Source organism: Liolophura sinensis, chromosome 11 (assembly GCF_032854445.1).
Source record: "Liolophura sinensis isolate JHLJ2023 chromosome 11, CUHK_Ljap_v2, whole genome shotgun sequence".
Lineage (NCBI taxonomy): Eukaryota > Metazoa > Mollusca > Polyplacophora > Chitonida > Chitonidae > Liolophura > Liolophura sinensis.
In genome coordinates, this window is record NC_088305.1 from 16,886,008 (window position 1) to 17,030,186 (window position 144,179).

Genomic DNA, 144,179 nt, shown 5'->3' on the forward strand with positions numbered 1-144,179 from the left:
CAAATGATATAAATAAGTAAATAAAAAATAAATATTTTTAATCCAAAACATGTATCAAACGGTGTAAAAGGCTAGACAAGTAAAGTCTCGCCATATTTATTATGCAGACTATCTGCTGAAGATTAGTCGTCTCATTTGTCTTATTTGTCACACCATGTCCATTCCGTCGCTCCATTACCTTGCCCCTCTGTCGAGACGATGTGCTTATTAAGAAACATCCTGGACCAGGATAAACGCGACGCATTACCTTCGCGTGCTAATCAATCTCACCAGCTTGCTTCCAACAACAAAGTTCGATTAAGTCTTGAGTAGTAGCCTACGGTGGTCCGCACTGATATCCTCTGCTCCTCAGAACTGCCTGCCTGAAGACTCTCCACGGCCGCACTTAGATGACCACCCATACTTCCCTGTCCAGTCCCTACCGTTTCGATCACCACACCTCAACTGCGGACAGCTATTCAATTTTAGTCTATAATTTGTGGACCATTAATGACTGTTGTTGAAGGATAGGACACCATATTTCTTCCCATCGTTTTGTTTATAATAAGAAAGTTCGATTAAGTGTCCAGGAGAGCCCTTGGTGCGGTACAGTGTCCCCTTTACCCTCTCTCCATCACCCCTACCCCCAATCCCCTTCAGACCTGCCCGCCTGAGGATACTGCATGACCATCAGTCTCTGCTCTTCACTCCAGTGTCTTGACATTTCGCTCACTCTCCTTCGCCACAAGTTACAGGTAATCATTGGCCCGCGGATTTTAGTGATGAGCACTCATTGGCTGATGTAGACTGGGACCAACACTGTGCGCAGACTGCTGAGGCAAGTCCCCAGAGGCTGCCCAATCTTAGCTTATAATAATACAGTGGTGCTTTCCTCTCATAATGTCTCCAAAACATTTCAAGCTTATATGTTTTTTTCTTTTGGTGATTGCTCCCAAACTACATGTGCACATGCAAGTTGCTGTTCACGAAACGAAATGTTGCATTAAAAAATGTAACTCGTTCTTCAAACACCGGCTTCCTGTAAACATTCAGGACAAAGAAAGATGATCATTTCTCAACTTGATATAGAATGTGTGCACTTCGGTATTTAAGGGCAGCCTGTTTGCGTGCTCCTTTGAAACAAACGCTACTTTTTCTTATACATGTGAAACAAATTGTCATTACACTAGGGGTTACCACATTCCTGTTGTTGTCGACTGTAAGATTATTATGATCATCAGAGGAGTTTTGTTAAGAGCAATAATAAGGTAACTCCTAGTAATAATACGATTTAGCTCTTTATATTTACAATAAACAACCGTATTTATTCCGCGATCACAGGATGGGTCATATCAAAGATCTTAAACTGGAACTTGTGGATGCTTCACTTGGCGCTTAACACTCAGAGGCTAGAGCAGGAAAGCAGGACTGGTTGATCCCGTGCCTTTATAATGTGACTGGATGTGGTGTCATGTCGACTCCTCGTGATCATATAACTGAAAAATTGTTAACCAGGACGTCGAACCCTAAGTATACATATATGCATGTATTTACTCTGCTATTGCCCATGCTTCCATTGCTGTTGTCCAGTTTTTGCTTGTATGTACATGTATATTTCTTGGTTTTCCTCGTTTTTCCGGTCATATAGCGTTGTTTTTCTATGCTCTCCAACACAACTCACGGTACGTATTCAAGTTCTTTTTGAGATCAGTTGTCTCGTGTATTTTAAATGGTTTTGAATTAAACCGTAATATCGACTTAAATTACATGATTATTTTGAGTTACCTCATTTGCTGAGTAGGACACGACGTATACGGGTCTCGGTGTTTGTACACGGGGAACCACTTATTATATAACCTAAACAGTTCCTATGCTGAACATCGCTGGTAACCGGATCTGTATAGATTTCCTATAGCCTTGACGTCTTTTTCTCAAAGCGAGCACCGCATTCATTAAATGTGTTTCACGAGGTAGAAAACCAACTAGCCACCAAGTGGTTTAACAATTTTTATTATGCCAGAGAAAAAATGGCGAAAATTGTTTAAATGAACCGGGCAATTGGATACAGAACGCAATTGGGATTACTCTATGCCGTCTTCTCGGGTGGTTTTGTGGCTGTCCAAACAGTGACAGAAAGAAGTTACTCTAGCCAAGTGAATAGGAGTAGAACTTTCAAGTAGTTTTAAGCCATTGGGTAGACAGCCTACGTTCCCAATTGTCACATTCCAAATTCCTAAGATACTGCGAACGAAGCCATGGAACAGAAGGTTTTATTTGAAAATTAGCTATGTCTAGATCCACGTAAATGTTAAGACCTGTCTAAAAGTCAAGTCAATACGGAACTGCCCCTAGATATATGTGGATTGTCTCCAAACTCTTCATCAAGTGTCTTGATGAGAACTTTTTTTCGTGTGGAAGACCTCAATAAATTGCGGACAAGGTTATGGAGGGCACCGGTCGATAGCGGCTCCTTGTAATTCCCTCCGGTTCGTGGAATGGACAGTGTAAGCCACTGAGAAATAATCCAGGGAATATGACTGTACACGTATAGTTTCTCTTGCTAAACGATGGAATTTTCATGAAACGAATTATAGGGTAGAAAAGAGTAATTCACCAAATCGGTACCCGATGAAGTAACGGACTCAGAAAAATGTTTGAATGTGAAGTCAATCAGCTCATCCATCAATCAGTCAGTGGTTTATTCTAGGCACTCCGGTTTCACTAACCTGTAAAACTGACCGCCATGTTATCAGTAAAAATTTTTCGCAGATTGGCGCTAAACAACAATGAAATCATTTCAGTGCACTTCATGATGCTCAATCCATATTAAACAAAAACAAATAATACGAGTACATTTGACCACATCTATATTCCAACAGGGCTAGGCTAAAATTACTTATCTTGACTCCCATGAACAAGTTTCTTCCAGCGTTCTGCTGTGTAACATTAATCAAGGAAAACGATGTAGGAAACACTCCTCGCCATTAACGATTTCACACCAGTAATATCTTCTGTCGATAAACCAATGTCACATGGGTAGTATTTCAACACGGTGTATACCGTGGCGAAAGATTTCCGGGATGTATTTTCTATAATTTAAACACCTACGCGCATGCGCTGTAATGTTTACTCGCCAGTCCAACGTGTACTGTCTCATTTTAGATTAACTAAGCTCTTAGTATTCACGTGGTCGCTTTCCTCTAGATTCTCACCGGCCCTATAATGATCAGCTGCGACTTAATGCTGTCATTTCCTTGATTAGATATTACCACTGGTCATTGTCACACCCTGTTCTCCGAGAAGAACAATCTCCATGGATACCGCCTCTGGCTGTATCACGCCTTTATCATCGTCTACAAGGAATTCCCTCCGCTCTCGTTCCCAAACCTGAGTGATTATCAGACGACAGTGAGGTAATTGAATTGCTTTCCAAACAATCTGCAGACATTTAACCCGTTTATACCTATTGTGTCTGTTGGAGTTACTGTAAAGTTACATGTATACTCGCTGTGAATGGATCGTCACATGAACAGGTGCTACCAGTATAAAGTATCCGTCTAGTGGGCGTATAATGTAAAGTTACCTGAAAATACGCGGTATTCCTTATCACTCTGTTAGAGAGACTGTTACTTGTCGTGAATTGGTCGTCATAAAATTGGTGGTAGACCGTATGGCTGATATACTGCCAATGCAGTGTCAAATTATAATCAGTCACCCAAATATATAGTACAAGACAGGCTGTTACCGTGTGTTGGATACAGAATAAAGTTATACTTTTTTGAAGTGGTCCTCAAACTAAGAGGTGGTACATGGTAAAATATATCAGACTGTTGGACCTACTGTAAAGTTACTGGAGGTTAAAGAATTGTCTAAAGGATAAGCGGTACACTGTGTACGGTTTCTATCTGTCAAGATCCATAAAGATTACAGAGGGCGAATTGGGCGTAAGGGGTGTACGATATGGGTGTTAATATGTCAAAGCGATGTTAAATTCATGGTGTGCTGTTTCTGTGTGTTAGACACTGTAAAGTTACGTCTTGGTTGTAAATGGATCGTCATACGGATAGTTGGTATTCGGTATCTTATTCCCCCTTTCAGCAGATGCTGTATAGTTACTTAGTGTGAATTTATATGTATATGATATACTATTGTAGGGTTGTGTTAGAAGGTACATAGTTTTCATGTGTTACAGATACGGCGAGGTTACAGGGCACAATATAGATTGACCTCGATCTGTGGACAAAAAAGTTAGTCCGAGGTTTCCTTGCACCCCTGTTTACCACAAGGAGTGCATCCATGTCACGTCTGAAACTTTTGTGAATTCAGCTTCAAACACCAAGCACTCAACTCAAATGAAATCAAAGGAGTTTATTTGTCAACTTCTCTGAGAAGGTAGCGAGCATATTAGCTGAACTGTTTTTCGTGACTGGTTATTGTACGTAGCCTATGTGAAAATCACGCGTTTATAGAAACCGCCTTGGCCCGGCCTATCGGGTGAGCGTATCGCCAGATGAGACAGGGCTGTTCCATAATTAGAGCCTGATGGAAGTCCGGTTCCGGACTGAAGGTCAGGGGCTCTGATGAACTTATGATCAGCCGTGATTTATAGTCTAGGGGAGCGTGTATAGTGGATGTGTGTAGCAGTGCCGTACCCGACTGATTGGACACAAACTTATCACAAGTGCATGACATAGTTTATTCGGCGAAATTGAACGGCTTTCCACCTGCCGTTGAAAAGTGACAGAGGCATTCATGAGAAATAGCCTATTAGTGACGGCGCCATGAATTATGACGCGCACTCTTGACAGCGGGCTTTAGTGAATGTTGAGCGGCTGATCGACATGAAGTCCCGCCACCTCTGTTTGCGGATGTGTGTGTGCCTATGTGTTCTTCTTGAAAAAGTCAGTGCAGCAAATGATTATAAGCGGAAGTGTGGGCCTCACTTTAAGGCCGAATCCATCAAGACTCCTTCGATGATGCTGACTAAAGGGGGAACTCTCTGATCTCAGCCCGAATCTGTGAACGGTCAAAGAACACCGTCAGAACCGGCTAAAAGTGAACTGCTGACATGTGCAGAGAATGGGTACAGACGAAATACAAGTTAATGCTACTGACTGCATCATTCTGTTGCAAAAAAACCTTTATGAGGAAAAATAGCGCGTTGTATAAACCAGCGAGAGTAAGGAAACCTAGGAATAGGCCTATCCCTCTTACGGTGACACCTACCAATTGGCCTATCCCTTCTACGGTGAAGCAAGAACTGTGCTAACGACACATTGTAAATGTTTCACAATTTTAACGAGAGAAACTAACTGTGGAACACCTTCTCCGTGCTCCTGGGTTACCGGCACCGACACTTCAAGATCAGTGTAAAATCCGGATGCTTGAACAAAACATATGACAACGTATTTATCAGTCTAGCTACCAAGTGAACAATATCATATCAGACGCTATCCCAGTCGTACATGCTAAACCAATATAGGTCAAAATCAGAGTGGAAAGCCCATAGCTCTGGACTTCAGTCTCACGGCGTACAGAGTGTTTGCGTCTTCGGTAGAACTGACTTCATTCTTCTGACTCCAAGGCAAATGTCGACGCCGGTCACATTCTGTGACATAAGGTATGTCAACTATTACCCGCACATTGCTGTGTGTCGGTCCTAAAAATAGCATAGACCTTCACAAGAAGGGCTACTGCTACATATTATGTCCCATACAAAATGTTTCGCATCATGGGTGTTCTGAGAAAATGCTTCACTTGGGGGAATGTCTCCATGTGAACATATTTATTTTTTTTTAAAATCCTGCACGCATATGCGTAGTAATGCGTAGTGTTCCTGATTTAGTGTAAAATCAATATACCCTACAACTTTTTCATGACGTGTCACAATGACCGTTTATCAGCTGTAACCCATGTACATTGTACCGTCATAAAGACAACCAGTACATATGCGTAATAAATGCTAAAACGTGAACAGTGAACCGCGCATGAAGAATGACGAATATGAACAATAAAAGCCACAATGTGTACAGGGCACTCCACACAGCGTATAACAAATATGGTTAGTAAATGCCACAAAGTGTACTGGGTACCTCCCATGAAGAATAACGAATACATCGTTAGTGAATGCCACAACGTATACGGAGCTCCACACTTGACGAATACGGTTAGTAAATGCCGAAAGGTCTACAAGGCCCTGCACATCAAGAATAACGAATGCATGGTTAGTGAGTGCCACAGCATGTACAGGACACAGGATATCACACATGTCGAATATGGTTAGTAAATGTCACAACGTGTACAAGGCTCCAGGCATGAAGAATAACGAATATGGTTGGTGAGTGCCACAACGTGTACAAAGCACCGTCCATGAAGATTAACGAATACATGGTTAGTGAATGGCACAACGTACACAGGGCACCACACATGACGAAAATGGTTGGTGAATGCCACGACGTGTACAAAGCACCGTTCATGAAGATTAACGAATACATGGTTAGTGAATGGCACAACGTACACAGGGCACCACACATGTCGAATATGATCAGTAAATCACGCCACGTCGTGTACAACGCTCCGCACATGAAGAATATGAATAAAATGGAGTTAAACAATCATCTTCGGCAAATAAAACGTAACGTGTACATGAATAAATTCACCTTCCCTGATTTTGTAACAGTTTTGTAATCAAACAGTCGGGTTATATACAGGCTTCTTCGGGGCATTTTCCCTTGGAATAATTTAAGGAAACCAGAGAGATGTCCTTAAACACATGCCCAGTACATATATGCTGGTTACCTGATGGGTCACCTTCAATATTTATGGTATGATATTATATACCTATATTTTATAGTAGATGTTAAGCGGTTGTCTTTAAAATAATATTTTAGACAAAAATGTTACAAGAATCCCTTTGCGCTATGGCATATTTATGACAATTTACACGATGAAAATGTCGTGTAAAAAATTTCTACATTATGAGTTTTATGACGCATGGCGTATCTCTCACTTTTTTTTTTACACATGGGCTTGTCGAGCAATAGATAAAAAGGACAAGCTTTTCAACTACACTCTCTCACGCTTCACTGCTCACCTTGGCAAAATTGTGTGTGTTATATGTGAACTATTTTATGTGGGGAAGAAATCGTTTCGCCGTATATACGTAATTCGTGTTTGCTAATATGACCCTTTTAAAGAGGAGCTGGCATAGGTATGTAGACGTTACATCTTCACCCGAAGAGCATGTAAGGAGGAAGTCATATAGATATTACGTTAATGTGCTTTGTTCACTAGCTGGCTTGTCTTCAAACTGATATTAACTGCTTACACATGGAGATATGAACAAAAGCATGCATATGTGTAACTGAAGTAGGAGGCAAAGAGTAGCAATACAATCCATGGCAAAAGGTGTTCATACTATACTCCACCTTATAGTTCTAAAACATAGAATATCTTCCTTTTTTCTGTCAGTTGCGTTATCTGTTTTTAGAGCTTTTCTGGCATTTGCTACAGACTTAATCTTCGGACTGTGCTCTCGTGCACATACCGTATTTATCAGCCTTCTAGTAAATACAGGGCAACTTGCTCGACTACGTTCCCGGCTGCCGAGTCTACTGGCGATTCTCTCTGCATGAACAATACGTCTAATACACTTGCATATCACAAGGTTAAATTACAAATTGTAGTAAATTATACAATACACCACAATGAGGAAGTTTAGGGAATTCAGCTTTATCAATACTATTAAATGTGAGCTGTTATGTTTCCGGGCTGATAAGTCGTGAAGAGAAATAGAAGTCGTGCCGTATGCCTTTATCACCATCCTGTTAGAATGGACCGTTAAGTATACAAGAGGATCCATTCTAGAAATGTGGTACAGCTGGTTATTCATCCGGGCGATTTTCATGTTATATACCTTTAAGATGTATAAGACATATCCATAGGTGACAATGCGTTGTTATATGGCCATGTTACCCAGCATCAGCAATCAAGCTGTTTAGAAAATCTTTAAATACTCATCTGCAGTTGTCATATTTCTTTAATAAGTTCATCTATCTTAGCTTATGTCAGGGTATGCAATGCTGACTCACTAAACCATGTTGTTATTAAAATCCTATTTAGCAAGAAAGATTTGAAGTGCGCCACATGCGCGCCATAAGAGTGCTATTTTCTATATTATTTATTTATTTGTTTGTTTTACACCTTACTCAAGAATATTTAACTTATACGTCGGCGGCCAGCATTATGGTGGGAGGAATCTAGGTAGAGCCCGGGGGAAACCTATGACCACCCGCAGATTGCTGACAGACCTTCCCACGTAAAGTTAGGCAGCATGAGTTCATCTTGGACTCAAAGCGACCGCATTGATGAGAGGCTCCTGGGTCATTGCGCCCCGCAAACACTTCGGCGACAGAGAGGCCCTAAAACTTTATACATTATGTTATTAGATACACATTTATTGCATCAGCATGCGCATACGAAAGATATGCAAATAAGTCTACATTTTTTAAATTGGAATTTCTGGTTGTTCTGAATGTTATCCGTGTAAGGATTCGTCCAGCATGCCCGAACATCTTAAATTTGACTTCCAGTTGAGGCTAATGTTTTCGGAGTTAAGCTACACTCATGAAACACAAGAGTAATCTCAAGGTTACTTTGAAGTTAAATTTCCACATCTGACACATTTTATGTGGCTTTCAAGTTATCGCAGGCTTTTACAACCGTTCCATTTGTTGATGATATGAGAGTGGGTTCCATGGTATTTCTTATATTATCATTTCTTTTATCAGGGAAATGTGTCTTTGCTTGAAAAGAAAGGTTTTCAATCTTCGGCCTTAAAGAGAGTCAATTATCAGCTTTCACGTGTCTAGAGTGCTGTTGTCTCCCTGCTTCAGCTTATACGTTATCCGTGGCTATCTTTGTGTTTTTTTCTAAATCCCTTGTGACTTTAAGAACAGAGTCGATGTGAACAAAGACGCCCACAGTTATCCGGGTGTGGACTCAGACGAATACAGACATGTCGTCCCCGGCACAACCGAGTAGCTGTACTACATTTGTTCGCCGGTAAATTTGATTATTCAATAAATGATGGCAGGCCAGGTCTTTGACGAGATCCGTTTCACTCATCGCGTCTGAGTTAATTGTCGAGGTAGTAATGGAATTATGGTAGTTCTGAGCTAAACATGGCAGCTCCAGCTACTTCTTCTGAGAAGTTTCGTCATCCTTACCGAATGGCATCAGTAGATATTAAGAATCGTAACATGACAATATAGGAATACCAGTGATCATTAAGCTCCCAGTCATGAAGGCAAGACAATCATTCTCTCAGTCGCTGAATATGGCCTCTCTCAGTCGCTTAATATGGGCACTCTAGTCACTGGCTGCTAACAGAAAAAAGTCATCACGTTTGATTATAACAAAAAGCCAGACGAAAGCCAATGCCAAGGCTCCTTGTTATTGTCTCCTTCGATGAGCGAAGCTTGTAACTAAACGCCCACACTTCATTTGGCGGTCTATCTTAGCAAGAATTGGAAAATTGTCATCAAAACATAATCTTGTTTGAAATGAAAAGTTGGTTATAAAATGACCACAGTATAGCGAGTAAAGCCTAGGGCGGCGACGACAATGTGATAGTTGGAAAATGGTCACACTTAACCGGTGGAAAACGGCTTCGTTACGTCAGGTTGGATTTTATTCGAACTGTTTATGTACCTGTTTGAATGACTCGATTGCGGATTTGCCTTTTGACACAGAATCGTTTAATACCGTTTGATTGTGGGTTGGCTTTTGATTGTGGACTGGCTTTAGATGGCGAATTGCCTATTCGTAGTGTACTGGCTTTTGATTAGCCATTGCACGTGCGTTTCACCCAAGGCCAAACGTATGTCTAAAATGAAAAGTGTGCCTTTTTTCTTTCTTCGATGAATTTTTTTCAAAGTTACAGAAATCGACATCCTAAGAAAAAAGTTAACATTTTAATTGCTTGAAAACGGCGCTGCTGGTTAACACGCATGCGTTGTTTGTCTCGATTTTAACGGGACTTTGTGCGCCTGGATTGAACACGCCCTGGGTTTTAAGGAACAACGTACTGAGCTGAATGAGCGAACAGACGCGCTGGCTTCATCCTGATATATAGATCTCCATTAGTGAGCTAACGCGATTTTCAGAGAGCGCTCTCTAAGACACAATCGACCAGATCAGTGCGGTGTACTCCATCAGCATTAAGCGTTCAGCTAGGAGAAATGCGAACTTGTTAATTTTGCCACATCCTGCTGGCAATTTGCATCGCCTGGTTTTGAGAGAAAAATAATAATATTAATTAATAGAAATACTATCAGTTTGCTTTTTAATCTCTTGTGTTATATCATGATTCAGCACGAGCAATTTCCAGATGTGATCCGCTACGGGCATTTCATAATTGGCCAGTTAGATGAAATGCTGTTCAAATGATCAAAGATTGATTAGATAATGTTGTAAAATGATAGGACCTGCAAAATTTTTCTCATCAATTTTATTTTTTCCCAGACATGCGAATGAAATTCGTGTGGTGATCTTTTTACCTTTTTACAACTGTCGATTTGTCATGTTAATAACTCCAGCGCACGGTGGCTGGCTGCCATCATCTCTTTTGAAACTAGGTAGACAAGTTACCCTGAAGATTCAAAACATGAATACGTACTGAAATTGAAATAACCAACCAGTGAGAGCAAAGAAATAATAAATTTTACGGTCGTTTAGTGTCTAACAAATAAGGATCAACTTCAAGATACAGGTCATTAACGGCATTTTTTCTAGAGCGTCGTAACATAACGTTAGCTCAGGATCTCTCATTGGCCCAAGTTTCCTCATGTAAGAGCAACCATTTGCACGATGTGTAGGAGATATACATCTTGATGTGATGCGCTGTGGAGGGTATCAGTTATGTAATCCATTATATTGAATGTTTTCTATTATTATCACAACATATGTTACCGTTATGTATAGTTGCAACCATTTTGGCCAGCGAATCCGTATCGGATTCTTCACCAGCATTTGTTAAGAGGTAAAGCGTTAGTAATATCGGTGTAACGTTTTAATCAGATCAGATATATACACATAACTGTCTTAATAAAATGCTTCATGTTTCAACAACCATATGCACAGACAATCATTCTCCTTAATTAAAATAAATTTCATTATCTTCCTAATGTTAGATTTTTGAAAAGAGGCGACTTGCTGTAATAGCTTTGACCTGGATTGAAAACGCTATATTAATACATTTGATTTGATCGCGTTAGCTCTCTTGACATCAATACAAACGCCCACTTAGCTCAAACGCTGATTACAGCCTCCTGTGCAGCTGTCCTCGATAATATATTTCAGGAATATAAGCGTAATTTAAATCATAAATTTTACTGGGTCTTTGCACGAGACGGCTCTCTTTTTGCAAATGAACACAGGTTGTGAATGGTTGCATGTGGATAGATTGTATATAGACGTATATACAGGTTATACAGATGACTACATGTGACATGTCACTAGGGTAGACACTAGGTTATGTGTGGCTACAGAGCACATTTGATTACTCATTTATGGTGATTATAGGCTATGGGTGATAACAGGTTATGGGTGATTATATAGATGCGAGAGATTAAAGAGTACTAATGGGTAAAGAACTAGGGTGATTAAACATTATGTACGTGTGGCTACAATTTACGGCTAATTACACAGCGTATTGGTGGTTACCGGTTATGGACAATTACAGGTTACGGGTCACTACAGTTTATGGATGGTAACGCATTATGGGTGATTACAAGTGGCTACTGACGACGTAGTTAATCTTAATGTGCATAATTTGGATAATTTCTTTCGAATAACACAAATTACATATCGCTGTCATTACATGTGCACATTTGTACCCAGTTGTTTTAGTGTTTATATGATCATTCACTGAGACTGTACTGTATACAGTCCTACCTTTGTGTCCTACCTTACTGTCCTACCTTACTGTGCTGTATACTGTCCTACCTTACTGTCCTACCTTACTGTCCTACCTTACTGTGCTGTATACTGTCCTACCTTACTGTGCTGTATACTGTCCTACCTTACTGTGCTGTACACTGTCCTACCTTACTGTGCTGTATACTGTCCTACCTTACTGTGCTGTATACTGTCCTACCTTACTGTACTGTCCTACCTTTGTGTCCTACCTTACTGTCCTACCTTACTGTACTGTATACTGTCCTACCTTACTGTCCTACCTTACTGTAGTGTATACTGTCCTACCTTACTGTGCTGTATACTGCCCTACCTTACTGTGCTGTATACTGTCCTACCTTACTGTCCTACCTTACTGTACTGTGTACTGTCCTACCTTACTGTGCTGTACACCGTCCTACATTACTGTCCTACCTTACTGTACTGTATACTGTCCCACCTTACCCTGCGGTATACTGTCCTACCTTACTGTGCTGTATACTGTCCTACCTTACTGTGCTGTATACTGTCCTGCCTTACTGTACTGTGTACTGTCCTACCTTACTGTTCTACCTTACTGTGCTGTATACTGTCCTACCTTACTGTAGTGTATACTGCCCTACCTTACTGTGCTGTATGCCGCCCTACCTTACTGTGCTGTATTGTCTGTTGTTTAAGCTTTTTACAGTGTAACTAAATGCACATGTATATGACCTTTACATCCATTTATATATACAATAAGCCGGTCGTGCCATTGTGTTGATTTCCCTCCCTGACATTGTCACCTTTTCTAGTTTTCTTTACTGACCGCATGAATAGTGCAGTACGGACTTTACTGGGCAAATTTGCAGCAGCATATCATACACCATATCGCTTGTCAGGTAGCAAGTAGCCCGCGTCCGACTTCCACATATCGTTGTAAATATAATATAAGGCAGCGAGTGACACCAGAACAGCGACGACAGTGTAATAGTTAGCACATGGTAACAAGTAACCAGTGAAATACAGCCACTTGTCATTTAACCTCTTGTCCATGCAAATGTTTAAATAGTAGCAACAGTTACGGACCCTGGCACCATTGCTGAAGTAGAATTAGTTTTGATAAGTAATGACGTTACTTACAGTTTTCAAGATTGATTAAGTCCTTCCACCCTATGGTGCACGTACCAGTGAGATTAATTCGGTCTTTCCACCCTATGGTGCACGTACCAGTGAGATTAATTCGGTTCTTACACCTTATGGTGCACGTACCAGTGAGATTAATTTGGTTCTTACACCCTATGGTGCATGTACCAGTGATATTGTTTAGGTTCTTTTCCCCCTATGACACATGTACAGTGAGATTAATATCAATAAAATGTTTAATAATGATTTATTTCACTATCACGTCAATTCGATGTATTGCTATGAAGTTTAACTGGAAAGATAGTGTCCCAATGATATCGGCAAAAGGGGTTATTTCGCCTCTTTAACGCTGAATGCTATACTTTGTACTGTTACGAATCACATCCCTGTTCACCCTTACAAGCTAAAGTAATGGTAAATCTACCGCGTCGCCAAGTCGACATTTCTACACGAGTGTAGTAATGTAGTCAAGAACAGGAAACATAACAGATATTCAGTCACCAGATGCAACGCATGCGCACTTACATGAGGAAAACATGAGGAATACAATGGACAGCTGAGAATAAGTCTGGAAATTTCTTGCCAGAGGACAAGTTGAGGTAAGAGTGTGACTTTTGGTGTTGCACTGTCGTCGCTGCTCTGGTTTTGTTCTACATGCTGCCAGTTTTTCACCTAACTGTGTAACTGTAGGCATATATTTGATCCCTTATACGTCTTAGATCACAATATTTCTTTCATTTCTATGTGCGAATTACGTTGATTACATGTCATCAAAAAGAGGTACAATAAGTCAAGCGTCGTATTTCTTCTGTTCAATGCCTACTGGGTATACCACTATTATTATTATTATTATTATTGTTGTTGTTGTTCTTGTTGTTGTTGTCGTCGTCGTCATCATCATCATCATTATTATTATTATGTATGTTGCTTTTTTATAATGATTCTTTCTCACAACAACCCCTATATCATATACAGTATGTATACCATATACGCTATATATGAGATATATCAACGTTTCTAGAGGCTGACACCAGACTTACATCCTTCATCTTATGTCAATCAGGAAAGAAAAAGCATTTTCCTCACTCCACTTCCTTCCTTTGAGCATACCCATTGATGTTCAGTGACAGAAAAAGAACGATCTCAATCTGTCTTGATCGGAAATAATTGGTTTCAATCACTGGAATTATCGGGGTGTTTTAGGCGATGTTGCGATTTGATAAATGGTGGCTCTGTGTTTGGAATACCTTAGATGTGGCGCACGTCATCGCTCTGCATAGCTCTGTGCTGTACACCGTGTGCATTCAAACAAGTCAGATGTCAAAATCGAGCAGATTTTCTCTCGTGTATAAAAAGCTCCATAGATTCTGCATGCTGTATGTTGGTGAATGGAGAAGCGGATGAAGGTATGATGGAACAGCACGGACACAATCTAGAACGTCTGCTTCCCTTTGATGGTATCCTCTGGAAATGTTTTGCTTCTTACAGATGCTACATGTCTGACCCGACTGAACGACACTGTCATATATTTAAGAAGATTTTCGAGGCCTAAATATTCCTCATTTTCATCAGAGGTAACGTCAAACCAGAAGCAAGTTAAAGCTTGTGTAGCCTTTATGAATGACGCTTAAATGAGTATGTGTTTTCCAATGAATTGTACCAGTGTCCTTGTTAGAGGTTTACCTTTGAAATTACAAAAGACAACTAAATTTTTAAAACATTTTATCAGCCCAATCCTATATTTTGAAGGACGTAAATTTAAAGTAATGGTAATGAAGTCTTGGGCGCTAGAAATCGGTCAGGATTATTACTGTATTACTGTAGCATGCTGTAAATACACAGATGTCAGAAACGTTATTCCCTCCCACAAGATATTATTTTCATTTCATTGGAGAAATGTGTTTGTTAGGGTTTTTTAAAAATTTTTTACAGGACTATTTATTGTCTTGGCAAGGATACGTGTGCTAGCTCTGAAAAAAATAACCCCTTAACACATCTGGTTTGTCAAAGTTGTAAATAGCCGTCATTTTATCTCCCCCCCCCCAATCCGTTGAAGTACTAAGGCCCATTCTGTTGTAACATGTGGTCATCTCCTTTGTTAAAAGCGGAGGACAAGCCATTTTAAGGTAGTTTTAACGTATACGCAGAGTTTTAGCCAAACCTTGTTGCTGAACTAAGATTGCGTGAACAGCTTTCAATATTATCGAAAAGATGCGGTGTGAGCTCGTAAATATATTGTTCGCTTCAATGAGGTCATAAAATGATTCAGAAAAGTATATGTCTCAAAATTGTAAAATCGAAATCCCCACAAATGAGTATCCCTAGTAATCAAACAAATAAAACCTATAATAAAATATATGTTCCTTCGTTTTCATTTTGACGTTGTCACGGTTATATCGCCCATAGCCGTATTAAATGGAAACGATACAAGTTCAAGGTCAAGTTGCTTGAATGAAAAGCCTATACATTTTCCACAATTCATTACGTTAGCGAACAAATGCTCATTTTTGTCACCTAATGGCACATTTACATCAGAAATCAATATTTATAAGTATACTTCTACTGGTACTTTTTATGAAATATTAACCTTTAATAAACGTGACATCAAAGAAATGAAAATGTTTGTTTGGAATACGTCGACTTCGTATCCGGTCAGAAGAAATAATGTTGTTAGCATCCGGACGCTTACCACACTTACAGAAAATCTAACTGAGCAACAACTCCGGAAGCTGTAGTTAAACGACTTAACCTTGGCGCCAGCATGAACGGTAGCGTCGCTCTCGTAGTATGTAGAGAGTTTGCTTGAATTGACTGCTAGGGTTGGCCAATTTCTAATAAAGGGCTTAAACGGTCACCAATTTCCGTCCACTCGATCAAACGACCTTCGGACAAAACGAACAAAATTGATTTTTGACGGTTTAACGATTCGTTGCTGCCACGGTAACTTGGTTAGCTGTTCTTTATTCAAAACAGCTGGCAATGTATTCCACATCGGCTCTTTGGGTAGGTCCAGGAAGTCAACAATGAAGACTTTCAATGCATGATGTATGCATACACTCTTAAGAAAGAGGGTTCTATAAGGAACTAAAAAGTGTTCTTTGGCTTATTTCGCCTGCAGAACCCTTTTTTGGTGCTATAAAGAGCCCTTTTGAAAAGGTTCAATATAGAACCCTTTAGATATGGTTCGTGACCACTAAATCGGCGGTAAAGCAAAACATGTGTTTGGAAACAGAATCGACTGGGCATTTCAGAAACCTTTCTTGCGCTGGAGATGAAAAGGGTTCAATACAGAATCCACAGGGGTGGCCAAAAACCCCTTTTGAACCCTTCTTTTCGTTAAGAGGGTATGGACTCTTAGCTGAGATCAAGTAATCCATAAATGACATTAAAATGCTTATTGTTACTTGGAGTCGACTGTACAAAAGTGTATCTCAAAACAGTATGATTAAAATCTTACGACGTCCGATCTATCAAATAGCGTCATATCTAAGGATTGTGATATTCAGCGCTTGTGGTACTAGACATGTATGATAGTACTAGACATGTATGATAGTACAAGGGCTTGTCTTCTTGAGAAGGGTTGTAGAGGAATATTCCTGGCCAGTTTGTTCCGCAAAGCATGTTAACCACTAGCCAATGTCCAGTGGAAGAGTATGACCGCTTGTCACACTGTGGCTGCTGCTCTGTTTTTTAATTAATGCTGTAATGCTAAACTAGATTCTGTAGATGGATGAATATTCCGCAGCCAAAGATTCATTTGCGTTATTTTCATGTCCTTGTTTATTAACTGTTATGACAAAGCACCGAATGAGTAATTCTGCACTAGTGACGTCTAATAAATTGTAATGAAGATGAATGTGATTTTTACCTAATTTTTTCTTTTCTACCTAGAACATGGTGCTATAGGACTTGTCCGCTGCAACATGGGGCCAACCAAATCAAATAAATCCAATGTTAGTTTATCATGATGCCTTTGGTTGCTATTAACAACATGAGAAACATCCACCAGTAGGCCTAAATCCACGTGTCCTGACCTGAACAGAAGGTGCTCAGAGCAAATCTAAGCGTCGTATATAATCAATCGTCAATCATATAATTAATGATCATTAACGCAAGATTAGCGCCCAAAACCACCTTCTGCGCAAACCACCAAGACGAACACAATATATAAAATTTTTAAAATGGGACGTGTGCACCGAGAAGCGGTCAACAGTCCTCGTTTATGCTGGAAAGACGCATGATATGTGCTATTGGTGAGTGAATCCACTGAGCATGCACAGTTACTCTGGCACTAAGCGAATAACACTCTCTTGCCGTGCAGATTATTTTCGACATGAAAGTTTAATTTTTTAATTCATACTGAACACCCAGAAATGTCATTAAAATAATCTTTCAGAAGATTTTTTACTGCCCCAGTTGCTGAATGCGATACAGTAGCATCCTCCAGGCGTCTGTTAGGATACCAGGATGGAAATCTGTTATCTAACCTCCATCACTTTTTTCATTATTTTTTTTTGTATTTGAGGCCACTGAAAGAGGATCGCGTTACTTCGTAAATCACGCGTTCATTGATGACTGGTGGCCTATAGCATCACAAACGCCAGCAATCGGGGAGTCTTTAAAAATTGATGATTTAATCAAAAGAGACCCATGCAGCCTAAGGCAACATTGGTTGATTACTAAAAATACGACGTGATCATTTTTGATCTCCGCTAGGTTAAAGAAGTTAAATATTTAAAATGTGTGTTCTTCCTCCTTAGACAGATGCTTGGAATGTTGAATATCGCAGCATAGAAGTACAAACGTGATATGCCAGGTTGCCCCCAACCCCACCCCCCTTCCCATACCACGAAGTTGGAAAACTGCTCGTACAAGCTCAACGATTCTCATGTCTACAAGAGCCAATACGACGCCGTGTATGGATCGACAGATAACGGTTCTGGAGCCCGCTTCCGTTAACCTCTGATCAGCCCTTTTCTGTAATAGAGCAAACTAACGACTTTATAACTTGCCTGTTTCCTTTGAGAGAGACAGAGTTATCACCATTAAACGATAAAGCCTGAAGTCATCAAAGAATCGATTAGTCCTCTTCAATGTCATTTGACCGGAACAAATCAAGCTAATTAATCCGATAAAGCGTGCCACATTCTTAATTAACGTATTTAATCAATGAACTAGACGCCGATTCGTTTTACTTGGTTGCATATGGCCAAACTGTTTACGCATAAAACAAGCATGTATATATCTGTGACTGGTACCCATGGAGTTGATTTCAAGAACTACCTTTTTCTCAATTGAGTGGGCAGTAAAGCCTGGAATGTAACAATAGCGATTGCAAGGAAGACCTTAATTATACATCTATGCATTTATTTCCATGCTACGTTTTAAACAGTTGGATTAAAACCTAAACTTAGTGAAGCTCACAAGAGGTCGAGTTCACCGGTATAATACGGGTGATCATATGCCAACAGCCATCATTGTGTCGTCACTGCTCTGGTTTTTTAATGCTGTAGTCTTTTACATTTAAACCATAGTCAAGAATACTACTGTAATGCAATGGTAAATAATTTTCTCGGTGGAGAAAACCAGGCAATGTCTGGCAGAAACCACCTTCCTTCGTGAAAGAACCAGCTTGCAAAGCACGACGTCGTGGGTCAAGGTTTTTTGGTAGCGAGTCATTGTGTGATAAATGTGACAAGAACATGTAGACTAGTGTCGTCCAGTAAATTGCAATAACATCACTGCATATTTTTTATCTAATTCTGCTTCAGCCCAGGCGCTAGGTGTTAGCACTTTTCTACATTTGAAGAATATACATGAATCCTTAGAACAAAGCCCTGAGGTAAATTCACAAGCAGCCGAATTTCACCGGTATATATACGTGTAACCATTTGCCAACTATCACATTGTCGTCAATGCGCTGGTTTTACTCTCTCTGCTGTCACTTTAAATGTCTGATCCAGCAACGCCCTGTTACACTTCTGTAAGCAGTCTCACACACATGTGGTATTTTATTCTCACAATGGTTTCATATTGTTTTACCCTCTTAGTTATTATGACATTTCTACGTCAGGAGCAGATTTCACAACGCCGGTTTAAGCGTATGTCAAAATTTGAAGTGTGATTTAAACGCTGGATATTTTAGGACAATACAATTTAAAACAGGATGCTCATAAAATATTTATTTTAAGATAAATATTTTAAAATGTGAACTTGTGGGGTGGTTGTGGTGTTATACTGATGCTTGTAGTGCTGACTTAATAAAAAAAATGCTTTCTGGAATTGGACAAAGCGTCTTTTGGAGGCAGACCTCTGATCGTGTCCTGCAGACACAGTCCTTTGAGTACCAAGACGTCCGGTCCAAGCATGTCTGCTGTAGTGTATGGACAACGGGCTGAAAACATGAGAACAATTCCCGCGTGAGTTGTGGCAATTATCTGCAGTAAGTAGACCTGGCCTGGGAAATTGCTGGGTTTGCGGCAAATAGACACAGTGATGAGCCTGGAGATAATTCATATAAATTCACCACAGAGCCAAAGGTGTAGCCGTATAAATAATTCCCGACGTTAACTCTGACTCTCCTCAGATTTCGCTAACCCACAAATAATACAGTAAGGCAGCTAATTGTCTTCTGTGGGTCCCGCGTGATATGCTCGATACAGGGTCTGTGTGCAGCACGCTGCCGATTATAACATCTCACCTCACTCGTGCGGCAACAGACGGTCGACATCGGCTGCAGCCGTCACAGCACAGGACTATACTAGGCAGAACCATAATAATTTCGCCGAAGCAAAGAGGAACAGTAGACAAATATTGGGAACATTAGTAGGTGAGTCCGAAAACAATTAATTAGAGTCACTGCCAAAAAGTACCATGCTTGTACTATATTTTGCACTGTTATACGTGTAACACTATAGTGTACAAATAGAATGCAACAATATACAGAACATTCAAGTGGGTAGTGTACAACTTGTTTGATGCTGATCCAGTTAATAAAACAGCTGTTTGTAACTAAGGACTTCATAAATCGTATTACACCACTGTTCCAAATGTGAAGCAGCGCATTTGCAAGATTGGCAATAGTTTCGAGTAAATTTGGCTGAAAAATACCGAATGGGGTTTGATGTCTCAAAGCTGTAGTGTTTTATGTTGTATCTCTGCTTAAACAAGGCTTCTGCCGATGGACTAAGCAAACTAGGCTTCCCCCGATGAACTAACCAAACAAGGCTTCTGCCGATGGACTAAACAAACTAGGCTTCTGCGCATGGACTAAGGAAACAAGGCCTCTGCTGATGAACTACGCAAACGAGGTTTCTGCCGATGTACAAACCAAGCTAGACTTCTGACAATGGACTAAGCAAACAAGGCTTCTGCTGATGAACTAAGCAAACAAGGCCTCTGCCGATGATCTACGCAAACAGGGCTGATGGACTAAGCAAACCAGGCTTCTGCTGATGGACTAAGCAAACAAGGCCTCTGCCGATGATCTACGCAAACAGGGCTGATGGACTAAGCAAACTAGGCTCTACCGATGGACTTAGCAAACCAGGCTTAGTTGAGGGACTAAGCAATCAAGGCTTCTGTCAATACACTAAGCAAACAAGGCTTCTGCTGATGGGCTAAGCAAATTAGGGTTCTACCGAGGAACTACGCAAACAAGGCTTCTACCGATGGACTAAGCAAACAAGGCTTCTGCCGATGGGTTACGTAAACTAGGCTTCTGCCGATGTACAAACCAAGCTAGACTTCTACCGATGAACTAAGTAAACAAGGCTTCTACCGATGGACTAAGCAAACAAGGTTTCTGCCCATGAACTAAGTAAACAAGGCTTCTATCGATGGACTAAACAAACAAGCTCCTACCAATGGACTACGCAAACAAGGCTTCTACTAATGGACTAAGCACACTAAGCCTCTACCGACAGGCTAAGCAAACAAGGCTTCTGCCGATGAACTAAGCAAACAAGGCTTCTACCGATGGACTAAGCAAACCAGGCTTCTGCCGATGAACTAAGCAGACTAAGCTTCTATCGATGGACTAAACAAACTAGGCTTCTACCGATGGACTAAGCAAACAAGGCTTCTTCCGATGGACTAAGCAAACCAGGCTTCTGCCGATGAACTAAGCAGACTAAGCTTCTACCAATGGAATAAGCAAACCAGGCTTCTGCCGATGAACTAAGCAAACTAAGCTCCTACCGATGGACTAAGCAAACTAGGCTTCTACCGATGGATTAAGCAAAACAAGGCTTCTTTCGATGGACTAAGCAAAAAAAGGCTTCTGCCGATGAACTAAGCAAACTAGGCTTCTGCCGATGAACTAAGCAAACAAGACTTCTACCGATGGGCTAAGATAACAAGGCATCTGCCGATGGACTAAGCAAAACAAGGCATCTGCCGATGGACTAAGCAAAACAAGGCTTCTGCCGATGGACTACACAAACTAGGCTTCTGCCGATGAACTAAGCAAACTAGGCTTCTGCCGATGGACTAAGCAAACAAGGCTTCTGCCGATGGACTAAGCAAACAAGGCTTCTGCCGATGAACTAAATAGACAAGGCATCTACCCATGGATTAAGCAAACTAGGCCTCTACCGATGGACTACGCAAACAGGGCTTCTACTGACGGACTAAGCAGACAAGGCTTCTGCCGATGGACTAAGCATCCCTGAAAACTAATCCCTTTGGCTTGTGCTGGCTTCTTGCACATAGTTTCTTGCACTGGGGTCTATTCCCCGCCTTAACATACGAGATCCTTAGCAAGAGGGCGTATTTCACCGCTTATAAGTATTAGCATTTGCCAACTGTCACACTGCTGTGGCACTTCTTGTTTTGATCTCTATGGTGTAATCTTGTATTTAGATAATATATGGCATGCATTCTAAATATCCTGAAATGGTCTCTCGCTGAAGACAATTCACCTTTCACCCAGTGACGTCACCTGTGTGTTGTCTTTGGCTCATCTAAGATACCACCATCACTGTGGCTATCGCAGAGACCTATACGGTGTCATTCAAGAATACACATGCCCGCCTTCTTATGGGATGAGCTTTTCCCCAATGTTAGATGACAGAAGCAATGATCCTATTTGCAAGAAGACGCATTGCGTTTTTGATAAAATATGTTTACAGGGTATCGTACGTGAAACGCGTAGTTTTTTTCCCTTAATACATGATATGGCCTAACATATAGAAGTACAAAAAAGCTTCTATATGTAACATAAAAACAGATATGTCAAAGAACGAGAAAACAATTTCATCTTCCAGGAATATTTTATTCTTAATATCTCCTCTATTTTTGTGCATACTTTCCGCCAGTGGTAGGAAATATTCGGGAATGACGCCAACGACGTAGGATGGTCTCAGTATTATCATTGATGACGTCATAAATATTCCGCTATAAGTTAAGTGCCCTTCGGTAGCCCACAAGGTCTCAAATCTTTGGGCAAAGCCCATTTGGATCAACGAGCAAATGTTTTACTTCCAAATTCCAAAAAGGACAAGTGGCTGCATGTATCGTACTAAAATATTACAGCTGGTACCGTCTGCTATAAATAATTCAGTTCAACGTTCACCTGCATAAATCAACTAGCAAACGGTGGGGAGCAAGGCAAGCAATCGGTACGTCTTGAAAAAACTGGTCTGGTTTTCAATGTATTCCCACCGTTGAGGGGCATGCAAGAATATATATATATATATATATATATATATATATATATATATATATATATATATATATATATATATATATATATATATATATATATATATATATATTGTTGCATGTCTCTTGTCTCTTTCATGTTCTCTCTTGCATGTCACCAGTTTGTTTTTGTTATTTATAGATCTTTTTCTTTGGGAACTCGTGTCCAGGATTGTTTTCGAAATGGGTCATGCGATTATCGCCGTGGATATACTTGATGCTTGTGTGTGCACATTAGCCGTGGCAGAAGTTTGTTCTCTTGAAGTTCCTAGATAGTTTGAAGTGTAATTTGAAACTTGGAGGCTGTATATTCTGGCTACTGCACACATTTCGACTCTGGCCACTGAAATTTTAGCAGTATTCTCTGATGGATTGATAAGATAATAGAGAGTAAAGTCTGTAGTTCGAAGAATTGTAACATGGGATTGAAGTTTCACCGCAGACCCGCTCAACGCCCAAACATTCCTGATTCTTTGTGATTCGCTAGACTTTCTGTGACAAATCCAAACCAAACGATGAACTAGACAAAATTATCCCCCATACAAAACAAAGTGTCGCAAAATTTTCGGAAAGATTTTACATCTTCAGAAGCTTGGTTTATATATATCTAAGCATGAAAAAAGACATTGGTTCGTGCATGTATACCAGGCATGAACCAGATCAATAAGCGCAAGGTTAATTCGCAAAACCACATTCAATTCGAGAGAAACCACCAAACACTAGGAGAGTACATTAATGTATTGTAACACTCACAGCACAGAGAGTAAATCCAGAGTACAAGTTACGAAATTAATGCGGACTCATGCAAAGAGAAGCAGTGAACAGTTCCCAATGCTGTTGAAAAGACGCAAGGAATGAATGGAATCATTATCCAAATTGTGTACCAGTGCTAGCTTATAACTTGATTGTAACTGCTCATACATCCAAGAGACGATCCAATTCAAAACGACAAATATACAGCCCGACACAACAAATAAATAACGTTCATTCGGTGTGATTTGTCCTATCGACTCGTCGAATGAAAACTGACATAACATGATTCAATCTATATAATTCGACATATGTACATGTATGACGAATACCCTGAAAACACAAACAGTTGACAGCCGTGTCCGGAGTAATTCACCAGTCTTTTAAATCAGGTGGAGAAGTTGAGCGAGAGGTATTTATTTCGCCTTTTGTTTTATTACAATCAAATCTTATAGGCAATGAATTTTCATACAATTCCTTTTCCTGGTGTAAAGGATATGAAAAGGAAAACTGTTTTGCCTACCTGATCAATATCATTTCTTCTGGCGAAAAAACTATAAGTATATAAGAATTCTCTCGATTAGATGATGATGTGAATTGACAGCCAATTTGTACAGATTACGGCAATGTCAAAACCAGTCTAAACCTGACTGCATCTATCGACCTCGTCAAGGTGTGTGGAGTCTTTGATTAATGTGTTTACCAAAATTGTTTCAAGGAGTTCCTTTGTTTTAGGCTGTCTTCTTTTCTCAATAATATACAAAGCATGTGTCGTATATAAATATGTAATTGGAGAGAAGAAGAGCGTATAAATGACTTATGTTCGTCTTGCTCTTTAGTGCATATCTGATGTTAGTTATAAATATATATGCTAAAAGAGAGTTTAATACGTTTAACGCCTATTTTATCTATAACTCTATAACCTATTTTATGTCCAGTGGCACTTAGTGTAGAGAGGCCCGTGAGTAACCAGCCGATGATTGTGCTTTCCACAGGTTCTGCATGGTTCCCTACCACCATAATGCCTACAGTGCTGTGTGCTCTTGAGCACGATGTAAAATACTAGTCAGTTCAACAAATAAATAAATATAAAGCATACAGGAAAGAGAGTTCAACCTAAGCATCGACATTGCAATGTCAGTAGTGTGTTTATTGAGACTAATCATAACAATTTACGCTACAAAATTAAGTGTGATGCTTAAATGTAGACTTCATTGCTACAGAGCTATTTTACGGTCGGGCCGCTCAGAAGTGGATTTCCGTCGATTTATTTCCTTGCAAGAATATCAGAATATTTCTGATCGTAATTTTGATTTAGAGTCAACTGTTCCAGGGTACATACTGCTTTTGAAGCTGTAAATGTCAGCCATTTATGCCCATCCTACGATCCAAGAGTAAGGGAAGTGAGGACTTTTCTTTTAGCGTAAAAGGTTTATGTAAACATATCTGTATTGAACATGGTGTTGTGTCTAACACAAGTGCATAATTTCTTTACATAATAGATATTGTTACCCGAAAATAGTATACATTTTAAAGGTCTTTTATCTTGTGTTCTTTTTTGTTATGGTAGTTTCTGTTGTCAAAATTTTTTTGATATTTTTCCGCTCCTGTCGTCCTACTGCTCATCTGTGGTTCAATGGAACGAGTACAGTCATCCACAGCAAACATACGCTAAGTATAGGAATAAATCGATCTTTCTTGCTTTCAAGGCATGTATCACATGGTCCTTGTAGCAGAGAAGCCTTCACTTCCACGTGCAGAGTTATTACATTCACAGAAACCTTGTAAAAAAGCATCAATATAAACACATGATAGGCTATACTGCTGCATTTTTTTAAACTCACGCTATCGTAGACTAAATCTCGAGTTTCCGCCACATATGAAAAACAGCTGGCTTAATACGAACATTTCGCTGGAGTGGATAACTCGCCATGGAAGGCTTCGCCATTTGCTTTATTGGTGTTCGCAAGTCAAACTGGAGACACTGTGTCTGGTGAACACTTGGTGATGTTTTTGCCTCGACCAGAAGAAAATATGACATTGACATTTTGTCACAGAGAGTATATGTGTGACTGATGCCTACTCTCCGCTAATCACCGAAGCCATGCCATGGCGGTTAAATCCTAATGGCGAGTGGAGATCAGCGCCTAGCGTCGGTCTGAACCTGGAGTCAGTCACACGCATGCTGAGGACATTCATAGCCTAATCCTGCAGGATAATCCTTCTGTTTTTTTGCTGTTTGCTGCCGGCTATCGTTCTCCCTTACAAACTTGTGAAGGGGTGGCAGACGACGCGTCACGTGACCTTTTGGAAAGCTTTTAACAGGTGACTCGTTAGCGCTGGCTCTCCTGGCTTATGTCTTGATCCGATCGCTCTGTCATTATGCAGTAAAACAAGTTTCAGTGCGTTAAAACCAGGAAAGCATTAGCTATTGTCTGATCTTTCCTTCTTAATGACTTAAAATGAAACAATTTCAACAGGAGAGGATATTCACACCTATATCCTAACAGGCAATTAGGCGATGTGTAAAATCTGTCTGGAACGAGTCGAGCTGTGATGTAACCAAGTCTCTGGAACGTTTTATGGTGGACACTGTTTAACTGGTTTGCTAGCCACAGATGTGAATTGTTACACTACGTCTCTTACTGCAATATGTCTTTCTGTTCGTGATTCACTTCTCGTCTTAGGAAATTACGTCTCGCACTGTCTCCATTGCACCTACAGGTACGACGCCAACATTTTCATGCCATGAGACTGTGAAAGTCACACTGTCTCTATTGCCACCTTCCCGTGCGACGCCTTCATTTTCATATTATGGGGCTGCTCCTGTGACACTGTCTCTAATGCCCCCTACTGGGAGGACGCTTACATTTTCATGTTATGCGACTATACGTGTGAAACTCTCACAAGATGCCGTATTTCTCCAGTTACGAGTGACCTTTCGCCAGTTATTACACTGCCACGTCTTTTACCAGTGAGGTCGCGTGTTCGGATTCAGTTCTCCTTGCGTTTGCTGCAGCTTTGAGTTAAGTAGTTTGCCGTTTACCTTTGGAAGGTTGGTAATTTACTTCCGTGTCCATTAACTAAACTAACCGTCATAGTGTAATTGAAAACTACTTAAAAAACCCTTAAACAGTAACACATTCAAATACAAGTAAACATGTTTTTTCCTATAAAGTTAACAACTTGCAGGGGGCCTACTTGGCCGAGTTGCTTAGCATGCATGCAAGCGCGGCGCATGGACCCATTGATGTTGGTAAGAATTTAAGTCCAGCTCAGTCTGGCTACCTCTCCGGCCATACACGGGAAGGTCTGACATAAACATGCGGTTGGTTGAGGATTTCTTCCGGGCTCTGCCCGGCTTCCTCCCAAGATAATGCTGGTCGCTGTGGTATGAGTGAAATATTTTTGAGGACGGCCTAAAACACCAACCAAATAAATAAATAACAACGCGTAAGCTTGTCCTTTAAGAAACTTTTAGTGACTCATTCAAGGTATTCCAGAAGTGGACATTTTTTTCTAAAAAGGACATGATAGTTATGATTGAATACATGCTTAGCTGAGAGCGTGAAACGTCATAGGATTTTGGTTGATGGACTGTATGCCAATGTCCGATTTGAAGCCTTCATATTTCTCCCCGGACATGTACCCACAAACCAAATCTTTCAGTTTAAACAAATGTTACTGCTGGGCATTGTAGATGGGGCCATATGAATCTCCCAGATATTAGCAACGTTAATATGCGTATATAGGCCTACTATGACTTTGATGCGAGCTGTATGTTTCCGGTGTGATCAACATTTACTTATTCGCTATTATTCGGTATTGTATGTGCACGGGTGTCGTTAATGTCTGAATATTGTGTTGATTTCTCGACGTGTAAAACTGTTCCCCAATATATAAGTTGAACAGTCAGGAGTATGGCGTTAGGCGACAAGCAAATAAATGTGATGATCGAAAGCTCTGTATAGTAGAGGCTTGAACGGAGGATAGTCTTTAAACACGTGATTGAGCTATTGAAAGAAAGATGTCTAACGTCGTACGAAATAATATTTTTCTTACATGACAGTCATGTTTATGTGTACATGAAGCCGGGAACAGCCCAAAGAAAATCCTTACCCCTCGTCTTATGTCTGATAAAATCTTGATTAAAACCCGGTACGACAGCTGAATTTGAACCTGGGATTAGCTGAAAAAGGCAGCAGTTAAAACGAGATTCTATGCTGTCAGGTCTTGTTCAGAAAACTATAGATTAGAAACGCAGAAAGGACATGAGTAATTGGTTAGAGGCAAAATTTCTCTATATATTAAATATACAGGGTTAGAACAGCTGGTGGTATTTGAGATCGCGTTTATAAGTTCGCCTGTATTTGTCTTATCATTCTTAATGTTTATTGAGAACGGAACAAGGTAATATTTCACGGCATGAAGCCGCCATGGAGTTAAATTTTAATACGCGAACAGCACGAATTGTGCGCATGGCGGCGCTAATACAACCAAGGTCACAGTGTAGGCATTGTGTGCACACATCTTGTGAGGATTCTATATCTGAATTCGTGTCCCTATTTACCACTCTATATTAGGACCATGTTTCACGGTAAGATTATATGCAGTAAGCTCCGTAAAAAGCAAATCCGGGGTCCAATCTCGAACCTTTGCACTGCTTTGCTAAGCGCTCGTCATAGGAGGAATGTGCAAAGTACTGGATGGACTGGTGCCTGCACAATGTGGCTAGTGGGGGCGTGGTATCTGGTGTCTTCTGCAGGGCGTCCCAGTGGGCCAGCACTATAACTATGTAGGCATTGGGCCCTGCCTGCTATAAGAGCTAGTATTGTGGTCTTTAGAACAAAACACTAACTGAAAAAAAAAACATTCCGCATCTCGCTGAATACGTTTCACCATTTGCCTGTAGTCCAACGACCGTTACTGAACTGATTTTTTCTCTTTTAAGCAGTCGTTAATATTATATCGTTATAATGGCTATATTTTTACACATTTTAAGAAAACGTCATGCTAGTAGGGTGTATTTAACAAAAATTAGTCTGCATCCGCTCAGCATCATTTAAGCAAAATATTTAGCATCGTTACATTCCAAGCAAAAATGTTAAAGCTTGGTAATTAATCTACACGTTTGTTCTATCTCTTGTTTACTTCATTGTTATTTTAAGCCATACTCAAGAATATTTCATTTATAAATGTGATTTCGGTCACTTTTATGGTCGCAGGAACTTTCCCACGTGTGATGTACATAGTTGAAAGACCATGATGTTAACAGCACGTCATCCTTCTAGAATCTAGAATCTGTCACTTCCTCGCTTGGCGTTCAGCATGAAGGGGATAGTGCAACGACTGGTTGACCCGTATCAGTATAATGGCTCGGGCGGGGCGGCTTACTTGCCTTCGGTATGTCGTCTCAGTGAAGCAGCACTAAATAAAAGAGCGGTGGAAATCCGTCCTGTAACAAGGAGGCACATTACACGTACATGCACCCTAAGGATTCCTTCGTCGTCATATGACTGAAAAATTGTTGAGTACGACGTTAAACCCCAAGTACTCACTCACTCACTCCTTCTAGAATCTCGAAATCTTCTATGTTGGCACCACATTTAATGAATAAAAACATGAAAACTATTTAAAGTTACCAGGCCTTGAGGAAGCTAAGTCCTACGGCGGTATCCTAGGTCCTAGGCCCTGCGAAAATAAACTGGAATCAGAGAGAGTCCGTTTACAACTCTCCACTCAAAACGGCTGACTTCACCCTCTTCCTGATAGACAACATTCCTTCAAATTATAGTTTTGCTAATTCCCTATATCAAACCGAAGGATTCGGTTGACAGCGTGAATAGTAATTTAAAAACTCCACCTGTACGTTTGATAAAAAAAGAAATAGGCGTGAAACTCGCCTGTACAGAGAGTCTCTTATACTGGAGATGTCCTTGACAACCGAGGTGTCTGGGCCCTTGTTGAGAGCCGTGCTCCAAGGCAATGCTCGAGTACATCGAGTACACGTATAGAGCGGGCCTGTATTGATTCGCCCGCGCCGATCCGCTGAGTGGCGCAAGTCAGCCGTCAGGTGAAGCTTACACAGCCGCTCCCTTTCACTTCCTCGCGGAGCCCTCTGGTTACGCGACTCGCCTGGGCGCCCCGACAAAAAACAGTTGTCAGCAACACTTTAGGGGAAGTAGAAAATTGAAGATGCACTTCAGCATGGATCGTGCGTCACGCTTTTGCAGGTTTGATTACGTGCTGTGCCCATGGATTAAATGGGAATGAATCAGTCACACCAGAAACCGCCAGCATCTGGGCGAGTGTTTGATGTCGCTAAGAAAAGGTTATGTTGTGAATCGTTCGCGAAACGTTGACTAGAATCAAATCTGCTGACTAGTGGGCCCCGGTATTGGTGGAATATGCAAATTAGCCGTCTGTCTGGAAATAACCGAAAGTAAGCTGGAGGTTGCCTGTTAAAACCAATGCTAAATGCAAATGACTTTTGTGGTGTTGTCACCTTCTTCTGTACACAGAAAATACAGTTTTCTCGCAGCCTCTATTCCCGTTTTTCTAGCCTGTACCAAATTTAAACTACGTGAATGTGTTTTCTTCTCCTATAAGAAAGGCCGCGTGTGGCGAATGTTGAAATATTTCGCAGAAGAAAGATTTGATGTGCATGTTTTGATGTGAATTCGTCAGTGTGGATTTTTCAAGCATTCCCAACAAGCATTATTTTTTTTTTATTTTTTTGCCTTTGTCTTTTCTAGGAATATCTCCACGCTGGTTTGTAAGTGAGGTGTAGCTCCAAAATGACCACCATGTTGTGTCGTGACAGATTTGGTCTTTTCAAAGTGGACACCTACAAGCTGTTAACGTGTTCAATGTGCTATGCGTACCTGTTCCCGAATAGCTCTGAATTACACGTGGACTGGGCAGGAACACCATTTCGCCTGACGGCCATGAATGGTTCTAAGTTTGCACCTGGAACGCTGTATGCTCCCGACATACAGAACGTCAGTATCAGGTCGCTAATATGCTCTACTCTGGAGGACATCGAATGCTCTAACTGGATCATGTGCTGCCAGGATGCCATCAATTGCTGTGAAAGGCAGATAGCAATTGCAAAGCTTAGTGGCAATGCAAATTCTTCAAGTCCAGGTGTGACACCCAAATCCGCCAATTGTCCGATGACTTGGGATGGTTACGCCTGTTGGGATAGTGCCTCGCCCGGAACTCAGCTTTCTCAGTCGTGTCCTGCCTTTATTGATCAGAGTGACTCTACAGGTAAGGCAACTGTTTTTGTGAACTTTTCTCTAACTTTCTCTGTGTACACTATCTGTTTTTATTGTATACTGCCTCTTTACCTTATATATATGCTTCGTGTTGAATAAAATTACCACCTTCGATTTTTAAGAAACAGTTGCAATCAAAGCGCAACTGCGATGATTTTACACTTTTATACCTCCATAGTTTTTATTGGTAAGTGTTGACTGTTGTGATATGGAACGTTTACTATGACTGATAATTTTAGGTTTTTTAGCAAAATTATGCGAAAAGCGTTTTGTTTAGGTATGTAAAATCGTTGTCACAAAATGTATCTTTGTACAACTTATGATTGTGACTTCCTCTCCGACCGTACATGGGAAGGTCTTCCAGCAATCTGCGGTTGGTCGTGGGTTCCCCCCAGGCTATGCCCGGTTTCCTCCTACTAGAATGCTGGCCGCCGTCATATTAGTGAAATATTCTTGAGTACGCCGTGAAACGCCAATCAAATAAATAAACAGATATTAGTGTGACAGGCGATAAGTTGTTTCTTTCTTTGTGGATGATTGCGTATTCGTTATTTTACCAGATTAACTGGTTAATCGTTTCCGTTAATCTTCATTCCTCTATCGACAATTAGAATGCAATCAAAGATGTGGGACGTGTAGTATTGCAAACACTACGAAGGCAGATAATAGTTAAGAAAGGTTACGTGTAATTAGTGAGGAGTGATTCCTACCTGGCGGCTAGACCCTTTTATCTCTTAGGGGCCATGTGTATCCTTAAAACCGCCGTGTACCACAGGGAAGGCTTAGGACTGGCTTACTTCAAAGAAATAGGAGCTGAGTCCTAGGACTGAGGCGAATGGTCGCGTTTGAGGAGTGATTTGTGTTGGTGTAAATGTTACTGTGACACGAAAACCGATTTTAGTAAAACCACCTTCAGTAGATTTGCTATGTAAAGAAATCCGTTTCTATCAGCCACTCACTGAACTAACGCAGGTAATGAGCCTGATCCCATAGATTAAAGCGAGGTCCAAGACTTCTTTTTTCTTTCCTCACCTCTGATGTACTTTTGTGAAGCTTTACAAGCTTCAAATCGGCAATCGATTATTGGTATGATCAATTTAATTTTGCCTGTAGTTCATTTCGTGCACGCCATATCTGCATGCATCAGGGTTCTTGGGCAGATCGCCGCAGCACACAGAAAAGGTTCCAGGGTACGCGAGCCACTATATCAACCGTGTAATAAAGTATCGACTGTGCTGAGTATCAGTGCAGGAGCTTTAATATTATTCTGCTTGCTGTAAAGGCCATGTGGATATTACGCCAAACAGCATCTCGGGTTAGAAAGTGGAAAAACTGCGTTGCTTGGGGTTAGGTAGCACTTTCATACCGCTCTCTGTTTTTTCCCAGCGCCCACACTAACTATGCCAACAGCCTTGAGAATGTTAACAGCTCAATTTGCGAATTTACGTGGGTATTCCAAACAGATTTCAAAAATACAAACATTAACGGAATGCAAAATTGGTCGTGACGACACATGACCTTTCAAACGTCTAAAATATTAGGGATCTAGGACCGTAATTCGGTCCGTGTTCGGTTAGAAATATAGACAGATGGGGGTGGGGACACAGGCTGTAAGTATATAGATCTGGTGGCAGTCACGTAGTCAGGTTTAATGGCTTGTATTCAGTGCATTTATGGCGTGCAAACAGGCATCGTGAAAAAGGAAATTCGGGTGAATTTTGAATGATAATGCCAGAGAGCGTTGGTGTAATAGGATTCCCTATGTTTTATTGGCGAAACCACCATTCTTTACAACTAAAGCAAGTCATAAAGATCCCAGTCTAGCCACAGAAATATTTATAAACCGATTTTTGTAACCTTTTTAGGAAGGGCTTGTCGCCTTTAAACAAGACACATTCTTTCCACAAAAAAACACTTCCTAAATGTACGAGAATTCAAAATGGATACACAAACTTTGTGAGATTCGTATCACAGATTCAACATACTCTTCATGGTTTCTGAATATCCAGCAGAAAGCCAGCTTTGTGGAAGTCAAGACAGTTTTAATACTTTACGTTCTGAAATATCGAAAAGCCTCGATGTGTATTTTAATTAAATATACCAAATTTTAAAATGATCATAACCAGTTTTGTGGAGTCAATGGTTTATGTTTTTACTGTTTGTGGTAAGGGTTTTCCAGTTTTTAACTCATTTTTACAAAACATTCCTACCATCGGTATTCAAGTACTACTTCACAGTACGAAGTTCCATGTGTTTCACGGAACATTCTTGTGAGTATGCATGTAATAATTCAGAAATTATATATGGGGATTAAAAAAACATTTGACCCAGGAGCTCTCACCAATGTGGTCGCTGTGAGTTCAAGTCCATCTAATGCCGGTTTCCTCTCCGGTCGTAAGTGGGAAGGTCTTCAGCAACCTGCGGATTGTCGTGGGTGTCCCCCGGGCTCCGACCGGTTTCCTCCCACCATAATGCTGGCTGCCGTCTTGTAAGTGAAATATTCTTGAGTACGGGGTAAAACATCAATCAAATAAATAAATAAATGAATCAAAAAACATTAACTTGAATTCAGAAATCAACAATGTCAGAATTTAGAAATAGTCTTTATCATTTGAAGACTCTCTGAAAACGTAATTTCACTAGTTTGAGACCGACGTGTTTCAATTCATGCAGCGCAGTTTTTTTTTACTGTATTAAATGACACTATGAAAACACGCCAGAGTTGTCCTCAGATATCTGCTTACTTCCCCGTGCGTCAATTTGGCATCAAAATTCTGTGTGTGCCAGAATGTTCAATAAAAAAGAATGCTGAAATAACTTCACTACATAGGGATTAATTTTCTTCCAGCTGTTGGGCTACGTCTAACTTTGACCAACGATTGGTTATTTTCGGAAATAGTTTTCATCACCCTTGCAGGGAAGTTAAAAGAGATTCAAACTGGCCTTATCCGAAAGCTCATCTTACTTTATCTTTATCTTGTCTCCCTTATCTGTGTAACAGAGCAATGGTCTACTCTCACGCCGACTTTATGGCGATGCCAGTAATTGCAAGTCTGACATCTTAAACTATCCAGTCCCAGAAATCCACCATGCATTTCTACAACATGGCCTTAATCTATCAGGTCTGGATGTCTTATCTATATGGTGTGAAATCCGCGATTAGTTCAGCTTATACGTCATCATTCTTCCATTCGGGGATCTGAGTGATATATATGCTGTAGTTAACATTCATATCATAGTTTGGGAAAAATGAAAATGGGAAAATCTGTCATTTTAGTTTAATTTAAGTTATTTGTAAGATAATTTGTAAGTATCAGTGAAGATTTGAAAACATAAATCCATTTCGTGTTTCATATATCCAGCCTTAGTTTGTTGTCTGTCAAGGGGGTTTTCGTAATTAGTCTTGCTTTTATGGTTCTAAAACTCTCATTTTCGTTTGATGGACCGTGTAAGACTTTCAGATGTTAGTATAGTGTTGTTTGTATGAATGTAGGACCTAGTACAGGCGTTGTTTGAATGTCGTGTCTGTAAAGGCTGTTACGTCATTGTCCTACTTGGAACGGGTTTTTTGTGAATGTCATGTCTGATAAGTTCTGTACGTATTTACGAAATATGACACGGATTTTGCTCGAATTTACCGCCATGGCGGGACGTAATTGTCTAACATGGCACGCGTGCTTTTTGAATGTCCTGCCTGCTAAAAGTGGTACGTAATTGTCGGACTAGGCACGTGTGTTGTTTAAATGTCAGAACCTGGACGGGTGTTACTTGAATGGCGTCTGATAAGGGCAGAACGTAATTGTCGAACGTGGACACTGGTTATTTGAATGACGTGTCTCGTTAAGGGCGGTACACAATTTTGGGCCTGGTGCGGTCGATATTTGAATGGCGTGTCTGGTAAACCGTGGTACGTAATTGTCGGACCTGGTTAGGGCGTTATTTGAATGATGTGTCTGTTAAGGTCTGTACGTAATTGTCGGACCTGGACAGGTGTCACTCAAATGTCGTGTCTGGTAAGGGCGGTATGTAATTGTCGGATCATGTAAGGTTGTTATTTGAATAGCATGTCTGGCAAGGCCTGTACGTAATTGTCGGGACTTGTGTTTTGTGAACGGCGTGTCTAGTAAAGGCGGTACGTAACTGTCGGACATGTTGCGATTGGTATATGAGTCGCATACCTAGTAAGGGCGGTATGTAATTGTCAAACTTGACACGGGTGTTTTGTGAATGGCGTGTCTGATAAGGGTGGTATGTAATTGTCGGACTTGTCATGGGTGTTTTGTGAATGGCGTGTCTGATAAGGGTGGTACGTAATTGTCGGACTTTTCACGGGTGTTTTGTGAATGGCGTGTGTGATAAGGGTGGTACGTAATTGTCGGATATCTTGCGGTCGATATTTGAATGTCGTGTATGGTATCGGGCTGTGAGCCATTGTCGCACCTGGTGTGGACGGTACACAACTGTCGACCCCAAGTAGACGGTGCATAAATGTTGGTATACACGTAGGTGACGAGGACGAAAGTCGTACAGTTTAGAATTGTCCGAGCTAGCATTACTGTCGTATCAGGCGGGCCTTGAGGATAATTGCTCTTTTCAAAATCGTTAGCTCTTCTCAATTGAAACATGGTACATGGCTTCAACACGACAATTTACATTCAATTCTGGAGCCGTTTGTTCTTTGTTGGACGAGTTAAGTTTTTTCCTGTTGTGTACTTAGGCATATCTATTATTCTTGCAACTCAAACCGGTAGAATTCAGGAGTTGCGATATGCAAAAATGCTTGTCGTTGTCTTGTATTGATTTCCCTCGCATGCACGGAAAATATTTCGTCCAAGATGGCGGATAATTTGGATGTGGGCTTCGTAAATTTGTATTGTGTTAGTATGTATGACAACTTCACGGCCGTGTTTTGTTGATAAGATTTGTTGTGGAGATGCGTACATACTCTTTTATGTATATTAACCGATCGAAGACAATGATGCTTATCAATTATCAAAGAAGAACAAGATGGACTTACGTATATTAACTATGGTTTGAACTGATATCCGCCTGTTATTTATGCCAACGCGCAGCTCATCTAATCATAATGTCTGATTATGGTCTAAGTGGACTTAGTGGATTAAGTTTAATATTACAGATGATTGTTACGTAACCCAGACATCTAACATCTCTATTCATTTTATGAGTTTTCCAGAAATGATCTGCATTTGGCATGCCTGTGATTGAAATATCTCTCGGTATATGCTCTCAGTTTTTTAATACCTGGTGTGAAAGGGCGAAGAGACTAGCTGTTATGCTATCAGAGATGTTTCAGGAAATACAAACTGATTACGGAATGGAATTAAAACCGAGAGACTGTATGCTCTTTTGGCTATTAAGTTTCTGGTGGGCTAGAGGAAATTGATCGAGCCTTTCAAGATTTAATAATCACATTAAGATTAGCTTTAAAAAAAAGAAATATTTGCTTTTGTTGGCCAGAAAACTCATGGGTAAACGCCAAGTTGTTCTATTTGTGCTCCAATAGTTTCAGCTAATGGAAAGCTTCAAATCGAAGTCTCGAGTGCACAGTTTGCGTAATGACATATTTGACTTCTTCGACATCGCCTATCACCAACTGGGGTTTCCTTGAAAGAGTCTTTGGATAGATTTTGTTTTGTTTTCTGTTTGGATCGATGCAGTTTCCTGAAAACATCGTCTCAAAATTTCATTTAACCGCCATTCCACTAACTAGCTGAAATAACCACAGCACATGTGAGGTCTCCTGGGACAACCACATTTCCCGATGCCAAGGCGAAATATAATTAGCTGTGCAGACAATTTATTGTGCGACATTCCATTGAACTTGGCGTGTTGTCAACATCCATAATCTATTTTGCAGATGATCGAGTGCTTGGCTGTTTTAATAAAGTACATCTGTAATTTTTTGTTCTATTTTGACTGCCGCTTGAATAACTAATGCCCCTCCCCCCCAACCCCCCATACCGCCAACTCCCACTTCCCACCCCCCACCCACCCCGTGCAAGAGAAATGAAAGAAACTTGAGAGAATCGTCCTTTGGGAAAATCAGTTCACTGGGCATTGGGTATGAAAACAACTCCCTACGAAATTGGCTGGATATTGTTTTCTTGTGATTGTGTATTAAATGTGATGACAAGACTGCTCTTGGAGAAATTCCAGACTAGTGACATCCAGTGAATTGGAATTTATTTCTTGTGCTATTGTGCTAGAGGGTGGACAAGTTGATGCGGTTTGGACATATCCATAAAAAGTTAGGATAAAACTGAGGTAACATGACAAGAACCCGGTTTTCAACGGCTTTGTGTGACAACTTGCCATTATCGTTCCTTCTATTGTTTATTGTCTATGCTGTAGTGTTTTATAATCGTGTCCCACATAACGAGTTCAGGTGTAGCACTTGGGTAGCCCTGGATCGGCCAGTATTCCTTGGCTGGAATATTGTACAAGCTGCTTGCGAGTCCTTTACCTTTACATGCACAGAAAAGAATGGTAAAGTGTGTTTATACTAGATGTAGAGGTTGCGAATGATCTATTATTTAATCACTGTATCCACCTTTAATGATGAATTTAATAAGATATATTTAGGTGTACGTGAGCATATTGATTTTAAAGGCAGAAAGGAACCACCGAGAACGACTGATAGCTATCATGTTACTGGTGACAATGGAGGGCGCGGAAAATACTTCATTTCGTAAAGACCTAAGGAATGCAGACAAGGTCTTGGAATTCAGCGCATAGCAAATGTTGAATCTGCAGTTTTAAAATAAAATGTTACATTCCGGTTTCATGTTTTCAACCTTTGCACTGCCGTATACAGGCGGTATAGATAAATACTTTATACTTCTATAAAAGACTATATCGGACAGAAATGGTCTATACCAGAATTATTTCTTCTGAAAGAGAACAAAATGCGCTATATTTGAAAACAACCCCGAAATAGACGGCCACAGTTAAAACTGTCGCATAGATAAAGTCTGACAAAAGGATCATAGACCGCTAAATGATTGCAAGCAGGAACTGTATTGCAGCGGCCACTACTGTCCTTCTTCACTGGACAGCTTGACTGAAGCACCCGGATGTCGTTCGTTTCATTGACGCTGATGTAATGCTGAAACCGAGCTCTTGAGAGCGATCTGAAGGGTATGCCACAAAAACTGCGGCGGGAGCTTTTTAAAACTGCGGCGGGAGCTTTTTTAAGAAAAGACGTCTGAAGGCGAACTTTTTGCTGTATGAATTACCCATAGTTGACTTAATTAAACCCGCTTCTCACGGATTTGGGCCTCCAGAGTATGGTTGACAACAGCCACTTCTTTCAGAGCATAAAAGGACATTTATTCTCCGTTGAATTTTCAAGAGGTATTGCGTGAGTCTCTAGCAGATAGCTCTGTACACCTGTCTCATATATTTGTACGGTCTAGACTGCGATGCACTCGATTTAAAGTTATAACATTAAATAAATCACATTCGTATGTCAGCCGTGTGCGAGCACCAAATATGATTGTCACGCTGGCAGTATGTTTAGCTAATTTTTTTATGGACAGGCGATATTGTATACATTTAAGATAGGGAGCAAAGAACAGACATTGCATAATAATAATCGACGGTACCAGTTTGAATAACAAGAAAACACAAATAGCAAATTTACATTCATACTTATATATAAATTATTATGTTTTTATGTAAAACGGTAGCGGATTGTGGCCTCACAATGACTACTTGACGTGCTCAGCTCTATTGTCTGACAACAAACCTTCAAGGACTCCCAGTATTTATGGGTCATTTCCGTTGTTGTCGCGTGCTTTTTATGTAGTCTTACATTAAGTTCACGGGATGAAAACCACTCACCATTCACAAATATGACATATGTCACAGGTTAAAGAGTTCACTATGCAGCATGTCGTGCTCTACGTCGGTGGTTTACTCTGGTTTGCTCCACCAGCGTCCATCGTACAAAAGCAAGTCAAATACAAAAGGTAGATCAAGACCCGATATGAAGAATCAAACTACCTAAATACTGACACGACAAAAAATATCTCATTGGTGAGGAAATAAAGGAAAATCAAAAACACGGTAAATCATGACAGCGATTGTCTACGGTCATGTTACTGCAGTGACTGAAGTAAAATTAAAGCTTTAATTTCTGCGTGTTGAAATTAAGACCGCAAATTACATGTAGTATACGTGAATGCAATGTGTAGCTGAGCGCCAACCCGTAGTTCTATTACAAACATGTCCTCAGGGTATATTCTAAGCAAATTCCAAGACCAAAGAACGGTGGCTTGGCAATTTTATCCTCAGGACCCAATCTTTGCCCGAAGACCTCGTTTTCATTCCATCTTGCGTGGATAGGTCCGTTAAGCGAAGCTAGCAGACAACGTGCTGTCCCTGATGGGTCGCGCTAAGACGAATTAGACAAGGTATGGGCGGGATGGTGATAAACGTCGACGGTACGTCGCTGGTACAGTCTACAGATCCAGTGCGAATTCATTTAAATGATCGTATTGATACCCAGCGTGGACGGCCCCTAGCTTCAAACAGCCTTAGCTTCGAAATGGGTTTACTACACAGAGCGTCAGTTAAACTAATCTCCAGACGGGTATGACCGAAACCTTAGGAGAGATCAGCCGTGAAGAAAAGTTGTTAAACTGATTAGTGTCCACTCAGGCGGGACCCATCTGACTAACGCTGGCGGAACCGTTTACGTTCGATGAACTATTAGTTACAGACATATCGGTCCGCGCGGCCGTTCTGCCGTCTTAACACGCGATTAAACAGCATCTATCGTCCATTCAAAACACGGACAAACACTGACCAGTTAGCCAACCGTTACTTAGTGTGTGGTCACGACTTGATGCCGATAATCTGGACGCCTTTCCCGATGGAGCGTACTGTTATTTATGGTGCGTTAAATAAGGAAACCGATTCGCACTCTGGACAGGCATGCCGTGATACTGGGTATCTATTATCTAGTAGGCCTACTAGTTCACTCACTCATTTGTGGCATACAGGTGAAGTTAGCAAATGGTCTGTTGTAATCTGTGAAATCTGGCAACTTGTTAATTTACCACAGTTATGATTTTACTGACTTTTCATGCAAGTACTTAAATAGCACTATAATTCTTTACAATATCAACAGTTATGTACACTTACTCTGAAATCAGTACTTGAGCAATTAGTACACAAGTTTCTAGATACAGTTTGCCATAGTCCTTCCGATGGGACATTACAATTCTTTCGATGGCCCAGGTTAATACCTATAAGAGAAACTGAGGCCTGTTGCTTATTTGATTTATTTATTTGTTTGATTGGTGTTTTACGGCGTACTCAACAGTATTTCACTTATACTAGGGCGGAAAAGGCACGATCATCCGCAGGCTGCTGACAGACGGCTAGAGAGGAAGACAGCATGAGCTGTTGCTTATTTGATTTGCGCGTGTTATTAAAGGGGCAGCTCAGCGTTGTGCAGCTGTTAACGTACTGTGATAAACTCCAGTGTCACGTTCTGTGAGACAGTGTCAGAAGTTCTGATATATTTATATTTAGACTGTAATCCTTTCTCCCGAAGTGCTAACACCGCAACTAAAAACCAACTAAGCACAGGCCAGTCACTGATTTCAGCCAGCAGGGATGCTGATTAGATTAATGTCGTAGATTTGAATCCGCAAATAACATTTAAAGCAAAGAATATTAGACGACTTGTGGGTGAATTTATCGACAAATTTCAAAAGCATTAATCGTGATCAGAGAAATGTGATGTAATGTGATCAAAATTTCACTGATTTCATTAACAAAATTGAAAACGAAAAAAGTAAAATCCTGCGGATTTATGAACAGGGAAATAAGAGAGCCGAATCAAACGTGCCAATAAATTATTGTTCCGCCTTTCAAGTGATTAATATCTTTATTTCAATTTCCCCTATCGACTCTAATGAGGCTCAACTTGCCTGACAGGCATGGCTATTTCATGGCAAGCCACAAACACATAGCAAATTGACTTTTGTTGTGAGCGAAGTGTATACGATGTGTAGTTCTAGTCGAATCAGGCGGAAAAAGGTGTCTCCATACAGTCACGTTTTACATTATTGAAATGATTTCCTTTATGGCATGACATATCCTGGTTGACTGGGTCGATGTTTCCCATGTTCGGCAAGGTCCTCACAGTCGATTCTACATTTGAATTGTTTCACAACTTCAGTGGTAGTGGTGTCATTTAATATTTTAATATTTAATACTCCTATCAGAAGACATAGAGGCTAGCGTTATTTTAGTCGGGTTTAGAAATGCCTGTATGGTTTTGTTTTATTTTAGAAGTTCTCACTGTCGCATCGAAAACCAGTTACTGTCTTTGGGTTAAAATGTGTTCGCGTCGCGATATATCTGTAATATCGCTAAAATTGGCGTTGAATGATATTCATGAATTATTTATGTCATGATCTGAATCGTCCAGAATCCTAAATGTACATGACAGGATGGATGAGTATCAACGACAGAGTGACGAGGGAACCAACAGACCTATTGTGTTTGTTTGCAACCGACTTAATGTCGCTCTTTTTATGTCATTCTTTTATTCACCAACTTTACAGCATTTAAAAAATAAATGATTACATGTAAACATAGTGAGGGATCGAATCAACAGGAACGCTTAAAAATTTGCAAAGAAGGTCAGTTATGATAACTCGTTTTACGCTAGCGGGCTTGAAAATCGAGGAACTTGTTCTATACGAGGCTAATGAAATTATTGAATGACATAAACTGTTGAGTTGAACATCACATGAAAAAGGGAATACAGTGGATGAGTTTATTTACTTTTTGATTATTTTTTCTTAATGCCGAAATTATGGATTTGTGCGAAGGTGTCATTTTACTTCATTCTGTTGAACAGCTGTGTTTAATTGTGTGTATAGCTAAGGCTGTGTGGAAAATGTCATTTCTGGCACACGACGACTGTATCTCTTTGTGACTTCCCTTGTATCTTCCGCATATTTGCATGGTTGCCTCAACTCCTCGATCCATCTGGTGGACGCCTTAACGACTCGCACACCTCAGAACTTGTAATACGATTCTGATTCCCAAAGTTTTATTGATTATTGATTGAAAGTTATTTGATTAGTGATAAAGGTCGTATTCAGTTAAACTCAATAAGTTGGTGACATAAACAGTTACAATCAAGGCGAAACCGATAAATCTTTTGCAGGATTCCCACTGCTCTTTTATCTCGTGCTGCTTCAATGAGAAAACTTAGGGCAAGTTGGCCCCCTCACCCGAGCCATTATAGTGATACGGGTCAACCAGGCGTTGAACTATCCCCTTAATCCTGAACGTCAAACTTAGGTGTGACTCGACCCAGGTTAGATCTTGGATCTACCTCCCTCTAAGCGGACGCTCAACCAACTGAGCTATCGGGGTCATCATTGAAAAACTGTTGACTGATTCTGTTTCCATGAATCTCTTCTATAATTCATTATATTGATTATGATTCATTTTTATATAGTTTATTTATTCTTTGTGTTGAACTTTGTTTTGGGACAAGGTCTTTCCACTACTGACCCGCAACGTCTAATTTCGTTTGTATCAGATATACCAATGTGTGTCTGTTTCGACACTTAGATTCAACACCGTTTGAATTACATTCAAAGCGAAATTGAGATACTATTATATATGGAAGCCGATATAGCCTACATCGTACCGTCACGAAGAGATGACATGATGCTAGCATCGTATCATCGTTTCGCGTCTTGCCATCGCTTCATTTCATCGTGTCGCATCATTCGTCTCTTCGCTTCGTACCATCGTCCCATCGCCAGGCTTCTGTACTTCCTTGAATGGATGAAACCTGATTGCCTTGTCTCACATAACCGCCTTTGGCAAGTAACTATTTTGTCGCATTTGAATCACAGATTTTTACAAGCCGATCAAACTTTAAGTGTGGACAACTAGTTTTAGCCTATTAAGCTATTGTAAAACATCCAGGCAGCCACAGAAGCGCTGTCGATCACTTATTGCCGTTAGGGCCGAAGAACAAGACTTTACACAAATAGGTTGTGAATTGTTTCACAAAAAGTCAGGACAACTTCTATATACGAGCATAACACGTGTAGGCATGTGTTCAGCAAGCTTCCAATCCATTAGTCAAGATTTAGATTTCATAGTAATACGGGTAACGTCTCTAAGTATTACAGAAATTGGTCTTTGGGAATGTGACTTAGGATATTGATTTTTAGGGCCAGAACTGTGATATTGAACTGCTTTTACTGGATACACGTCATTTATAAAAAAACAATATGATATATTGTAATTTAATATGTTTGAGTGTTTTGCAGTATAGCTGATCCACAGCAAAACTTTCTGTTATCTTGCTCTGTATAAAGGACTTTAGGCCCTATGTTACAGTTAGCTGGTACACTTTCAAGTTCCATTTTGAGTATCACGTATTACATATGCTGAGGATCTAGTACAATTGATCTGTAACTCTGCTCATAATTGTTAAAGTTTTTATACGGAAGAGAGCGGGGAATCCCCTTCTTCTGGCTCATATTTGTTGATGTTCTGGCCGTTCGACATTTCATTCTTTTTAATCTGTATAATATTTGTCTGGTTTTGTGTGTACAGAAAGTGACGAGCTGTTTCCTTTGTCAAAAGTCGGCCCACAATAGCATTAGTGTTTTATCCTCTTTTGTTGCTCGGAGTTTGTTTGGTGTTTTGATAAAGGGGAGACAGAGTTGGAATTTACAGATTAAAACGATCTTGAGATATACATGTATATGCTTCTCTTATCTCTGACTTCCCGAATACTCCGTTTCAACAATGTGATAAAGACGTTTAAAGATTCAACATGATCATTCCGCTCGATTTACAAAATTTGAACTATATAGGTGGTTCCACGCAAACCGTTCCCTTTAAATGAAGACGACATACATTACGGATGTTCCGATGTTACACCTGGATATGCTGACATGTAGAAAGCTCATGTCAGCTAACACAAAACCAACGCTGGTACTTCAGCTAAGAAATATTCATCCTTCTTTATGTGTTTTGATCTCATACTCACGAAATTTACACGAACACCATGGTGGACAGTTTTATTGGTGTAGGGCAACAGGGAGCCCACAGTAAACTACCAACCCTTGGCAAGTTACCGACGAAATTTCTCACATTTGACTCATAAATATGTTCACCATATTGACGGATGAGAGATGATGCTTAACATACGTTAATCTGCTCTGGTGCCGACATAATCATCATTAGGCTTTTACCTCCACCAATATCCCACGAACAATGTGAAAAGGGGACCCACCTATTCTTTCCACGTACCTCGTGTGTCCCAGCAACTCAAAAACGAGCGTCTTTGTAACTCGACCAGCTAAGAAATATTTTTAAAAAAGCAGACCTCTCATTCCCATTTTGACACAGCAGCTTTGCTCGACATAATTTTAAAACATTAGCATTTGCATTGCTATTAAGAGGAAGACACACAAGGAGATCTAGAGATGATGTCTGTAAAGCTAATCGTAATTGATTTTTGCATCAGACATTCTTAAGTAGGTTCGTCTTTTTGACTGGGATATGGAAGTAACTCCATGACAGTTCACCTTGAAAGAGGGTTAAGCACTTATACCAGCAGGGAATGTTTCGTGTAAATAAGATACCATACGGTTACTTCATTTTTGATCTGGAATTTTCTTTCGGAGGTAGGTACGGTATAGTCCTACCACACGGTAATGAATGCGGTAGCATTGATCTTGTCGAATGTTGGGAATTTTTTACTATGAACTCCTTGATTCAGTAATTGTCACTAGTCATTCAGTATCTAAAGGCTGCCTGATTGTACCACAGGATGCATATCACGATGCATTTACCACAATGATCTGCTAAAGGCTGTGGATATATATTGTTGTTTTACATCAGTTGTTTTCCTGTATTGAAGGTTGACATTTTCGGCTTCCACGTAGTTGTGTGTTAATAACACGTTTTGAATAGATGTAATATCGCTATATAGTGCGGCGTATAACCCTCATTGATCACCATAATGTAGGCCTCAGCCAACAATCAGGAACATTTTTGCACGTTAGCATATGAGCGTACCACATACATAACTTTGTGGAAAATTTATTGAAAACATGCCTCATGGAACTGACGTTGATTTTTAGTGAAAAATTACCTCAATACACTTTTAAATCCTTACTGTGTAATTTACATCTTCTTCCCCAGAATGCGACTGGGTTAATTCCGTGGATCACGGACATCCACCCAATAACGTTAGAGCAGCGATCGTTGTTTGTGAGCATCCAAGCTGTCTCAAGCATAATGGCGTCCCCGACAGCAGCGTGACCCAAGTATGGGTAAAACGTTTATAACTTTCCTCCAGCGTGAGAAAGACTCTCTGGCAACGATCACCTGGGAGTCTATCTCCTACACAGAACCAGCGGGGAAAGAACACCCTGACAAAAAAAATCAATCTTGACTGCTTACATCATGACAGTGATTTGGTGATGACCCTCTTCCGCTGTCTTACTATAAATAGGCGATCGATATCGTAGAAATAGCTCCTCTCAGTCGGCCCAAACAACCAATTATTTAACACTGAGAAAAAAGTTCATCTTATGAGGAAGATAGAGTAACTTTACCCCACAAGGGCAAACCAGGTAGAGAAAATTGGTATAATGTTGTTGTGTATAGGCGTTTCGCCATTTATATGTGATTTTCTTAACTGATTGCATTGGGAAAGGATTGTTAAATGAAAGCTTATCATTTATGGTGCTCATTTATATAAACCGGTAAGCTGACAGGGCTTTGTTGTCCACTTGTAGTCTATAATCGCCACGATGGATTGTTACCTGATTGTCAGAATCCCCACCTGAGGGACCCGTAGAATTAACTCAAGTGTAATCATATTCGAAATATCTGAACTATTTGACTTTATGATCGGCGAAATCACAGTATCCAGTGATGTGAAAACAGACTGGCTGATGTATTGCATAGTCAGAAAGCGTTGTTTCGCTCTGGCAGTTTACTTAAAAGGGAGGCATTTTTAAACACCACAGCTCGGAGAGCTCGTAGTTGCGCTCGCACGGCCGTTCTCCAAACGTATTTTATATCCGCGAGTTGGCTTTGATAACATGTAGGCGATGAAATTTATCGCCCACTATCATGTCGACACATTTATCTCCACATCATTAGATCCGGTCAATTATAACGAGGTCTACGAATTTCTAGTGCGGTTGTTCATTATTTGTGATCGTGCGCCGGAACTTCGGATACAAGCTTAACGATATCCAATTTGCCACGCATGGCAGGCGGACAAAGAAAAAATATGCTTTCTGAACACTGCCAAGTTGAATTGTTCAGTACTTTTTCTTATGACTTGGTCCGTTTTTTTCTCCTTTTGTACGAAGTGCAGGTGAAGATGAAAATGGCAACACAAGAACAGATGGTCAGTGATTGGACGGTTCGCACGCAACCAGTAGATTATAGATAAACTGAAGGAAATGTGGGTAATGGGCGAAGCTTGTTCCGATTAGCCCACACCTCAGATACGGCTATGTGAGCTGAAAAGGAGTCACAAGTAAATGGTGTCCGATAACTTTTCGCTGACATGATGGCGGCTGACAAGCACAAAGTGAAATGGTCTACACTACAGAAGTGCTTTGATAGCTTGTTGTCCTGAGGGCATGGCGTTCCACTGGTCGGCTCTTCTAAGAGTCCCAAAGACCAAGCATTGACCTCTATACATAAATAGGGTAGCATGGCTCTTAACACATTATTTCTGATCACTTCCGCAAATTACCCTTATCTGCTCGGTATCTATTGGGGAGCAGAAGCCTCACACCAATGTGATGACTGTGAGTTCAAGTCCAGCTTATTGTCGCTTACGCTCCTGCCGTTCGTGAGAATGTCTGCCAATAACATGCCGATGATTGTGGGTCACCGCCGCCCCCGGGAGCTTTTCCCGCTTTCCTTCCATCATATTGCTAGCCGCCGTAGTATAAGTGAAATATTCATAGTACACCGAAACAAAAACTAATCAAATCATTGTGTTCGCCAAATCGAAACGACCGTAAAGCATATCGTTACGAATCATTGAAGTCGTAAATGAAACGTTGTTCCTGGATAAGATTGCGTTAGTGGTTAATTTGCCAAATGAATGAATGAACGATTGTGACTTATATTCCCACCTCGGCAATATTACAGCCATATCAGTGCGAAATTTCCTACTACTCCCATCCTTTAAATAATTTCTAATCAATCCCATTCATCAACGGTGAATTTCGAGATTCCCTCGCTCATGTTATTTATGGAGCCCTTTTGGCCATGACACGTGACCCCTTGGTGAGCCTTTAGATCGTTTCGGACCATATGTCCAACCAATCCCACTTGCAAGATGGAACATGGCATGTGTAGAAGTCTGTCAGTAACTTACCAAAGATTGGTGGATAAGCATATACAGTACAGCTTTCTCCACACATAAAACCTATTGCGTTAAGTAGCAACAATAAAATATATAAATACGCCGTTAAAATTAACGTGTTACATATTACACTGAAAAAGATCATAAAAGAACATATAGCACTGAAAAAAGGATTGACTGCATTTTTCAAAAGGTGTTCATATTTCAACTCCATTAAAAATGGTAATCTTTTTTAAACTCTGTTTCAAGTGTTTGTTCAAAGATTAACCAACTTTGAATGGATTTGGAATATTTGTTAAAACAGCAACACTTTATATAAGTTGTCATATAACTCTTATAAGTGCGAACATTCTTTGTGATCTTTATAGTGTTAAACGTAACACTTTAGTTTTAAGAGCGTAGGAAATAACTTTTATAGGGACGAATGATAACCATGCCATTATGATGCACAATTCTCCTTTTAATCAATTTAATTCCACAAAGTGTTTTTTTTTTAGTGGCAGCTCCAGGCTTACCACGGTAGAGGAGTACACAGTAGAGGAGTACACGTTCGTAAAAGCCGTCTTAAAATTAATCTTAAAAGGTTATCCGAGGTTGATCAGTATGGCATAGTCAATCGTCTCTCCGTGGATGAAAATCTGGACGTAAACATCTCGTAAAGTTCGCCATTGCTAACCTAATTGAGGTCGTTTATGTTTGGTACCCCGGTTCCCCGCCCATATGAAACTAATCGCCTTCGTCCATGTGACATATTAGTGTGCATTTTATGTAAGGTGAAATTTGCAGATTACGACTGTTCAACAAACAATCCTATCGTTTGAAGCAAATTCACTGTGAGATGTGGCACATTACGGGAAGTGTATTCCAAAATATTTTTGAATTCAGCATTTAACACCAATCAATGACGTGTAGTAAACTCTGATGAAGTCTAATGAAACAAACACTGATAAAATCTCTCGCCCCACCCCGATTGCTCAGTTGGTAGAACGTTGGCTTCGGGAAGGTACATCCAGGCTCAATCCTGGATCGGGTAAGACCTAAGACCTTAAAAGAGGAAGGTGTACCATCTTCGCTTGGCGTTCAGCATTAAGGAGAAGCGCAACAGCTGGTTGACCCGTATCACTATACACCCGTATGACGCGGGTGGGATGGCTTACTGGCCTTCGGTAAATCGTCTCAGTGAAGCAGCACTAGATAACAGTTCGGTGGAAATCCGTCCTAAAACAAGGAAGCACATTACATACACTCTAAGGACTTCTTCGTCGTCATATGACTGAAAAATTGTTAAGTACGGCGTTAAACCCCAAGCACGCACTCACTCACTCACTCGTCGTCACATTACTTAAAAATTGTTAAGTACGACGTTAAACCCCAAGCACTCACTCACTTACTGATGAAATCTTTGCTCTAGTGCACTGGCATTTCGAACCTGATAGAAGCAATAATCGTAAGAAATCTCCTATCCAGTGCATCTCAGTGTGATTTTTTTTTATTTTTTATGGCCTGGATACAAAACATTGCATGCGAATGTTAAACCTGAATCTAAGATCTTATAACTCTTAAAATAGATATGAAACTGTCATATTAGCTTCCATAGCTTTCTAAGTGAAAGGCTATACTAAGCGCAATTTCGAGATCATTGTTTAGTACACGCCGTTCGCAATGCCATTTCTCAGCGTTCAATATTTTGAGTGGCAGACCATTTCGTGGTATAACGAACTGAAAGCTGCCTTAAGCCAAACTGTCAGAGATACTGTATGAATGTGTGTCTGTCTTACATCTAACGAGCGCACAAAGCGTCAGAAAGACACTCTGAGGAAACCTAACCAGTGCCATTAACATTGATCTGCCAAGGAAATGATCACTTTCGACATTTTCTTCAAAAAACATGACATTTTCATTACCAGAAAGAAAGTCCAGCATATATGTGTTAGAGAATACCTTGCGGCATTAGAAAGCTCAATAACAAGTCAGAAAATACGATTGCATTATTTCCTTCCATGTTTTTAAATGAAATCGATTTGCTCTAATGGTGAACACTAACACACAAACAAATACACCTAAATCAAAAAATTTTAATTTTTTGTTGCTGAGAAATTTTATCTGAGTACGTATGTGAGCGTTTCTCAAAATAACCCAACTGATTTTTAAATCCATGAGTGGATTATAAACATTATTACTGATAGGTTATTGTGTTTGGCTTCTTTGGGAGAATTATACATTTTTTCTTAAATTTTGTTTTGGGTTGTTGTCTTTTTGTCTAAGTATGTAACATCTATCAAATTTTCTCTATCTGCTAGAGTCGGCTTCTAAAGATTGCACAATTAACGGCACCTGGTGGAAACATCCCATACAAGGCCACGGCTGGACGAACTACACGGCTTGTGTTGCTGGCAGACTCGACGTAAGTCCTTACCATTTAATAGCTATTGCCGGAGATGTTTGGCAAAACATCAACCAGCGCAAATCCAGCTGAAGTTTTGCTTTTAATTTAGAATACCCCGAAAAATTACCATTCACAAAATGTCAGCCTCGTCTGGTAAGGTGTTATCGTTCAAAATGGGTAAATCCTAAAAATATAATTAACGGATGCCTTTTCTTAACCTTTTTATCTTTGGAATAATTTGAAACTCTGTCAGGAGTACATTCACGAGTCTGATGTATTCTGAAAGGTAATCGTTTGAACTATTCTTGCAAATATACAAAATTTGATTTAATTGTGATTTTTTTTTATAAAAAAGATCTCCGGTATAGCCTCTTTAACCTTTAATCCAATATCATTAAGGATTAGCTGAACAAAACTGGAAGATACAAATCTTCTTAGCATTTCGTGTGCGAAAGACGTGCGACGTTCATGGTAGAACTGTTGCATTCTTAAAGCGACAACATGGTAGTCGAGTTTTAAGAGCACGCATCACAATGATACCAATTTGTACATTCTAATCTCCACACATATCTACAAATATTTAAATTTACAATAGTCTCGTGACCAATTCGATATAATTTATGTATAGCATTTTCTTTGAATGGTTGAGTTTCTCAGCACTTTGAGTTTGTAACTTTCGTATTCAAAAGACCAGTAATACTGCGCCACTAAACGCTCTACAAATAGAGCTCACTACCCAATAATGGATTTTTAATACCTTAAATTCTAACGCACGGCATAAGCATGAGTGTGTATTTGTAGCTGCCAGCGCAATTGTCTGAATCATCAGTTATAATCAGTTATCTCCAAAAGGCTATCTGAAGGACTATTTTTACATTATCCTGTTATCATCCAGAGACAAGAGTCGTTGGATGTTCTCTCAACATCTGCGGACGTCAAACAATCACTGAGGGTGAGTGAGAAACTGCACGCAACTAACTAAAATATCTGAAAAACTGTCCTTTTACATTTCACCCGTACGTCCTGGGTAATTTTCGTCGCCGCGTCGTTATTGACGCCTTAAGCAGGCATTAGCCGTCACTAAGCATTTGATAAACACAGCATTCAAGCTGGACGCGTATTGAAAAAAAAAAGACAAAGGGAAGAAATTAAAACAAATATACCTAATGGTTGCAAAATGTGTTGTCAACGGCGGTTTACCATCGCTCGAGTAATAGTCCCAGGGGCTAGGTATTATAGACAACTTTCGTCCGCTGGACTGTATCAACTTATGACAGAATATAGATGATTGGGAAATAACGTGGTAAGTCTTTATGTCAAGATAAATGATCCAAAATAACAAAGAACTTCATACACTGCTTAAGGCCCAAAATCGTGGGTTCAGTGGGAATAATAGAGACATTTAGTTAGATGTTACAAGTACACACTTGTCACTTGTGACCTCAAACGAGAATTGCTTTACCTATTCTAGTTTGAAGCTGGGAGTTTCAAGTTGAACTTCTAACTTCTAACTAAAGGTCTCTGATGAAGTTGTCAAATCATCAACTCCGTTTCATCTAGGTTTCAGTATAACATGACAAAGATCTTCGATACTTAGGGTTGCTTAAATAAAGTAACTACTTACAACACCCCCTAGCACAGAAACAAAGAAAAATGGCTTGATGAGGTTTACATCACGCTCGGCAGGTGACATCGGGTATGTTCGATCCAAACCAAAACGCAAGTTTTTTGTAGTCAGCCAGAATATCACACCTCCATATTTTGTTTTTACTTTCGTGATAACAATACCTTTAATTCCACCTTCCCCAAGGCGCTACTGTAAGTGTTTGTTCCTTACTACAATCCTGCAGGGAAAAATCAAAGATGCATCTACCGTCAGATCAGCGCGATCTGCCCAGTTCGAGTGCTCAAGGGCTTTATTAGATTACGTATGTTTTCTTCCTATACAGCTAGACACAGCACTAGATCAGCAATAAATCGAAACAAAACTGACATTCGAGTAGCTCAATCTGGGTCTTTGGTCATCAACAATCCGTGTTTAGATCAAATAGAATGACGCTAATCTACAATTGGGGGATATTCTAAAACAAGCAATTCAATATTTCCGCCAGAATATGCATCTGACTGGTGTGTCGTCTTTATTTGTTAATTCCTCCTGGTAGAGACAATACCGTAAACGTTGGAAGGCTAAATACACGCATTAACCACCTAAAACATGAACAAAACATGATTCAGTCCCTTCCCTGTTTGTTAACCATCGCACCGTTCTGGCTGATCTGGATTTTCTCTCTGTATTGTGCAGGGAGGCTGGATTTCACAGGTTACGTCATCTGGAAAGAAAGAAATGTGTCAAATAGTGGACCATCTAAAGATCAGAGTACATGATTTTTCATTTAGCAGATACTTGTTCTTTGGTTTTTGTCTCTTGGGGTTTTAGCCTGGCTCATGGATTTCTCTGCAATATTTAACATACCTTACGGAACATCCCGCTTTAAGTCCTGGTAATAAAATGACTTTTCATGAGTTAAATGTGCCCACATGACGCTCTAGGTGGCATTCGCTTTCCAAATGTTCCATCCTAGGCAATTCTCCCAGAGATGATGCCCTAATGTCCCCATTAACACATTAGTTGTGAGTCAGGGTTACTGTTGGATGTAACACGTTAACACCACCTTGTGCTGAGTAACATTTATCGGTGTTGCTGAAAGGTATGTATTACTATCAGACCATTCAAGTAAATGATCAAAGCAGCTGAATCCAACGCTGTCATCACGACACACTGAACAATGCAGAACAATAACACATAAAAGAACCCATGCAGATGTGTTTGATTGTCGGCGATCATAGCACGGCACGAAACATTTACAATTGCACTTTTCGCCAGGGGTAAATATTTACGATCAATGAAATAACGGGATATTCGTGGTTAAATAGGATGTGTTAAAACTCGTCGATGCGGACATAATGGGAAATCTGTTGTACTGCTAAGTGTCACGCTCGCCACAATCAAAATTGCGGTAAATTAAATGGCGTGGGCAATTACCGTGAGATTTGATTAATTTGATTGGTGTGTAATGCAATACTCAAGATTAATCTCTAACATAGTGGTGGTGTGATTTTATGTAGAAAGGAGTGCCGGGCCTAAACCACCGACCTTTGGCACATTGCTGACAAACTGTCCTATGTGTGATATACAAATATACATAGTGTATGTGGAAGACGCACAAAACGCACAAAAATAGGCAATCGGCCATACTAGAGTCATAGTTCGCCTACTGTCGCTAAGGTTACACGAGCAGAGATTCAACTGATTGATGTTTTCACCGAAAACTCAAGGAACATTTCAAAATATATGCCAGCACCGTTGTGGGAAGAACCGAGCAGAGCCCGTGAAAAACCCGCGACCATACGGAGGTTGCTGGAAAACCTTCCCATCTACAACCGGAGATGAACCAGGCGCAGAAAGAACGGATTAACACGAGACAAGCAAACAAGTCTGAGGGAACTGTTTTTTATGTCATGATTTCACTCATTCCTTGCGTTTTTCCAGTGTCATTGAATACTATCGACTCCCTCTCTTTGCATGATTCCGCTCTAATTTCGTACTTTATTTACTTTCTTAGTTCCTTAGTGGTTTGTGTTAAATGTCGTTTTGAGAAATGACTTTGCGATTATTGACCAGAAAACGTCCATTTTGTTTCATATCTGTTCTACGAATGTCATACATGTTTGTTTTTTGTTTTTTTTTGTTTGTTTTGTTTTTGTTTTTTGTTTTTGTTTTTTTAGCATAGATGGATTTATCGCTTTATCACATCATATTTTACAGAGGACAAACTGAATTGGGCATGAAGTTAGATAAGGAATCAACCACTACGTGCTCATACAGCTACAAATAAGTACATATATACAAAATGACAGAAAGGAAACAAGACGAGATATCAAATATACCTTCCAAGGAAAGGAAAAATCACCATTTTTTATCAATTGTTTGACATCTTACATCAGCACACTTATTTTCGACTTTCTGTTGGTAGAGTTTTTCTTTTCTTGTGTGTATATTTAACCCATACCCATATCACCAATTTCGGTGCAAAAGCCCTTGATATCAACGAACATTATTAATATATTGTCTTTCCTCTGTATTCGCTTTTTCTGCAGACCTTCCGGACCGTGCTTTTCATTGGGATAGCCTTCCACATACTTAGTGTGCTCCTGCTCCTCCCAGCTATCGGCATCTTCCTTTCCTTTAGGTAAGTGTTCAGTGTAATGTGTGTAACCATCTACTTAGAATGTTTCTGCTCCTCCCGGCTATATGTATCTTCCTCTCCTTCAAGTAAGTGTTCCCTAGTGAATCACTTAGCTTCTTCCTGCTGCTTCCAGCTATTGGGACCTTCCCCTCCTCCAGGTAAGTGTTCATTAGGATACATATAGCAGACCACTTAGCGTGCTACTGCTCCTCCCAGGTATTGGAATCTTCCCTCCTTCAAGCAAGTACTCAGCGGGTTAAATGTAGCTTGCTTATTCTGCTCCCAGAAATTGGTATCTCCCTCTCCTTCAGGTAAGTGTTCAGTAGAATATACGTTCACCATCCACATAGTGCGCTCCTGCTCCTCTCAGCTATTGGTATCTTCCTTTCCTTCACGCGAATGTTCAGTTGAATATACGTTCACCATCCAATTCTCTTGCTTGTGCTCCTCTCAGCTGTTGGTATCTTCCTCTCCTTCACGTAAATGTTCAGTAAAATACACGCTCACCATCCACTTATCTTGCTCTTGCTCCTCTCAGCTGTTGGTATCTTCCTTTCCTTCACGCAAATGTTCAGTAGAATATATGTTCACCATCCACTTATCTTGCTCGTGCGCCTCTCAGCTGTTGGTAACTTCCTCCCCTTAACGCAAATGTTTAGTAGAATACACGTTCACCATCCACTTATCTTGCTCGTTCTCCTCTCAGCTGTTGGTATCTTCCTCTCCTTCACGCAAATGTTCAATAGAATATACGTCCACCATCCACTTATCTTGCTCGTGCTCCTCTCAGCTGTTGGTATCGTCCTCTCCTTCACGTAAATGTTCAGTAGATTATACGTTCACCATCCACTTATCTTTCTTGTGCTCCTCTCAGCTGTTGGTATCGTCCTTTCCTTCACGCAAATGTTCAGTAGAATATATGTTCACCATCCACTTATCTTGCTGGTGCTCCTCTCAGCTGTTGGTATCGTCCTTTCCTTCACGCAAATGTTCAGTAGAATACACGTTAACCATCCACTTATCTTGCTCGTTCTCCTCTCATCTGTTGGTATCTTCCTCTCCTTCACGCAAAAAATGTTCAGTAGAATATACGCTCACCATCCACTTATCTTGCTCCTGTTCTTCTCAACTCTTGGTATCTTCCTCTCCTTCACGTAGGTGTTCAGTAGAATACACGTTCACCGTCCACTTATCTTGCTCGTGCTCCTCTCAGCAGTTGGTATCTTCCTCTCTTTCACTCAAATGTTCAGTAGAATACACGTTCACCATCCACTTATCTTGCTCGTTCTCCTCCCAGCTGTTGGTATCTTCCTCTCCTTCACGGAGATGTTCAGTAGAATATACGCTCACCATCCACTTATCTTGCTCCTGCTCCTCTCATCTGTTGGCATCTTCCTTTCCTTCACGCAAATGTTCAGTAGAATACACCTTCACCATCCACTTATCTTACTCGTGCTCCTCTCAGCTGTTGGTATCTTCCTTTTCTTTCAAGCTAATGTTCAGTAGAATACACGTTCACCATCCACTTATCTTGCTCCTGCTCCTCTCAGCTGATGGCATATTCCTCTCCTTCACGTAGTCGTTCAGTAGAATACACGTTCACCATCCACCTATCTTGCTGGTGCTCCTCTCAGCTGTTGGTATCGTCCTTTCCTTCACGCAGATGTTCAGTTGAATATACGTTCACCATCCACTTATCTTTCTCCTGCTCCTCTCAGCTATTGGTATCTCCCTCTCCTTCAGGTAAGTGTTCAGTAGAATATATGTTCACCATCCACATAGTGTGCTCCTCCTCCTCTCAGCTGTTGGTATCTTCCTCTCCTTCACGTAAATGTTCAGTGGAATATATGTTCGCCATCCACTTATTTTGCTCGTGTTCCTCTCATCTGTTGGTATCTTCCTCTCCTTCACGCAAATGTTCAGTTGAATATATGTTCACCATCCACTTATCTCGCTGGTGCTTCTCCCAGCTGTTGGTATCTTCCTCTCCTTCACGCAAATGTTTAGTAGAATATACGTTCACCATCCACTTATCTCGCTCCTGCTCCACCCAGCTGTTGGTATCTTCGTCTCCTTTAGGTAAGAGTTCAGTTAAATATACGTTCACCATCCGCTTATCTTGCTCGTGTTCCTCCCAGCTGTTGGTATCTTCCTCTCCTTCACGTAAATGTTTAGTAAAATATACGTTCACCATCCACTTATCTTGCTTGTGCTCCTCCCAGCTACATGTATCTTCTTGTCCACACGTAGCCATTCACTTGTCATGCTCGTGCTCTTTCCACCCATTGGGATCTTCCTCTCCCTCAGGTAAGTGTTGAGTGTAAGTAAGAGTTTACCAGAATAGCCTTCGACATACTTATCGAATCTTGGCTACATTTGGATATACTTACTATTATTTAAGTCCTTCTGTTTTAGATCTTTATGCCACCCATTTAAGGTAGGTCTTCTTGCTGATTGTCTCTAATACCATACCTGTTGGCAGACTGAGGGCATCCGTGGCCGAGTGGTTAGCACCCCAGCGCGGCCCAATGACTCAGGAGGCTCTCACCAATGTGGTCGCTCTGAGTTCATGTCCAGGTTATTCTGGCTTTCTCTCTACGTGGAAAGATCTGCCCGGTTTCTTCCAATCATAATACTGGCTGCCGTCGTATAAGTGAAATATTCTTGAGTACAGCGTAAACCACCATACAAATAAATAAATAAATAAAATGTTGGTAAATGGGTCATTTATCTTTAGATGTTTAGATAGCTCTCCACAAATGAACAAACCTTACTATTAAGTCTCATATAAATTTGCATATGAGTAAAGTGTGTTGTCTTCATCAAACTCAAAACACTGGACTGATTGCTGTGTTGGTTTAAAAAATCATATTACAAGGAAAACCTGTTAAACGTATGAATTGTTATGGTGTTGCCTGAGGCTCTGTTGGAACGAAACTAAGGAAAAACGACCAGCAATTGGGCACCTGAGCGCCTTTCCTGTATGTCGTTTGCGTCACCAGCGCGCTACTCCAGTCTGGCGGATTAGATCGATATTTCCAAAGATAACCAGTCCCTATGGGAATTACAAATGTCAAAATGCCAGGCCAATTTTACTGTTGAACGGTGATTAGTGCTCGTAACAAGCGGCGAAGGTGTTTTTTCTCGTTTTACTCAGATGGCTTTTGTCTCGTCGGGGCGGCTGTGGTGATTTAATGGTCATAGCTACCCCATAGAAAGCTCAGCAGACGATTTCTGTTCGTAAGGGAATGTGGGAAAACTTAGTACCTGTTTTCTCAGGAATACATCCCAAACATAATTTACCTGCGGAAACCAAAGAGTTGGCCATTCTGGCTGCTCTTCAAACGAAAGAAAAAACAATTCCTGGAACAAAAAAATCTTTAGCAGAAAAAAGGAAGTTCAGTATTTGCGTGTAACTCATCAACAAAAACGTGCTATATGGATACTCAAAATATAAAAACTTCAGTACGGCTAAAGCAAAACTAAAACAGTATGAAAACTAGATCATATAGTGTAAATCCAGAGCAGCGACGACAGTGTGGTAGTTGACACTGATAACTGTCGAATCCGGCCTTTTGTCAGTATATCTCTACTAGTATTTTAACTGCTGATGTAAATACTTAGAAAGCCCCATATCTCAATTGCTTCTCCAGAATTTGATAAAAAAGATGTAGTGATGTGCACTGTAATTTGTTAGATGCCACTGGTCTAGAACTGATAACATTCCATGTCTTTTCAATATCATTGCCAACTGGTGACTGATTCTCTTTGCAACGTCCTAATATAATACTTTATTCACTTTCGTTGTTCTTCTGTGGTTTGTAATGGACGTTGTTTAGGGAATTGGTTTTGCAATTATTGACTTGAAACCAATGTCTGCTTTAACGAATAAATATCAATTGTCCGTGTGATGACCCTCACAACATTTTTTAGCTTTCCTTCACGGCCGACGTGACGTTAAACCACAATCATTCCTTCAATCGACTGACTGTCAAGAGCAAGCTGCTCTTACCACGCGTTCTATTTTGTTATCCACAGGCAACTTTATTCTCAACAGCGCATTAAAATTCACCTGAATCTGTTCGCGTCGTTTGTCTTGACTGGGCTTGTGCTTCTCGTCTGGGACATTGTCGTACATTTGGACAGACTAGAGAAGAGCACCGAGCAGACGCTAATGCACAAGAACACGGTAAGTAGCTCTGGAGACAGATCATCCATTCCAGTTTTGAGTGAAGTTCAAAATTTTTAAAACGGCTTTAGATCGCGCATTTGAGGCCCACGAATTAAAATGTTGACCACCCTGTTAATGTTATCTTAAGACAATATCAAAATATTACATTGTTTTCCATCGTTATTAATATTATCAACTTATATGAAGACTAAGAGAACGTCATCATGCCTGGCCAAGTTAATGTTTAATTAATATATCGTAAGTTGAATTGAACAGAGCTCTTGACCAGATGGGAGCAATCGAAAAGCATCTCCCAACTAGTCGGTCATAATTGGAGCTGCATATACCATGCCCGTGATGGAAATGAGGTTAAGCAGTCGGGAGACCCCATTATGAAACCCAGACTGGGCCATAAGAAAGACTTTCTGGTACTTGCTGCTGCCTCGTTTTGCACTCAGCACTTAGAGGTTAGAGCAAGGTAACATTACTGGTGGGCCCAGTGTCAGTATAATGTGACTGGGTGGGGGTTGGGGGTGGGGGTCATATCTGGTGTTTTCGGCATGATACTTCACTGACGGCAGCACTTTGGCGGTATAGACTGGCCTCACAAGAAGACATGATGCGTGTACACATACTTCATGACTCCCCGTCGTCATATTATTGAAAACTTGTTAAGCACGGCATTAAACCCCAAGCATACATAGTTTAGTTGGTTTGTAATTTGAGTCAGCGTGCAGGGATAATAAATCAGGGTTGTGCAGTGGAGGGGGGGGGGGGGGAGGGGGGAGGCATGCTAGAAGCAAATCTTTTGATTTGTAACATGTATTACCAAATAATAATGAAAATAGCATCATTGACTAAGGGATCAATTAATGTGTCTTCTCTCTTTACTCAGGCAGGTTGCAAAGTTCTCTATTTCTTAACCCGGTATTCGACGAGCACGAACTTTTACTGGATGTTCTGTGAGGGGTTTTATCTTCATAGACTCCTTGTCAATGCCTTTGAACCGCCCAAGAAACTCTGGGGAGTGTACATATTTGGTTGGGGTGAGTGAAAAGCAAGTAAAAGAACACCCGTAACATGACGAAGCGCGGCAAGGACCACAGAAAGCTGTATGGAAAATATTTTTATTTATTTTTTATTTTTTTATGAATCTGAATTAAATTCAGTGCAGTGTTTAGATGAAAAGGTCGGTGGTGTGAATCATATTAATAATGAGTGTGTCACACCCCACATTTTCAGATTCTATCACAGGTTTTTAATATTTAATTTGCTTTCCCATACACAATATAAAAGACTACAGCATACCGAATAAAACCAGAGAACGGACGAGAGTGTGGTAGCTGGCAAACAACCAATATTACGTTAGGAAGAAATGGCATTGAGGCCTTAGAAACAGTCGACCATCTACAAGCTGCTTTCATGAGCTGGTCTGGGTCTTACAACGATTGCATTGGTCGTATCGCTGAGCGACACTAGGCTAAAGAAGAATTAGGCAAAAATACATATTATTTTCCAAATGTTTTATACGTCACAGGTCTAGAAGTGCTCAAAATGTTGCCATTGAATAAAGATTTACATGAAAATCCAGTGCAAAGGCACAAATAACATCCGTTAATTTCACAAAGACCTTCCCCCTGACCTTAACATTAAGGTGTAGACAAAAATGTGACGTCATTGCAAAATACATTATAAATATAGTCCACGAAGTTCACTATAAATCCAAACATCTGACTGCATTTAAGACATGAAAATAAAAAATGATTTTAGTCAATAACCCAACTGTTTGAGTGCATGTTCACAGGGTCAGTCCCTGGCAGAAAATGTTCCTGAATGACGACAAAGGATTTTTATCATAAGTGATGAAAAAGCACGTATTGGAACACAGTTCCCACAGGATACATGTACTGATTATCTCTTTGTAAATTCCACCCTGTACAAGAAAATAAACTGGATGATTAAGTGAAGAACATTAGATTTCCAAGAAGGATTTCATTTAACTTTTTCATCATCTTTTCCTGGACAAAGAACATGTGTCAAGAATCAATTCTATGTTTTATGTCTTCTGCAATAGATTCACTCGAACCGTTGTTTGGCTCGGACTCTCACGATACACCATCACATAGACTACCATTATTTTTTCTAGCACTTACATGTAGAATATTTAAATTAATAGATTGTCTGTCATAAGCTTTCAAGACATTATTTTATTTCTGTCACAATGTTTTATGCTTGCAGGTGTGTCTGCTATCCCTGTTTTAATATACAGCATCATACGAGCAGTGCTAGCTGATGAAAGGTAAGCTATTTTAGCTCGCATCGATATATTTCTTTACTCGGTGTTTCGCGGCCAGCTTTATTGTGGGAGGAAACCGTCTACAATCCGGGGAAAACGCGCGACCAATCGCAGACTGCTAGACGACTTTCCCACGTTTGATGGAATGGGAAGCCAGCATTAGCTTAACGAACTTACAGCGACCGCGTTGGTTAGAAGCTCCTGAGTCAATGTGCTAGCACGTTAACCTGTCTCCATATCTCACTGAAGGATGAACATGTTTTTACTTTAATGTTTAAAGCTTTCAAGGCTTTCAAAGCCAAAGGAAAATACTGAAATTAATTCCGAGAAGGAAAAAAGATTACTCTGTTCTCAATGAAAAACAATGAGCTTGTGGCAAAATCCTCCTTCCATTGATCCCATGAGTAATTGGGGTATTTTCACCCCAGTCGCCCGAAGAACTGTCAATTTACCAAAGTAATTTTACACAGCTGAAATACCATCTAATGGGGCAAAGAACTGGTAATTTAATCCAATGCTTGACATGCCTACTGAAGGGTTTAAGAAGTTAACATCCCTCTGTTCTTTATTCGCAAAGTTACCGTATGTTATACTGTCAGTTAGTCCTTTAGTTAGTTAATTATGCACTTAATCGGAAAGAATGAATGAATGAATGAATGAATGAATGCTTGAGTCTTAATGTCGTACTTAACAAGGAAAGATAAATCGTTCATGCAAGTAATCAATTAGTCAGTTGATCAGGTTGGACACAACCCAGTAGAGATAAATGACCGTCTTTCGATAGGTGTGCAAAAAACATCGGGACGCTGCAGCTCGAGCTTATTGTCCAAATGCCAGCATCTTCATTTTGTATGTTAAATGTGATGACAACACAGCATTTCGATTCGTTTAATAAGTTGCTATTAATATTGCTGCAATATTTTCCCCAAAATTGTACTAAATTTGGGAGATGATAAGATGCTGTTATGGAAGGATTTGCATGAACAGTAAGAATAATACCCAAAGTAAGACAAACTGGTAAGATTCCGGATTCCACATTTGAGCATTTGCCATCTATGAAACTGTCTGGCATGCTATAGTTTTACTTGACATGCTGGACTTCTTAATATTTCCTTCTACCATGTGAGTGTGACATTTCAGAAGAAAGAGTTAGCGTATGCCCCGCTCATGCACTGTTTCAAGAATCATTTAAATGAAAGGAATAGACTACGTAAAGTGAGCAAACATTTTCTCGAGAGATTGCTCATAAGGATTAATATGTCCCCTGAGGAGAATCAGGACTGACCTTTAGCGCAGGTGTGATTGCTTTGATTCCGCCGATGATGCCGGAATTCTGCTCAAGGCCGTAATGAACATCCAGTGATGAATGCGCGAGATGATGCATGATATGGATGGCACATCTTACAGCTGCTCTTGTCCACAGTCTTTGTTGATTGTTAATCAAAAAGAGTCATTAAATACCACTAAGCGTTTCCATTTGTCTTCACAGTTGCTGGATTATACACGCCGGAGTCTACGAGTGGATCGTCTACCTGCCTAATTTATTATGTATTGTGGTAAGGATTACGTTTCCATGAGCCTGTGCTATACATACATTATTCTGTCAGTTTTGGGAAAAACTCTTCGAAATCTGAATTGGATTTCGAGCACTTACGTGAGAGTAGGCAGAGTAGTTTTGAAATGAGCTCTTTTCGTTAATGTTATAGGCAAGGATGTAAATTAGTCGAAGTAATGATTGACACTGTTCAATTTCCCCACGACATTGACTTAGAAACAGTGTGGTGCTTGGGGGCGTTTAATAAGCTATCAACACTTACATAAATAGTTAGAGGCAAGTCAACAGTAACCCGGATTTCACCGGTTACATGTGATCATTTGCCAACTATCACACTGTCTTCGTTGCACTGGTTTTGCTATTGAAGCTGTAGGCTTTCCTGTTGTATGCCGTCATCAACTGGGATTCTCTGACAGTCTATACATACCGGAGGTCTTGCCCCTTGGTTACATGGGACTATTTCTCAACTATCACACTGTCGTCACTGCTCTGGTTTTACACTATATGTTGTAAATTTTAACACAATATGTCAGGTACATGGCAAAGTGTTGTGGATTTCTAACGGGCGTTGACCGGCCTGAACCCCTCCCCATCCCATAAACTTGACCGCATGCATAAAAGTGAAAGGCATTCTTGACGACAATGTTCAACCTATAACAAGACAACAAATAAATGTAATAAGGGACATATCTCGCTACATATATTGCTAAAGCCCATTTTCCCCCAAAATGCTAAAGTAAGGCAGATTAAACACTGTAACTATGACAATGCCTATTGTTGCTCCCTCACCACACAAGCAAAGAGCATGCATCTTGTTCTTGGCCGTTGCTCTGGCATATGTTTATACTTACGACTAGACCCGTTATTTGCAAGATTTAAACATCGTTATTTACATTTCAGGTAAACACATTTTTTCTTGGAAATATTTTACGGATATTGCTTACGCAGATCCAGTCGCACCCGAATGAGCCTAGTAATTACAGGTAAGTGATTGCTGCTTGATGTTAGACTGACGTTAACGTCTCAAGTAAGGAGGTCAAACATCACGTTTATGGAAATCATTTTTCAGAAATTGTTGCAGTAAAAATCGTAAACGGGTAGATATAGAATGGTCAACAAGATGTCAGAAGGCAAATATCTCATGTCACTAACAGGCCAGTTTCGATTTAAGCAGAAATTATACTGAAATCCAAAGATGCTCAGGGAGCCCAAATCTTCGCCACAGTTATAAATTTGTGTTATACAGTGGTTAAGAATGGTTTAAAAATGAGTGCAACCTGATGTAGATCACCACCAATATGTAACCGATGTTGTGTGGGCACAACCTTCCCACCAAACCCCTGAGAAAACATATGTGAGAAAAAACATAGCCTCATGTACCGAGGTTAAAATAAAACTCAAAATCTGAAAGATGATCTTTCGTTCTAGGATAGGTGTTAGATAAAATTTGTTGAGTAATAACAGATTTATTAAACTTTGTATGGGCTTAACTCTCTACTTTCGATTTATTTATTTATTTATTTGTTTGTTTGTTTATTTATCTCATTGTTGTTTAACGCCGTACTCAAGAATATTTCACTTATACGACGGCGGCCAGCATTATGGTGGGAGGAAACCAGGCACAGTTCGAGGAAAACCCACTACCATCCGCAGGTTACTTTCGATTTAAGTAGAAATTATAGTAAATCCAGAGATAGTACTCTTAATCTATGGAAGTTACTCGGAGAGGGCTATTCTTCGCCAAACATATACATTTGTGTCATAGAGTCGTAAATAATAATTTTAAAAATTTTATATTTTATGTAATAAAAGATTTATCAAATTTTGACTCTAAGCCTGGGTAACTGACTCATCCTTTCTCTTTCTCTGGGTTTGTGAGTTAATTCTACAAGATTAAACCTTCCGTCTGCCCGCCCTCCCCACGTAATCTGGACAAATTTTCTGTGTTTTAAGATTCCTGTGCGTTGGTAAACACTTCCGTTCTTAGGTCTAACTGAGGTAAATTGACAAGTCACCGGCTACGTTTGGACATTTGCTAACCATCACGCTGTCGTTGCTGTTCTGGTTTTCTGTATATTATAGTCTTTTATATTAATGAATACAAAAACCAAACTCTTGAAATAGAAAAGTATTATCATCGATATATTATTTTAAAAAATAACAGGAAAGAAGTTTAAATAATGAGAGGGCTTTGCTTTGTGGAACCAGAGCTTTTTGATGTTAATGCAAAAGAGGCAAAAATATAAAATTAAACTCTAGAGAGAAAGTTTGATTCAAAGCTACTAATATGGCCTAAAGCGGCTACGGTGGCCTAAAGCGATTACGATGGCATAAAGCGATTAGTACGACCCAAGTGAATCAATGTTACCAGCCAGTGAACGTAATCTTACAGTGCTTCCATAATGATAAAACTTGCGGCATAGAAAGTCACACACATCTGTTAGTATGTCAATCGTCTTTATAGCAAGATATTTGGTTAGTGGGGAAATATTTACCAGAGCGACTCCCCAGAAGATTAGTAAACCCTAGTTATCTACATCTACCGATGCTGATATTCAGTATCTCCGAAGTTAATATGTCAGTACCTCCGAAGGTGTCTCCACAATATGTTAATATGTCAGTACCTCCGAAGGTGTCTCCACAATATGTTAATATGTCAGTACCTCCGAAGGTGTCTCCACAATATGTTAATATGTCAGTACCTCCGAAGGTGTCTCCACAATATGTTAATATGTCAGTACCTCCGAAGGTGTCTCCACAATATGTTAATATGTCAGTACCTCCGAAGGTGTCTCCACAATATGTTAATATGTCAGTACCTCCGAAGGTGTCTCCACAATATGTTAATATGTCAGTACCTCCGAAGGTGTCTCCACAATATGTTAATATGTCAGTACCTCCGAAGGTGTCTCCACAATATGTTAATATGTCAGTACCTCCGAAGGTGTCTCCACAATATGTTAATATGCCAGTACCACCGAAGGTGTCTCCACAATATGTTAATATGTCAGTACCTCCGAAGGTGTCTCCACAATATGTTAATATGCCAGTACCACCGAAGGCTTCTCATATCATGTTAGTGTGTGAGTACCGCCGAAGACTTCTTATAGAATGTTAGTGTGTCAGTACCACCGAAAACTTCTCATACAATGTTAGTGTGTCAGCACGGCGAAAGACTGCTCATACAGTGTTAGTGTGCCATACCACTGAATGCTTCTCATACAATGTTAGTGTGTCAGTACCACTGAAAACTTCTTATGCGATTTTAGTGTGCCAGTGTCACAGAAGACTTCTCATTCTATGTTAGTATGTCAGCATCACCGAAGACTTCTCATACAAAGATAGTGTGCTCCTTTTATAATGTTAGTCAATGAGAACCTACTGTCGTTGCTGATTATTCTTCAAAGATAGACTAAAACGGTTAATCTCAACTCAGAAAATTAGAATATTTCTTTGTTGTATTTCAGGCGAGCTCTGAAGGCGACTTTTATCTTGGTGCCGTTATTCGGTATTCAGCTGTTCCTTATCATTTATCGACCTCCGGCCACTTCAGCCATTTACCTACCCTACGAAATTATAGCAGCTATACTGAAAAACTCACAGGTACGTAAAAGTTAATAACGCCAGCAAACCTGCGCATGGTCGTTGGTTTCCCCATGCGCTCTTCCCAGTTTCCTCCCATCATAATGCTGACCGCCATCGTATAAGTGAAATATTCTTGAGTACGGCGTAAAACACCAATCAAATAAACAAATAAATACAATGTCAATACTGGCTTCCTCTCCGGTCGTACGTGGGAAGGTCTGCCAGCAAACTGCGGGTGGCCACGGGCTTCCCAGTGCACTGCCCGGTGTCTTCCCACCATAATGCTGGGTACCTTCAAATAAATGAAATATTTTCAAGTATAAATAAATAAATACAACAAACTACCATGTAAGAGGACAACTTCCACCGGAAACGCGAAGGTGACCACAACAACTGCAAAACAAAGACAAAACTCTGCTTGAGGAAAATATAAACAGTGAGAACACATCATTGTCACAGAGCAAAAGATTCCTTCTGACATCAGTAAATATTTGAAATACCGTTTTAGAGCATACTTGCTCCTTACAGAAATTAAATATTAACGACCTCATCAAGGAATGTTATCTTCAGACAAATTCATCAAAATTTCAGCTTCCAGCACCAAAATTTGTAAGCATTGTGACCAGATTGCAAAGTGTCCCAGAAGTCAGAAATGATTTTGCGGAAACGGCCCACATGTTGGTCAGCAGGAATGGTCAGATAGACTGGTAATAACTGCTGATCAAACGCGTAGAATATTACACCAGATTGAGCCATACACGGCCGGCTCAGCGCTTCTGAGTACCAGGTGTTTCCTTACTGTGTAAGACAATTACCATTAAATCCTCGGGGACGTCACTTGGCGTCTTGTGGAATTGTGGAACAGCCTACATAAATATTCCGTAAGAACGACAACTTGTCAGTGGTGAAAGTCGGCCTTACAGGATAGCTCCGTGTAGAACAAAGTGCATTGGATTCTGTCGTCATTTTCTTGCATGTTTCTGTCGATTTATGTCTGGTTTTACCAGACAGAATCATCTTCCTGATGGTGGTGTCACTCTTTAGTAAAATGCAAGGGAATCTGATAGCATAAGAGCCAAATCCATCATTTGCCTGAAGCGCCCTATTTACATTTCATTCCAAACAAAAACATGTGACTTTAAGTCAGGAGATTTCATTAGATACTAGTCGAAGGGCAGTGGTTTTCTCCCAATCTTTCCCGATTCCCTCCATCTAAAACCCTGGCTTCCTTACAAGTGAAATATTCTTTATAACAGTGTATTAATTCCAGTAGAAAGAAAATTTAAGTTTCGTTTCTAGTTTTATTTTGGGGACAAAATTCCTTAAATACGAAGTATATCATTTGTGTAACTGAAAAGCAACTAAGTTAATAGCCGTATGGTCACGTAAGTATAGGATATGTTTAAAGAGTGGACAAAAACATTTATCTGTACATATGTGAAATCATTTTAAAAGTCCATATTATTAAAATTGTAGTACCCGTCGTGACACTAGCAGTAGGCCTACTAAATTGACGGCCAAAAGAAACTCTACGACTCCGTGAGTTAAATTTAACCAGTCTTTTCAGCAAATTAATACCAAATTATTTTTGGAAAACATTGTACGCAGCATATTCCCATATGCTACAAGCGTCATATACGCCCACACGTATTTGTTTTGAGACAAAGAAGGTTGAAAAATCACGTGACCCATAGATGGCCGCAACTGCACGTATAATAAGTGTATAAAAACGTTACACACAGTGTACTGGACTGGCACACTGACTAAAAACCACCAAAATAATGCCTCGATTGACTCCAAAACAACGTGAGAGGGCCCTGGGTACGGTATCCGTGGGATCCACCCAGGACCACATTGCAAGGACCTTCGGCTGCTCTCGTGTAACTGTGTCAAACCTGATGCAACGTTACAGACAGACAGGGCGGACATCGGACAGGCCAAGAACAGGCAGGCCTAGGGTAACCAGAGAAGATGGGTACCTGCGCACCGTACACCTGACAGTGACGTCATCGTCAATCAGTACCTTAGGTCATCTTGTCAATCGGCAGACCGTGTCCAGGAGTCTCCTGGCTCACGGCATTAGGGCCTATCGACCATTCAGAGGGCAGTTGTTGACAGCCAAACATCGTCGCCAGAGGTTGCGATGGGCTCGAATTGTACGCCGTTGGCAGCGACGTGATTGGCAACGTGTTGTTTTCAGGGATGAAAGCCGCGTCTGCCTGTTCCGAACCAATGGCAGACAGCGAGTTTACCTTCGAAGAGGCGAACAAACGGCTGAATCATGTGTCCAGGAGGTGGTATCATTTGATGGCGACACCGTGATGGTGTGTGGTGGGATTTGTGGAGAGGTCATTATTTACGGAAACCGAACAGCTCAACGTTACGTGGATGAAATTATACGCCCTGTTGTCCTGCCATTCCTTCAACAGCAGCCACGTGGTGTCCTGTACCACCGTGACAACGCCAGACCCCATACAGCTCGAGTTGTGCAAAACTTCCTGGACGCCAACGACGTCAAGGTCTTGCCGTGGCCTGCACGTTCCCCAGATATGTCCCTCATAGAACACTTTGGGATCTCATGGGTCTTCGGCCACACCTTGCACCTAACCGACGAGAACTGGCGTTCGCTCTCCAAGTTGAATGACAACGAATCCCACGTCATCTCATCAGACCACTGACTTTTTCTATGCGTCTGCACGCGATATTGATTGGTTTTGATATTGACTGATTTTAAAAATAATCAACTTTTTGTATACTCTGCCCATTGTTAACCAAGATGGAATGGCTATTTTTCTACCCATGCTTTGTTTGTTCACTTGTAAAATGATTTGAGGGCTGCTTTGTCCGTTCTTACTCAAGACTTTCAATATCTAAAGTCAGTGATCTTTTCAATACCTTAAAATTGATTTGAACTCTTTGTAAAGTTTCTTTTGGCCGTCAGTTTATTTAATAACCTCTAATTTACATTTTAAAATGTTTCCAATAGTGACAAATTGAAAGCTATATATATTGAAAACGAGACATCCACGCATGAATTATGGATCTCAGATTTAAGCTAGGGTTATGTGATGAATTACATTCCGTGTTCTGAGTCCACGACAAAGACTGGGTCCTCTTTGGCTGATTGATTGATAGTGTTATCATTATCTATATATTTCACTGGTGTTTAAAACCAAATTCAAACTTGTATTATTATTAATGACATTTTACATTCACTACGCTTAAAATACTCTTCATCTGGGTAAGTGGTGGCTTTACTTCAGACGAGCCAAAGCTTACGTTCTGGGCTTCTCTCCGCTTTATCCAACAAGAAAGCTGATAAATCGCTAGACAAATAAATGAACGGATTACACAAATAGGGGCCTATATCCTTCTTGGATTCTCAGTAGTAGACCAGAGCTAAAACTATACCTCCATACATGATCTCTGCGATTCGTCGTCCTCTTTTGATCAAGGTTGATCGCTACCGATTCATCCAGATTGAAACCCAAGAAACTGCATGCACAAAAAACCTCGTCCGACAAGCACGCCATCTTTTGCGATATCTTCAGTGTTATCAAGATTCACCAAAGATCCCCACGAGTTATCATACGATCGTTTCATGATTCATGACGTATGTAGTTAAATTAGTACCATATAAAAACACCTCTGGATGATCGTGAGTTTCCCCTCATTCTCTGCCTGGTTTCCTCCTACCATAATGCTAGCCGTCGTCATATAAGTGAAATATTCTTTAGTACGACGTAAAATACCAATCAATACACACACACACACACACACACACACACACACACACACACATATATATATATATATATATATATATATATATATATATATATATATATATATATATATATATATATATATATATAAATGCTCCACAGATATCTATATTCATTATGTTAAACAGTTTACGAGTATCACTTAGATATTTGATGAAGAAAACTATATACCAACATGAGATATGTTGAAGTAATGATTTAATCATTCAATTGTGTGTAAAATGAAATTGGTATGTCTGACTGCAAATTTCAAACGCACTCCCACCAGATTTACGTGGATGTCATTCTAAACACCTGCACGGTATATTCCTGTGTGTTGACGATTATTATGACATTTTGTGCGCAGCCTATCAGTATGTATTCTTTATTTATTAATATTTATGCAACCTTAATTTAGAGAAATATCAAATCAAAACACAATATCCCAGTTTTTGTTCATAGTATATGTGCAAACAAAACAATGTTTACCTAAAATATTGCTATTTTCAGTAGTTTATGGCCAGTGGCGTGTAATAAATTACAAATCTCATCACTAGTTTTGCTTAATCCTAGGTGCTATGTAGTACTTGGTACTTGAACAGTTAGGCTTAAACCTGAACTCGAATAAATTGAGAAGAGGCTGGATTCTAACGCTTACGTGTGATCATTTTCCAGTTATCACGCAGCCGTCTCTATGCTAGTTTTAATAGATGTCCTTTATCACTTTTATATTTTTACTACTTGTATATGTCTTCCATCAGTAACGAGTTTATTTTGATCGTTTCAGGGTGGAGCAATTGCCTTGGTCTTCTGCTTTTTTAATGGAGAGGTAAAATTACACCTGATCTCAGAGGGTGTTAGCCCTCTAACCCAGTCCCCCGACACCAGTGATGCTAAGCCGTACCCCAGTACTCTGAGAGTACCGGTATGACTGGGCCCCTTATCAGGGCACATTCAAAACTCTCTATTCGGAGTGCTATTTATCTGTGTGGTGACCTATATCCAAAGCTGTCATGAAAAGTAATGTGTCTCAGTTCGTTCATTTATATATTGATTCGCTACCATTCTTTAACGACGTAATACGCAAAACGTCTTCGATATGAAGGCGTTGGCATTCTGTTGGGCGTTCGTCAGTGGTGTCCGAGTCACATGGGGTGGTTTATAGTGGCATGATTGTCGTCATTTGCATCCATCGTTACCTGCTTTTATGTTTACAATATGACAGATTGTGATGCACAGCTGATCAGCTGAAAAGCTTATGCTTAACGGCATATGTCATATGGTGTCACAAGTTTTCATCAAGCCGCGTCTGAGAGTGGTGTTTTGTTAAATGTCATGCCCCCTGCCTCATAACTCCAGTAATCATGGCATTGTTGAAGATTTCTGAACAAAATTTGCTAGTTGTGCGTGTAATGTGATGCGACCGTAGAGAACAGCGCATGCGCTGTTAGGTTTGTGACTCACGGTGCTGTTAAATGACCATATAAAGTATATCTCATCTGAAAGACCACGGCAGCGTGCAACCCATTCCTGGTTTTAAATTACTATGAAAATTAGACTTTTGTCCTGCTCGAACAAACGCATGTGTGTGCAAGGAAATAATGCCACACACCACAAGAGATTTTACACGATTATATTATTCGACTGTCGAGAAATCTGGACATTTAAAACATAACACTCATTAATGTCTATCATTCACATTCCTTTCTGCCTTTTCAGTGGTATTTGAAAGTTTAAGGGTTTGAAAAATGTTTGAAAAGTTGAAAAATATGGCCTCCAAGACCCACCACTGAAAGCGTTTTTTTTTTCTTTTCTTTTTTTTTTTTTTTTGACATCCATGCTGCTGTTCGTTTTACTTACTGTATAGAAGGATCGTGCTAAATTTGGTCATGGTGTATAGCGCATAGCATTCACGATCCTATGCCATGTAAGCTGTTGATAGAATCTTATTTATGGAGATGTCTGAGCTTTCCTAGTTTTCCACTGCATTGCTAAGCAAATGCTGCAAGATTGCGGTATATCTGCTGATGACCAGAGAAACTGACGACTGAATAAGACAATATGGAGCTCATGCACCATGGATAAACCTGTTTTTATGAGTTAAAGAATGACTTTACAGGTACCTATAGAACGCCTGTAGTTCTCCACTTCCACTTTTTGTGGAGACGGAGGAAAATAGAACGTTTTATGTTTGGTTGGCTATTTTTTTATTAAATCATCCTTATTTTATTAATACATTTTTCTAGGAATTCGCAAATAAGAATTATCAGAAAATGTTTTCGATAAAATGCTTGTAAATACGTCTCAAAACTTTGCAACAAAGGTTCTCTTGTCATATTGTTGAATTTCTCAACATTAATCGAATTGAAGCTCAGGAAAGAAGGCCTTTGGATAATGCTTTGTAGTTATCCGGGTAATGACTATGCTGATTTGACATTTGCGAAAATCGTCCCAGAACATGTGAAAAATTTTGCACTTTGAGTAGTCAGAGTCACGGTATATCCGCGAATACAGACTCTCAGGAAAACTGCCTGTTTTGGTCCGGATTTAAGCCATGATGTTTGTCAGGTGCCTGTCGATGGGCGGTGATTTACCCCACATCGCGCCTTCCTCCACCCGTAATTCTGACCGCTGTCATGTAAGTGAAAATTTCCTGAGTGTACAGTTAAACATCAATCAATCAATCAGTCAGACATTGTCACTGAACGGCAAGCTAAACTTATGGAGCGCACACTAATAGCACAATTTTCCCCCATCCAATGCAGGTTCACACACACCTACGCAACGCCTATCGCCGATGGAGGTACAGCGATGAGCGACGAGAGATGAGGCAGACGTGCACGGTGGACACTCAGATGACTACGGAAAGTAGTCGCTACTCCATTGCCTCGCGCCGGATGACACGTTCCGACTCCCAGACCACGCCCAGTTACATCGCTCTCAGCACCGTGCCGGACGATCCAGCCAATGGTTACCTCTCTACCAAATCGGCAGAAGTGTCGCGCGCCTAAATTGGAGAAGAGTCCTCACTAGTCGGTTGAGACGTGTGTTGAGTAAGACGATATCTGCCATTCGATTGAGGCATTTTTTAACAGGATATCTGTCATTCACTTGAGAATGCCATTTGGTTAAGAAATTTGAAGAAAAAACGGATATCTGCCATTCGGAAGGGAATTTTGAAAAAAAAAAATGGATATTTGCCATTTGTTGAAACGTTTGAAGAAAAATCAGGTGTCTGCCATTCGGTTGAGGCGTCTGTTGAATAAGCGGGTATGCGCCATTCGGATGAGGTGCTGGAAGAATAAGCTGATATATACCATCCTTTCCATCCAACAAGACACAGACATGTGATTTCGCAACACATTGCTGTAAATCTCTTATCGACGGACTCTACTGCTGTCCAACATTAATATAAATACAGATGTACATGTGCTCTGCGTACTTTGTACCACGGAGGCATGTGTAGGTAAACAAAAATCGTTCCTTTAAGTGTTGGATGGAAATTGCATAATTTAGAAAATTTTTCGTTTTCACTTATTTTGATCTTGCCTTGGAAGGAGGATATTGCGGTGCCAGGGAAGAGCATACTAGTTTTCACACTGTACCATTAGTTCTGCATGTCAACGATATGAAGGAAGATTGTCTCTAATAGTTCACATCCTAGCACAAATCCAGTATGAGAAAATATTTGTTCAGGACTTCATCTAGTGTTACTTGACTGAACCTGGAATCATGCCACAATGATCCGGTGGTCATAGACGTGCCCATCGCTGTGTGCAGAAGATTGTTTGGTTTTAATATCAGAGGTCTATTTGTCAACATTCAACACAAGGAATGGATCTATTTTACATTGTGAAGACTCAATCTAACCTTCAGATGAGAATCAAGAACATTCAAAACGTATAACAGAAATATCAGGGGTTTTCTTCTGTATACAGAATGTTTGCATTCATGTGCTACACGTATGAACAACCGCCCACTGATTCCTATGACTTGTTTAAATGTGGTGTCAGAGTATATTTCCGTAACAGTTCTGTCCACGTTTAAATGAGGTGTCGGAGGATATTTGTGCAACAGTTCTGTCCACGTTTAAATGTAGTGTCGGAGGGCATTTCTGAAATAGTTCTGTCCACGTCCAAATGTGGTGTCAGAGGACATTCCCGGAACAAGTCCATACTTCCATTACTGAATGCCTGATGAGACTTTTAGAATGTGAAATAACTGGATTGATTCTCATACCGAATGTACTTTCGGATTACAATATCATTTCGTCAAAACTTGTCTCAATATATCATATTCGAAATCAATAGTTTAACTACGCTGTTGCCATACCCAACTTCAAACTCAGCGATGTTCACTCAGCTGAAAGCCTGAATTTGATAAAATTGTTCAGCGAGAACTGCATTACAGAATACCAGAGGCGTTTCTTATGGATATTGACTACTGTGTTTATTAACTGATTATTTTTTGGTTTTTATTCGCACACCGTTTTTAAACCATATAACAACAAGTGTCAAGAAAATTTGAGTGGAGATGAGAAGGTGTAATATACCCATAAGATATGCATATGTTATGGTTATAAACGAACGAGTTTCAACAAAATTTTTGAATAGAACTGTACAGGTGAGAAATATCCAAATGAAATGCTTCCTTTATGGTTATAGAAGAATAAGTGTCAACAAAATATGAGACAAGTTTTGAGCGTGTAAAACATACCTAACAAATATATCATGTTAAGGTTAAACTGGAGCAAATGTCAACAAAATATGTGTAGAGTTTAGAAGCTGTCTTATACCCATACTAAACGCATCTTTAATATCATAGAAGAACGGATGTTAACAAAACCAGTTTCGAAGATGATAAATATCTATAAGGAATACATCTGTTATGGTTATAAAAGAACAAGTATCAACAAAATAGTAGTAGAATTTAAAAGGTGTGAAATACTCATAAACAATGTATCAGGTTTTCTATGCCGCAAAACTGTGAGAAGGGGATTGCCTTTCGATGCAATGTTTCAAGTAGCAGTTCCGAGGTCAAAGTCCAAGTCAGCTAGTAGTTTAATATCATAAGTCAACATACCGTGACGTAACTCGTACTACCTCGGCCATGCGGTACCTACAACAATGGCTGCTGTGCTTACTGTGAAAGTCACGTAACGCTGCGGTAATCGACGTTTAGCGCCATGCGCACAAGATGCTTCGGTCATGGCATGAACTATGCCGGCTACAATAATTAAGTGGGAATGCCGGCGTTACTTCATGTAGGCAAACTTCCTCATTGTGGATAACTAGGCATTTGATGCGCTTCATGGTACCGCCATCATTGTCCTTAAAACTAACAGTTAAAACGACTACATCTGCAAGGATGAAACAAGATAGTACCCTCAGCACAAGCTACTGACCTAACCTTGAAGAAAACGCTTATAGAGCAACCCCCTTGTCAAAACATCTGTCTTAAAACCAGATGGGGGCCTCCGTGGCTCAGTTGGTTAGCGCGCTAGCGCAGCGTAATGACCCAGGAGTCTCTCACCAATGCGGTCGCTGTGAGTTCAAGTCCAGCTCATGCTGGCTTCCTCTCCGGCCGTATGTGGGAAGGTCTGATAGCAACCTGCGGATGGTCGTGGGTTTCCCCCCGAGCTGTGCCCGGTTTCCACCCACCGTAATGCTGGCCGCCCGTCGCATAAGTGAAATATTCTTGAGTACGGCGTAAAACACCAATCAAATAAATAAATAAATAAATAAAACCAGATGTTAAATGATATGAATTGAAATAGTCCGAATTGCTTTCTTAGACTGGAAAGGAATACAAGGTATTATATCCGTTACGCAAGAAAACATGGCGTCAATTGCCTTAGTGGCGGTAAGATCTGTGGTTTTCGAACATTTCAAATAAAAGATAGTATTTGCTCGAAGGTATAATCGTCAGCATTCACTGGAGCAGAATTCTTACCTTCAGAAGATTTCGGATACACCAACCAATTCCCGGCCGGGGTTTTAACCTTATTTTTTGTGGTGTCAGGTCATTGCAGAGAGATGGACGTCTTTGATCTAATGATTAATCCTATCTTAGCTCAGGCCAGTAACCTTTGTTCAAGGGGATCGCGGTAATGAAACAAGTTTCTGTAGTTTTGACTGCGTTGGGCACCTGGTTTTCAGGTATGGGAGCTTACCATCAGCTCTGTCCGGTTTGCTTCACCCACAAATTTCGAAGCCTTTGCATCGTATTTAAGTGCAATATTTATCAATACGACCAAGTAAGCAAAAGAGACTGAGCAATATCTATCAAAGGGGTAGCATCGGTACAAAACATGGGATGTGCGCTTTCAAAGCAGGGTGTCAAAGCGTTTGTATATTTTATCATTTTTGGCACACTTAAAGAGGGATAATTTATAGTAATAACCACACAAATAGTTTTAAAAGTTATTATAAAAGATGAAATTTTGGTTTGTTCTCGTGTTCTTCAAATGAGTATAGAGTGGTGTAGGACATTTCTTGTGCACAAAACGTTTAAGAGAGTACATCTGGAGCAGCGACAACACTGCGACAGCTGGCAAATGGTCACACGTACAAGGTGAAATACGGCCTCTGGCCAAATTACCGCAGTTAGGGTTTTGTTCAAACTGTTGGTGTAAATGCATAAATAGTAGTAAATGAAACACCTTTTATTATCATCGCTGAAGCCGAATTAGGTAAAAAAATATAGTGATGTTAATCGCAATTGATGACAAGTCACTGGTTTAGAATTACTGAAAATCCCGTTTGACTCTTTGGCTTTGGATGGTATTTTTGAAACAAATTTTTAGTCCATTCCCCTTGACAAATATCGATCTGTCCGTAAGTATGGACATGGCACCCTCTCACAACACGCCCGGTTGAATTTCTTCAAAAACGTTATCAGAGGCATTTCATTGCTTTTTACTCAGAGAAAGCTCTTTCAGATTTTCAGGAAGTTTTCGCTCGGATTCTCCGCTCAAGGTAGTTTGACAGATTTCTCTACAACAGCCTTGTTGTAACGGTTGTTTCAGTGCTGCCGTATTGTACATGTATGTATAGTTCGTTGTACGTTAAACAACTTTTCCGTATCCGATGTGTGTACTAGTTTATTCACTTCTCTTTCCATTTGCCTTAGTGTCCAGCACAAAAGCCCTCTAAATGGCAGCTAGCGTTTCTTGTTTCCCGGTTCGTCTTCAATTCGTCAGCTTTTAGATGCCCAGAAGAACATCTAAGCTGAGTAATTATTGCATTTTGCTAGATGAGGCGACTTATCGGAAAACATCTGTTGGTTTTATTCCGTGGGTACTTTAGAAATGTGATAGAGTTGTAGTGAGTCCGTTAAACATCGGTGTTTTTGTACAAAGCAGGCTTCTAAACGATAACACTTCATCGGCTGCGAAGTAATTCCGTCTTATTCGTTTTATTCTTCGTCCACTTTCTGGAGCCTTTTCTGATTCCAAAAATGGTTGTTAATTGTAATGTACAGTGGCGTCCATTTGACTTACCGGAAGTCTTATTACATTTTCTGGGGACAATAAACGGCCCCACAGAAATCTAATTTAGATCAATGGACACTGAAAACCTGGTTTTGGTATGGCTGTATTAAAAGTGTGTCCTAGTTGAAGGGGCACAACTACACATCACCTTATTTTTTTTCAGGTTGCGTCCCTTGAAAAATCGTTGTAAATATATTCGATGCTGTGCCTTGCTTGTTTGTTAGCAAACATCATAGAATAATATTGATTTATTTTTCAGGAAGACAAGTAATCGTGGAAGTATGCTATGTAAAGGAATTGTTTGTAAGCTGTATAATGGTTTCAGTTTTGTGTATAAGGAAACTTGGAAAGTCATTCTTATATCAAACAAAAACATTTTAGCCAATTCTACTGTTGACAGCTATACAAAGTGCGTATGACCGGAATTTCTTCTGCGGTACAAATTCATGTCACTATGTTAAAACATTTTACCGCCAGTAGTTCTACAATTCAGTGAATTTCGTGCATTTTAATTGCTTCTTTGTGAAATCTCGAGCTTAGTTTCAAGTGAAAAACATTTAACCATACACACAAAATCTAAACTACATCCCAATCCTGCGCTCTCGCTGAAGTTTCCGACATTGTAGAATAAATGAATCACAAAAGACCATGTGTTTTTGTTTATCCGAGGTATGACCGGTTCTGCGCTTGCGTGCACATATATAGCTGGAAACAGCTATATGGATTATATAGTTTGCGTAATGATGAGAACATTTGTCGCAGTCTTGAACACCTTAGATATCATTCCACCACAGAACCTCATGCCCAGGCCGTCTGACAGTGGCTTTCTACTGACACTTGCTCATACGGGTTATCTTATTCAAGGTTTCTTATATTCATAAACGATGTTAGTTGTAGCTACGTTTAAATTTTTCAACAATTATATGACATTAGATAAATACCTATGGTAGACATTGATTTCTTTCCTCTGTATTTGCACAAATGAATATATCCGTTTATAATTCTTAGTGCTTGCGGCCAATCTATGTTTCTTGACTGACATTTAACCTATGATGGCTTCGAAGGGATCCCTATAATCTTTATTTAACAAATGAGTCAATAAATTAATAAATCTATCTCAGTCTGTTTTGCCGTGCTTGATGGTTTGATTGCTTGATTGCTTGCTTGATTGATTGATTGTGTAATTGATCAATTCATTGTTGGATAGATTGTTTGATTGATTGTTTGATTTATTGTTTAATTGACTGATTAATTGATTGATTGGTTGATTCATTAGTTGGTTGGTTGATTGATTCATTGCCTTCCGTCCATATGACCTCTTTCACAAGTAGAAAAGTTCGTCTTTATAACTTTCCAAATGTGTGTGGTTTTCCCGGGCGCCCTGGTTTCCTCCACTCGTAAACTTCATCTCACAATTCACGAGATTGCACCGTAGACCATTTATTCCCACCAAGGCAGGTAAATCTAGAACAGTCAACATCCGAGAAATGTATTGAAGGTGAGAATCCATGTCCCCTGTGAATAGCCATGTCCCCTGTGAGTAGCCATGCCCACTGTGAGAAGCCGTGTCCTCAATGAGATGGCTAGAAGGAAACAAACACTTTAACGGCTCGGCTACATTCTGCTTCCCAAAGCATTTCATACATAGGAATTACCGTTTTGTATATATTGGCGTATACATTACATGCATAAAGATGCCAATTAGTTATACGACGGCGGCCACCATTATGGTGAGAGGAAATCGGGCAGAACCGGAAGGGGGGGAGACCCACGACCATCCGCAGGCTTCTGCCAGACCTTCCCACGTATGACCGGAGAGGAATGTTCTATGTTCTACAGTATTCGGGGCGGATGCGGTGTGTATCGTTTGTGCTGCGCTTCTGCAAGGATTGACGTGGTTGAAATGTTGACTGAGGAATAAATTTCAATATTTGTTGATTCTAAATTCCGCAAAATACTAGTACTATTGCGAAGATCAGAATCAACAGAGATATTTCAGCATTGGTTTACCCGACCAGAACAGGGAAATCTGAAAACTTCCTCCACTCAGATTAGCTAAATCTGTAGATATGTCCTCGGTCATCATTGTCAGGGTAGCTTGGACAGATTGAGCTATATAAAAAATAGGCCTTTGTGCAGTGTTTTGTTCATTATGGACTGGTATTATACTCGTCTCTGCTTTGGTGGAAATCTGCATTGGACTCGACCCCTCAATTAACCAGTATACATACGGATGGTCGTGGGTTTCCTCCGGTTATAGCACCATAGTGCTGACCGCCGTCGTATAATTTAAATATTTTTGAGAACGACGCAAAACATCAAGTAAATAAATAAAATAACTAATAACATCATAACGAAAGGAAACAAAACAATTGAAAAGAAACCCATTAAGCATACTCACCAGAGATTAGAAATGTGCATTTTGTTTATAGTTTAACATAATTCTTAACAGTAAAAGGAATATTCGTAAGGTATGACTCCTATCTGACGGTTTCTTGACCCCCGCTCGCTTTGTATACATATGCCATATCCGTATATGCTTAATCATGGCTCTAGAGTATTTAACTGCAGCTTGACCCTCAGGGCTGTCCAGACATGTAATACATGTTCATACTCTGAAGAAGTCTTTTAGTGAGCTTTATAGATGTTTTGGGGCCTCAGTGGCTCAGTTGGTTAGCGCACTAACTAACCCTCTAAACGTCAACTAAACCTCTCACCAATGCGGTCGCTGTGAGTTCAAGTCCAACTCATGCTGGCTTCCCCTCCGGCCGTATGTGGAAAGGTCTTGCAGCAACCTGCGGATGGTCGTGGGTTTTCCCTGGGTTGTGCTCGGTTTTCTCCCACCATAATGCTGGTCGCCGTCGTATAAGGGAAATATACTTGAGTACGTCGTAAAACACCAATCAAATAAATAAATAAATATAGATGTTTTTAATTTGAACGTAACATAAGGAATGTATGGATCACAACTTCTATTTATTTAGTCATCGATGCTTTCGTATACGTAAGCATAACAGTACCTACACCGAAACGTCGCTCAGTGAATAAATGGAAGTTGCGATCCACATATTTGTTGTGTTATCCAACTCAACTTCTAATTGCAAATGAAAGAAGTGGAGACAAAAACGAAATTAGTTTAGTTGTAAGGGCTGAAATGTAGTCGCTTTAAACAGTATAATGCTTCATGGTATGCTTGAATAAATATCTTGCAAACATTTGACCTAATGAGTCTTTACTTCATTTACCTGGCCCAAACAAAAGAAGTTCTCTTCACGACATGCATGAGATCTCATGCCCGGATAGAGCGGGCTAGCTGAGATCTCGAGCTTACATGATGTACTGACCAACACAGGGCAGAGTTTAACCATGCCTGTGACTACTACGTGGTCGCCCAAACCGCAACAGTATAAGCGCCCCCCTCCACGCCCCCTCCCTTCCATATCTATATCTTCTCCCCATATATAGAGTCATCGTCCTAAATGTAGCGTTATTGGGGAATGATGCCCCTCTGACTGAACCCATTGATCTTCAGCTCAACAGACATTCCCATCCACGACTTCTCTCATTTGCATAACACAAGTTTGTTAAATGTACATCTAGGCCACTCAACAGTTACAGTTGTGGCCTGGGCTATCTTTTCGTGCCGCATGAGTTACTGCACCATGTCAGGTTGACTGAATTTAGAAATTATTTCTACCTGTCTCTGCATGTAGCGAATAAGAACAATACATATTAGACCCAGCACAGAGAGGGCCACAAGCAGTAGAGCGCAACCGTTGATGTTGTTGCCACATCAGTCACATCGATTACTACTGGGCACATATCTGTCATACCGATCGTTGCAACGGTGCCTGGGTCGTGTAAACGCCTGACCATTGCTGCTTCCTAGTCATACTGTCTCGCACAGGTAAGCTATTATCCATGGTCAGATCTATAGTTCTTGTCTACCAGGGTCCGTGACTGTATGTAGGTCGGTGACGAGTAATACGTAGTTTAGGTAGTAAACCTCGTGTAAACGCTGAAACACACGAAAACGGTGGAGGGTTTCCCTGTCAAAAATGGCCTGGTGCGAGCAAAGACGTCTCCATGATTTTGAAAGAAAAAGAACGTAAATGGGGTATATGCTAGTAAGCAGGCTGTTTCGTGTGGTGGGTCACACAGATCTCCGCCTAGTAATGCTGTATGTACACATAAAGAGAAGGTGGGCTGTAGTTGACAGACAGCTCTGGCTATGTCGGCAGAATCTGTCAGCTCGTTTCAAGTCCTCTACAACATACTTTTATATAGGTATAGAAGAATATACAACTCTTACCGCATACTTCCGTATTCCTGTATATTAGCGTGATTTTATATTTTGTAATGGCTTAAAAGACTATAAAACCTATGTCGTGATAGCCTCTTTAGGATAAAGCAGGAAAGCAGTATCCTAAGGAACAGTACAATTTTTTAACACCATACTGAAAAATATTTCATTCAAACGACGGCGGCCAGCATTATATGGTGGTGGGGGGGGGGGGGGACCGGACACAGCCCGGAGGAAACCCACAACAAGCCACAGCTTGCGGGAAGACCTTTCGAACAGACAGGAAGCTAGAATGAGCTGGACTAAGACATCGAACACATTGATAAGGTCATAAACTATTAAACACTCTCCAGTTTGTTCAGTTGCTTTTCAAGATTGGGTTCTACGGTGGCCTGTTCGATCGGCAAATAGCTTTCTGCACATTACGAGGCGTAAATGAGGCGATAAATGATGAACGTAACTTCATCCTACCTGACGGGGCTTAGGCCGTTCTCACTGGAATGTCGCTGTACCATCATCCACCGTCCGCCCGACGACTCCGGGATTACCCTGTACTTCTGCAGGTCAGCACCGTGAAGCTAGTTTTTAGCGTCTACTCATTTACCACAGGCGGGCATGGGTCAGGTCAGGTAGGCCCTATACATACACTCATTGCCTGCTATTCAGAAATCATACCCATTGCTTTAGTGCAACTTTGACATTATTCTTCTCCTTTACTCTGGTGTATGCACACATGAACTTATCTGCTTTTGACGTACGCACACATATACATAATATATACCCCTTCTACAATTTCATCCTCTAAGCCTGCGCAGAGCGAAACCGTCAAGTAATCATCAGAATAAGCCCTGAATGACTGGGCAGCTGCACGTATCCCTTTGGAGACTAATGAAATAGTGCCGGTATGTAAGTTTAAGCTTGCCTGTAAATGATCAGACAGACCTTTAATTTCATACAAAATTGTATTTCTGTAATTCTTACACTGACCCGACCTGTAACTATTATATTTACTGCAAAACCTGTGATTTTATATTAGCTACTTGATTTCTTACACAGCTGTGATTTCATACTGTCAGACGCACCTGTGATTTTATGCTGACACACACACCTGTGATTTTATACAGACAGACGCACCTGTGATTTTATGCTGACAGACACACCTGTGATTTCACATCGACAGATGGAATTGTCATTTTATATTAACGGACAGACTCGTGCTTATATATCGGGATTTTTATACCCTCAGACTCACCTGTGATTTTATACCGACACATAGACCTGTGATTTTATACAGACACACGTACCTGTGATTTCATACCGACAGATAGAATTGTGCTTTCATATTAACAGACAGACCCTTGATTTTATACCGAGAGATAGAGAGACCTGTGATTTTATACCCACAGACACACCTGTGATTTTATACGAACAGACTGGCCTGTGATTTTATACAGACATACAAACTTCTGATTGCATACTGACAGACAACCTCTTTATTGTATACTGACAGACAGACCTGAGATTTTATACAGACACACAGACATACCATTTTATGCTGACGGGCTGTCTTGTGATTTTATAAAGACAGGCAGACATGTAATTTCATACAGATAGAGAGACATGTGATTTTATACAGTCAGACAGACATGTAATTTTATACAGACAAGCAGACATGTGATTTCAAACTGACAGACAGACATGTGATGTTATACAGACATGTGATTTTGTGCTGATATACAACGCTGCGGCTTCATACACACCTTCATCCTATGTTTGGCTTTTTGCTTACTTGTACTTGTGGAGTATCTATAGGATTTGGTCATTGTTCATTTTGTACCGATTTGAAGTAGGCTTCTAATGCTTTATCACATTCCTGTCTTAATTATTAAATTATCCGACTGAAATCACAATAAAGACTAAGTTACCATTGCCTCACTAACTATTAACTGAGTGTTCTCGCCGGCTGTACGTGGAAAGGGCAGCGTACATCTGCTTGGCTTCTCCCAGGCTCTATCTGGTTTGCATAACTTAAGCGTCGTATAAGTGAAATATTCTTGAGCACGGTGTAAAACCCCAAACGAATATAAAAGTAAATAGATTAGAGAATGTTTTCCGTGATTTGCTACGAAAATACAGACAATGCTGCAGTTGAGACAGTTTTAATACTGTCAACAGCATTAGCAGATTCAGAAAACAAAGCGATTCTCCCCGTTCTGACATGGCTGCCAGACATCTGGTGCAGATGGTATGCTCCAGAACATTAAAATGAAACTTTGCGAACACAATGAGACACTTAACTGCGTGGTGATGATATGAATAATAAATATCATCTATTGAATTCTGATCTACCCTCAAGTTATGAATGATGATCGTTTACTGCCACGTCGGCAATATTTCAGCCATTTCGTAGCAAGGTTTACCTCAATACTCTTTGATGTGTGTTAAATGCGTGGCAGACTATAGGTAGCAGACTGTATTTAACTCAAACAAGGTAAGAAAGAAGCAGGGTTGTAGAGCGTGTGACCGTCAACGTGCAGTGTAATTGTGATTCCTTTCCTCCATTATAGGAAGTTCGCTGATGAATGTATACATTTTATATTGCACAAAAATTAACACATTATTTGTGTTGTTTTCAGGTTTACGAGCCTGATTGTGAGATGCTAGTCAACATGGCTCTCAACATGAAGTTTAAGGTGCGCCTAATATTTTTTGTCTGTGTGGCAATGATACTGTTGATGACGTTCTTCCTCTATCTGCGTGAGAGCAGCCCAACCAGAGTTCGCAAAGCAGACAGCGGCACTTTCTTCCTATCCAAGATCAAGAGTTTCTTCCCTGTGTCTTCTGAGAAGTGCTCGGGGACACTACTGGTGAATGTCACGGCAGATATGCAAACCGTCAATATATGGGATAGTATAGACCTCATATCTGCAGGAACTAAGTATAAAGTGATGTTTCCAGAGGAGAATTCCAAGAAAGCAGCCGGTAAGGCTTCACCTTCCCCTCTCACAGTCCTCATCATCCCACATTCTCACAACGACCCGGGATGGCTTAGAACCCTGGACGACTACTTCAGTACGTCAACAAAAAAGATTTTCGACCTAATGTTAGAGAAGCTGGAAGCACACCCCGATATGAGAATGGTGTGGGCAGAGACTGTGTTCTTAGCTTTGTGGTACGAACAGGCTTCAGTAGAAAATCGGACTTCTCTGAAAAAACTGGTGGACACTGGACAGTTGGACCTAGTGACAGGTGGGTGGGTAATGCCTGACGAAGCGTCGACTCATTATTATTCTATTATTGACCAGTTGATTGAAGGTCACCAATGGCTTGCAAGGAATCTCGGCGCAAGGCCCAGAATCAACTGGTCAATAGACCCCTTTGGACACTCAGGAACCGTTCCGCACTTGTGGCGCCTGGCAAACTTTGACGGAATGGTTATCCAAAGGATACACCAAGCCATAAAGGACTATCTGGGACACCACAAGAGATTGGTGTTCCATTGGCGCCAGATCTGGGACGACAAAGGGTACCATGATATCCTGTGTCACACGATGCCCTACTTGTCTTACGATACCACCGCCACATGCGGCCCTGACAGCAATGTCTGTAGAAAGTACCTATTCCCTTATAACCAAGAGTTTATGGCTGGGGACAGGGCAAGATTAGAAGCATTCGTTACCCCTCTGTACGAGCAGTTCAGACTTCATGCCGAAAACTATCAACACAATGTAATATTCGTTCCCTTGGGGGGAGATTTCCAATGGGTATCACTGGATGAATTTGACTCGAAATACTCTAGCTACACTGAAATCATGGCTTATATGAATTCCAGGTCCGACTGGAACATAAAGGTGCGCTTTGGGACTTTGACTGAATATTTCAACTTACTGAAACAAGCCAGTCCACCCGTGCGCTACCCAACTGTAACAGGGGACTTTTTTGTGTATTCGGAAATACCGAACCATTATTGGAGCGGATACTTCACCTCTAGGCCTCTGGACAAATTTCTTGGAAGAGAGATTCAGGCTTTATTAAAAGTCGCAGATATATTATACTGCTTAGCAGCAATACATGCTCGCACTGGGAGCCATGCACATGTCTTCGAAAACTATAAGCTGCTGGAGGTAGCCCGGCGTAACCTGGCTTTGTATCAACATCATGACGCCATAACGGGAACAGCCAAACCTCACGTGGTTATGGATTATGAAATCAGACTATCCTCGTCTTTCAACCAATTGCAAGCTGTTGTGAAGCATGCCGTGGTCACCTTGCTTAGAAGTCACGCTGGTGGAGGCGAAGAACTTCTAAATGTCCAGCCTTTCGCTTTTGCCTTTGATCCCTTCCATAGTCGATCACGTCACGAGATTAAACCTGCGGGATTAAAAGTAGTGGTGTTCAACCCTTCGGCTTTTAAGAGAGCTGAACTGATTTCGCTGGTGACTGACAAGGACCAGATTGAGGTAAATGAGTCCCGGTTATCTAACCGCAAAGTTGCCCATCAGATTTCCCCAGTCTGGAGCGCACGTGGTAACATCCTAAGTTCACGGTTTGAGCTGTCGTTCCGTGTAGACTTACCACCATGGTCCTTGGTAACCTACACACTCAGTGCAATAAGCACGCCTGACTCGTCTTTTACAAATCTCTACATGACGCTACCGACTGGACACCATCAAGAACAAAAACAAGCTTCTTTCAAAATCAGTCCTCTTCCACGTTCGACCAACATTGTTTTAGAAAACGCCTGTCTTCGAGTATCCATATCTTCCTCTACTGGGATGATTACAGAGATCATGCAGAAAAACACAAACACTGTTACCGGTATTGCCATGGAGATGGTATCCTATACTCCAGGGGCCCTGTCTGGTGCCTATCTCTTCTGGCCCAGGATAGACACCCCCCGAATCTTGAGCACCGACGAGGTAAATGTTGTCCACGTACAAGGTTCCTTGTATTCAGCTGTCAAGGTTGTTCATCCGTTATTTCAAACCGTGCTTAAAGTTTATAACAGTTCAACAGAAGAGGCGTTGTGTAGAGCTGTAGGTATTGACAACATCGCTACGCTGTCGGAGTCCCGAGGAGATGAGCTGGTGATGCGCTTCAAGACCGATGTTCAGAACAAAGACGTTCTTTACACTGACGGTAATGGGTTGGGCATGGTCAAGCGTCGTCGATTTCCCAAACTTCCGATGCCAGCCGCTTATTACCCCATGACAAGCGCGGTGACGATACAAGACGAGCACATGCGGTTCACGGTCCATAGCCGTCAACCACACGGGGCGGCCTCACTGACACCGGGGTCCCTCGAAATCATGCTGGACAGGACGTTTAGGTCAGACGACGGTAAAGGGCTGGGTGAGGGAATTCAGCAAAACCCACCCGCACCAAGCAAGTTTTTCCTCCTCATCGAACCGATGGAAAACCGAACTAGTCAAAACTCTGATTACTTCCACCCAACATTACAAAGTTTGCGACTCGGCGACGTGCTACAGAGTCCTCTCTATTATCTGACATACGGAGAATCTCTTGATCTCCCAGCAACGTTTAACCCACAGTTATTCGATCTCCCGTGTGACGCTAATGTTGTAAGTTTTCGTCCATTGGAGCCTGATACGGAACCGAAAGGGTTGCGGACTGCGTTTATTCTGGAGAAAAGAGGTTATGAGTGTGGTGCTCACACAGGGACAGTGCAGTGCGAATCAAGCTGGGGCAAGCTTTCGTTTTCATCTTTACTGGAGTTAACCTCTCCATCTAGTCTTACGGAGATGTCCTTGTCACTGATAGATACTATCAAACCATTATCACCTTTTGATACTCTCGAACTTCAAGCCATGGATATTAAGACGTATTCTTTAGAATGGGATGATAAATAATCTATTTATATGTGGTCATATTTTTGGTAAATAAATATTAGGTTCTTCACTTTATTTAAATCAAAATTTAAATCAAAATCAAAATAAACCTACCTCACAGTCCGAACATTTCACTGTATTTAATTCAGTGGGAAGAAAACCAAGAGTTTATTTAATGACATTTCTATTCATGCTTACCACAGTTTTATCTGTTCCTTAATCAAATGACGTTAAGTGTTTGATTTCGTGGATGCCTGGTTTTTGTCAATGCTTGGTTTTCGTCCGGAGGATTGTTATGTACCTAGCGAAGGACGTCTGCCTCCAAATTCTCCTATGTATCCTTCATCCGTGAACCCAACCGCCATCGTATAAAAGACAACGGCAGGAATGATATTTTCTCATAATGGGGTAAAGAATTTAAATAATGAAACTGTAACTGTGTTAAGAGGGGCCTCCTTGGCAGAGTTGGTTAAGCTACCAGCACTGCGCAAAGAATCAGGAGGCACTCATCAGTGCGGTAACTGTGGCTTCAAGTCCTGCACATCCGGCTTCCTCTGCGCCGTACGTGGGATGGTGTGCCAGCAGTCTGCGTGTGGCCGTGAGTTTCCGTGCCTTGTGTCCTGTTTCCTCTCACCATAATGCTGACCGCCGTCGAATATGTGAAATATTCTTCAGAGCTCTGTAAAACACCAATCAAGTAAATAAATAAATATTTCTGCTTCTTGACGTTAGGAGGCGTGGGTTCATTCTCGGACAAGAAATTGTCAAGATTTTAATGTCTGCATTGTTCTCGGGGACATGGTGGTTCTTTCGTAGTCTTATTCGAAAATTGCTGGCCTGCATTTGCCTTTGACTCATGTGATGCATTACACGTCGGTAATCGCACCAGTATAACTTGTTAGATGTCGCTATGGTTTACTCTGGGCATTCCCATTAACTCTTTAACACACAGACCGCTGTCGGATAAACGAAAAAAAATTTTCATTAATCTGAATACGCACCTGACGCCACGCACCTTGCAGGAATTTTGTAGGGAGATTATAAAACTATACACTTGTCGAGCTGAAACTTCGCTATGTATCGCAAGTTATGAAAGACAATCATTTACCGTTTGTCGTTTGTCTCAAATGCGTTGAAAACCTGTTTTTCATCAATATGAAGAGCCGGCGTTTATTCCACACACAGAAAATGTCATGACTCCCCAGAACTGATCGCTATGGTTTAAGTGACGATATCTTGAGGATGGAGTTAAACAGCCATCAAACAAGAAATACCGAATGGCAGGCGCCAATAATGTGGACGAAAAGTATGTCCAAAAATTGCAATCAAAGAAACCGTGATAGGAAAAAAAGGGAAAGGAACATTCGACCAGCAAATACTAAAGACCATTCCGGTAGGAATGAAAGCAACCGTGGACATTAGGGAACTGGAAATATCCACCACCTTTATTTGAACATAGCATGCATTGCATCTCTGTAGTCAAATGATCACTGTTCCTTACGTATCAAAACTGATAAGCAATAGAATTTAAAGCAGCATTTCGTCTATTTCGTTGCATGCTTTCAGAAGGATAAGCCAATGTTTTATAAAGCCATGCATGCACTTTCTTCCAGCACAACAAGCATTAGAATATCGCGTTTGCCTTATATAATAACGCTAGAGAGCGATGGGCGACGCGAATGGGCTGTTTGCACGGCCTAACGTTCTTTCAAAATCACCAATATATTGTGCATATGTACGTCACACGTGGGAAAGATTCTCAGCACTTTGCCCAAGATCGGTGGTTTACCGCCGGCTTTCTGGTTTTCCCCGCCCATATAAGCGGCAAATTCTCCATTTTATTGCGTTAAATAGTATTAAAGTGGATAAATAAACTACAGTATATCATAATGCCGACAGGAATTCCCATTTGTGACTTATCGATTGTAGCATATATACCCACAGTTTTGCTAAATCAGGAAATTGCTAGTAGGCAGTAACAGTTCTCAGTAATGTGAACTCCAGCTGTTATCTTCCTTGATCATTTTCTTTCAGAACTTCCATATAATAACCCACACAAGGTCTTTTCTCACTTAAAATGACGATTGGTTGAAAGCTGACGAAGTTGAAAAATTAGAGGTCAAAACATTGATGTCTTCACAGCTTAAACACAGCCAAATGCTGAAAAGAATCAATTCGGGTATTCAGCACTTAGGTTTTCCTGTGTCACAAGTAGAGATTTATTTACAATCCCATAAACGTCTGTTTGGTTCTAGATTGAACGCCCATGTTACACACAAGCACTGTTTATGCAACACGTATAATATAGAAGAAGTTTCCGTCACAGTGAGTTGATCTCCAGCTCATGATGGCTTCCTCTCCCGCCGTACATGCGAATGTCAGCATTCTGTGGTTGGTCGTGTGTTCTGGTGGGATCAGCCAGGTTTCTTCACACCACATTTGCAAGACCGATCATGTCATGAATGAACTGAATACATAATGTATGTTGCAGTGCATGCTGTAATGTATGAGGTAGTGTAAGTTGCTGTGTATATTGTATTATGTATGTTGTATTGTATGTTGTAATGTATGTTGTGGTGCATGTTGTAGTGTGTGTTGTAATGTATGTTGTAGTGTATGTTCTAATGTATGTTGTAGGGTATGTTGTAATGTATGCTGTAATGTATGTTGTAGTATATATTGTTGGGTGTGTTTTATTGTATGCTGCAATGTATGTTGTAGTGTATGCTATAATATATGCTAGTATGTATGCTGTAAGGTATGTTGAACTATATTGTTGTGTATGTTTTATTGTATGTTGTAATGCATGTTGTAGTGTATCTTGTAATGTGTGTTGCAGTGCATGGTGTAGTGCATGTTGTAGTGCATGTTGAAGTGTATGTTGTAGTGTATGCTGTAATGTATGTTGTAGTATATGTTGTAGTGTATGCTGTAGCGTATGTTGTAATGTATGTTGTAGTGTATGTTAACTTAAATCCAATATACAAGCACTTTCTGTGGTAAACCGTGACCTTCAGGATAAAGTCCTTGACCAGGAACAGTATAGTCGGGAATATAATTTACGTTTCGGAGGAACTGATGAAAAATCTGATGAAAATGCTTTCCGGATTGTAAAGTCTGTTATTGAAGACAAGCTGGAACGGACGGATATCAATACTGAAGCGCACACCGTGTGAGAAAACAAAGAGAGGGTCAAAATCGCCATATTTTGGCTAAATTCTTGTACCGTCCCCAGCTAAGGGAAGTTTTATTTAAAGCCAAGAAACGTCTGAAAGATTCATCTTCATTTGTAACTGAAGATCTGGCCCCCGAAGACAGGCGTAGAAAGAACAATGCTAGGGATCTGATGAACAGATACTATATGGAAGGGGAAAGTGTGCGTTTTGCGCGAGGGAAATTGTTTGTTGACAATAAGGAAGTGTTTATCCCCGAGAACTAACTATTCACTCGCTGAGTATCCCAACATATGCCCCCTCCCTTCGTTTCTCAAATGGTAACTCTAGACAATGTGCAGCTGCATGTTAATTAGCATATATTGTATAATGCACAGTTGCATCTTACATGTACATACCATGTTCTCATTTTAACACTGGTCTTGAACGGTATATTTTCTCTATATATTTTATCTTAACTGTATATATATATATATATATATATATATATATATATATATATATATATATATATATATATATGTGTGTGTGTGTGTGTGTGTGTGTGTGTGTGTGTGTGTGTGTGTGTGTGTGTTCATGTAATAGAGGTATATACATGCAGAATAACCCTGATGTAAGCAAGTCTACCCATGAATAGCTGTCGGTAGCTCCCTCAATATAGCACTCCACCTTTCCTAACACTAGTTTGCATGCACGCTGCTTTTTTGCTCCTTTCACAAGTTCCTACTGAATACTGTACAGTGAAAACCGGTCTGACCGTTTATGAATTGTGCCATGGCACTGCTCGTGATCCTCGTGTCGTATCCACAGCGCGTGCACGCTTTTCAACCCACAGCATCTTATCATTATATCCACCCACACTGCACGGGCTATGTGCCTTCGACTTTATGTTAACACCTCATGTTAATTACATCCACTTACCTTGTCGTGACTTGTAGAAAATCCTACACAACTGTATGGTTAATTTTATTTTTTTGTGTATATATTGTGGCTCTTTCACAAATCGGCTTTTCACTTTCTTTGTATTATTAAGTATTTTTTAAATGTATTACTTCTGTATGTGTACCTTACACCTATAATTAACACTCATCCCGGCTTTTTATGTGGAAAAGTTGTACAGAAGCATATGCTTATTATTCAACTAAATATGGATAATGACACAGCCTCTTTTATGCCTGTTCCACCTCACAATTCATTCTCCTACCTGCCATTCCATGATGTTCCCTACATAACACCTACTTCATCATCAGCTGCCTCTTCCAGGGCCCCGACATATAATCTTGATATTATTGACCAGATGTGCTTCAGTCCAGTTGAACTGAATGACTATGACGCATCCAAAACACATAATGATGACAACGAACATGAAATTGCTTACTGGGGTAATTTAAACTATCAGCTGTCCAACTGCTATAGCCCTAAAAGTTTTACTCAACACCTAGAAACCCTATATTATGATAATCAAAATCAGTTTTCAACCTTTCATTTAAATGCCCGTAGGTTAGCAAAAAATTGTGACAAAATTACATACTTTATCCATACTTTCAATCCTAACTTTTCAGTCCTTGGATTTTCGGAAAGATGGCTTAGCCCGTTAACCGAATGCTTATATTCTATGCCAGGCTACACTTTATATTCTGCCTCTCGAGATAAACGGAAGGGAGGAGGTGTTGCAGTCTATGTCAATAGCCCTTTTGAGTCGTGCAAGATACGCGATGGTCTTCCTTTCTTCGATGAACATTGCGGATATGAGTCTTTATTTGTGGAGATCGCTGCTCCGTCAAATGTCTGTGTTGTTTTGAATTATTTATCGCCCTCCAGGCAAAAAGGCAGGGCACAGCCCTTCGTAATATACCCGTAAACAAAAAATGTATTATCTTGGGTGACTTCAATATAGACTTATTAAGTGCGATAGCCATTTAACATCAAAATATTTTTTGTACTAATGATGTGTCATTACCTTTTTCCTTCCATGACAAAACCTACTCGAGTATGTTCTCACTATGCTATCCTTTTAGATAACATCTTCACAAGCTTGCATGCTCAATGCAATTTCTAGGGTATATTTTTAACAGATATATCTGTCCATTTCCCCATATTCAATATCTTCTCGACTAATGCTTTTTCGAAAGAATCGTCAACTTACTCTTTTCGAAAAAAGACTCCAGAACACGTCAATCTGTTTAAAGGAAATGTTCAAAATATAGACTGGCTTGACGCTCTATCATCGGATAGTGTTAATGAGGCGTTACCCTGTTTTACTGGGAAATTATACATAAAATACGACACATGCTTTCGTGTTGTGACCATAGACAACCCATCGAAACATACTCGCAAACCTTGGGTCGCATGAGGTATTTTACGGTCTCTATTCGAGAAGAACAAACTTCACCGTAAGTATTTGAAATCTACTGATATACCGACTCGCATCAAATATAGGACGTACAGGAACAAACTGAACAAGTTGATCCGTTTTTCGCAAAAGGATTATTTACGGATTAAAGGATTAAGCGACCAAAATCAAAATATAAAAGGAACTTGGAAAGTATTGAATGATCTAATGGGACGTAATAAATGCAAGAAGATGCCTAAATGTTTTAATATTGATGGGTTATCTGTTTCAGATAAAAGTGTCATTTCCAATAGATTTAATGACTTTTTTCGACTCTTGCTTCCAGTCTTGATGCTAAGATACCCCCAAGCCCTAAACATTTTTCAAATTTTCTAGGTGAGCCTGTAGAAGAAAAAATTTTCAATTTTCTCCTGTCTCGCCTGGTCTTGTTGAAACCACTATACACAGTCTAAAGTCATCAACTCCAGGCTTAAATGACATCTGCATGTCTGATCTCAAACTTGTTGCAGAAGATATTTCAACTCCCCTTGCACGTATAGTTAATTTGTTCCTTATGTTGGGTTGTATGCCGTCTTCGTTGAAATCTGCAAAAATCACCCCCATGTTTAAATGTGGTGACGCTAATGACATCACAACCTACCGTCATATCTCGGTATTACCTACTCTGAGCAAAATAATGGAAAAAATAGTTGTAAACATGATGAATGATTTTCTGACAGCCAATGACATCATTTTGCACAAAACAATTTGATTTTAGAACTGGGCACTCTACTTCGAGCTTACAGCGCTCAATGGTTCGAGAGCTATCTATCTGGGTGATCCCAATCAGTTCACTTTGAGGGAAATATATCAAAAGGCCGTAAGGTAAATTGTGGTGTTCCCCAGGGCGCCATTCTCGGTCCTATATTATTTTTATTGTACATTAATGACATTACAGAAACATCAGATATTCTGGATTTTACATTATTGCTGATGATACGATTGTCTCCACTTATGTGCCTACAAGCGCTGAGGCTGTATCCACTATGTCTATAGAGTTGCATAAAATTTCCGATAGGCTGACAGCTAACCGCTTGTCCCTTAATATTAGTAAAACAAAATGCATGCACATAAATGTATCCAAAATTAAGGCACTTCCGCCACCGTTATATTTGCATGGCGTTGAAATAGCCAGCCTTCGGGAACACAAGTTCTTGGGAGTTTATTTTAATTCAAGGCTGTCTTAGATATCTATCATTAACTTTATTAGTAAGAAGGTATCCAGAAATATTGGCATCATCAAACACATTGGAGCAAATGTCAATAGAAAACACTGCTTATTTTGTACTACTCTCTGATATATTCCCTTATCTTCCTGTGCAAATGTTTTATGGGGTAACACATACATGAGTCATCTTCATCCCTTAGTAGTTCTTCAGAAACGCATTATCCGCCTCATCACTTTCTCACAAAGACTGGATCATGCGGCTCCAATATTTAAGAACCTCAAAATCCTCCCACTTGCACAAATACACAGATACTCATCCTGGCTACTCCCACATAAATTCACTCACCAATCACCCTCTCTTCCTCACAAATTTCAACAGCTGTTCAAAAGACAATCTGACGTTCACAATTACCCAATCAGATCCTATTCTTTCAATCCCCATGTACCATTTCTAACTTCAAATCTATCCACACATTTCATCAGATCATCAGCCCCAAGGCAGTGGAATAGGCTTCCTCCAAACTTCAAAGTAATCAATGTCACGTCTTTATTCAAATCCAGGTTAAAAGATTTTTTAATTAACAATATTTGATCCACATTAGTCATACAATCTAGGAGACAGAAGGTGTAGCACAAAATATTATTCACACTATTGTATAGTTAACTTAGGTTTTTGTAGTGTTACATTTTTGTGTGAGTGTTTTCCCAAGTAAATTTGTTTTTTTGTTTTTTTTTTGTTAATACAATTGTTCAACAATTATCGCTCCTCACCAAGCATGTATTATTATTATTTGATAATTATAAGTCAGGGATAGAACAAGTCCCTCGCACTTTATTCCATTTACGAGATATGTAATTACACATATATTTATTTTTGGTGAATAAACATTAAATTCAATTCATTTCATTGTTGTGGTGTATGCTGTAATGTATGTTGTAGTATATATTGTTGTGTGTGTGTTGTTTTGTATGGTGTAATGTATTTTGTAGTGTAAGTTGTAGTATATGCTGTAGTGTATGTTGTAGTGTATGTTGTGGTATATGTGGTAATGTATGCTGTAGTGTATGTTGTAGTATATATATGTTGTAAGGTATCCTCAAAGGTATGTCGTAGTGCATGTTGTAGTGTATTCTGTAATGTATATTCCAATGTATGTTGTAATGTATGTTGTGGTGTATGTTGTAGTGCATGTTGTAATGCATGTTGTAGCGCGTGTTGTAGTGCATGTTGTAGTGCGTGTTGTAATGCATGTGGTAATGTATGTTGTAGTGTATAGTGTAATGTATGTGGTAATGTATGTTATTGTACTTACCGTTAACGACAGTGCAGATCCAATCAAATATTTGCTATTTTAATGAGACCATAGAATTACCATTCACAAAATATCATTCTTGTCTCTGCACGTCTTACCGTTCACGTCCGTAATAACGTTCATACAATTTAAACTTTTTATCCGTAATAACGTTCGTACAAAATTAAACACTACAACTTTTCCAATAGAATCATTTTACCTCCATGAATAGTATAGACACAAGTGCCATTAACGATGAACTAAAATTTGTGATATTCTTAGTAAATTCCTGCTTAATAATTAAAAATGATTTCATCAGCGGTTATGGATATCTTGCCCAAAAAAAAATCTCCAGCTGAGCCTTCTAGAGCAGAATACAAATTCAGTCCACACCATGATTTCGACAACAGAGTAAACGTTGCATTATAGAGGCATGGATCGGTTACGTGAACACACTTGGGCGAGGCCAAACGATGTGGAGGGTGGGAGGGAGGGATGGAGGGATGAGATAGAGCAAGGGAGTGACTGAGAGTCGGAACGATGATCGGTTATGACTTCTGTCAGATGACAACGCTTTTGTCGAATAGATTAAAAAGACTATAATTTAGCGGGTAAATCCAGAACGGCGAGGACCGTATGATAGCTGGCAAATAATAATGCGTAACCGGTCAAATACAGCCCATTAACATGTTCTATTCCAGCCAGACCGCCCTGGCTGGCTCGTCTGTGGCTTCAGGTCAAGGCGGTTTGCAGGTAAATAAAACCATAAGAAGAGAGATCGTCTTACAAAGAGTGTTTCCCCATTTAGATAAACAATGACCTGCAGCGTATTTGCTAAAACCCTGCATCCAAAATCCAGTGCATATTTAATATACATGCGCGATATCCATGGTGATATTACTTAAGCGTTGTTTACACATGCGTGATTTCCATGGTGATACTGGGTAAGTATTGTTTACTTGCTGTCATGGCAACGAGCAATTAAAGCTAACACTGTGCCTAAAGAACAGAATGGAAAATCAATCGATGTAATTGTTCCATGGTATTAAGCGGATAAAGGCTATTATAGCAAATACATTTACGTTTGCAGTTGTTTCAGACGAAGACCACGCTTTTCTGCACACGTGCGTACTATTTAGTGCAAGTTGCCCTGGAGCCGTTGTTTTCCTTCAGACAAGACACCATTACTATCTTCGTGTGCTCAACAACAACATACACAATAACATACATTACAACATACATTACAACATACATTACAACAAACACTACAGCATACACAACGACATACACAACACACACTACAAACGCAAAACGTTGTTCTTTTCTTTTATTAGCAAGTCTGCATTGTGAATACTTTTTCCTGTTGTAAAAATGTAACATAAGACTCTGGAAGTTTGTCATAGTTATCTCCCTTGAAACACGCTTTAGGTGTACCTAAGCTTGCATGCTGAGCAACTGCCAGAGTGTACCAAGTGTCTTATAGTTTTGGCCTAGTGACGATTTCAATCTTTTTTAAATACGGCCAGAAATTCCTCCACGCTGACTTGGCCGTCTCCAGAGGTGTCTACAGCCTTGATCATCTGGTCTACCTCTGCGTCAGACAATTTGATCTCGCATTTGGCCAGAGCAGCCTTCAACTCGCTGGCGGACACATTCCCACTGCCGTCCTTGTCAAACTCTTTAAAGGTGCGTCGTAGGTTGGCTTCACTGATAGAAGAGAAAAATGAAAACTGTTGCAGCACGACAGTCTTGGAGAAAAAGGAAAACCCATGTTGTTGTAAATGTGAAACATTTTGCACGCGAACCCCATAAAGGCGCCCATAATGGCCTTTCCATTCCGCATAATTGGCTCCACACAACATGTGCATGTACATGTCAGTGTGTCGCCTTATTTTGGACCAACATAGGCCTCAATCGCCATGTTAATAGGTCGCCGAGTGTTTAACTAAAAAATAAACATATTAACGATGGCCTCACTCAGATAAGGATGAATGTCGCAGGACAAGCCACACAATACCTCACTGCGTTTCTTTTTGTTGGTCATAAATATGACGAAATGCTAAAAACAACCGTGATAACCAAATTGGATCTTCAACATTGTAAATGTACTATGCTTCTGAACAAGCCTCTCATGCTGGTATGTAATCTAACGAATGTATCACTTGAATACCAGTGATTTAATACAACCGTCTAATCCGTATTTTACACACCATATTTATGACATTTACATATGCAAAAATTCAGCATGACTCCTTAACTTGAAATTAGTGAGTTAAACACAAAGGTTTACCTTACGAAAGCACAGAAGCTTTCCATCTCGTAAAACACATCATAATGGAACGTTACCTTAATCGCAAGCTTGAGTAATGACATCAACACCGCCAACACTTGCACCCCTTCACTATATCCTACTTTACTACGTTCTGCAAACTAAAACCCCGGCAGGTTCGCTGTACCCCCCCCCCCCCCCCCATCACTATAGACTACTACAACACTCATAATAGGTAAAGGTGAGTTAAAGCCTCCAAAAGCTTAACTTAAACTTCTGACTCCCTATCCAAGCCAATACTCCAGCTTAATTCGTACATGCAGACTAAAGTCACGGATATTTTCATTTTCGTATCTTCTCTCTCCTACCACTCACAATTAATTACTTCTAACAGGCGTAAAAAAAATCCTTCTCTCTTCCCATCTTCTCGCGTCAGTGTAATTTACTTGGTACACGCGGATACAGATAAGCTAACTTTATCTCCCCATTCCTCTTAAACTTCACCACCTTACTTAGAACGAGCTAATCCCATACAGCTTACTTTATCTCCGTGCGTGGTCGCTTTGAGCAGACAGTGAGGAATTCATTCAAGTCGACTGAATGACTTTTGTCCGTGTCAACCTCCAGAAACCAGTCCTGAAATGGGAGACGACAAAGAGCTTTACTGAGCTGATAATAGTTCCGGTCGCTAACAAGAATAATACCTACATATATCTTATTTATTTATTTGATTGGTGTTTCACGCCGTACTCAAGAATATTTCACTTATACTACCGCGGTCAGCATTGCGGTGGGAGGAAAACACGACCATCCGAAGGTTGCTGGAAGACCTTCCCACTTACGGCCGGAGAGGAAGCCAGCATGAGCTGGACTTGAACTCACAGCCGCATTGGTGAGAGGATTCTGGGTCATTACGCTGCGCTAGCGCGCTAACCAACTGAGCCATGGAGCCCCCGCCCCCTCCCCCCTATATTTATCTCTCTATGCCAATATGTTATAGCAGGGAATGACACGAACGTCTTATCCGTCCGGTGTACCGGCCCGGATAGCACAGTTGGTAGAGCGTCCGCTTCGGGACCGGTAGATCCAGGATTAATCCTTGGTCGAGTCACACCTAAGACTTTAAAAGAGGAAGTTGTAACTTCCTCGCTTGGCGTTCAGCATGAAAGGGATAGTGCAACGACTGGTTGACCCGTATCAGTATAATGGCTCGGGCGGGGCGGCTTACTTGCCTTCGGTAAGTCGTCTCAGTGATGCAGCACTAAATAAAAGAGCGGTGGAAATCCGTCCTGCAACAAGGAGGCACATTACACGTGCATGCACCCTAATGATTCCTTCGTCGTCATATGACTGAAAAATTGTTGAGTACGACGTTAAACCCCAAGCACTCACTCACTCACTCACTCACTCCGTCCGGTGTACTAAATGGTTATATGTCTCTCCTTGTAAAGTATAGTGTAATGAGATAAAGGACTTTCTTATGATGTCTGCAGCAACCTGTGGATGGTTGTAGGTTTCTCCAGGATTATGCCTGGTTTCCTCGCACCATAATGCTGGCCGCCGTCGTATAAGTGAAATATTCTTGAGTACGGCGTAAAAACACCAATGAAATAAATTTGTGATTTTTGAATTTGATATACTGGTGTCAGCTATCCATTCTCTGTTTGTTATATTCGACTCGTGCCAAATACACATAACATCCATAGGCCATCGATGCAGTAAAATGGGTACAATAAAATAGGATATTGATGTAATTAAGAGACCGTTGTAACGATTTAAGTGTGAATGAATGTATACATGGGGGACTTCGCTCCTTAAGATTGGCAAACCGCTGACCCGCAAGGCCGGTGGCTCGTAACAGAGTGCTTACACAGATATCCTTGTCTGGGAACTGTTTCTCGGACCACCCCAGGGAGCGGATCAACCCCACCATCTCCTGGATAGACAGTTTCCCGTCACCGCTTTTGTCCGCTTTCTTAAAGCACTCTTCACAGTTCTTTCTCTCTGCCGGAGTGAGGTTAGACATCTTGATTAATAGCGTTCTCACCCGAATATAGGCTGTAATTAAACAAAAACATTTAATGGTTAAATCTACTTAACTTAAAATTCACTTACAGTATATAAATTGAGAGTTTCTTGTCTGTAATGCCAAATGTTAAGCATCGCTTGTTTCTGACACACAGCGGTTCCTTCCCATTGGTAATCCGTATTCTACCAAACGAGAAAATAAGGTTCCTTGTTTTTTTTTCTGACTTCAATCACTAATGTTCACTAATCACCTTTATTCTGTGGTTTTCATCATGTCTATTTCTGTTATAATAGTAGAGCAGGGAAGATAAATAAATCATTTGTGGATATGATACTAACCTGACATGGATGTTTGAATGCAAAGGCGATATAATACCTTTCATCGTTTCTCTCGAAAGGTCATGTCATGTGTGTGTTTGCCATATTATATTATATTTGCCAGCATAGTTCTGTCACATAGTTAGACAGCATACATTTGCTAAAAAATATTGCATTAAAATTCTTGTCAATGCAATCTGCGCGGTGAGCAAAATATGGCATAAAGTGAGGTCTAAGCATACAATGGGGTGAAAAATTACCGATTTGAGATCCTCTACCTTTCTATAATACACACATCATCTTTGCTGAAACCTTGTACGTATCCATAAAACATATATGTAACGATAAAATTTACTGCCTTCCTTTGTCGATAAGAGGAATGTTTTTTTTCTAAATGGAAAGATAAAGAAGAGATTCTAGCCTTCGCGCTCCGCTAGCTGTTTAAATAATACTTAAAATAATACACTTGTAATGTAGTGTGGATAACAAAAAAGCGAAACCAAACTTCACCCAGCTTTGAACTGATGGACGGAAACTCTGTGGGTTACACTTCGGCACGTCGATCGGGATTGGTATAAGGATCAGGTTACACTTATTTTTTCACCATTTCAACTCATCTTTTTTTCATGTTCACGTAAAATGAAGAACCTGTTCTGTGAGTGTTTAGTCCATTTTCAAATCTAGCTGTTGGTTTTGGCATCTAGTGAGGGCCGCTTTAGACGACAGTCAAACGTTGCAATCGTCTGTATGACGGTGAGTGTTTCATAACTGATACTGATTTTGTCGTGACGTCGAGTTTCTCCCAGTACTTAACCTCAGGAGATAAGTAAATATCAGTTTTCCTACAATAATCATATATTTGTTGTAACAGGTCCATCTTTCTGATGTAATAATAACAGCGCAAGCTTCCGCGGCGGTGATTTTACGAGTGGATTGCTTAACAGGAGCTTATTTGTGTACTACATATATATGAGTAAGCAATGCAGGCATGAATTCACACTGAACATCATACCTATTTTAGAAGATAAACAGTTTTTTTCAACCATCATATCTTCACATGACTTGTATTCAATACGTGTTTTTCTAAGATGTGATAGAACGTTTATGACATGCACGCCCTTTCCCTGCCACATATGTTCTAGAACATCAGCCCTGACTCTTCTACATAATGCTTAACTATATTTTGTAGGCTACATGTATGTTGTTGTCACGTAGTTTGAGTGATAGATAACAGTGTAAGGCTGTGACTCACGGGTCACTCTACTGCACTCGCAGTTTCCCGCCTAAACTAACCGGTCTCACTGACACGTGTATACCCGCCAACTCACTGCTGAACTGTTGCCTTCGTTGAATGTGCATATTACAGATACAGTGGAAACAATCAGTAATCATTAGAGTTATATTTGTATAATCACTAACTGGCATCTTAACTAGTGGGGGGGGGGGGGGGAGGGGGCTCCGTGGCTCAGTTGGGCAGCGCGCTAGCGCAGCTTAATGACCCGGGAGTCTCTCACCATTGCGGTCACTGTGTGTTCAAGTCCAGCTCATGCTGGCTTCCTCTCCGGTCGTACGTGAGGAGGTCTTCCAGCAACCTGCAGATGGTCGTGGGTTTCCTCTGGGCTCTGCCCAGTTTCCACCCACCATAATGCTGGTCGCCGTCGTATGAGTGAAATATTCTTGAGTGCGGCGTAAAACACTAATCAAATAAATAAATAAATAAATAACTACTCGGATGTCTAGTTATATGCGTTGTTTGTTTGAAGTACAAGTGTCAAACATCACACTGCACGACAACACAGTGTGTAACTGATTCACTGATTGATATTTATTGTTATATTCAAGAATATTTTATTCACTCGATGGCTTCAGCGTCATGGGTGGAGGAAAGCAGAGAGTGAAGGGCAAGTTACTGACGAACTTTCCCACATGTGAAATACAGCCTTGTTCGTCATGTACTTGAAAGACAAATAGGTTTTCAACAAATGCAAGACTGTGAAGGCGGCCGCAGGAGCGTCCTTGGCTGATTTAGAACTGTAATACGGGGGATCTGCACAATCCAGGCCCAGGATTTGCATTAAGCCCGCGTCTCGTGGCAAACATATATTCACCGATGGCGGTATGGGAAACTTCCAGGTATTATTAGTCTCCATCCAGGAGATTACAATCTCATTTTCATAAACTGTAAATCATTTATTCACAAAAGCATTTTTACTGAACGAAAACTCCAAATGTTGCTCGAACGGTTGTTTAGGATATCTCAAGATAGAATATTTATAAAATTAATGTTAAGCCAGATAACCAAAGCATAATTTGAATTTCTTTTCACTGTAAACTGGCCAATATACAACCAAAATCCACATCTTGACAACAGTCAAAGAATTGCTTTGACTTTAATTTGCAGTTCGACGAGGATTACTGAAATCCTACATGTATATAGCAAAATGCCAAACTGACCAGTGCACCAACATCAACATCTAACATGATCTGTGTATAACCCTGTCCATGTTTAGTGAGTGATTGAGTGCTTGGGTGCTTAACAATTTTTCAGCCACATGACGGCGAAGGATTTCTTAGGGTGCATGTACGTTTAATATGCCTCCTTGTTGCAGGACGGATTTCCACCGCTCTTTTATCTAGTGCTGCTTTACTGAGACGAATTACTGAAGGCAAGTAAGCCACCCAGCCCGAGCCATTATACTGATACGGGTCAACTAGTCGCTGCACTATCCCCTTCATGCTGAACGCCTGACCAACACCTATCCATGTTAAAACATGTTCATAAACTACACATAAAACAGGTTATACAGCGGCTTTGATAAAGAATTATGTACAGAAATCTATAAATTAGTCATTAACGTGCACTCCTTTGGCCCTACCAGGTATTCATGCTTTCTTCTTTTTGCCTCAGGCGATTTGGGCTATGTCAGGGAACAAGTGTTTTGGGGCGTAACAAGCGGGAAGATTGAATCTCATTCAATGGCAGGTGGATATTTGATCTCATGTCTGACAATATATATGTATGTGTGGTTAAAGTTCATCCTCCAAGGCTAACTTGTCTGCGTATATTTGTCATCCACTATGTATTATTACGCTTGTAGACATCAGATATGACTGAACGATTATCAGGGGAATATGGATATTATCCCACGTTGTGTGCCCCACGGGCACGACCACCTGGTGGTTCGAGGTCAGCGTAACCCTGGCGCCACTCGTAACGCTTCAATTTGATACAACTGTGTGCTCACCACAAACGATCTCTATTTTAAACAACTTGGGCCTGCCACTGTTTGCATTGTGTAACTTTTTTTTTATTTTTCAATTTCAAGTCGTATTGTTATTATATGAGGACAAATATTTTATCATTAAAATAAGTCTGCCCTCGCTTTAATAAGTACAATGAAACCCCTGCAGTTATGTCCGGAAAAACGATGCGACACGATCAACAGTTTGTTAGTCATGAAACAAAATTGCGCAATCGCTAGATCCAAAACAAAAACGGGCGTATCAAGCCAGGTTTCTCCCACTACAATGCTGATCGCCGTCATATAAATGAAATATTCACGAGTGGGCCTTGTGTGTAAAACATTAGTCAAATAAATACATAAATAAATACATAAACATGAATTTTGTGAAGTCCCCTTAAAGGAAAAATATGAAATACGTGAAAAACAATGCGAAGTCACAGCGCGGTTTAGAACAAAATTCGAAGGAGCGCCCAGCCAATACACATCCAGGATTGTAATTCTGGATAAGGTCTCATGTAGGAGTAAGGAATGCGTAAGTTACTGCTAATTAACAATCTACATGAAGAGCTAGAATAAAATCTTGACTCAGGTCAATTGATCAGGGGCTGTATTTCACCGGGTAACGTGTAGCCATTTGCCAGCTGTCACACTGTCGTCACTGCCTAGGCGCTACTCAGGATACTATCTTCTTTTATACACGTAGATAGACCCATCATTCCACAAGGTTAGATTAGCTATGTGAACTCGTTGTGGGGTAAACACGGGACTTTCAAATGCTGTGCTGCGCGCTGTTCCATTATAGCATGTTGTCAACCCCTGATAAATTCCCTCCCTAGTCTACCAAAACTATCATTACACAAATCACCTGTTAATTCAACATAAACGCAGAAGCACGCGGTTGCAAAGAAACAATGTGCACATGGAGACAATCTTAAAATAGAAATGAAAACTTACATCCGTCCGCTTCGCTATTTACCTGGAGTCGGAGTAAAATTCAAACTAGTTCAGTCAGTTCTGACGTGAATATTTATGTACTTCTATACAGCACAGGACCAGCGTCGTTGTGATTGCTTAAAAAAAACTCTACTGCAGAATAGTCCATTTCTGTATTTGAGGGGTCGCGGGACGCGTGGGATTTTGTAAGATCTCTGTTATCGATAGTGAATGTTTGAATTGCACTCCTTCCTTTATCACTGTAAGTATGAATCACTGTAATTGCGCCTTTCACCAGCCCATTGAATGGGTTTGTCAGTACGGGTGTTTACTAAAGCGTATAGCAACTTCACAGAGAGGCCTACAGATGTCCATAGAACTGTTAATAACGTGTCTACCTTTGCTCTGGGACGCTCTCTCTTACCCCTTCCAGCATACCCGTCGATGTTTTGGACTGTAACAAATTGGCTGTAATCACTTTTTATAGGTCAGGTGATTGCCAGTTGCCGCTAAATGCTATAATTATTGTGGCAAAGTCCTACAGATAACACAAATGCATACTGCGAAATCCTGTCGCTTAACGGTGGCTGCCTGCAGGGTCTAACTACATTTTCTGCCTAACGTGTCACAGAAATAGACATGTATTTAAAGAGCAAACTACTGTATATACATATAAGCACTAAGCAACGTCCTAATACTTTTCTGTAACTGACTTGCGGGAAAACACAGGAAATTTTTTTCAGTTATTCATGAATAAGCGACGAAGAATATTTATTTAGGCCTTGAGACAGGTATGAAGAATGTATAAAGCTTCCAAATGTATTCTATTTTTTTTAACTTAATTTAGTATTATTTTGGCACTGCATCCAAGAACTAAGTGTTGATACAGGCGACTCCAGATTGATGTCTGTGAGAATATCATGTACGGAACACAAGCACTCCCGGGTTACCTCGCAAACACGCACCGCTGCCTCTTTCCTGAATACACCAACAGTCTAGACCTGTTTTTATTTCTTATCGATGTTTCTTGTCATTCTGGTAGTTAAGGCTTGCGCTGGTTTTTATCTGCCTCCAGCAGTAACATTCCTTGCGACTCTTCAAGTCTGGAATGTTCGGTTGAAAGCACGGGTAAGTAAAACCATGGACAGGCCCACACAATACTGGTGAAGTCACACCTAATTACACATCAGGTTAACAGTAACCTTTTGAACTACTGGTCAATGGCAAGGAGATGGAAGAACCATGTTTTTGTAAAATGCGATTGTCCTCTTTACCTTCACCAGTTAAATGTACGACAGAAACCATTCATTTATCTCAAGTATTGTTACTGGTGTTTTTGTGGTACACCTACCATTTTCTGGGCAAATGCCATTCAGCACACAAAGCACATCAACCCCTTTAATTATGACATGTTGGTCCACAAGAATCCTAAGCTTCACTTATGTGGAATTCAGATACAGTGCCGTTACACACACTGCCTGCCCATATCCCTGGGTCAGAAGCCCACTCTAAAATAGCATGGATAACCGGAGCCCAGATCCCGTGATCGCATATCACTAGAATTGTGGGGTGCAGAGTCTGAAGTTTTAAATCTGGGCATTAATTCGATAATCGGATAACGGAAAGTGAAATCTTGACTTGGTGGAAAGAAAAGGGCCTATTGCTATACCGCTGTGATTATTAAAAATTCTGGTGTATTGTTGTCGGAATACAACGTACTGGCATGTTGCCGTGGAGTACGGTTTAGGCCTACGGGTATATTGTTATTGACATAAGGTATATTTATAGTGGTATAAAACATAGTGACAACAGGTAACTGTTGAACTGTTGTGGATACAGAGCCTACAGGTATACTGTTGTGAGGATAGAGCCTATAGGTACATGTATACTGTTGTGAGGATAGAGCCTACAGGAATACTGTTGTGTAAATGGAGCCTATAGGTATACTGTTGTGGAAATAGAGCCTACAGGATTATTGTTGTGGACATAGGGTCTACAGGTCTGCCGTTGTGGAGACAGGGCTTGCAGGTCTACTGTTGTGAAGACAGGGCCTGCAGGTCTACTGTTGTGGAGACAAGGCTTGCAGGCTTGCTGTTGTGGAGACAGGGCCTGCAGACCTACCATTGCGGAAGTAGAGCCTACAGGTATATTGTTGCAGACATAGGGTCTACAGGTCTGCCGTTGTGGAGACAGGGCCTGCAGGCCTACTGTTGTGGAGACAGAGCCTACAGGTCTACCACTGTGGAAGTAGAACCGACAGGACTTACGTCGTGGAGACAGAGCCTGCAGGTCTGCTGTTGTGGAGACAAGGGCCTGCACGTCTACTGTTGTGGAGACAGGCCCTGCAGGCCTACTGTTGTGGGGACAGGGCCTGCAGGCTTACTGTTGTGGAGACAGGGCCTGCAGACCTACTGTTGTGGACATAGGGTCTATAGGTCTGCCGTTGTGGAGACAGGGCCTGCAGACCTACTGTTGTGGAGACAGGGCCTGCAGGCCTACTGTTGTGGAGACAGGGCCTGCAGGCCTACTGTTGTGGAGGTGGGGCCTACTCGTCCACCATTGTGGAGACAGGGCCTACAGGTCTACCATTGTGGAAGTAGGGCCTACAGGTATACTGTTGTGAGCATAGAGCCTATAGGTATACCATTGTAAGGATAGAACCTACAGGGATACTGTTGTGAAGATAGAGCCTAAAGGGATACTGTTTTGAAAATGGAGCCTAGAGATATACTGTTGTGCAAATAGAGCCCACAGGTATATTGTTGTGGAGATAGAACCTACAGGTATACTCTCGCAGAGACAGAGCCTAGAGGTGTGCTGTTGTAAAGATGGAGCCCACAGGTATATTGTTGTGGAGATAGAACCTACAGCTATACGCTTGCAGAGATAGCGCCTAGAGGTGTGTTGTTGCCCACAGCTGTACAGAGCCCACAGCTGTACTGTTGTGTGGATACAACGCACAGGTACAGTTTCTGTTTGTACACTGTCGAGAACAAACCTCACAATAATACACTGTCGTACACAAACCTCGTAATAATAGATTGTCGTACACAAGCCTTAAGGCTTTGACTCTGACATGGAATAAATAGCGATAATTTGGGGGGGGTGGTATACCAAACTGTTTGGCCGGTAAAATCAAGTTTTCTGGCAATGTAATACTGCCTTGATACGCCTGGAACCAATTAAGACGTTCTCAGATGATCATGCTATATCTGAGTAGACAGGAAGAAACTGTCGAGAATACAGTGTAGGAAACAAAGTGTCAACCACAGACTATTGCCAGGTGGATGACAAACATCCAGATCTAAGGCCACAACTGATTTACAAGGATGATTTTCCAATATATGATTTATATTGGAATTCTAAGGAATTGCTTTTCAGTTCAAAAATGACAACGATTTAAGTCTGCTATCCTACAGGCAAAAGTTGACTGGCTGTAAAACATCCGATCTGAGTAAACAAGGACCAACCCATCGCGGATTAAATATTTGCATCATTTATAGACAGATTTATCATTTATCATTAATTGTGTCTATTTCACTGAGCAAATAAAATGATAGCATGTCATAAACAACACAAGACAAAAACCTCAAGATTCCTCATTGCGGTTTGACATTATTATTTTATTTCTTTCTATATACTTGACTGTGTGTTACATGGTACGTGTACATCAAAAGTGAAATTCCATCCAAAATAGAATCGATAACTTATGATATATTCCTGTGGAGATGTCTCACAAAAGCTGGGTAATTCATATTATGGATCATATCTGCCTAACCGACAGCGCCAAGCCTACTGGCCTAGAGGTAAGGCTGTGGGTAGATCTCAGATATTATTCATACTTCCAGCTTAGCTTTGAGAAATACAGACCTGCATTCTTTCATTGACTGTCCTGGAACTGGGTCCTTTCGACCATGTTGTCCTCAATATGTAAAAGCTGTGTGCTACAAAGACATGTTTCCTTTAATCCAACAGTACTTATGTTTCCATATCAACTATAGTTATTTGTGAATAATAAAGGCCATAAGGTCAAAATTATCGCAAATGTACCCATCGCACCGGCACCAAGTCAATCTTCGCTCGCTGCCATGTTCAATTCGAGTCGGACGCACCCGTCAGCGTCCGGAAAAAAGATAACTGGATTGAAACCAAAAATGTGGTCATCACTAAAATGTTGACTGATAAGTTGTTTTTTAACTTTAATCTGTCTGTTAATAATGAATATAAGGAACTATAATCAAGAATTGTGAAAAAGGAGAGTCTTAATTTTGGTAAAAGCAGCCCAATTCACTATAGCAACGTAGTCATGTAATTTGAAAATGGCGGTTTGCCAAGTCCTGATGCTGTTCCGTGGATGCCTAGGTAACATTTGTGTTCATTTTGATGTTATGGTCTGTATTATTCTCGCATAATGAGGTGATATGAATTCAGAATTACCTTAAAAAAACGTTAAAGTATGTAACTTTGTAGCAACTGTATATATGTTATAGATGCCAACCTTTTAGTCTAGCTTGTGCTGGCTTCCGCTCCAGACATAGGAAGGTCTGGTAGCAGCCTGCGCATAGCTTCCATGGCTCTACCCAGTTTCCTCCCATCATAATGCTGGCCGCCGTCGAACATGTGAAATATTCTTGGGCACAGGGTAAATCGCGCATGAAATAACTCTTGTTCAGATTGTTATATTTCAGAAAGAATCTGCCTGTAGAGCCGACTGGTCTGCCGTTGTGGAGACAGGGCCTGCAGGTCTGCCGTTGTGGAGACAAGGGTCTGCACGTGTACTGTTGTGGAGACAGGGCCTGCACGTCTACTGTTGTTGAGACAGGGCCTCAATATGTGTATGTGTATGTATATAGGAGGCGCATTATTTCCTACTATTTAAGCATTTGAAAGAGCAGTTAGAATAAACCTTAACTCAGGTAAACAGACACGAAGTCGTTTTTCACCGTTTAACTGTCAATAATCACACTGTGGTTTTACTCTATATGCTGTAAGCCTTTCATTATATTTGATATACATTACATCTTTTCCTGAGTGTATGAACGAACTTTTGGCATGAAGACAATACCAGCTACCACCAACATTACACAGAGACATGCAGCCGTTTCAGCAATCAAAACATAAAGGAAAGTCATGGGAGAAGCGTTCTGCATTAAATAGCCCACCAATATGGGATTCAGAGTATTACCAATATCAGCACAAGTCATAATCCATGCCATCATTTTGCTGGATATTCCAGACTGATAAGAATTAGTAAAGGAAATTCCCGCAGGGAAAACCACTGACATAAACGAACCTATCAGAGCAATCATGGGCCATGAGATAGCGCTGTACACATTGCAGAATGCGATCCATAACGACAGGCATATGTTCATTCCGGCTAAGCATATCAACATCAATGTACCTGGGGAGATAACTTTTGCCAGGCCGACACCGCAGACTTTACAACCTGTATAACCACACCAAAACACAGTTAGCGCCCATGCTCCATTAGATTTTGTCCACCCAAACGCCTTCACTAAGAAAGTCATCAAGAAGTCGTGGAAGCAGTTTTCGATACCATCATACAACGTGAAGAATAGCCCGATAAGGAAAAGCACGACAAGCTGCTGCTTTTGCGAAACGTTGTCGCTCTTGTCCATTGATTCGTATTCGTCCTCGTCATAAGTCTTGGGTGTGTTTCGATTTTTCACGTAAATCCCGAACCAAACAACGGCAATAATCTCATAAGTCAGCCCGACAATGAAGAACGGTACTTGTATTCGAGTTTCTGATAGTGCTATGGTGGAGTTACCAATAGAGTTAGATGTGTTGAGTGATGACCCTGACAGCGTGGTCGTTGTAGACAAGAAAGGTTCTGCTAGAACTGGACCAACTATTCCACCTACAGCATAGCACAGATACAAAGCATGGGTGAAGGAGGCATCTTTGCTTTTCCACAATCCAGTGACCAGCAGAGGTAAAGCTGGAACAAAAGGGTGAGTTTTACTTTAGATTGATAGTCCCTTGTACAATTACCTTTTGAAGCATGAATCTATACATGTGTCACTTTCTTGCGTATGTCTCTTCCTGCTGTGAGGAAAACCTGCCACGTACATATATCTTTATATAGGAGAGAGTTGCTTAACCCTGACATCACCCGCTATTCACGTGAGCTTTTGGTGAAAAGTGAAAAAGTAGTATGATTGTTTTCGCATCTGTATCATTTGAAGCCATAACTAGTGTTTAAGGAACTCTGGTCGAGTATATACGCTAATAAAGGTTATCACGATCGTTGTTGAACTTGATATACAAAGGAAATCAAATATTAGTTACCCACACACTACACACTACACGCTACATGTATCAAACTCTTGTGACCAGTTTAAGTTGTGGTGTGGTGTAACAAAAGTGAGGTATTTGTTATGACTTCTGAATCGTTTCGCGCATTGTTTGTCCAAACTCAGATGGATTTTATGCATATACGCACAGCGTACGCATGCGCACAGGTCATATGCCTATACGGACGAAAGTGAATAACCCGTTTAGCACATGAGTTTGCATTGCATAACCACTATTTGCCTTATGTTTTGCACGAAGAGTTGTTATTATTTTGCTAGTTGTACTTTACATACTTAATCATTCTGAAACTTTTCAACTTTGTGATTTCTTTAAATTTTCTTCTCGTCGAGGTTTGCCTCAATTTCTCCTCTGTATGTCTTTAGTTTATCTGCATAATGCATAAGTTTCGGGTTTGTTTTAATTGCTATATCTATTTCTATAGTAGCTTTACTGGCAGCATTCCTCAAAACTACTGTTGTTTTGCTTTGATGAAAATCCGGGGCGGATCACGCGTTAGAGCAAAGAAACATGACTGTTTCAGCATAGCCTGAATGCCTCAACGACTTCTTGTCATTCACTTACCCGCCTCTATTAAGGCAATTCCTATCCATCCTGCTAAAGTGACTGTGATCAAGTAGACTAAATCTGGCATCCAGGGAGTGACAGCGGTGAGGAGCCCTGTAAAGAGTAAGGAAACCGCAAACATTGCTTCAAGAGGGAACTTTTTGAAGAGTGGACCGGAAGCAACTGATCCGACGATCCCACCGACACCAGCAGCCGTGAATATCAAGGACCCATTCTGTACATCCGAACCTGTTATTTGCAGTAAGTCCAAATAAGTTGTCCCGCCCAGTCCAACCGCGATGCCCTTTGTATAAAGAAGAAAACATAATGTTTATTAGTTTAGGTATATGTATAAACTAATGCGGGTAGAGTCGCTGCCGAGTTCTGACCACAAGCCTCTGCCAATAGAATCGAGTGTTGAACAATCTCTCGCTGGTTAAGCTGGACCTAAGTGTTGCAAGCATCCAGGGGATCCAGGTCTCCTGTCAACGAGGCATTGTTTCATTTTAAAGGCTGAAATGCACATTCATGTGTTTTGCTGAAATAAGAAATGATTATAGTCTTTAACTTGTCGCCTGTATTCAACTGTCTATAAAACCATTCATATTCGCTATCAAAATCGCCTTTCATCATTCATACGTAACCTTACAAGTCTTACATATAGATATATTAGACGTCCATATCATTGCAAAGAAGATGCAATTAGATTACTTTCCCTAATTCATAATGTTAAACTTCATAACCTTGTTGTCCACTCCAAGCAGTCATTGCTACGGTGGGATTCACACATCAACAAAGACTACACCATCGTACCCGCGAATAGAATACGTTATTTTTCTAATGTGATCCCATACTGCCGCGAGCTACACGAGATAAAATAAATTTCTTTTATTAAGGTTATATTAGCAATTACAAACATGTCACTGTCAGAAACATGGTCTGGTATAAAGAGGATCACAGACGAGTTAAGTAGTGTCGCTGGTCTCCACATATTATCCAGCATACTGTTTGTTTTGAATAATTATGACGTCATCCCAGGTAGTGTTCTAACTGCATGTGAACTGCTTTGCTTAGCGAGTGCTCCTCAAACTCAAGGCCTTGGTATGTATGTATGTATGTATGTATGTTTGGGTTTTAGCGTCCTCCTTAATTTTTCAGTCATATGACGACGATGAAACCTTAGGTGTGTGTACATGTATCGCGCCTTCTTGTCCACATCCCGTCACATTATTTTGCCTCTGGCGAACCAGTCTTGTTAGCTTTAACCTCTTTGTACTGAGCTCCAAGCTAAGCAGCAACACGTACCATTGTTGAAGTCTTTGATATCACAGGACCGGGTTTGATTTGGGGTCTCCCGACATCGAGGCGGATGCTCTAACCATTAGCCCATTGGAGCGATATACAAGGCATTGGTAAGATGACGAATAACTTTCCCACAAGAGCTTAATCGGTATAGGATTAACGGCGTCGTGTGGACATGATTTAAACATTTACTGAGCAGTTAGAATAATATCCTAACCGAGGTTAATTGACACGAGGCTGTATTTCGCCGGCTACGTGTGACCATTTCCCATCAATCATACTGTCGTCACTACTCTAGTATTACTCTCTAGGATATAATCTTTCATATCAACCGCTTCATTTCATCAAATTTAATAAAGTATAGTAATATGTTCTCCAGTGATGGTAATAAACAATTTTAACTAAATTCATAACCAAAGAGGAAATAAGTGTAATAAGAACCTGCCATAATATATCTGTGATCTAGATTGTTCACTAGCGATCTATTCAATATATATATATATATATATATATATATATATATATATATATATATATATATATATATATATATAGAGTCAGGTGTATTTCAATCTTTCTCATTCTTGCCTTTTCTGTTAACGAATCGTAATGTTTGGAATAAATTCCGTTGTCATTTCCTGCACTGTAACTTGTGTAGTAGATGAATTTAGCAGTAGATTTTTCCTCAGTTTCCTGGCGATACACGTTGTGCTATAGAGTAGGTAGGTCAAATAACTTAAAAGTCTACATGGTACAATTGTAAACATTATCTGTGCCTGGAGAAGATGTAAGAGTATCTTACCGTGATGAATTGTCCGATTCCCAGGTTTGCTGTCTGAAACAGTTTGTAAGCATAAGATGCCTTCTGTGGCGCTTCCTTATCTTTGGAACCCTCTTTTTTCGTTACTAACTCGTCTGACTCCATTTCCTTTGCATTCCGAACAATCCTTCATTAGCAGCCCTGTGTTAAAAGAGAGAAAGATGTGAACGCTTGACTAAACAGCGAAAAACGAAAATGGCGTTTTTTGTGTTAGTAGAGTTTATTCGTACATTTATTAAAAACAAAAAAAACACGCACATCAACGAAAGCAAACACAGAGGTGAACGCGTCTTGTGTTTTCTTTCATCTCCCAGATTAACTGACTCATTCTCGCTACTGCACTGAAAAAAAAACAAATGTTAATCATTTAAACGCATCTCTGCAACAGGTAATGAAGGTGTTTAACAAATTAATGCCTTTCAGTAAATATCGGACTCGTTACTATACTATTTAGAACGTTAAAATGATTCCAAAGTTTCCCCAAAATATATAATTTGATCCCTTTTATACATTTTAAGAATGAATAAATGAATGATTATGGCTTAACGCAACATGGGCAATATATCAGCCCATTTCAGCGAGAACAAGGTGAAAACACAAGGCGGCTGACGTTTTCGATATGGTTGTGAGATCATCAAATATGAAACAAAAATGTTTGGGCAGAAAAAAACAAAACATTTAAAACTCGAAAACCAGCATTTTTTAAAAATAGTATATCCAGAAATCTGTATGTATATAGCGTTTTATCTATAACGATTTATGACAATAAAAATTTATATTTTATGATACAGACCAATGGCCCTCAAATATTTTATTCATCGATGCTGTCAAACAAATCATATACATAGTTGATAGTGTAGAGTCTTTGCCGAGCATGGGCAAAGCGTACATAATCAACCAGGATATGTTTGATGCCGTATTCAGCACCATGTCCAACACACTCTGGGGCAGAGCCCTCATCAAGAATAAAATTGTGAGTTAGACGAGAATGCCGTGTTCGAGACCTCGATGAAATTACTTGTTCTCTACGAGACATAATTAAAAATTAAAGCAAATGACAGGGTGAACACTATGCAATTTATTATGGACCTGCAAGTCCCATTCACCCTGCCAAAGCGACGGATATATTTAAGAATATTAGACTTCACGTCAGTATAAGGGATTTTAACTTTGGTGTGAATTTTTTCAGGGCAGCATTTGACTCCTTGTCTTCGACTGTGTTTTCATAGATACCAATATGGACAGAGTTTCGGCTGCGGCTGACTTAGAACAAGGAGTCTCTTCTTTTCGTCTTCCATCCTTTGCATCAATCTCCTCGGCCGAGATCAGATCTATACTCATGGCCTTATTATATGTTTCTCCTGGGCATGCCCGGAAGACAATGGTGTGTAGTGACTCGCTCTCCTGCCTCTTGGCAATACAGCATAATAAAATTTTAAAAAACTGTTTATTTTAGTCTTACATAGAAAAAAATTTAAAAAAGGCAAAGATATTTTATTCTGCTGGATACCGAGTGATATTGGTATCCATGGAAACATGGATATAGACAGGGAAGCTAAAGCTGCTCTTAATAAATCAACATCTAAAATTAAGATTCCTTATACTGATTATAGGTCTAATATTCTTATTCTAATATGTTTGTCACCTTTGGCAGGGTGAATGGAATTTACAGGTGCGCAATAAACTGCACACTATTCACCCTGTCTTTGTCTATAATTTCCATACACATGGTATGTCTGGCAGAGACGAAATAGTTTATTTACTTATTTATTTGATTGGTGTTTACGTCGTACTAGTTTTGACGAGGTGTCGTGGTTTGTCGTTTGACATACAATTTTATTCTTGAATTGGATGTGATGTTGAATACGACATCACACATCATTGTTGACTGTAGACTTTGGCCATGTTCGAGAAAAGTTCTACACATTCAACACTATATTCGATATATTCGACACCATTGCTGGCGATGCTGTCATAAATTATTTAAAAGCCTTCCAGAGTTACTTTAAAGTAATATTTTCCTCTGCACCTCCCAGAGTTACTTTAAAGTAATGTTTTCCTCTGCACCTCCCAGAGTTACTTTAAAGTAATGTTTTCCTCTGCACCTCCCAGAGTTACTTTAAAGTGATGTTTTCCTGTGCACCTTCCAGAGTTCCTTTAAAGTAATGTTTTTCTCCGCACCTTCCAGAGTTCCTTTAAAGTGATGTTTTCCTCTGCACCTCCCAGAGTTCCTTTAAAGTAATGTTTTCCTCTGCACCTTCCAGAGTTACTTTAAGGTAATGTTTTCCTCTGCACCTCCCAGAGTTCCTTTACAGTAATGTTTTCCTCTGCACCTTCCAGAGTTACTTTCAAGTAATGTTTTTCTCTGCATCGTCCAGAGCTCCTTTAAAGTAATGTTTGCCTCTGCACCTCCCAAAGTTTCTGTCTAAAGTTATGTGCTCTCTGCTTCTCCCAGAATTTTCTTTAATGTAATGTTTTCCTCTGCACCTTCCAGAGTTACTTTAAAGTAATGTTTGCCTCTGCACCTTCCAGAGTTACTTTAAAGTAATGTTTTTCTCCGCACCTTCCAGAGTTACTTTAAAGTAATGTTTTCCTCTGCACCGTCCAGAGCTCCTTTAAAGTAATGTTTGCCTCTGCACCTCCCAAAGTTTCTGTCTAAAGTTATGTGCTCTCTGCTTCTCCCAGAATTTTCTTTAATGTAATGTTTTCCTCTGCACCTTCCAGAGTTACTTTAAAGTAATGTTTGCCTCTGCACCTTCCAGAGTTACTTTAAAGTAATGTTTTTCTCCGCACCTTCCAGAGTTACTTTAAAGTAATGTTTTCCTCTGCACCGTCCAGAGCTCCTTTAAAGTAATGTTTGCCTCTGCACCTCCCAGAGTTACTTTAAAGTAATGTTTTCCTCTGCACCTTCCAGAGTTCCTTTAAAGTAATGCTTGCCTCTGCACCTCCCAAAGTTTCTGTCTAAAGTCATGTGCTCTCTGCTTCTCCCAGAATATTCTTTAAAGTAATGTTTGTTCACGCACATCCTAGAGTTCCTGTCTTTAAAGCAATGGTCTCTTGCTTCTCCCAGAATCTTTAAAGTAATGTTTACCTATGCTACTCCCAGAGTTTATATTTTCATTGTCTTTCTCCGGAGTTAAATTTTAAGTTAAATTGGATGTATGATTTTTAATAAAATCATATTTCACAACCGCCGTGAGTATTATTTGCAACTATAGTAATACATAATAAATAATTCGATACATTATCGGTTTTCATTTAGATTCTCTGATATAACCTGGAGTATGGCGTAAAACACAATACAATCAATAAAAATAGATAAATATCATTATTATTCTCACCAAAATGGTGAAACATTAGTTGAGGAAACTGCTAATGAGACGTTTATGAGACTTCAATACGTTTTAGGTAAGGAACTGAAACTGTTCACAGTTGAAAGCTTTTGATCGCGTTACTAGGCGACCGTGCTGGAATTTATGCAAAATGAAAAAACAATTCTTCTCCAGAACGGTTGATGTGATTGAGCTGGAATTGAAACTGCAGTTGCACAAAGCCTAGTCATGTTTAGTTTGTTCAGGAGGACATAAACCATAACGCACGTTTCAGGGGCATCAACGTATATTTATCGTAACTACCCCGGCAACATACGTTTTTAACATATGTCGTCATAGTAGTTACAATCAACATTGATTGAGCATGATTAATACTGACCTGGTCATTAGCAGCAGATGGTCGGCATGTAACCAATAACCTGGAGGAACAGTACACGTGTGCTGTCGTTCATTTTACTCTCCTACATCAGTACCTACGACCCATTGTTTACATGTATAAGAACCCAGTTCCCATGACGTAGATAGTTACACGCTCCCATGCGTTAAAAACTGAAAGATCACAAAGTGAATTGAAATTTTAAGAGTACAATGTTTAAACGCTTGAGATAACACCAGGTGGACTTTTACCTATGAATGCAAATTAACTCGAGGAGCCTCGGTCTCGAATCTTCTGCTTAATTAAACTGCTGTCTGATTCATAAGTGTGTATTTTTTCTCTTAATTATACCAGCCTTCATATTTCATGGAGGGGCGAAGGGGTTACAGAAGTAGTACATTAAATATTAAATTTGGAGTCTGAATAATTTATTTGGCCACGTCATTTCTGGTAGAAAAGCTTCTGGCTTATGAATAATCTTTGTTTTGATAGTAAGCCTGGTCCACCTTAATGATCAGATGCTGGTCACAATCACACATTCCAATGGATACCATGCCCGACTGGGACGCAAGGCAACGGAGCAATCAGATTTCGTTGGAAAGAAACCTGGAAATATTACGTATCGATATTAATAAATAACTGGCTAAAACCTTTATAATCAGCACAGACAATGTACGAGTTCATCTCAAGTTTTTGACACCAACTTGATGCCGCCTTTTCAATGTGTATGGGATCTTTGTTACTACAAGAGGTCTGCGACACTCCTTTGATCGTTTCCTTGAAGCCAATTCTTCCAAACATATTACCTGCACGTTACACACGGTAATGGTGGTTATCCCAGACTAAGGTTTTCCCCTCCCATCAAAGTCCACCGTCCCAGGAAAGTCCGCAGTCTCACCATAGTCCACCGTCCCATTCAAGTCCACCGTCCCATCAAAGCCCACCGTACCAAATGAAATATTATTTTATAACCTAGAACGTCCCCACTAGTTGACCGCTGGTATACGAATGTCAATTTTGACGCATAAATTTATGATGTTGTCGCCTTAGAAAGGATGAAAATATTTATTTATTTGATTTAGTTGTTTAATACCGTACTCAAGAATATTTCACTTACACGACGGCGGTCAACATTATGGTGGACGGAAACCGGGCAGAACCCGGAGGAACGCACGACGATCCGCAGGTTACTGACAGAAATTCCTGCGTACGGCCGGAAAAGAAACCAGCATGAGCTTCCAGCGACCACATTGTTTAAGAGGCTCCTGGGTCATTATGCTACGCTAGCACGCTAACCAACTGTGCATAAATCTTTACAGATAAAAAGTTATACACATACATATGGTTTATTGCGACGCTGGCGATCTAACGCACTGGGGTGAAAAGATATCATCCAATGTAAGTATATGGATAGGAGTATTCTCCCCTATTCCACCGTAGCCCTGGGAGCAGTGTGTAACAAATGAGGCATCAAACACTGTAAAGCATACCCCGCCCTGCCCACAGTGCAATCATGACCAGTTTATTCAGTTTATTCGGCACTTTCTCGCTGATTATAGTCGTGAAAATCAGTTTTATACAGCCTAAAACGTCACTACCTCCTTAAAACCTGCTCTATAATCAACTTTAACATCTTACCTCTGCATAGACGTCAGTGTCTATGCACAACCCGCCGTCTTATTCTCCGTGTATAGCAACCATCCCGAGGTTGGGTCAAATCCGTCGCGTTTCCTGTAAATAATGTAAAATATATGGGAAGTTAGACGTTGCTTCACCTGTGCAATGTTGTGGACTGGTCCAACAGGAAAAGCGCATGTGTCACCTGTGAAACTGATCTTATTTTATTTTTTGTATCTACTGTATTCCCTGACGATGATTGCTATCAACTGTCAAAGTCCAATGCATATATATATATATATATATATATATATATATATATATATATATATATATGCAGCTCCATTTTCATAATAGAAATATATTTCATATGTTAATATTGAAAAATATGCAATGTCAAAAGTGTACAATGCCATAAGTACTAACAAAATATTTAATAACAAATGATGTCACTATAATAACAGAAACATTGACCACCTGGAGAGATCACTTATCAGAACTGAATAAACACAGAAGTCAAACTGAAGAAAATCCTCTCTACTGATATAAAGACCGTTTCGTCAATAATTGATACAAAATTGCCAAATATCATCTCTTAGAAAGAATTCATAGAAAAGAATGGAAACGCCAAGAGTCAAAGGATTTCTGATATATATTTCCGTCAATATATATTCGAAATGTACATCATATTTAAGAACATGTGAAAAAGTCAGAATTATTAAAGTATGTATTTCTTGTGGGAAAATGTGGTACAAGTTGAAATCTATAAATTATTTATGCCTTAGTCGAATTTTGACGTAGTCCTACACGCGTACGCAAGTCCGCAAACGTCAATAGCGTGAAGGCATTATCAGCTATTAGCTCAGTTATACATACCATATTGCCCACTATCGCATTACTTCGATAAGTTAATACCTCATTACTTCTTTGTTAACCGTCTAATCAAGTACATAACTGAGTACTTTCTACAAAGTACCCATTAATTTAATAAAAATCAGTTAAGGGTAGAACTAGAAAATGCTATGATTTGACAGTTATACCATTAAAATGAAAGAAATTGACGTCAATTTTATAACTTCGTGGCCATTAAATGACAATAAATTTAAAGATATGGTTAAAACGTTCAAACTCCCTTAAACTGCACCATTTTGACGGAGATTTTTGTTTTTTTTCATTAAAAGTTTGTCCATAAATAACGGTAGTTAATTAATAACAATGAACTGGAGTACAAGGCATGAGACCAGGAATCCATCGATTCTAAATTAAAAGGTTACCCATGGTCATTCAAAAACACCAAACGGGAGTAAATTGACACACACTGAGTTTTAACGGTAACATATGTAACCATTTGCCAACTATCACACTGTCGTTACTACCCTTGAGTTTCTTCTCTTTATTGTAGACTTTTCGCATCATATGGACAGGCGGAAACTATGCATAAAATGCTTTTTTTATAATCTATGCTAGTGTTTTTAAATCATATAACTGGCGTTTAGGTATCCTGACTTCACAATAAGCTTTTTCCTTCCTGCCTGAACAGGGCTTTTGCTTAAAGGATACATGAATGACTTGGTTTTTACTTCTTAGTACGGAGTTTATGATATGACCTAAGATATAAAATCACAAAACCAAACTATATTGTTGCGGCATACAATGCCTATGAACAACACTGTTTCCATATTACCCCACCGGTCAGCTCAGAAATTAAATAGTCTGCTGTGGTGACGGTAACGATGATAGCTGTCAAAACAAAGGGAAAGCCCGAATTAGGGGCGCTATTAGCTGGCCCCAGTATGTTTATCGATGGCGTCATTTTCGACGATTCACGGAATTATGTATACTCTTTGCTTTACACCACCTTTAATGTAATAAAACTAGCTAGGCTCAGAGTAGCTTTCTACTGGCTATGGGCCATGAAGCCCACACTTCCATTCGAATATTTGACTGATTTCAGTGAAGTAAAAAAGACCTGTAAATACAAATTTAGAGACAGCTATGTTCCAGATGCACATTTCACTTATATCTTATCTTATGATTTAATTAATACATTCAAAATATAATCAACTTGGAGATCTTCAGAACTTCAGAAAGTACTCCATGTACATGTAGGTCAGCGTACAGGTCAATGATATACAAAGAATACATGCATACTGCATACATCTTCTTTTACTAGTATTTTATAATAAGAAATACATTATTATTTTTAGACATATATATTAGTATTTGCCTAGATTTAACGTGTTTTCCAGACCAGACTGAATGAGGGAAAAGCGACATATAAAAGGACTTTTGATGATAGACAGTAGAGGAATAAACAAAAAAGACTGCAATGGGTATTTGGTGATAGCCAGACAATGTAGAATATCTCGTGACAGGACGTGAACACACCAAACGATTCGGAAAATTAGAATAAATAAGAATGCATTGGACATGGGATTATAGAAAAAGATAAAAAAAAAACAACAAGCAACGCAAGGACATGGGATAATAGAATATACTATAAAAATGGAATTAACATGGGTGGGTATACAATTGAGACGGAACAATAAAATGTGAATCTAACACTGAGTGTGCAGCATAAGTAGATCGCTCGAATGAATGAATGAATGAATGGTTATGGCTTTCCGATATCGTGGCGAGAACAGGTTTAAAACTGGAGCCAAACAAATGGTTTTCGATACAATGGAGAACACTCAACATAAAACCCAAATAGACAAACATATTTAAAACCACTTTATAAAAGAACCAAACCTTAGTTAAAATTCCAAAACAACAATATACTTATAATAATTTAGAAAAACGTATGTATATATAATTTATTTGTATATATTTATTAAGAATTATATTTTATGATATAGGCCAATGTCCTTTAAATAATTAATGACAGCATCGCCAGTAATGGTGTCGAATATAGCGAATATAGTGTTGACTGTGTAGAACTTTTCCCGAACATGATCAAAGTCTACAAGTCAACAAGGACATGCCATGTGTATATGAATGAATGAATGTCTGATTATAGCTTAACGCCACATGGTCAATATCTCAGTCATATCGTGGCGAGAACAAGGTGGAAAAACGAGGCGGTTGGGGTTTTCGATATCGTAGTGAGAACATCAAAAACAGCAAGACGAAAACGTAGTATTGCTTACTGTGACGTGTTTCTAGATAGGTAATATTATTTTGCACTTTTAATGGAGGAGGCCATATGGGCTTGGCCACAATTTAAACACTTTACTGTCTTAGTACAGTTGAAACTTTCATTGCCCTCTTCTGCACATCGAAAGCAAACCAACCTATTTCTACAATGGCCCTTGTCATGCCCAAACTTTTGACATTTAAAGCACCAAATTGGGTGTGGTATGTAATATTGTAACCTTTTTTGTTGTAAATCGCTTGACATTACCAACCCCTTGAGATTTTAATTCGGAACATATCTGTTCCTCAGTGAAGTCGGCGAGGTCCTGAGCTCATCGGCTACATCGGCGATATTTCAGCCGTATCGTGGCGAGAAAAAAGTGAAAACGCAAGTGGGTAGAGGTTTTCGATATGGTAATAACATCAAAAACGGAACAAAAATGCACGGGCATGTTTAAATCAGATAAAAACAAAACCAAACAGGTAAAACTCGAAAACCATTACATTTTTAAAAATAGTTTATCTAGAAAAACTGTATATGTATCTTAATAATTATTACAATTTATATCTTACAATAAAGGCCAATGGCCCTCAAATATTTAATGACAACATCGCAAGCGATGCTGTCAAACAAATCATATATAGAGTTGACTGTGTAGAATCCTTGCCGAGCATGGGCGAATTCCACTCAGTCAACCAGGATATGTTTGATGCCGTATTGAGCATCACATCCAACATACTCATGAGCACTGCTCCCATCTCGGATAAAATTATGTGTTAAACGAGAATGTCTACTGCGGCACCTTGTTAAAACTATTTGGTCTCTTCGAGACATTCCTCAAGTATAAAAATTATAACCAATGACAGGATGAATAACATACAGTTTATTGTGGACCTGCAAGTCCCATTCACTCTGCCAAAGGCGGCGAATATATTTAAGAATGTTCGATTTAAAATCAGTATAGGTGATATTAACTTTTGATATAGATTTATTTAGGGCAGCCTTTGCCTCCCTGTCCACGACTGTGTTTCCATAGATACCATTATGACTCGGTATCCAACAGAATATAATGTATTTACCTCTTTAATTAGTTTTCCATGTAAGGCTAATATTTCAAGTATCAGTGGATTGTTAAATTATGCTGTATTTCCAAATGGCAGGAGAGCGAGCCAGTGCATATCATTGTCCAGAAGAAACATATGATAGGGCCAGGAGTATAGCTCTGGCCTCGGCCGAGAAGATTGAAGAAGAGCGTGGAAGACGAAAAGAGGAGACTCGCTGCTCTATGACAGCCGCAGCCGCAACCCTGTCCCATCCTTTGACCTGTCAGTGTATATAAATTCATCATCCATATAATTAGCCTTAATTTCAGCAAAACCCTGCTGAATTATAAGAGGAGTTGTATTTGATTTATTATATATACGTAGATCGAATATCAATTTAGGTTGTGGAAGAAGCCAGCAATGTTCGCGATAATATACTGCCCTGAGAAACACCCATTTCCTGCTCATGAGAGTCGGAAAGAGTGGTCACCACCAGTACCTTGAACTGACGATCAGATACAAATTTTGATATGAATATTGGTAATCGGCCTTTAAGGCCCTTTTCAGCGAGGTCTTTTAAAATACCATCTTTCCATGTGGTGTCGTAGACCTTTTCATGTTCGAAAAATATCGACACCACATGTTCATTATTGATAAAAACATCCAATACAAAGGTTTCAAATCGGACAAAGTGATCCAAAGTAGATCTATCCTGCCGAAAACCACACTGTATGTTAGAAAGGGACTTGTTGGTTTCAAGAAACCAAACAAGTCTATCATTAATCATCCGTTCCATAGTCTTACAGACACAGCTGGTAAGAGCTATGGGACGGTAATTTGAGGGATCAGTATGATCCTTACCCGGTTTTGGAACTGGGATAATACACGCCTCCCTCCATGAGGGTGGAAAATTACGAGTTATCCAAATATCATTAAGCAAGTCCAAGAGAGTCTCAAGGGGCTTAGGCGGTAAATGGTTCAGAAGCTTATAATATACGTTATCAATACCACATGCAGTATCGTGGTCCTTTTTGAATGCAATTTAAAGTTCGTGGGTATTAAAAGGACGATTATAATCTTTTAAAATTTTAGAAGAAAAAAAGGAGCTTAATTTTCCCCTTCTGGTTTTACTATGTTGGAATTCAGGAGTATAATTCTCAGAAGAAGATTTCTTGGAAATTGTTTCACCTAGTTTATTTGCTGTATCAGATGTAGAAGTTAATATATTACCGCCATCTTTGGAATGCTGGACTTTTGCTAGATTATTTTTGCCCTTAAATTTCTGAACCATGTTCCAGACCTTACGCATGGGTGTTTCTGACGTAATGCCCGAAACAAAGTTCCGTCAACAAGATCGTCTATTGGACTTGAGTAATCGACGAACCTTGGCTCTAAAACTACCAACCTGGTTTAAGTTATCATCAGTGGGGCAATGATTAAAAACGCGTTCAGCCTTTTTATGGTCCTTTACGACCGTAATGGCTTTACGACAGTCATGGTCGTAGCAGGTTTACTTTTGGATTTGGGATTCGTCGAGGTCTTAGGTATCGGATCATCTGTTGCATTGAGACTCTCTGGAGTGATATCAGCGTCACAGAACATCTCAAATGCGATCCAGTCTGCTTTATCGAATTTCCACCAAGGTACACGTTCCAAACAATTAGAAGTAATATGCTCTAGGATTATAGGAAAATGGTCATTACCACAAAGATCGCCATGCACCTTCCAAGAAAAATCTGGAAGAAGTGATGGATCTGTGATAGTGAGATCGATAGCAGAATTAGTGCCATTACCTGGATGTAAACATGTATTAGAACCATCATTGAAATAACACAGTTTCTCCTTAGATAAGAACTCTTCCACTATCTTGCCCTTATTTTTATGTTTTACTGTCCCACAGGGGGTTATGGAAATTAAAATCTCAAATTATGAAAAAAGTTTTTGGCAACTGTTCTTTTAAATTATGTAACTGTAAAGCTGACAAAGAAATGTTTGGAGGAATATATACTGAACATAATGTGATAGTTTCAGACAATGAAACACGACGGCACAGCCTGAAGCTCTGTATGCAGAGCAACAGGGCTGTGAATAATATTGTTATTGACGAAGATAGAAGAGCCGCCTGCAGCTCGCTCTTCTTCATTTGAATAAGTACTATATAATGAATAATTTTTAAGAGTTGTTTTATCTTTGTCTGATATCTTCAGGTGGGTTTCATAAAGACAAAAGCCAATAAGATTTACTGATTGAACAAGCTGTGTTATTTCAATAAAATTTACTTTAAGGCTTCGACAATTCCACTGTATAATTTTGTCACATATAGCCATTACAGAGGAAGACGTATAGGAGATTTATCTTTGTGTTTGGACCGAGGACGACCCTTCCTTGGAGATCCGCTGGAAGATCTTCTTGGCGCAGGTGATGTATCCATCACATCCGCATGTGACGTTGAAGAACCAACGTCCTCCAACGATCCAAACTTATAAAAAGTTTGGACAGGATCACTAGTGGCCTTAGAGGGGCGCCCTGTGGGGCCACTAGGTTTATTAGTTTTATTTTTATCACTTTGAAATTTGTTTTTGGACTTGTTTTTGTCATTATTTCTAGGGGGATTGGGCTCAGGTTTCTTCAAGGTGTTCTGTACTATTTACTGTTTTTATTTGTTGTGTTGAAGTAGTCTGGGTTGAGGAAGAATTAAACACGTTGAGACGAAAGTTGCACAGAAATAGAACTAAATTTGTCGTTTCCAACGGGCCAAGTCCAAGAGGCTTGAGTAGCAACAGTTGCTACTTGTTTGACCACATTGGCAAATGAAGTCCGTAGAGAAGTATTAGAGAGTTAGACCAATTTCCAGGCGTTCTGGTAAGGCATATTGTTTTTAATTTTCAAGTGGATAAGTTTGTTTCTCCTTAACGAAAAGCGACAGTCAATTGAGGAGGCCATGTGATCCTCACTGCAGTTGCAACACTTAACTGTGTTGCTGCAGTCGAAACCATCGTGAAAGTCAGTGCCGCATCTAAAACAAATCAGTTTATTCTTACACTGGCCCTTGCGGTGACCAAATGTTTGGCAATTAAAACAACGTGTAGGATTAGTGATATATAAATCCACATTAACCTTATACGGACCATTGTAGATATGCGACGGAAGGGAGGTAGTGTTGAAGATCAAAAGGCATGTATTAAGTTTAAGGATGTTACCAGATTCCTTCGTAATGAAGCGTTTCACTCTAGTAATACCCTGTGAATTTAGTTCTCGGCATATTTCTTCCTCAGTTAGGTCAATTATATTGCCATCCCTGTCACAAATTTTCCCCCGACAGCTGTTGAGGGAATGTTGAGGGGATTTGAAAATAGATATATCGGATATTTCATTTAATGTAAGCGAATTCTTTGAGTGTTGTTGCCGGAAACATTCAATGAGAATCTCTCCGGATCTAAGTTTTTTGACGTTTTTTAGAATTCCAGCAAAAGAGCCCTTTTTAGGAGAAAGGGATGAATTTTTGAGGCAGGCTTTTATTCACTCTTTGTTGAGAGAACAATGAAAGCCGGTTAATTGTTCTGTCCATTATCCAGTGAATCAGATAACTTCCTCGTTTTTTTTCATCACCTCATATGTTCCCCACTCACCCCAGAGTGTAGGATGACAGACAGTGGAGACCAATCAATAAAGAAGGTAATTAACACGGGGAGGTAGACAATATACAATAAACGACAAAGAATGCAGTTGACATTGAAGGCAGACAATGTGGAATAAATAGCAAAGATTACAATAGATATGGAGAATAAGGAACAAAGGATGGAATGGAGATGGAATTAGGGACAATGAAGAATAAACGAGAAAATACAATGAGACGATAAACAAATGAAGACAAAGATATAAATAGACAATGCAGGATAAAAGACAAAGAATGTTATTAACATGGGCAACAGACAAAAAAGAATACAACTGCCCTTCTGTCTCAATGTCATTCTTTAGTACGGTGTAAAACACCAATCAAATAGCTAAATCAATATTTTCAGGAAACCTTAAAATCTACACTAGAAAAAGGACTCGAGCTGAAATAACAGCAAGTACAACACTTAAGAACCTCATCAAATTTAATGATGGGAGGGTTGACTTGGGCTGCCGGCTTGAATTTATATCAAGTGCTCAGAAGGTAATAAAAGGCTCACAGCATAGATTGTAAAACCAGAGTAGCGATCACTTAGTGATACTTGGCAAATGGTCCCCTTGCTGTAGTCTTACATCTTCTGTACTGAACAATCTTGGAGGCAGCCTTTCAATGTTTTTGTTATCTTCTTAAAAGCCGTTTTGGACATTTACGTGGCTGTCCTACACATGTACCCTGAAACTTGTTCACCTAGGAATTTATTTGATTTGATTGGTGTTTTACGTCGTCTTCAAGAATATTTCACGTATACGATGGCGGCCAACATTATGGTGGGAGGATACCAGGCAGATCCCGGGGTAGATTCCTTAAGGGTAGGTAATTTCCTAACTAATATATCATCCATCATCATCTCAATGCATGGAAATGACGTAGAAAAAGATTTAATTGTATTACTGTAAATATATTACTTTCAGCTTACCGAGATTTAAATTGAAACATTTTGTCAGGTTAAGGTAATTTAAAACAGTTTATTCATAACAAATGCTTACGGGAACTGTTATGGTTACATTCGTTACAGCAGTTAGAAAGGATAGAAGGTGAACACTTCCAACACTCCGGCACACCCTTTCCTGTTTTGCTGTGGTAAAATATATTCCTTTGATCGATAAAAACATCACTTTCCTATACCGCTTAAATACATGGATGTCGTAAAGTATGTCTTAACAGCCATGCCCCAGTTCACATGTACACATAAATGAGAAAATGTGAGTGACCGTCTTTTTGTGAAGTCAAATGTTTGCCCCGGTGGTCAGTATGCTAGTGCAGCACAATGACCGAGAATCCTCTCGCCAATAAAGTCGCTGTGAGCTTAGGCTGGCTTCCCCGGTCGTACGTGGGATGGTCTGTCAGCAATCTGTGGACGGTCGGGGTTTCTCCTCCTACCATAGTGCTGGCCGCCGCCGTATAAGGGAAATTCTTGAGCGCAGTGTAAAACTCCGACAAATGAAGCAAAAGAGCACTGTAGCTTTCTGTATGTTAGAGATAACTAGACTTAATTAGAATATTCAGCATTTTTGGCGATTCCCTTCTTACTGTCGAAAGAATGATGTTGGTGGTAGACAACACTGTGATAATACCAAGTATGAAATCGATACTCCTTTTACTGTTTCAACATTCACTATCCTGATGAAAGTGTAGCTTCACTGGAGTTTATACAAAGATAAATGCTAACACCATTGGATCATCACTATAACTAATTTGCCTTTTGTTTAATTTTTATCCATATATAATGACATAATTTTGAACATTGACCCCAGATTTAGAAAATTTCATCCTGACTGGAAAATGAATAGACTGATGTCGGGGGTCGAATTTCAGAAAAAAAAAACATAATCGACATGCACTGAAAATATCTACATCCACTAATTTGAATTTAAGAAAACTCCATGGAAGGAAAGTTAAGAAATCTATGTACATTAATGCTCTGACTGGATACACATACTGGATTTTTTTTTTAACGTTCAGGACGAGGGCAAGTCACTTGAAAATTTATAGTATAAAATAATTTTTGTACATGTACATTGTGCATGTAGTGGGAATTTTCTACAAGTACAGCCAGGTATTTAGGCTCACCGGTGCATGTGTGCTCTCCATATTTCTAACCCTTCTCTGTGTTTAAGATCATTGTTTAGATCCCTAGCTTTTTGCCTAGATGTTGGTGGACCTGTAATTTTCCCTGTATTCCTAAGTTGGTAAACACAGATATCTACAGATCTCTTGGTAAAAACAGCAAAAAACATTCCATCAGCCAAGGTTGCACCAAATGTCATTAATATCAAATTTAGCCTATTTGAGGGAAAGTTAAATGTTCATTAGACAAGAAAAGCCTTTCAGTGACCTTATAAATGAATGAATAAATGAACTATTACGGCTTAACGTCTCATCGGCACTATTTCAGCCATATCGTGGCGAGAGCATGGTGAAAACACGAGGATGTTCAGCTTTTCGATATGGTAGTGATCATCAAAAACGAAACAAAACTGTTTGGACATGTTTAAAATCAGATAAGAAAAAATAACAGTTAAAACTCGAAAACCACCATATTTTTAAAAATAGGTTATCTAGAATCAATGAATGACATAGCTTAAGGCCACTTCGGCAATATTTCAACCATATCGTGGCGAGAACAAGTTGAAAAGATGAAATGTTATTTTATGCTACTCTGGTATTTTGTGACACCTGTTATAGTTGTGGAGAAAAAAGTACATGATTAACGTGAATCAGTAATGACTATTTTTACATTAAAAGGCTTTCAAATATATGTTCATGGATCTAATTTAACCATCTCTGAATATAATGCTTCCCATCCTTCTTTTATCACTATAGATCTATACTTTTATATACACATTTTATGGGCCATTTTTGAACAGGGCTTAATACCGACATTCGGTGGTGGTTTACGCCAGGCTCTTGCGTTTAGCCACCCGTAAAAATGACGGTCGTAGTATACGTAGTAGATTTTATCAACAAAAAACCATCCAACAATACAAACAAAAAAACTAAAAGTCATTTCTTGCATAAACGCAGTTGCATAAACCCAAGCCCCCTGTAAATATGATGGACAGTGTTGTATTAAAGGCAATATAGATATCTATGAAGCTTTGTTAGTCTCATTCCGGGAAAGTTTTTTTTTTTTAAAACGGTTCGTTCAGCCCGGTACAAAACACCACTTGAAATTACCTGTACGGGATCTCATATTTGTCAGATTTTAACGTTAATCGGTGATGGTACCATGGGCAGATTTACCTGGTGAATATAGATACAGATAAAAAGGAGTCGCATTGTACATTTGTTCATTTCAGCGGCTGCAATATGGTTAAACTAAATGACAAATTCCCCTTTATGTAGCGACTTTATATTTATTTATTAGTTTGATCGATGTTTTATGCCGTACTGAAGAATAGTTCACTTATACAACGGCCAGCTTTATCGTGGTAAGAAATCAGATAATGCCCATGGGAAAACCACAACCATCCGTAGGTTGCTGGGAGACCTTCCCACGTATGACAGGAGAGGAAACCAGGATGTGCTGGAATTGAACTCGCATTGATCAGAGGCTTAAAAAAATATATGAACTTCTTAACAGAAGCAGCTCGTCAAACAGCAGTCGTAAAACCCTGAGCAGAAAAAGAGTTATTTATTAATAACTATTATTCTTTCTGAAAATAGCATACATGAACCTTCATTAAAACCATTACAAAAGTCGAAAGCAAACTAGCCAGAAGAAAAGCATAGATGCTTGTCATGGGTTCTGAGAAGTGCTCAAGCAGGTATCCAATAACTACAGGGTTTAAAAAACATCCGACATTTGAGGAAGCAATAACAATGGAGGACACCATACCCGATGATATGTATGTGTATGTGTTGGTTATTGAAATGCTTAGTGGATATAACGGGGACATAAATAGACCCAAAAGGGCTATTAAGATCCATGAAAAAACGCTTTGAATCTCTAAGAACCAAATGAGCAGAACCCACACAGTGTTTAAGCCTAAGAAACATCCCATTGCGAGGTTGAACGGTTCCATCATCCTTCCCAGGTAAAAGCCAACAACCTTTCCCCCAGTATAGCATACCCAGAACACGGTAGTAGCTTTGGCGCCATCAGACTTTGACCAGTCCATGCTGTGCACCAAAATGGTTGTTACGTAGTTTTGAATGCCATCCTCCACGCCGTAGAAAAGTGCGAAAAACACTGCCACAAATGCAAGGAAGACAAACAGCGGGTAACTCCAGAGTTCCCTTGAATCGGACTGGAGGTTATTATTTTCCCTCTCCTCGGAATTCGTTCCGGTCTTGTACCGGTGTTTGTTAGCACAAGAGGCTGTCTTCGAAAGTGCCGCCGAAAACAAGGCGATAGCTCCAAAAATGAGAAATGGCATGTAGATAAGGCCCACATCCTTAGTCTGTACACCATCGTCAGTCACTTTGACCTCGGAAGTAGGATTACCCGGGTTGAGGTGTGCAGATGACACATTATTGACCAACATCGATGTCGTCGATAGCGGGTTTAGGAACGGTTCTGCGATGACTGGACCCAAGATACCACCGACGGAGAAACAGAAATAGACCAGTTGGTTGTAGGCGGCGTGGTCCTCAAACCACTGTTGAACCACCAGGAATGGGACCACTGTAAGAGAGAAAACCGAAACAACATGTTATCAAGTAAGAGATCGCGTGTTACAGATATTTATTAGAATGTTTATAATGCATCAAGACAGACTACTTACCTTGGCGTCACCAGTTTCTGGGCGCTAACATGAAATATACTTCAGATGGATTTGTGTGCATGTTAAACACAGCCTATTGACAGCCAGGATTTTCATACTTTCTGGTGTGTAAACCGTTCGTTCGCAGGTTTCTGACAGATATTACAACGTTCGGCCGGAGAGGAAGCCAGCATCAGCTGTACTTGAACTCGTAGCAAATGCATTGATGAGAGGCTCCTGAGTCATTGCGCCGCGCTGGCATGTTAATCACCTCGGCCACAGAGGCCCCGCATTGTGTTTTGTGCATCCTACTCCGCTACCCCAGTTTAGTTACACTGGGCAAGTAGGCAATGTTATGGGGGAAAATACATTGGTGTGAGTGAGGGCTTAACGTCGTACTTTTTTTCAGTCATAGGACTAAGGATGTCCACCTCTCTTTTCTCTACTGCTGCTTCACTGAGACGACTTAGCGAAGGGAAGTAGGTCGCCCCACCCGAGCCGTTTCACTGATACGGGTTAACCAGTCGTTGCACTCGTCTCTTAATGCTGAACGCCAGGCGAGAAGTCTACATCTTCGTCTTTTCAGGTGTTTGGTGTGACATGATCCACACTTGCACTTGATCTACCGCTCCCAAGGAGGACGCGCTACCAACTGAGCCATCCGCGCCGGTCTAAGATAAATTAAATTTAGGTGTCCAATGTATACTGAGGGCCTCTGTGGACAAGAAAGCGGTTGGCGTGCAAGTGCAGCACAATGACCCAGAAACCTCTCGCCAATGCCGCCCGATTCAAGACATTCTGATGTTGGCTTCCTCTCCGGTCGTATGTAGGGAGGTCTGCCAGCAACATCCGGGTTGTCTTGGCTTTCCCCTGGCCAAGACCTGCTCGGTGTTATAATGCTGGTCACCGGTGTATAAGTGAAATGTGCTGGAGCACGACGTACAAAATAACCAAATATATAAATTAACCAAATAAAACTAGATTTCTCACCTTACCTGTTTCTGTGAATCCCATGCCAACGGAAGTAACAAAATTCACCGACAAAAGCAAGGCAAATGAGGTTGGCCATGGTATTAGGGCACCAAAAACGCCTGTGATTAATAGGCTCGTGGTGAGGGTGACATCCGCATAGCCCCTATCACATAGGAAGCCTGCCACTACGGACCCCAGAATAGACCCCAGACCAGAGACCACGAATAGGTAAGAACCGGTTTTCACGTCAGTCTCTGTTAGGTGTAATAGGTCAATAAAGGTCACCCCGAGTAAAGCAGCCTTTAAACCCTGAACAACAGCAGAAAGATTTGATTTCTCTCAGTGATATTTAGAAACCAATGTTAATAACACAAGTTGCAATTTATTAGGCGCCACTGGTGTAGAATTACTCAACATGTTATGTTGTCATCATATTTAATATACAATCACATTATTAAAATATTTAGGTTTAACAATATTATTTGTTTTGAGTAAAAACTTCTACTTACCAATGTAGCTAAGGCCAAGCCTAAGCACACCATCTGAAAGTGTTTCCACCAGCTTACCTTCCGCTTCCCTAAGCCAGCGTTTTCTGGCAGTAATTCCTGTGACTCTAAAGGCAATGTGTTGCCATTGGCCTCTGAAGCCTTGCACATATTACATTTATCTTGGGTTCAACGTTTTTCAGAATTAAAATGTACTTAGATTTTGGTTATCATTCAAACACACGTACTATTTATTCACGTTGTGTATATCACCCAGTAAAAATAAACACAGCTGTCTTGGTGTGCCAGCAGTGCTTTTTGTCATCTGCCTGTCACGTGAACACTATTCACTGTAAATCCCCCTCCCCCCCTCGAAAAAAACCCTGCAAATGTGTGCTGGGCAGCTTCATTATAGTAGTGTAGATTTGCCTGACTGCAACCGCCTCCATTCTGTTCGCTAGTATACGGATGCTGGCATTTGCGGATCGATAAGTTCATTTTACGTTTGATTCACCCACAAGAGGCGCAAATTTTGCATACGGGATTAGTATGAATTTGAGACAGGAATTGGCGATTTACGTCAATAAAGGTGGACGAAACCGAGGCGCTCTAATTTAGACCACCACATACAAGGATTGATTGATTGATGTGTAGCCGTTGGTCTACCTTAGTTTTTCTTTTACGGTTTCTGTTTCATGCCGACTTCAGGACGAGATGGATTGTTTGGAATTTTGCTATCCTTACTCGGATAGCAATATACTGGGCAGACGGATTCTGCATATGGCGTGTACCAGACATTCCGTCTCGTAGCCTTTATTTGGCCCTGTGTGCTACGTGATGATTTCAACCAACGTCAGTTTTTATCACAAAACTGGTGTTACTCAATCAAACTCTGTTTGTGAAGTATTATAATGAGTATATTTCGCTCTGCAGATGAAATTCTCTTAGTAACTTTAATATTTATTTATTAAATTGGTGTTTTACGCCGTACTCAAGAATACTTCACTTAGACGACGGCGGCCATTATTAAGGTGGAAGGAAACCTGGCAGAGCCCGGGGGAAACCCACGATCATCCCCTGATTACTGATAGACCTTCCCACTTACGGCCGGAGAGGGAGCCAACATGAGCTGGACTTGAACTCACAGCGACCGCATTGATGAGAGGCTCCTGGGTCATTACACTGCTCTAGCGCGCTAACCAACTGAGCCACGGAGGCCCCCGTAACTTTAATAAATCGGGTCTTAGTGGCCTGTTTACTATGGGGACATCCCAGATATGCTTCCCCGTGGAGTTTCCGGGGTGAAAAGGCTAGGACCTCAGCCGTCTAGGCAAAGCTTGCCGTAAAAGGCGACTACCCTAGAGCTTTCCCGTGTGAGCCCGGTGAATATAACAAGGTCACATTTTCCTGTTTGTGTGAGAGTCAACCGAGGTTCGACCTCTTTGCCGTGGGTTGCGACCCGTAATCTCTGAGGACGGGATCCTGGTGAATGAAGGCGCGTTGGTCTTGCGAGACCCTCACGCCCAACACTCCACTTTGACCCTTGCTTGGAGAGAGAGAGACGGGAGATCGGATGCGCCCGGTCCAATCAATCGACTGGGTCACACCTTCCCTATAAGTGGTCCCAAAACTCCTCAATAACATCACTCCTTAGAGAATAAATGTTTTCTCTCGACTTTCGTTTGTGGGACTACGTTTTTGACTCATGAGTCAATCGATTAGTGCGTGTCTCATGTGTGATGTCTGATTCATTGGGTGGGAGACGGAGGAGCTCGTGGTGGGGAATTGGGTTTGCTCAATCCAGTCTATCTAGTCGAGTATACCTCATATGGAAGCGGTGTCCTTACTGCTGGGTAACAGGTTCAGTCATCGCCCTTGTTGGCACTCCGCGGTGGGTGGGGAACATATGGGGTGAAATATATATATATATATATATACCCTATATGTTATTTTTCTCCCCATATGTTCCCCACCCACCGCGGAGTGCCAACAAGGGCATATATATATATATATATATATATATATATATATATATATATATATATATATATCTGTAAATGTTTCTAATTTATCTAACAGATCTTCCTCTCAGCCGACTTCGTCTGACTCACTTGATAATGGACAGAACAGTTTGCCGACTTCGTAATCACTTGATAATGGACAGAACAGTTGGCCGAGCTTTCACTCTTCTCTCAACTGAGAGTGAACAAAAGCCTTAAAACTCCATCCTTTTCTTCTAATATGCTCCCCAGGGAGCAGCTGAAACTCTAAAAAAAAAATAAAACGTTAGAAAGCTGGAGACATTCTTATTGAATCTTTTCAGAACCAACAATCCAAATATTTACTGTCATTAAATAAAATTTCCGAACAGCTGTCAGGGAATTGTTCCTGATAGGAATGTCTATATTATTGACTTATCCGAAGAGAAAATCTGCGAGTAATTAAAATACCCCAGTGTGAAATGCTTCACTACGATTTGATTTACTTATTTGATTGGTGTTTTACGCTGTACTCAAGAATATTTCATATATACTGATTCTAGGTCTAATATTCTTAAATTGTTCGTCGCATTTTGGCAGGCTGAATGGGATTTACAGAGCATAATAAACTGCACGCTATTCAAATTTGTCATAGAGGGAGGCGTATATTATCCCGGTCCCCAAACCAGGTAAGGATTTATTTAAGGGTTAAACTATTACCGTCCCATAGCGCTCACCAGCTGCGTCTGTAAGACCTTGGAATTCTAATTCTTTGTTTGATGTCTTGAAACCTATTAGCTTTTATCTAATATTCAGTGTTCGTCGAGGTCGATCTACTTTGGATCACCTTGAACGGTTTGAAACCTTCATTCGCGATGATTTTGTTAATAATGAACATGTGTCAATATATTTCGAATTTGAAAAGGCCAGCAACATCACATGGGCATCTGATATTTTAAAAGACCTCGCGGATATTGGCTTTAAAGTTCGATTACCAATATTTATATCAGAATTTTTACCTGATCATCAGTTTAAGGCACGGGCGGGGTCCACTCTCTCTGACTTCCATGAGAAAATGGGTGTACCCCAGGGCAGCATTCCTTCTCCTAATTTGTTCAGTATAAAAATAAATAGTTTGGCTAAAACCCTAACTAGTACAGAGGGTTCTTTATTCCTTACATGCTACCAAGCTAAAATATGAATAACATTGAACGTCAGTTGCATCTTTGTCTCAGTAAGATCGAGAAGTGGACAACTGAAAAGATTTCAACAAACCCTGCCTAAGACTGTGTTTTCAGTCCATCCTATGTAGATGAATTTAATAAATGTCCTAACAAGATCCCTTTGTTTGGTCTTTGTATACGGGATCATATTTTGGAAGCTAACATCAAGCTAGAGGAAATAGCTCCTGTGTCTTTTCCGGAGTCTCCTCCCTGGCTTCTTCTAAAACCTAGACTAATATTTGATCTACGTAAGCATAAAAAAATGACATACAAATCCTTTTATAATTCAGCAAAGTTTTGCTCGAATCAAGGCTAATTATCTGGATTACAAATTTATGTATACCGATGGGTCAAGGGATGGCGACAGATTTGCGGCTGTGGCTGTCTTAGAACAGCGAATATTTTCTTGTCGTCTTCCATCTTCTAATTAAATCTTTTCAGCCGAAGCCAGAGCTATACTCCTTGGCCTTATCATATGTTTCTTTTGGGCGTGCCCGTGTAATGTCTAAGTTTTGGGTTGAATCGATACCCCTGCTGGTTATGTAACATGAGCTAGTCTGTTTCCATGGTAAAAAGCAGGGAGTCCGCGATCACGTAAACAAGCATGAATACAGCCGTCATGTGTGTCACCAAACAAACTGTTTTTATTTGTCTATGCACAAATAATTAAGACATTATATCCGGCAACCAGGTGAACATGGCCAACGGATATCTAAACGATGCCTCAAGCGCTGAACGTACCGGCAATTGCTCCCTTCCAAGCGGACACTGATCAGTCATCGCTCGCCACACGATGGACAAAATGGCGTGAGAGATTTGACCTGTCCGTAAGTGCAACTGGTATCAACAACGACAAACAGAAACGCGCGTTGTTGTTACACCTGGCAGGAGAGTCTGTTCAAAACGTTTTACGAAGACTCAAAGACAAAGATGATGACTATGCAACCGCTTCAGACAAAGCTTGACGAATGTTTCTTACCGAAGAAAAATGTGTGCTACAAACGGTACATGTTCAAGGATGCAAACCACACAGAAGTAATGAGTGTAGAAATTGTAGGGGTGTTTGGCCATATTGAAATACAAGTTGTCCAGCTACTAGTAAAACGTGGAAATTGTAGTAAACTCAACCATTTTGGTAGCGTGTGTGGTAGCTCACAAAATCGAACCAAAAAGCCCGTTAACAACGCAGAAGTGAGTAACATTGATTCATCAGGGGATGAGTATGTATTTACCGATTGTGACAAAAGCAACAGTGTAAAGTTTTGCACTAAGCAGCCCGAAATTGCAGTCAAAAGAGCAGGTACAGCGGTCCCAATCTTAGTTGATAGTGGCCCGTCAGTGAACGTGTTAGATAAATCATGTTACACTGAAATAACGAAACACAAAAAGTCTCACTCGGCAAGCCAGAATGAAAAATATTTGTATTTCGTTCCAAAGCCCCACTGCCTGCTATGGGTTCTTTTGAGGCAAACATAGAAACATCAGAGAAAACGTGCTCAGCTGTTTTTTATGTGGTGGATCAAAATTCAGGTTCCTTCTTAGGTTTTGAGATCCTCACAGAGAACAAAAATAGTTCCCTACAACAACAACCTCTGGCAGGTTCCCGACAATGAAGAAAAATAATCACGGATCAGAACAACCTCTGTCATCAGCTGACGAGCTCATATCTGAATTCTCAGACATATTTGATGGTGTACGCAAATTAAAGGACTACCAATTCAAAATACATGTAGATCCGTCAGTCAAGCCTATTGCTCAACCACCACGACGCATACCAATTCACATGAGAAAAAGGGTAGAATTAGAACTTGAAAATCTAGAAAAAGCAGATATCATAGAGAATGTTAATGGTCCTACACCATGGGCATCTCCAGTAGTGGTTGTCCCGAAGAAGGACAAATCAAGTGTCCGTGTCTGTGTCGATATTAGGTCCCCAAATACTGCTGTCCTTCGTGAACGTCACTCAGTGCCAACCATGGACGAAATCATACATGATCTAAACAATATTCTCCAAACTCAACATGCAACAAGGGTATCATCAGATCGAATTACACCCAGAGTCACGGTACCTGACAACATTTGCCACACACAAAGGCCATCGGCGATACAAGCGCCTGATGTTTGGTTTGTCGTCAACGTCAGAAATTTTCCAAGAAGTGATTCAACAGACACTAAGTGACATACCGGGTGTGACAAACCTGTCAGAGGACATCATCGTGTTTGGCCGAACACAAATTGAACAAGACAAGTCGCTGTGAATGGTTTTCCAGAGACTTAGAGACAAAGGCCTTACACTCAGTCTGGAAAAATGTGTTTTAAACAAACCAAGTCTGGAGTTCTTCGGATTTGTATTTCCAAGCAAGAAATATCCCCAGATCCGGGAAAAGTGGTCGGAGTAAAAAACGCTCCAATTCCAAAGGATGCATAGGCTGTGCGAAGCTTCCTAGGAATGACAAACTACGTGTCCCGCTTCATTCACGACTACGCCACAATAACGAAACTACTGCCTGCGCTGACCAGACAAAACGTGAAATTTGATTTGACTGAAAAACACCATGACTCCTTCGATCGTCTGAAATCCTCACTGTCAGAGACGTCAATGGTGTCGTATTTTGATCCAAGCAACACAACGGATGTCTACGTTGACGCCAGCCCGGTCGGCGTTGCTGCGATCCTCATACAGGTGGGCGGAAACGGACCACACCGCGTGATCTGCTACGCAAGTCGCACGCTTTCGGACGAGGAACGTAGATATTCCCAAACGGAACGAGAGGCTCTGGCCATAGTTTGGGCCTGCGAGAAATTTCATCTACATGTGTTTGGACAGCCATTCACTGTGATAACTGACCACAAGCCGCTGATACCGATGTTCAACAAGCCGCGCTTCCAGTGCCCAGCCCGCATGGAGAGATGGCAGCTTCGTTTACAACCATACATGAAAGTTACCAACCAGGGTCAAACAACCCTGCAGGCTTCCTGTCTCGACATCCCCAGCCGACAGTTTCTTTCTCGGACAGAAACAAGGCCGATGAATATGTCAATTTCATATTCAGTGTAGTACCCAGATATCGACAAGGACACAGAAACTTTAATTAGTCAGTATATTATATGTCAAGCAAACGGACAATCTCCAAAACCAGGGCCACTAAATATGACCGAAATGCCTGACAAGCCCTGAAGTCATGTTAGTGCCGATTTTTGTGGACCTTTCCCAAACAGTGAATACCTCCTGGTTGTCATCATTGATTATTCCCGTTACACGGAAGTTGAAGTTGTGAAATCGACATCAGCCGCCCATGAAATTCTCAAATTTGACAGAAATTTCTCCACGCATTGTCGACGTACTTAAAACTAACAATGGCCCGCCGTTCAATGGTAATGAATTCACGAAATTTGCGGAAATACACGGTTTCAAACACAAAAAAGTAACTCCTTAGTGGCCCAAAGCAAACGGCGAGGCGAAACGCTTCATGCGGACCTTAGAAGAGGCTGTTCGATCTTCTTTCATTGAAAGGTGAAACTGGAAGAAAGATCTCAACCAGATTCTGCTGAATTACCGAGCAACCCCATATTCAAGACTAAAGTAACAGAACCTGTAAGCTCTTCGTGCGACGAGAAACACCAATCTGCAAAACACAGTGATGCACAAGCCAAGCTGAAAATGAAAGCTCGTGCCGACGCGAAATCTGGTGCCCGTGTCTCCAACCTTAAACCAGGAGATACAGTCTTGCTAACAGCCAAACGTGAAAACAAATTGTCAGCCAAATTTGACAAATATAAGCTTCATGTCGACATACCATTCGTAGTCCGTAAAGTCGATAATCGCAAGATCCATTTCCAAAACAGCGTTTAACAAAGACAAAGGTATGTAAGAAATTATACAAATAGGAAATAAAGCCGGTAACACACAAGAGAGAAGCGGTCATCAGTTTTCAATAATGCCGGGCAGACAGTGGATATTCCACATCAAATTTCAAATTCGTAGTCCATGAATGAGTTCCAGGTCAAATAACAATTAAACAAGATATCTCAGTTGCGCTTTGAATGCAGCTGTTCATAAAGGCTTCATGCAGATGTAATGACCATGGCTGCCTTTAAGGCCCCAGGTTAAGCGGTGTTAAGATACCGTTCGAAAATGACGAGCGTTACAGACCTTAACCGAACAGATTGTGATTCAAAAGTAACGGACGATTATGTCTTTCCCGTTAATATGTAAGGATCTCATACTACAAGAGGCGCCATCTATGATGTTACACATGACATGCTGTTCTGTATAAAATCTGTCTACAAGATAGACTGTTACACCCGGTAACCAGCGCCATCTATTTTGTTAAATACCGTGTACATAAGGATAACAGCGTCTATGTGGTTGATCACACTGCAGATGGCCAGAGATTCTGAACGCTCAGTCCATACCTGCCAACGAGAGTGTTGTCATTGTAAAATTTGAGATACTTAGAATGAAGGCGTTTGATGGAGTATCCTTGACAAACTAGTTTTTGAACTAACATTTTGTGACGCAGATTAAAGTCATCACAATTTACGCAAGACGTGACAAATGTTACAAAAGGCGAGACATGTATACGCCATATGCAGGACCCTTTGGTATATTGCTATCCAAATAACGATAATTTACATTATCAAAATTGAAACTATCCCTTCTGTCGTAAAGGCGGCGTGACAGGAGACCTTGTTTGTCTTGGTACAAATATAGATCCAAATAAGATGTACCATTAGGACTATCTGTTGTCTCATTCAAAGTGGTCTCCACAAAAATATCGATGGTAATCGTTCAAGGTTCTAACCGTGAACCGTACGCACGGAATTGTTCTCATCTGAAGAAAATCCCGAGAATCAACCTACCTGAAGTGGAAGTCAACGATCCGTACGATGATCCGGACATTCCGTCAGAACCGAACCAGCAGGATGTTCCGAGACGCTTCCCGACGAGAAATCGCGTCCGGCTCGCGTATCTGCCTGACTATGTGTGATGTGTTGGAATGTGAACTTCCTACGTGAAATTTATTCTATTACTCCCACACTGACATGTGAAAGTTATTTGCGTCGAGTGAAATGCTTTTGATCAATTCATTTGAACTTTTCAAATATTGTAATTACTGAGTTTTATGTTGACAGTTTCAGTGTGAACTGTTTTGATCAAGTGCATTTGTTTTGACTGTTCGCGAAAATATCAGTTTGTGTTCAAGTTATTTTAAAGGTCGCTATAAACGCATTGAATTCTTAAATGTGCAGAGAATTCACTGTTATGGACAATAGGTTGCCTAACACTGTAACCTCATGGTTTTTAATTTCAAAGTTCCAAACGATTTCGTAAATTTTACTAAAGTTCAACGAGTAATTTGGATTAATCAGTTATTCAAAAAAAAGGGATGTAATGTCTAAGTTTTAGGCCGTATCGATACCCCCTATTGATTATGTAACATTAGCTAGTCCTTCTCCGTGGTAACAAGCAGGGAGTCCGCCATCATGTAAACAAGCCTGACTACAGCTGTCATGTGTGTTACCAATCAGTTTTTATTTGTCTATGCACAAAAAATTCAGACATTATATCCCGGAGGACAGTGATGTATAGTGACTCACTCTCCTGCCTTCTAGCAATACAGCATAATAACTTTAAAAATCCGTTAATTCTTGAAATTTTAGCCTTACATAGAAAACTTATTAAAAGAGGTGAAGATATTATATTCCGTTTGAAACCGAGCCATATCGGTATCCATTGAAACACAGTCGTAGACATGAAAGCTAAAGTTGCCCCAAATAAAACAACATCTAAAATTGAGATCCCTTATTCTGATTTTAGATGTAATATTCTTAAATATGTTCGTCGCCTTTGGAAGGGTTAATGGGATTTAGAGGTGCATAATAAACTGCCGTATCGGGCATTCTCGTTTGACACACAATTTTATTCGTAAAGGTTGCACTGCCCCACAGAGTGTTGGATGTGATGCTCAATACGACATCAAACATATCCTTGTTGATTGTGTAGACTTTTTTATTTTCGGGAAAAGTTCTACACCGTCAACACTATATTCGATATATTTGACAGCATTGCTGGCGATGCTGTTATAAATTATTTAAAGGCCATAACTTGTTTTGGTTTTTTTTTAAATCAGAATTTAGACATCTTCGAACATTTGTGCCCCGCTTTTGATGTTCTCACTACCTACCATATCGAAAACCTTAACCGTCTCGTGTTATGACTTTGTTCTCGCCACAATATGGCTGAAATATTGCCGATGTGGCGTTAAGCCGTAATCATTCATTCATTCATTCTCGCGGACACCATTTTAAGTCCCGTAACATAAAGATGGTATATTCTCATTGGTATATTTCCCATATTTGCAAACAGCAGTGATATTGCTTACAAGGTTCAAGCATTATTTTGTAGTTTCTGTCGAAATCATGTGACCGGAGAAATGACAGACTAAGAGGCCTAAACATCTGCTCAAGGGACTGAGGTGTGTTGAGAATGATTTTTTATTTTTTTTTTTTTTTGATTGGTGTTTTACGCCGTACTCAAGAATATTTCACTTATACGACGGCGGCCAGCATTATGGTGGGTGGAAACCGGGCAGAGCCCGGGGGAAACCCACGACCATCCGCAGGTTGCTGGCAGACCTTCCCACGTACGGTGTTGAGAATGACACTTTGATGGGTATGTAAATCAACAAGGGGCTGTAGTTTACCGGTTGTGCGTGACCATTTGCCAACTGTGTGACCCTCACACTGTTGTCGTTGTTCTGGTTTTACTGTCGAGGCTGTAACCTTTCTATATTGTCTGTCAACATCTTAATCGAGGCTACGGCGTTTGAGTAAACCAATGCTGTAAACCCATGTCTCCGGGCGCCTCCTCCTGGAGATACCTGTGAATTTACACTGATCGGAGGAAAACACAAAAGTCAAAGACATAACCTTTTGAGGGCATTAATGAAGATCAAGGATTTCACTCTCCATGTTCCAAAAGATCTTTTAAAGATTTGTCTAACATCCCCTCATAGGATCGGTCCATGGGCCGCACAGGTCACGTGTATGCAACATCGTAAACACAGAAAAGTGTGCTTTTTAAACTTTATGTGGGATACTTGCTCAGTGCATGTCTACATTTGGCCTGGTGTTTTCCCTCAAGTATGAAAAACAAATATATCACTCGTTGTGAAGGAACCAGGGCAGATTATGGTGGGTGAACAGTAAATCCGCAATCATTTAGCAAGCCTAATAAATTAATGGTATTGACAACACGCTGTATAAACTTCCTAACCATCTTCAAACTAGGAACCCCTCGCAGAACAGGCACGGTGGACTGCACTTTAGGCTTTCACCTACAAGGAACGAAAACATCAAAGCACTAACAAATGTAGGGAAAATGAAACTCCTTTCATCCTGAATTCTTTTCCAGGCAACTACAATGGACCAAGTTTTACACGATCACCCTTTGTTTTGTTGCTCACTGATTGTTAGTATACGTATATGTACTGTAGAGTGTGTTTTAATTATTTCGGTTTTATTTAAATCATTGAAAATGGTCATGGATTGGTCTGAATCATGGATTGCCTTGTATCTTTTGTTGGCGTTACCACAATACTTAATACTCGGCGAAGCTTATCAGTGAAAATAGAAGTATATATACTATTTGTGTAATTTTTTACTCATAGCCAGATTTAGTGTTTTTTTTTAATCTGCTTTACCCGGATGCTTCAAAGTATGCCTTCTTTCATCTTAAACCTCCCACGTTATATAATAATCGGCGTGTAAACAACACAATATCAATCAGAATCTGCATAACAAGTATGCTTTACGCAATAGCGATGCAACGAAGCGTGTAAAGCCCTTTTCTTAGTGCACATCTGGCGTGACAAGCGTATAGCCAACAGTGGCGCGTCTTGCACATGCTACATCTCACCGGGTTCACTAAGTATCTGACAATGATGTAATAAAACTCGGAGATAGTCGAAAGTTGGATTTTTTGTGTCGTGTACACTCACATGGGTTTGTATACTGCGAACCCCTAACCGACGCCCGTTCTGCTCGTCTTGGCACACGATCTAAGGTTTTTTCTTGCTGATTGACAGGTTCTAGCCATATAAATCAGCCATTAGGATGAATCGATTGTGTGCAGGAGTTGTTTTTACAGTTTCTATTGTTACCCGTCATCGGTAACTTCCTCTGTTTGTTGTTGGTCTGGCGCAAATCATCGAGCAGGTCGTGGAATTGTGTTGACATGACAGTCTCTGGATACATCCCTTCGGGAGTTACAGTGTCTGGATACATCCCTTCGGGAGTTACAGTGTCTGGATACATCCCCTCGGGAGTTACAGTGTCTGGATTCATCCCTTCGGGAGTTACAGTGTCTGGATACATCCCTTCGGGAGTTACAGTGTCTGGATACATCCCTTCGGGAGTTACTCCCTCTCAGCATTCCAAGATGCTTCTTCATCGCAAGGTCCGGAGTCTATGTAATACTTGTGTGTATTATAGGTATCTTTTGTGAGAAATATATGCCTTCTTGCATGAATACAGAGAGATTTGACACAACAGTTTATAAAGGTTGCGTTTAGAGGTAGAATACACACTTTTTACCCAAAACCAGACTTAAATATGCAAAACTCGTAGATCGTAGTTAGTCAGATCGTAGTTTGCGATCTGAGAGATTCCCCCAGCCGCGGAACCCGAGCCATATTGTGATATTCGCTGTGCACAAAGTTTACCTCTTCATTTAATGTTCGTTTTTATTTTGCTGTTTAATTAGCGATTTAATTAACACTGTCGCCTGGGGCATATAACAAAAACAACTGCATATATACGGCTGGCCTAGTTTTCTATTCTATTCTTGGCAAATAATACATGTTGCGATACAGGAAACGTGTCTAGATGATGGCCAACATCTTAACTACAGTTACGTTTTAGCAAGAACGTGAACACAAGAAAAAGA

At 40.3% G+C, this 144,179-nt stretch overlaps 5 protein-coding genes across 6 annotated transcripts; 2 read left to right on the top strand and 3 right to left on the bottom strand.

The window, feature by feature from the left end:
* The first annotated feature begins 5,019 nt into the window (after window positions 1–5,019).
* On the top strand, window positions 5,020–72,301 carry LOC135477673 (calcitonin gene-related peptide type 1 receptor-like). Of its 2 annotated transcripts, XM_064757856.1 has the most exons (13): window positions 5,020–5,599; window positions 30,267–30,783; window positions 49,515–49,618; window positions 50,496–50,552; window positions 53,759–53,850; window positions 57,886–58,036; window positions 58,914–59,064; window positions 60,257–60,317; window positions 61,804–61,870; window positions 62,770–62,852; window positions 65,337–65,472; window positions 70,006–70,143; window positions 71,984–72,301. In XM_064757856.1, the coding sequence occupies exons 2-13, from the start codon at window positions 30,309–30,311 to the stop codon at window positions 72,227–72,229; spliced, it is 1,761 nt and encodes a 586-aa protein (XP_064613926.1). In that variant the 5' UTR covers window positions 5,020–5,599; window positions 30,267–30,308; the 3' UTR covers window positions 72,230–72,301. The 2 variants fall into 2 exon arrangements, with proteins under 2 accessions (XP_064613926.1, XP_064613927.1); XM_064757857.1 differs by lacking the exon at window positions 50,496–50,552.
* A 10,930-nt stretch (window positions 72,302–83,231) lies between these two features.
* On the top strand, window positions 83,232–86,883 carry LOC135478124 (alpha-mannosidase 2x-like). Its single transcript, XM_064758396.1, has 2 exons — window positions 83,232–83,258; window positions 83,650–86,883. Exons 1-2 carry the CDS (start codon window positions 83,232–83,234, stop codon window positions 86,881–86,883), a joined length of 3,261 nt encoding a protein of 1,086 aa, XP_064614466.1.
* Window positions 86,884–95,815: 8,932 nt separating this feature from the next.
* On the bottom strand, window positions 95,816–103,827 carry LOC135477922 (calmodulin-like). The gene is made up of 4 exons (XM_064758143.1): window positions 103,702–103,827; window positions 99,027–99,214; window positions 97,698–97,792; window positions 95,816–96,594 (listed from the first exon to the last, which is right to left on the bottom strand). The coding sequence occupies exons 2-4, from the start codon at window positions 99,180–99,182 to the stop codon at window positions 96,390–96,392; spliced, it is 456 nt and encodes a 151-aa protein (XP_064614213.1). The 5' UTR covers window positions 99,183–99,214; window positions 103,702–103,827; the 3' UTR covers window positions 95,816–96,389.
* Window positions 103,828–108,695: 4,868 nt separating this feature from the next.
* On the bottom strand, window positions 108,696–112,789 carry LOC135478125 (sodium-dependent glucose transporter 1C-like). Its single transcript, XM_064758397.1, has 3 exons — window positions 112,667–112,789; window positions 110,581–110,866; window positions 108,696–109,642 (listed from the first exon to the last, which is right to left on the bottom strand). The coding sequence occupies exons 1-3, from the start codon at window positions 112,787–112,789 to the stop codon at window positions 108,696–108,698; spliced, it is 1,356 nt and encodes a 451-aa protein (XP_064614467.1).
* A 16,722-nt stretch (window positions 112,790–129,511) lies between these two features.
* On the bottom strand, window positions 129,512–132,198 carry LOC135478127 (uncharacterized). Its single transcript, XM_064758398.1, has 4 exons — window positions 132,109–132,198; window positions 131,566–131,851; window positions 129,938–130,491; window positions 129,512–129,520 (listed from the first exon to the last, which is right to left on the bottom strand). Exons 1-4 carry the CDS (start codon window positions 132,196–132,198, stop codon window positions 129,512–129,514), a joined length of 939 nt encoding a protein of 312 aa, XP_064614468.1.
* Between the last annotated feature and the right edge of the window lie 11,981 nt (window positions 132,199–144,179).

Bases quoted from the DNA above. Each gene is read 5' to 3' on its own strand.
- LOC135477673 (XM_064757856.1), top strand. From the start codon at position 30,309: ATGACCACCATGTTGTGTCGTGACAGATTTGGTCTTTTCAAAGTGGAC. The intron at 30,784-49,514 runs GTAAGGCAACTG...TCTATCTGCTAG, and splicing joins TGATCAGAGTGACTCTACAG to AGTCGGCTTCTAAAGATTGC. The intron at 58,037-58,913 runs GTAAGTAGCTCT...CTCTTTACTCAG, and splicing joins CGCTAATGCACAAGAACACG to GCAGGTTGCAAAGTTCTCTA.
- LOC135478124 (XM_064758396.1), top strand. From the start codon at position 83,232: ATGGCTGCCAGACATCTGGTGCAGATG. The intron at 83,259-83,649 runs GTATGCTCCAGA...TGTTGTTTTCAG, and splicing joins CCAGACATCTGGTGCAGATG to GTTTACGAGCCTGATTGTGA.
- LOC135477922 (XM_064758143.1), bottom strand. From the start codon at position 99,182: ATGTCTAACCTCACTCCGGCAGAGAGAAAGAACTGTGAAGAGTGCTTT. The intron at 97,793-99,026 runs GTAAGCACTCTG...CTCCCATTTCAG, and splicing joins TCCCAGACAAGGATATCTGT to GACTGGTTTCTGGAGGTTGA. The intron at 96,595-97,697 runs GTAAGCTGTATG...CTCTTCTATCAG, and splicing joins CGACCACGCACGGAGATAAA to TGAAGCCAACCTACGACGCA.
- LOC135478125 (XM_064758397.1), bottom strand. From the start codon at position 112,789: ATGGAGTCAGACGAGTTAGTAACGAAAAAAGAGGGTTCCAAAGATAAG. The intron at 110,867-112,666 runs GTAAGATACTCT...CTTTATACAAAG, and splicing joins GAATCGGACAATTCATCACG to GGCATCGCGGTTGGACTGGG. The intron at 109,643-110,580 runs GTAAGTGAATGA...CTTTTGTTCCAG, and splicing joins AATTGCCTTAATAGAGGCGG to CTTTACCTCTGCTGGTCACT.
- LOC135478127 (XM_064758398.1), bottom strand. From the start codon at position 132,198: ATGTGCAAGGCTTCAGAGGCCAATGGCAACACATTGCCTTTAGAGTCA. The intron at 131,852-132,108 runs GTAAGCTGGTGG...GCTGTTGTTCAG, and splicing joins CTGGCTTAGGGAAGCGGAAG to GGTTTAAAGGCTGCTTTACT. The intron at 130,492-131,565 runs GTAAGGTGAGAA...TCTCTCTTACAG, and splicing joins CATGGGATTCACAGAAACAG to TGGTCCCATTCCTGGTGGTT.